The sequence below is a fragment of the Nicotiana tabacum genome, chromosome 7 (genome assembly GCF_000715075.1).
Source record: "Nicotiana tabacum cultivar K326 chromosome 7, ASM71507v2, whole genome shotgun sequence".
In the NCBI taxonomy this organism is placed as follows: domain Eukaryota; kingdom Viridiplantae; phylum Streptophyta; class Magnoliopsida; order Solanales; family Solanaceae; genus Nicotiana; species Nicotiana tabacum.
In genome coordinates, this window is record NC_134086.1 from 163,627,923 (window position 1) to 163,771,534 (window position 143,612).

Here is a 143,612-nt window from a genome sequence, read left to right on the forward strand (position 1 = left end):
CATGTGCTGCCCCTTTTCAGTTCCACTTAGCTATTTAAGTATTAGAAACCCATCATATTCCCTGGCAGACTTGCCCTTTTAAAAGAGGTTTAATACTTCTTAACTAAAGCAGGGTAATGGGCAGCAGAATATATCTGACAGCATGTGATGTCGATTATTTTATTCAAAAGCCCTTATGCAAGGCACAGGCTGTGCACAAATGCACCTGTGGTGCGCAAATGCACATGTTGTGCAGAAAGTGCACATGCCCTCCAATTCAGAAGTTAAACAAACATTCCTTTTTACATTTATGATTCAAATTAACAACTATAAGTAAACAAACTCAGTTCCTAATCGATTCAAACAAATGTGTCCAGAAGCAAATCGATTTGTTATTGTTCAGGCAATTGAAACTAATTGACGACACATGTCGACTCGACTATATTAATCATAACATGCACAATCGTAGCCAAAAATCAGACATTTAACAGTATCGACACATGATTTGAATTATACTGACTAAACAAAGTGGTATTCGAGGAATCAATTAGTCAGTTCAAATTTGAAAATCAGCTAATTGCACAACACTTACATACACATTATCAGAACAAATAGAAATAAGGACTCAAGACAACGAGGTTTAGGCAAAGTGGACAGGACACAATTGATAAAATTCGAAATAAATTACACAAAATATGAACAGACCTTGAAACCACACACGTACTGAATAACAAGGAGAAAAAAAACTTACCTTAAAACTTTGAAAGAAGAAATAGAAAATCAGCTTGTGTTTGAACAGACCTTCTTTAAGGTTGAACGGACTTTAAACGAAGTGTTTCTCGGATGAGAAACACTTCGATTAAGGTCCATTAGACCCTAATCTCTTGGCTTAAACAGGCACGGACTAGGCTTGGGGCTTCTAGGGTTCGTGGATGGTAGATTTGGGATTTGGGCTTCCAAGGTTAGATTCGGACCAAACCAAGCATGGTTTGGTCACGAGGGGGGTCCGGTGATTGTCTGGTATGAATCTAGGGCAGATCGGTGTAGATCGAGTTTTGCTCGAATCTTCAAATGAAGATTCGAGGACCTAGAGGATGATTCGAACTAAACAGACTACAGATCCATGTTCAGGGTGTCAAGGTGGTTTTAGGGTGTTAAGGTGAAGGTCATCGGCGTTCATGCCGCCGGCTTTCATGGTGAAGGTGTACAGAGGCGGCTCTAGGGTTTGGGGTTGAAGACGATGAAGGCTGGGGTTCGGATAGGGGGGCAGGGTAATGTTATGAGTTTATATAGTTAGTGGGTAGGTGGATCTTGGCCGTTGGATGAGATGTGATGAAGGGCCATGCTCCTTCGACTAACAGGGAACGGCGTCGTTTCAAGGGTAAAGGGTTGGGGTCGGTCCGGGTGAGACGGGTCGGGTCTGTTAGTGGGTTTAGGGTGAGAGATCTTGGCCGTTGATCAATCTGAGATCAACGGCCCAGATCAGACTGGATCAAAACGGCGTCGTTTGGAACGCCTCCTGAGGTCAGCTGATCTGGACCGGGTTTACATGGGGTTTGGGCTGAGTTTGTTTGGGCTTTGAATTAAAATGAAAATCAGCCCAAACTGATTTTCAAACCCAATTTTGCACTCTCTCTTTTATTATTATTTTTTTTTATTTTATTTTTTTTTATAACAAAACCTAAGTAAATCAAATTAAAATTAAATAAACACTTAATACACATATATCAAAATATTTAAAACAGGTAAAATCAAACAAAACAAAAATCACGAACAAAGATGCCTATTTATGATTTTCTATTTAACAACCGGATTACGGTTCAAATTACGCATGACACATACATTTTTTGTATTTTGTTTTAATAAAATAAAATGGGCAAAAATCGTAAATAATTAACAAAGTGCCATGTAAAAATCCAAAAATTGTACAGCAGAACCAATTGTTATTATTTTTTATTTCTTTTGGAGCGACTGTCGCGCGAAACAAAAATCACGTGCTCACAGCTGCCCCTCTTTGTTCGGAAACACGAAAAGTATTCGTGCAAAGATAAAGTGAGCGTGTATGAGCAATTTTTGCCTATGGACTACTCCGTGTGAAGCATGTTTTTGAAAGATCTGACCGAATCTTGCCTCAAAGATTTCCTTCATATCCTGGGCTAAACAGGAATCAGGTCAATGTAGTTCGGGAAAATTTTGGTAGCTGGGACTACCATGGGATTGCAATGCTTGCTGTTACTGCTGTTGCTGTTGTCACTGCTGCGTCACTGACCGCATTATTACAACCAAAGGAAAATTGGAACTGAACTAACTACTTATATGCATGCCAACTGCGAGTTACAAGATTCCTATCTATGATTCTTTTGCGACTTGATCTTGGGTCTTAGCTGATTGTGCTTGGAAACTTTGATCCGAATCTTGATGCTTGCGAGTTGCGGCGACTTGTTCAATCTTTGGGATACTGAGTGAAACGCGACTGGCAGAGTTCAGGACCTTAGTCAAATGTTGGAGCCGATCCGCCTTCCATTTACTCTGATATTCTCGGGACATCTTCTTTTTTGTCTTTTTTCTTCTTTGATTCTGAGTTGAGACTCATCTCGTGGGTCATTTCGAATCGCATGGCTCGAGGTTAGACCTGCGGGAGAAAACAAACAAACGAACGAAATTTTCTGCCCCAGTTTCACTAGGAAAATTTCGTGAATTATTCGCCAGGAAGTTCATAAAATTGATGAAGGAAGATAAAAATGTTCAGTTCAGGGTTGGAGCCCTAATATCGACTAGCTGGGGAAAGGTTCAGTTTAGAGTTGAAACTCTAATACTGACCAACTGGGGAAAAGTTCAGCTTAGGGTTTAAAACCCTAATGCTGGCTGAAGGAAAAATTCAGTTTAGGGTTTAAAACCCTAATGCTGACTAACGGGAAAAACTCAGTTTAGGGTTTAAAACCCTAGTGCCGACTAAAGGAAAAATTCAGTTTAGGGTTTAAAACCCTAATGCTGACTGCAAGGAAAAGCTCAGTTTAGGGTTTAAAACCCTAATGCTGGCTGAAAAGGAAAAATTCAGTTTAGGGTTTAAAACCCTAATGCTGATTGCATGGAAAAAGCTCAGTTTAGGGTTTAAAACCCTAATGCTGGCTGAATGGAAAAAGTTCAGTTTAGGGTTTAAAACCCTAATGCTGATTTCATGGAAAAGCTCAGTTTAGGGTTTAAAACCCTAATGCTGGCTGAATGGAAAAAGTTCAGTTTAGGGTTTAAAACCCTAATGCTGATTGCATGAAAAAGCTCAGTTTAGGGTTTAAAACCCTAATGCTGGCTGAAAGGAAAAAATTCAGTTTAGGGTTTAAAACCCTAATGCTGACTAAAGGAAAAAGTTCAGTTTAGGGTTTAAAACCCTAATGCTGACTAAAGGAAAAATTCAGTTTAGGGTTTAAAACCCTAATGCTGATTGCATGGAAAAAGCTCAGTTTAGGGTTTAAAACCCTAATGCTGGCTGAATGGAAAAAGTTCAGTTTAGGGTTTAAAACCCTAATGCTGATTGCATGGAAAAAGCTCAGTTTAGGGTTTAAAACCCTAATGCTGGCTGAATGGAAAAAGTTCAGTTTAGGGTTTAAAACCCTAATGCTGACATGCATGGAAAAAACTCAGTTTAGGGTTTAAAACCCTAATGCTGGCTGAATGGAAAAAGTTCAGTTTAGGGTTTAAAACCCTAATGCTTGATTGCATGGAAAAAGCTCAGTTTAGGGTTTAAAACCCTAATGCTGGCTGAAAGGAAAAAGTTCAGTTTAGGGTTTAAAACCCTAATGCTGATTGCATGGAAAAAGCTCAGTTTAGGGTTTAAAACCCTAATGCTGGCTGAATGGAAAAAGTTCAGTTTAGGGTTTAAAACCCTAATGCTGGCTGAAAGGAAAAAATTCAGTTTAGGGTTTAAAACCCTAATGCTGACTAAAGGAAAAAAGTTCAGTTTAGGGTTTAAAACCCTAATGCAGGCTGAAAGGAAAAAGTTCAGTTTAGGGTTTAAAACCCTAATGCTGATTGCATGGAAAAAGCTCAGTTTAGGGTTTAAAACCCTAATGCTGGCCGAATGGAAAAAGTTCAGTTTAGGGTTTAAAACCCTAATGCTGATTGCATGGAAAAAGCTCAGTTTAGGGTTTAAAACCCTAATGCTAGCTGGCTGGGGACAAAGTTCGAGAATACTAAGCGACCTCTTTTTTTGAATTTTCTTGTTTTAGTAGAAGATAAAAGGGAGTTTCATGGAAACTTACCTTTCGAGTGAATTCCTTGTTGCCAAAATATTTCTTGTACCCATGTACCTTCTTCTTTGGGCGACACCTGCTTCTTGCACGGTTGTCTTGGATTACACCTGTTTCAACTTTTCAGACAAAGGACAATTGTTAGTTCGGAAATGACGGTCGGTTTGGTGACCTTGATCGTTCCCGGTTGCTTTGTTGCGTCTTCATTTTTGTTGTGAAGTCCCGCCATTGATTTGATTCATATGCCGAAACCCTTTAGACCGCTCAGGCTTGTATTTCCAGATTCTGTGATGATTTGCCTCGTAAGGCTCTTTTTCTTTTCTCTCTCTTTTTTTGTGTCCCGTTTTGCTTGGAGGTTCTCAACGGGGATTTTATTGGAGGTATTTCGTGGGGATTTGTACAAAGGAAACCCTATGGGGGAATATTTACAAAGTGGATTCTTTGTGTGGATTTTTGTACAATGGGGCATGCTGGGGATTTGTTTCGAAGCGGGCTTTCTAGGCTTGGTTGGGGTAAGCTTGTTGGGGAATTTTTACAAAGGGACTCGCTGGGGATGTGCTGGGGAAATTCCAACGGGGATTTTTTTTTATATATATATTGGGGATATTGGGGAGACTTTGTGGGGGATTGTACAAAGGGAGACTCTGTGGGGATTCGTCCGAAGGCGGACTTGCTGGGGGAAATTTCTCTTTTTCCTCTTTACTTTGAACGCCATCAAACATCATGATTCATCAGGCTTGGACAAACGTACCAACGAAACGAGGCGTTTTCCTTCATGAAACGGAATTCCGTGAAAACAAACCTGCCACCTGCCCTTTCCGGTGTATCCTGAACTTGGGGTTAAAACATAAAAAGGGATTCGAAGAGAAACAAAGAAAGGAGAAAACAAATTTCAGGAAGGGAGTGTCCCTTTCGGGACGAGAAAGACTTATCTGAGGAAGATAACGCTGGCTTTAAATGACATGACATGCTCTTTGGACTGGACGCCTGACCTTCCATGAACTTGCGTTTCCCTGAACCAGAACGGATCTGTGATTCCAAACCGGTGGAGCTTTGCCGAGACCTTATTGGGGTGGAGTCATTCTTTTTCGGCCAACAGCGCCCTTTGCGGGTTTTCGCCAGCTGACCTCTCTCATTTCTCTTCCTGTCATCGCTTGATAGCACTCTTTGCGAGTTTTTACTAAACAAGCTCTCTCATTTTTTCTTTCTCTACTCCCGTCGCCTCGTGGTGCCCGAAGGTTTTCACCGACGAGACTCTCTCATTTTTTCTTTCTCGATTCAGAGTGTGCCGGTCTCCATTTGCGACGCTTATTGGTTTCCCACTATCTTTGGTAATTGATCTGAAAGCTTGTGCTTGGTAAAGAGAGGCAGATGATACTAACTTCCAAACTGCTCGACGTGCCCCGGTTTCAATTTCAGGGTGAATGGGATTTTATTGTTGGTGTGACTGAACCTCAGGGAGAGGCTGCCTACGTATCCTTTCGGAATCAAGTCAAACGTAGTTCAGGCCTCAATCAATGTTTTTGTTTTGTCTTTTTTTTTGTAAGCGGCTCGAAGGTTTGTAGAGAGAATTGGGCAGTGTTTGGGGAGTAGTGGGGAATAAAACCTTCGTCATTTCAAATGCGTCAAGACTACTGGAGTATAATTCAGACGTAGTATCTCTTGACTGCATCCGCATTTACTGCTGTGTCGGGGTCATTTCCTTCGATATCACCTAAATACAATGCTCCTCTCGGCAATATCTTCCTTATGATGTATGGGCCTTTCCAATTTGGAGCAAACTTCCCTTTTGCTTCCTCATGATGCGGCAGAATACGCCTCAGTACCAGCTGACCTATTTCGAAATTCCTGGGTCGGACCTTTTTGTTGTAAGCACGGGCCATCCTTCGTTGGTACAACTGTCCGTGACAAACCGCGGCCATTCGCTTTTCATCAATCAAAGTCAATTGCTCTAACCGAGTCTTGACCCACAAGCTGTCTTCGATTTCTGCTTCGACAATGGTTCGAAGCGAAGGAATTTCTACCTCTGCCGGTATTACAGCCTCGGTCCCATAAACCAAAAGATAAGGAGTCGCTCCTACTGATGTGCGTACTGTAGTGCAATACCCCAACAATGCAAAAGGTAACTGCTCATGCCACTGTCGGGAACTTTGGATCGTTTTCCTCAAAATCTTCTTGATGTTTTTGTTTGCCGCTTCCACAACACCATTGGATTTCGGCCGATAAGGAGTAGAATTCCTATGCGTTATCTTGAACTGCTCGCATACATCTCCCATCAAGTGACTGTTCAAGTTTGCTGCATTATCTGTAATGATAGTCGCAGGAATACCGAAACGACAGATAAGATTTGAGTGTACAAAATCCACTACAACTTTTTTAGTGACCGACTTGAGAGTGACAGCTTCTACCCATTTTGTGAAGTAATCGATGGCAACCAGTATAAACCTGTGTCCATTCGAAGCCTTCGGTTCGATTGGTCCGATGACGTCCATGCCCCAGGCGACAAATGGCCAAGGTGCAGACATGGGATGCAGCTCCGTGGGAGGTGCATGAATCAAATCACCGTGCACCTGACATTGATGACACTTCCGAACGAAGCTAAAGCAATCCTTTTCCATGGTCATCCAGTAATAACCTGCTCGAAGGATTTTCTTTGCTAAGACATACCCGTTCATGTGAGGTCCGCACACACCTGCGTGTACTTCGTGCATGATCTTTCTTGCCTCCTCGATATCGACACATCTTAGAAGATTGAGGTCCAGGGTCCTCTTATACAACAATTCACCGCTTAGAAAGAAACCACTTGCATGTCGCCTAATGGTCCTCTTTTGATCTCCAGTAGCGTGCTCGGGGTATTCTTGTGTCTTTAGGAACCTCTTGATGTCATGGTACCACGGCTGCGTATTTGATCCTGCCTCGATTATATTGCAGTAACCGTGTCTTTCCTTGATTTGGATTTCCAAAGGATCGACGTGGGCGTTGCCCGGGTAGGGTAGCATTGAAGCCAAAGTAGCAAGCGCATCTGCCAGTTCATTGTGACACCTCGGGATATACCTGAACTCTATTGAGGTAAAGCGCTTGCTGAGGTCCTCCACATGCTGTCGGTAAGGGATAAGTTTGACATCCCGAGTTTCCCATTCGCCTTGAGCTTGCCGGATAATCAGGTCAGAATCTCCCATAATCAGTAAGTCTTCGACATCCTGATCGATTGCCATATGCATGCCCATAATGCAAGCTTCATACTCAGCTGTATTATTTGTGCAAAAGAAACGAAGTCTAGCTGTGGCGGGATAATGCTGACCAGAAGGCGAGATTAAAATTGCCCCAATCCCTACACCCTTGGCGTTCACGGCTCCATCAAAGAACATCTTCCAAACATGAGCGTCCTCTGAGACTACTTCTATAGTATTTACCTCTTCATCTGGAAAGTAGGTATCCAATGGCTGGTATTCCTCATCGACCAGATTTTCGGCCAAATGATCTTCTAACGCCTGGGCTTTCATTGCCGTGCGAGTGACATAGACTATGTCGAATTCCGTAAGCAAGATTTGCCATTTAGCCAGTCTCCCAGTAGGCATTGGTTTCTGAAATATATACTTCAAAGGATCCAACCTGCTTATGAGGAACGTAGTGTGGGCTTGGAGATAATGTCTCAACTTTTGAGCAACCCATGTGAGAGCGCAGCATGTCCTTTCCAGCAGAGTGTATTTGGCCTCGTAGCCGGTGAATTTCTTGCTCAAGTAGTAGATTGCTTGCTCCTTCTTTCCGGTTATGTCGTGTTGCCCGAGGACGCAATCGAAAGAGTTCTCCAAGACTGTCAGATACAAGAAAAGTGGCCTTCCTGGTTCTGGAGGGACCAAGACCGGGGGATTCGAAAGGTATTCTTTGACTTTATCAAAGGCTTCTTGACACTCAGTTGTCCATTTAATTGCCGCATCTTTCCTTAACAGCTTGAATATGGGCTCACACGTGCTTGTCAGCTGGGCAATAAACCGACTGATGTAGTTCAACCTGCCCAACAGACTCATCACGTCTTTCTTTGTTCTCGGGGGAGGCAGATCTCTGATGGATTTTATCTTAGTTGGATCTAGCTCGATACCTCTCCTACTTACGATGAAGCCCAAAAGTTTGCCCGACGGAACTCCGAAAGCGTATTTGGCTGGGTTTAGCTTCAAGTCATACTTCCTTAATCTCTCGAAGAATTTCCTCAAGTCTTGGATGTGATTATCCTGTGTCCTGGACTTGACTATCACGTCGTCCACGTACACCTCTATTTCCTGATGCATCATGTCATGGAAAATGGCAGTCATGGCCCTCATGTACGTAGCCCCAGCATTCTTCAAACCAAATGGCATGACCCGGTAACAGTAGGTGCCCCAAGGCGTGGTGAAGGCAGTTTTCTCGGCGTCCTCTTCATCCATCAATACCTGATGATACCCAGCGTAACAATCTACGAAAGACTGTATCTCGTGTTTGGCGCAATTATCAACGAGGATGTGGATGTTGGGCAGCGGGAAATTATCTTTAGGACTTGCTCTGTTCAGATCTCGGTAATCTACACATACCCGAGTTTTCCCGTCCTTTTTTGGTACTGGAACCACATTCGCCAACCATGTTGTATATTGGACTACCCGAATCACTCCCGTTTTCAGTTGTTTGGTGATCTCCTCTTTAATCTTGTCACTGACCTCAGTTTTGAACTTTCGTTGCTTTTGTTGAACTGGAGGACAATCAGGATGAATCGGCAATTTATGAACCACTAGATCAACACCTAGCCCCGGCATGTCATCATATGACCAAGCAAACACGTCTTTAAATTCAAAAAGAAGTTAAATTATCGCCTCTCGCATTTTCTTGTCCGTGTGAATGCTTATCTTGGTCTCCCGGATTTCTTCCGGGGTTCCTAAATTTACCGGTTCAGTGTCATTTAGATTTGGCTTAGGTTTATTCTAGAAGTATTCCAACTCTCGGTTTATCTCCCTAAAAGCCTCTTCCGCATCATATTCTGGTTCTGGGTTCATTAATTCGCAGTTAAATAGCTCATTGTGATCTGGGAATGAAGTCCGTAAGCATGTCATATTTAAAGCCGCATTATTATGACTGAAAAGAAAGATAAAAAGGAAAAATAACAAAAATCAGAACAAGAGAAGAATGGGAAAGCAATGATGATTTTTTTTTATTTTTCTTTGGAAAGTTGGAAGACAACAATGTTTACAACTTAGGAATTCAAAACAACAATTGAAAAGAAGAAAACGTTCAAGTTATGTCCTGGAGATAACTTGTGACACATGAAAGGTGGCAGGACAGGTCTATCCGGACTTCCGTCTAGTCGGGAATGGCGTAGCCTCCCAGTTTTGAAGTTTGGCGTTCGGCCCCATGTACATCATCTCAGCAATGCTTGTGCCTTCGCCTGATTGAACCATGTGGACCTCGTAGAGAATCTTTCTCATCGCCCCACATATCTCCTTGATTTCCTCAGCTGTGAAGACCTCATCATCTTCTTCTTCAGCATACCTTGGCCTGATGAAAGATGCATATAAATCCGGCAGTGGTCGAGGTAACTTCCAACCCTCACTTTTCCTTTTCTTTGCCCACTCTTCGTCGGCTGGAGTAGGTTTTAAACCTAGTCCAAAAGGTTTCTTGGTGACTGGCAAGGTAATGGGTTCTGTTATTCCCTAAAGGGTTCGTCCAAGCCCCTTCCCTGGCCTAAATCCGTGCCGGATCATCTCTTTGGCCACCATAACCGAGGCGTTAGACAAAAAAGGCTGGGGGCAGGGTATTCCCTCTTCGTGCTGCTCTGCCAGTACAATCTCGAAAGCTTGATAGACCGTATGTTCGCTCCCTTCTCTCGGTTCAAGATACGGGATGGATGGGTCCCGATAAATGGCATGCTCATCTTCCCCATGGACCAAGATCTCTCGGTCTTCGTACTCGAACTTCACCATCTGGTGAAGAGTGGAAGGCACGGCTCATGCCGCATGGATCCAAGGTCTGCCAAGGAGAAAATTGTAGGATGTATCCATGTCGATCACCTGGAAGGTTACTTGAAATTCGACTGGTCCTATGACCAACAACAGGTTTATTTCTCCCATGGTATCTCTCTTGATGCCGTCGAAAGCCCTTACGCAGACATTGTTGGGTCGGATTCTTCCGGTCCCAATTTCCATTCTTTGTAGCGTGGAGAGCGGGCAAATGTCAACGCCTGAGCCCCCATCCAACATTACCCGCTTGACATAATAGTCTTCGCATTTAACTGTTAGATGCAAAGCCTTGTTGTGTGCCGCTCCTTCCGGGGGTAGATCGTTCTTGCTGAAAGATATTTGGTTGACGGCGAAGAATCTTTCTGTCATCCGCTCTAATTGCTCTACCGAGGTTTCAATTGGCACATATGCTTCATTCAGGGTCTTTAGTAAGATCTTTTGATGCTCGGTCGACCTCATTAACAATGACAGCATGGACACTTGCTCTGGGTACTTGCGCAGTTGATCTATCACTTCGTAATCTGGCATTTTCATTTGTTGGAAGAACACTTCCGCTTCTTCAACACTTACGGGCTTCTTTGGCGGGAAGCGCCTTTGTGTGGCGTTGTTCAGTTCTTGGGTATTTGAATACCTTCCAATGAAAGTATTTTCTGGAAGTTCTCCCATGACCTCTTTACCTTTGTACATTACCAAAGTCTTTTGATAATTCCACGGCACTGTGGACGGGTTGGTCATTGGCTTTTGTGGCACGCGTCCGATAACCACTGGCTCATTCAGCCGAGGTGGTTGAATCGTCCCCCGGACCACATAGGCCCCTTTCGGCACGTACATAGGTTTTGTCTTTTTGATTCCGAAGTTCTGCGTCTTCTCAGCTCGACCTCGTGGTATGTAAAGAACTCCATCCTTTACCGATACCACTTTCTTCTCCACCTTCTTTTCAGGCTCTTTCTTTATAGCTTTGGCCTCCTCCCCCTTTTCTGGTTTCTGGTCTGTCTCGGGCCTCTTCCCCATGTCGACAATGGCAATTATGGCTTTCAGAGCAGGGTCGAATTCTTCGTCTTCGCAAATCATTCCGATCAGCAGCCCATTATTGTGAGCAGGTAATGGATTGTTAGTTACATTCGGGATCTCCTCGTCCCTTAGCACTATTTTCCCTTGCTCTATCAAATTTTCGACCACTCTTTTCAACGACCAGCAGTCATTTGTATCATGTCCCTCGGCCCCTGAATGATAGGCGCATCTGACTCCGGCTTTGTAAGAAGGTGATGTCGGGTTTTGCCTTGTTTGAGGGATTGGTTGCAAGAAACCCAATTGGACTAGCTTAGGGAACAAAGTAGAGTATTGTTCACCGATGGGCGTGAAAGTCCGCCGTCGAGGTGGCTCCTGAGGGCGAAAGTTATTCTGTGGGGGTTGTGGGTTATAGTGGTTACGGTAAGGAGGCTGATTTCTGGGAGGTGGAGCTGGGCCTCGGTTGGCTTGTTGTGGTGGATGGGCATAAGGTTGGGCATTCATGACCATATAAGGTTGATGAGCATATGCCAAATTGGAGTGGGGGAAATAGTGTTGTGGGGTTCTTTCCGGGAAACGGGGCCTGGGATGACGATACTCCCTTGCTTCCGAGGCTGCCATAGTTGTTTCTTCTTTCTTCTTCCCTCTGGTCATTCCTCCGGACCCGCTTTGGACGGCCTGGGAGGTTGCCCTTATGGCTGCTTGACTCAGAATCCTACCTGTTTTCAGACCATTTTCTACCATCTCTCCAATCTTGATCGCTTCCGCGGATGGCTTACCCATGGCTGACATCATGTTTTGGAAATAGTCAGATTCTTGAGCCTGGAGAAAAGTAGTGACCATTTCCACTTCATCCATGGGAGGCTTCACTCTTGACGCCTGTTCACGCCACTTAATAGCATATTCCCTGAAGTTTTCTGAAGGTTTCTTCTTCAAATTCGACAGCGAATTTCGGTCTGGCGCAATGTTGATGTTATATTGGAATTGTTTCACAAAATCTCTGGCGAGATCATCCCATATATGCCATCGGGACATTTCCTGGTCCATATACCATTCCGAGGCTATCCCTACTAGACTTTCCCCAAAATATTCCATTAGCAGTTCTTCTTTTCCGCCGGCTCCCCGCAATTGGTTGCAGTATTTCTTAAGATGTGCAATGGGGTCACCGTGCCCATCGTATTTCTCGAACTTCGGGGTCTTGAAACCCGCTGGCAGGTGCACGTGAGGGAACATGCATAGGTCGGCATAAGAGACGCTCTTCTGTCCGCTCAATCCTTGCATATTCTTCAAACTTTGTTCAAGGCTTCTCATTCTCTTGGCAATCTCATTTTGTTCTGCAATTCTGGGGTTATGATCTTGCCCGGGTGCAAGCTCGCACTGAGGCGATAGAGGATTAGTGCTGGTAGCGAACCTAGTTGGTTCCATTGAGAACGATGGTGCTTGGAATGTAAAAGAGGATGAGTCAAAGCTTGGTTTGCACGTGGCAGGCTGTGCCGTAATCGGGCAAGGCGATGCAGTAAAGATGTTCATGCTTGCATCGGTGGCTGACATTCGGGGATGAGGCTCAGAAGGCGATCCAGCAGAGAAGGCTGAGGTGGCAGGGTACCCGAATGGGGTAGCAGGATAATTTATGGGGACATTAGAAGTCCCACTTGACCTGGAGAATAATTCAGGGAATCCAGGGACGACACTTGGCGGCTCTTTCCCATTATTCCAGTCGTCCAACATTTCCAACATGCGGAGCCGTAGGATTCTATTTTCCTCCGCAGTTGTGGATTCAGGTGTGAGGACGGCTGAGATCGAGCTCTCCTCGGAAACAGGGATTGTTTGCAATGGAATTTCTGAAGACATTTCCACACTTCCTTTTGACCGGGTGAAGTAAGTGTGAGTACTGCTTCTGGTCCTAACAACAGGTAGTTGAACACTTCTCCTTGACCTCGTGAAGTATGAGTGCGAGGCCAGACTTTCACCAAACCAACTGTCTTTTCAAAAACCCTGGAAGATACTCAACGACAAATGCACGGTTAATTTGCAGCAAATAACAGATAGTCAATCTCACGTTGGGCATGATGCACCTATACAGTTAAGTGGACTACTATATGTTTGCTACGAGAGCACGCGTCATTCCGACATTTTTCCTCTTATTTGTTTTCCCCTTTTTTCTATATTTTTCTTTTTCTTCTTTTTTTTTCTTTTTCTTTTATTTATTTTTTTATTTTTTTTGCAGTAAAAGAAATGCGACCGGATCCGATGAGGATTGCCTACGTATCACGATGCCTACGTGAATCAGATCATTACGTAGTTCGAAAAACACAAATGAGCGTAAAAGAAGCAACCTCTTTATTGTTGAAATGGTCTATTACAAACTACATTTTGCAAAAGAAAAAGCGAACTTTGAAAATAAACCTAGACTCAAAATAGACTAAAAATCACCCTGATGGGAAAAACAAGCAGAAGATGCTAAGATACAGATTTGACCTATGAGTGCATTATGGTTTTGAAAATTGGTGTCCGCGGGGCATCGTTCGGCCTCACCGCGGTCCTAGGCGTGAGATCCCTCTCAAGTTGCTCCAGCTCATGCATAGTCTGCTTGACATAACCCATTACTGCCGAGAGGACGGTAACGCTGGACATGTTCTCACATCGTAGACATCGTCTGGTGATGGCATGGGCAATGGCCTTGATCCTATCTCTGGTTTGCTTTTTCTCTACGAGTAGGCGTTTTATCTGATCGCTACATATCTTGAATACTTGAGCATCCTGTATATGCTGATGCTTCAGTCGCCGTACTTCCAACTTTATCTGGGCTATAGAGTCATACCAGTATCTGCTCTCAATTTGGAAATCCTTGGCCTGATTAGCTGCTTTGATCTCAAGTGCAGCCATCTCTCTCTTTATTTTAGCAACAGTCTTCTCGTGGTCGCCTTCCAATTGATTCAGGTATCGGCGATGCTTATCTGCTCTTGTATCCCAGTGTGCCCTGAGCTCTGCTATGACGTTTTCAGATTTCTCCAAACCATCTTGCCATTCCCTGATTTCACTTTTTAGCCTTTTTATCAGCTGCTCGTCTGATCGACGCCTTGGCTGTTTATCCGCATCCACCCTTATCTGTTTGATCTGGGCTCTGAGCATTTCGTTTTCCTGAATTAACCCGTTCCGCTCTCCCAGATTGGTAGCAACTTGTACGTTGTGCTCATATTTCAAGCTTCCCACTTGTTGCTTTAACCTGCTGATTTCGGCGCAATAGCCTCTTTCCTTCGCTAACCAATCCCACTGCCTTTGCGATTATTCGGTAAAATTCCGGATGTGGGGTCTCTTAGCTGCCCTTTCATGCTCAAGTTCCCTTCTATACCATGCAAAGTAACCTGGCGCCGTCTCTCCTTTGGCTCGATCCCGCACGCAAGTATCTGATTTCAAATGTTGACACTCACTCCAGATTTGGCCAATCTTCGCTTCTGGGAATTGTCCGTTAGGACTTATCTCAATTGCTTGAGTGCTAAGATCTTCCTCATGAGGTACTGTCTGGCATCTTCCGAACTGTCTCAAAACTCGGCAGGGTGCGTAAGGTTGAATGCTCTTAAGCCCCATCAGTAAGAAATGAGTTTTAGCTGCAGACATATATAGGATCTCATCAACAGGCAACCATCCTAACGTCCATTGTATTTGGCTGGCAGTATGAGCTTGAAAGAACGAGGTCCATGCCAGGACTCCTTTGGGCAAACTGATCTCTTTGGTTCTCGTGTAAGATTCTTCTATGCAGGTCTTTTCCGGGGAACCATGGTTCAAAATCTCGGAATGATGGCAGAGGTGCTCGGTCATCCATATCTGTAGGAGCAAGTTACAACCTTCGAAGAAATTTCCCCCAGCTTTACAAGTTGTAAGAGCTCGAAAGATGTCAGATACCACCATTGGCGCGAGAGTACTGTCACTTTGCGTGAGTAAAGTGCTGACGACCCCGGATATCCTCAAATCAATGTTTCCGTCTTTCCTTGGAAATACCAGAAGGCCCAGGAACATCATCATGAACGCTACCTGTCTGTGCTTGTCCCACTTCTGACGAACTCCTTTGCTGCACAGTTTGTTGATTGGATTATTGAATCCCCCTCATGACCGTACCTATCATATATGAAGCATGGAGTACAAAATCCGGCTGCTAGATCCGGGTTGTGGACTGTTCTAGGTATCTTCAATGAATCTAGGAACCGATGTACCGTGACGACTCTTGGGGCGACCAAGTATTTTTCCCTCAAGGGAAGTTCAGTATTCCCGATGTATCCGGCCATTTCTTCCAAAGTCGGGGTGAGTTCAAAATCAGAGAAATGGAAAACATTGTGCGTCGGGTCCCAATAGGTAACCAAAGCTCTTATGATATCTCCCCGAGGCTGGATTTCCAACAAACCCACAAGACCTTTCAGATATTTCTTAACCTCATTTTGTCCTTCAACACCTAGATCATTCCACCATAGCCGTAACTTGACAGGGATTTTGGTCATTATTGAAAAATGTTCATTTTGCATCGTGCTCATCCTGCACATTTATTAAGGTGATTTTAACAAAAAATGACTTGACTCAAAATATTTTACAGAGGGGATCAAGTTTTGAACACGGCCTTTAAACACTTCGGGGACGAAGATTTTAAGGCTGTGTGGGTCAACTGGACAAAAATGCTAAACAAGACCCAAAGGTGGCTGTTTATGCAAAGTCAGCCTTCCGGCGTCCCTTTTCGGAATCATTCGGCTATTTATGACAAAACAGTGTCACCTGACTTATTTATGACTCTTTAAAAATTCGACACATCTCTTTTTTATTTATTTATTTATTGATTGATTTTGGCTATTTTAGCAAAATGGGGTTGAACCCGACGAGGGTTGCCTACGTATCTCACATCCGGTGAGAATCAAACCGGCGTAGTTCGGGAATACCGTAAATAAAGAAAATCAAATAAACCTAGAAATCAAGAATACGTATTTTTATTATATTTTTTTTGGCAAAGAGATAAAGACTAAAGAAAATATTATTATATTTTTTAGGAAATATTTGGACTATTAGTCTGAATTTTTAAAAGGGGTACTACGAAAGAGACAACATTTTTTTTTATGAATTTCTGTTTTTTTTTACTTTTAAATAAATACCTTCTCTTTTTTTTGATTTTGGAAGTGATAAAAAAAAAAGATAAATTTTTATATATATATTTTTTTTAATAACTCAAACTAAGAAGACAAATTTTGTTTTTATTCTTTTTTAGAAAAAATTCCGGCGAGGTTTTGACACTACTTGGACATTGGTTCTATTTTTCCAAAATAAGTAATTATCTCCCTATTCCGCTATTTTTCTTCTTTTTTTTAAAAAAACCGGTCAGCATGCGGAACCGAGGCAAATAAATGCGCAAAACAAATAGGATGCAGCAGGGTGGTCTTTTCATTTCAGGTTGCCTGTCCTAGACGGACCCAACCCCTGTGTTGAGTCCCCTAAGTCAAATGCAACATGATGTAGATAAGCGTTCCTACTAGGGATCCGGCATGAAGTCAAGTTATTCTAGGTTCGTAACCTGGGTATTTGTTCTAGACTGTCTACCCGAGCGGACAACTCGAGTCGAGGAGGGGGCTACGTACCGGGGACCCGCGAGATCGTCCGGCTTTGTAACTTGTCCGACCTCTTTCTTATTTCAGGTATTGACACTAACAGAATAGGGAGTCTTGACCAGCGAGCTTCTCCCCGGAGGTAAGAAGAGAAGGGTTTCGGCACAGTTTATATACAGTTCAGATAATATCAAAGCGGTAAAAGACAACATTTAGCACGTTATGCAAAAACATGTAATAAAGATCAGATAATAAAGCCAAATATAACAATTATTCTAAGCTCGAATTCTCGAACCCTGAACCAGTGGTTCTGGGTAAATTTCCCCAGCAGAGTCGCCAGAGCTGTCACACCTCCTTTTTGCACGCCCGGCCCGAAGGGTTGAATGCGAGGGGGAGTTTTTCCAATTTAAGTGACAATATTCGAAATGGGATTATTTATTTAATTCAGAGTCGCCACTTGGGAAAGGTTTGGCTTTTGGTGTCCCAAGTCACCGGTTTATCTTGAATCCCAAATCGAGGAAATTTTCGACTTTTCCAAATGAAGTCTGCGAACCAGAAATTCTAAGTAAGGAATTCTGTTGACCCCAAGGAAGGTGTTAGGCACCCCCGAATCCCGTGGTTCTAGCACGGTCGCTTAAATTGTTATAATAGCTAAATATCTGATTTAAATACATGTTATGACTTACGTGCTTTTATTAAGTTTAAACCGCTTTTATCATTATCACTTATTTTTATAGAATTGCAACGTCGTGAAAATGCATCTCGAACCACGTCACAATCAATGCGCCCGTGATCGTCAACACATTTTGACTTCGTTGAGATTTGGATTTAGGTCACATCAATGTGCACCCGAATTTAAGAATATGATTTAATTAAGCCGCGCCTAAAGAGTCTAACGCGTTATTATTTTTGAGAAGGCCATGAGATTCACTAAACGGCCTAGCCTGAATTCTAAATATTATGATTAGTTGTTGAGGGCCCCGCAATTTGCATTTTTTATTTAGCAAGGCTCGTCTCATTATTTTAGAAGAGGATATCCTAAAGTGACTACATTTCTATTATTTTTGTTTCCAGAAATAGAAGAAAGAAAGATGTATGCTAATTGAAGTATATGCTTTGGCCTAAACCGGACTCCTATCAATTTCTAATTACTTATAAAGTGAAAAGACGCCATACCTTACGAAAATGCTTTGGTTGAACAAAGAAATTACATATGAGATTGATGAAATGCAATACTTAATCCGACAACATCCTTAAGTCGAATCTAAATCAAATTGCTTAAACAGGATTAACAGAGTTCTTTATTAAAAGATGTTACTGATAATGTTCAAAACTAGTCCTATAAACTGCCTAAAGAAATCTAAACTGGATGATTCAAGACTGTATTATATTTGGCTAGATTTAACAGCCATTTGCCCCTACCTATTCAAACATAACTGGAAGAAGAGTTTGAATTAACAATTCTACCAAATGATAGCTCATTCCATAAATTATATGACTACATCACGTGTACTGCCAACAACCATATCGCAGTTTTAGACTAGAATATTTTCAATTAAGTACAAACTTACTAATGTGTTTTCTATTGGACTACAAATAACAGAATTTATACAACTTTAACAATATTCGCAAAGCTGTAAGTAAGGCAACAGATGATTAAAAATTCTTCAGATCTTTCAATTCATGCCTCTCATGGTTACATCAGTATGAAATGTGTACCTGGATGTTGAATACGACAGAAGAAAAGGAAGAAGATAGAGAAAATCAGCAGCATCAGGAACAAAGTAACAGCAACAAACAAAACAACACAGCAGAACAGGCTCGAGTGCAAGAATACAACTATAGCCGATAGAAAGAGTGGCCAAATGACAGCAGCACGCAGTGGAGTAGAATCAGAATTCCAGGCAGACCAAAACCAGTAGTAAACCAATGAAAACACTCGACAGCATGTGATGTCGATTATTTTATTCAAAAGCCCTTATGCAGGGCACAGGCTGTGCACAAATGCACCTGTGGTGCACAAATGCACATGTTGTGCAGAAAGTGCACATGCCCTCCAATTCAGAAGTTAAACAAACATTCCTTTTTACATTTCTGATTCAAATTAACAACTATAAGTAAACAAACTCAGTTCCTAATCGATTCAAACAAATGTGTCCAGAAGCAAATCGATTTGTTATTGTTCAGGCAATTGAAACTAATTGACGACACATGTCGACTCGACTATATTAATCATAACATGCACAATCGTAGCCAAAAATCAGACATTTAACAGTATCGACACATGATTTGAATTATACTGACTAAACAAAGTGGTATTCGAGGAATCAATTAGTCAGTTCAAATTTGAAAATCAGCTAATTGCACAACACTTACATACACATTATCAGAACAAATAGAAAGAAGGACTCAAGACAACGAGGTTTAGGCAAAGTGGACAGGACACAGTTGATAAAATTCGAAATAAATTACACAAAATATGAACAGACCTTGAAACCACACACGTACTGAATAACAAGGAGAAAACAAACTTACCTTAAAACTTTGAAAGAAGAAATAGAAAATCAGCTTGTGTTTGAACAGACCTTCTTTAAGGTTGAACGGACTTTAAACGAAGTGTTTCTCGGATGAGAAACACTTCGATTAAGGTCCATTAGACCCTAATCTCTTGGCTTAAACAGGCACGGACTAGGCTTGGGGCTTCTAGGGTTCGTGGATGGTAGATTTGGGATTTGGGCTTCCAAGGTTAGATTCGGACCAAACCAAGCATGGTTTGGTCACGAGGGGGGTCCGGTGATTGTCTGGTATGAATCTAGGGCAGATCGGTGTAGATCGAGTTTTGCTCGAATCTTCAAATGAAGATTCGAGGACCTAGAGGATGATTCGAACTAAACAGACTACAGATCCATGTTCAGGGTGTCAAGGTGGTTTTAGGGTGTTAAGGTGAAGGTCATCGGCGTTCATGCCGCCGGCTTTCATGGTGAAGGTGTACAGAGGCGGCTCTAGGGTTTGGGGTTGAAGACGATGAAGGTTGGGGTTCGGATAGGGGGGGCAGGGTAATGTTATGCGTTTATATAGTTAGTGGGTAGGTGGATCCTGGCCGTTGGATGAGATGTGATGAAGGGCCAGGATCCTTCGACTAATAGGGAACGGCGTCGTTTCAAGGGTAAAGGGTTGGGGTCGGTCCGGGTGAGACGGGTCGGGTCTGTTAGTGGGTTTGGGGTGAGAGATCTTGGCCGTTGATCAATCTGAGATCAACGGCCCAGATCAGACTGGATCAAAACGGCGTCGTTTGGAACGCCTCCTGAGGTCAGCTGATCTGGACCGGGTTTACATGGGGTTTGGGCTGAGTTTGTTTGGGCTTTGAATTAAAATGAAAATCAGCCCAAACTGATTTTAAAACCCAATTTTGCACTCTCTCTTTTATTATTATTTATTTTTTTATTTTATTTTATAACAAAACCTAAGTAAATCAAATTAAAATTAAATAAACACTTAATACACATATATCAAAATATTTAAAACAGGTAAAATCAAACAAAACAAAAATCACGAACAAAGATGCCTATTTATGATTTTCTATTTAACAACCGGATTACGGTTCAAATTACGCATGACACATACATTTTTTGTATTTTGTTTTAATAAAATAAAATGGGCAAAAATCGTAAATAATTAACAAAGTGCCATGTAAAAATCCAAAAATTGTACAGCAGGACCAATTGTTATTATTTTTTATTTCTTTTGGAGCGATTGTCGCGCGAAACAAAAATCACGTGCTCACAGACATTTATGCAATCGACTATACAAATTATAACATATAATAGTCAACAACAAGCAAACAGAATAAAAATAAACCAACAAGGTGATTCGGGTTGTTTTTGACAGAAAACAAGAAGCTTAAGGAAACTAATTAATCGACGAATCTACTTACGTTGATTATATAATTTACAACATATACTTAACGATGAACAGAAGAGAGCTCAACCAAAGAAAAGGGTCTGATTTGAGAAGAAACAGAATAGTCGACAAAAATCGAAAACAATTCAAAATAACGAAATAACAGATATTAATAATCCAAGAAAAAATAAAAAGAAAAAAGAAAGGAAAATTACCTCTGAAATTAAAATTCAGACGAACTCAGGACCAAACTCGGACTTGGACTCGAACTTTTGGAGTCGAACGGACTTTAATCGCGTGTTCTCTACTGAGAACACTTCGACTAAGGTCAGTTAAAACCCCAAATTCCTCTTAATCTCGGACGAAACCTCAATTTTGGTTTTACAGGGTTCTATGGTTCTAATTGGGATTCGAACGGCTCTAAAGTGATTCCAACCAAGCTAAGGGTGTTTTGGGTTTGGGCGGAGGTCAGGAGGTGGTGTGGTGTGAGTCTGGGGTGGATTGGGTTTGGTGCCGCCACCAGGGGATTTTGTGGCAGCGCTAGGGTTCTTGGATTGAAATTAAGATTCGATGGATTCCAGGTTGGTTCGAAGGAAGCTGGTAATGGTTTGGGTATGAGGGTGGTCTAGGGGTCAACTGGCGTTGATTTGGTGGTTATCGGAGAAGGTGAGGTTTCTGGCTAATCTTCGATTTAAGATTCGAATAATCCTGGGGTGATTCGAGGTAAGATATGATGATAGTTGGAACGGGGAGGTTGAGAGGAGTTAAGGGTGTTAAAATGGAGTCATTTGGACCACCGGAACCGCCGTGAGGTGATTTCCGGTGGGTGGTTGACGGTGGTTGCAGGCGGGGTTCATCTGGTCTCTGAATATCAGAGACGAAGGTGGGAAGGCCCGGGTATGGCTTTGAGGGGGGCTAGGGTAGGTTTTTAGGAATATATACGGTGTGAGGGATTTAATCCCAGTCGTTGGATCGATTAAAATCTACGAATAGGATCAAAGTTCTTAATAAGACAGTGTCGTTTGGTTTAGTGTTGGGGTCGGGCTGAACCGGGCAATGGGTCGGGTAGGGGGTTACGGGTAAGGATATTGAATCTCAACCGTTAGATTGATTTAATCCAACGGCCTTGATGAAAAGTGACCAAACGACGTCGTTTGGTTTACCCCTGAGTTGGACTGGATTGGGGCGGGTATGGGCTCTGATTTTGGGCCTGATTTTCTTTTAAAACTGGCCAATCCGCATTTCTTCACATTTTTGAACCCTTTTCCTTTTCCTTTTTAAATTTTCTAATTTAAACAAAATCCCTAATTAATTTGTAAAATAAAAATAAAAAATAAAATAAAATAAAACCACACAAACATTAATTGAAACTTATAATAATTAACACACAAATTAAAACTTTAAAATAAAATCACAAAATGACAACAAATAGAAAAACGCATATATATTATTTTTTGTGATTTTCCTTTTAGAGCCAAATGACGGTTTAATTAATTCCTAAATGCATAATTAAATCCTAAATATGCACGCAACTTGTATTTTTGTATTTTTCAATTAACTACAAAAAGGTAGACATTTACGGACAAAAACACAAATAATTATCAAAAACTGCCACGCAAATCCTAAAAATTGTACATCAAGAGAAATTTGTTTTATTCCGATTTCTTTTGGAGTAGTTTTCGTGAAGCAAAAATCACGTGCTCACATATATTAATAATACATTGTTTGGTAGACATTTTGAACCTATGCATTAGTTATGCAAGCATTAGTTATACATCCTATTTGGTATTATCCTATGCATAAGTAATGCATAGAAAACAATGGTATTAGCAATGCAATGGGTTTTAATGCATGCATTAGATTAGTTAAAGACAAAATTATCCTTCAAAATTTATGCTTGATTAAAATATGCTAGTTAGTATATTAATGCAAGTTCAAAATAATCCAAATAGTGAGAAATAAATTTATATCCCTAGTAAATAAATAAATACTTAGCATATTTCCTTTTTTATAAATAAATATTTAATTTTATTTTACAATATAGGTAGACAAATAAAATAATTTTTTTAAAACTTTTTCATATAAAAACATTTCTCAACATATGTTTCTTTTAAAAAGTTAGAGTGTGGACTAGTTTTGAGGGCATTTTTGTAAACAAACAATTCTTTCAGAAATTGTACAATGCTTTAATACATCAAACCAAACAATGGATAAGAAATATATCAGGCATAACTAATATCAGCATAATTAATGTAATCATAACTAATAACAACATTACTAATACACCTTATTCAACACCACAACCTATTGACTTGATAAAAGTCAATAGGTAACTGTCGCTGTCAGGATGAAAAATTAGGAAATCATTTGACTTTCCAGTGGTTCTTTAGGCAGAAAAAGCCGTTGTTTGCGACATCCAGTGCTCTGTGAATTAAGTGTAAGATGATTTATTTATCTATAATCGAAGTATATAATCCTAAAAATACCAAGTGTCAATCAATTTCATTCTTTTGATAATTTCTTATGTTTTTGTTAAGTTCAAACAATTCGACTGAAAAATGGGGAAAAAGCAAGTGATGGTGCCGGTTAACGAAGTAGACCTCACCGAAGTGAAATATGTGCCGGAAAAATTTGAAAGTTTGTATTTCATCTTCTTTTTTTTCATTTTCGTCCCTTAAATAGAGTTTCTTGGTTATGATCAAAGTTTCATTTTGCAGCTCCACATTTGACTGGTTTTTGGTTCAAGTTGTTTGTTAAAGTAATGGAGGCACCTTTAATTGGTTCCTTAATTACCAGTCACTTGAAGCAGAAGAATGGAATGACTGAGGTTTGTTTGTATCATTGTATGCACACTTGTGATTCTATGTATAAAAGGAGATTTTGAAATTAAAACTGATGGTTTTGATTGTCAGATTCTCAAGAATACCGTGATCCCGGAGGTGCCCATGTTCATTCCCCAGTTCCCTCTTCAAGGTTCAGTATTAAGCTCTTGCTGCTTTTATCTTTCAATTAGTTTATCATATTGTATGTTTAGTTTAGGGCACAATGGACGAAAAACCATCTATGTAGGTAATACCAATTAGTTAGGATTAGGTTTTACTCATGCTAATACATTTGCTTTGGGTCTTGTCAGAGATTTATATGTTGGTAAAAAATGGAGATAACTTCTAGTGCTAGTGAAGATAACTCCTTTCTTTTTCTTTCTAATAATATTAGGCTGAGACAAGCTCAAAATGGAGTGACATGGACAAGGAGGATTCATATAGCTGATATCAACTTGCTTGTGACTGACGCTTAATTGTTGTTGTATATTGTGTGTTTAGTATACATCATTTTTTTTCTCGGAGTAGGAAGATACCGTTTCCTTTTGGATATTTCATTCCATTGAGATGGTTCTACTTAACTATCTTACTTGCCTCCTTGTTGTCTCTCTTCTTTTTTCTATTAGTCGGTGGCTCTTATAAACTTCTTGCCAATAAAAGTTCATGAGCTAATAGTTATCCTATATATCCGAGGCTAAGCTTTTTACCACTTAGATTTCACTCCTTGAGCATGACATTATTGCTGATAAACTAATGCTCAGCTGATTTTCTGACATGTAGCTGGAAAGAAGCATAACACTGTGGGCATTCCATGATTTGGTTGAAGTTGAAATTCAGGAATTATTAAGGTGCTTTTCTAATGTTACTGACTTATTTAGTATGTATATGAATCTAGATCCAGAGCCTGGTGTTGTTTGCTTAGAAGAAGATGGAAAACCTGAAGAACGGGTTGATTTAGCCTTGAAGTGTCTTCCACATTATGATCCTTCTAGCAGTTGGAATTCTGGTTCAGGAGAACCGTTCCGATTCCGCTACTGGAAAATTCGTGATTATGGATATGCTTACAGATCTAAGTTTACGACCCCATCTATGGCAAGTGACTTTCCATTGATTGTTCCTATTTTGGTCATCTTCAAGAGTAATAAAAAGCTCTATTGTGCTAAAGGTTGCAGAGCAGTTTATCTCAGCAATAGAGGTACTTAATGATAAGCAGCCCTCAGCACCATTATTAATCTCCTTCGACCCCAAGGAGGTGAGAAGGCAAGCTGCAGCTTCCACTCAAAGATTTGAGGAAGGTACTTTAATTTGTTGATGCGCTTAAATTGGCTGTTCTGAGAATCTACGCATTGCAATTCACAGTTTCTTGCATTTTTTTATTATAGTACAGGCCATCAAATAAAACTGAAGGTTGATATTAATTTCCTGCAAATAAAGCATATCTTGAATTGCTGTGCCAAGTCTGTAGATCTCATTACTGAAGCATTTTTCTTTTCATCTGTTTTTGTTTTATCCCGATGTGGTCATGGAGGAATACCATTGTCGATCTTGGATGGGATTTTAATTGCAGTCAAGGATGACATTGATTGCTTTCCTCATCCTTCAAAGGGTATGTGTTTAACTTCTCATTTCCTCTGCGAATATCTCTGCCATTTGTAGCTTAAAATTTTTCCCTGTAAAAATGAGCAGGTGGTTCTACATGGTTTCATGAGGTTCGCCAGGTAAACATAGATGCAGTTTCTGTGTCAAGATTACGAAGCAGTGGTGCAATTTTAGTAGGAAAGACAAATATGCATGAGTTTGGTATGGGCACAACAGGGAATAATCCGAATTACGGGTAAACTTTTGCCTTGAACCTACAAATAAGCAAATGTTAGAAGCGGTAACCTTTTGACATGACTTCTTTTATTCTTTTTTTGTTAAAGCATACTTGATAAAGATATATGCTAACCATTGGTTTTACGAATGTTGAAGAACAAATGCTGCTTGGGTATATTTTAGGTTGAGTGTATATTTTACCTTTAACATCACTAATGAGCATTTTCCTGTGGCAGTACACCTGGAAATCCGCATAATCCAAAAAGATACACAGGTGGCTCTTCCTCAGGTTCAGCTGCAATCGTCGCTTCTGGATTGTGTTCAGCAGCATTGGGAACAGATGGTGGAGGTTGTATAACATATCAGGCTAGTGAATTAGTATCTTCTTTTGAAATAATTATAAGATTTTCAGGCTTTATTCATCTGAAGTCCAGGTTCAATACGAATTCCTGCTTCTCTTTGCGGGGTTGTCGGCTTGAAAACAACATTTGGACGGACTGACCTGACAGGGTAAGTTCATGAAGTGTAGATCAATGTGCATCTATACCAAATTGGTTTTATCCTTCTGAATATATTGTTTCTCCCGGTAAAACTTTTCTACTGTCAAAGCTATGATCTCCCTATACAACTTGCCAACTTCAGTTGCTACAGTTTAATTTTCTAACAGCCTAAAGGACTGTTCTTTCCTATATTTAGTTATCCGTAATTTATGGATTTTGGTTTTATCAAGTCTCTATGTTAACATTCAATATCATACCTTTCTTGGTCTTTTGTCTGAGATCAAGCTTTACTATCTGATCTTATCAGTTTATAGTTTGGTTCATCTCTGTTCTTTTATCAGGTCACTGTGGGAAGCAGGAACAGTCACGATTGCTGGACCCATCACAGCTACAGTTGAGGATGCCATACTTGTGTTAGTAATTGGTTTCACCCAATCTTTTTTTTACAAACAAATAGTCAATTCCGGTCATGAGCATATTGTAAAGCATAATCTATCTTGTAATTGGCGCAGTTGCCTTATCACTTCTTCATATGCTATAGTAGTTTTATTTCGATTGAAATGTCATCTTATATGTTTTAACATAAATAGAATCCATAGAATGAATACATTAATCATTGAAACTAATTCTACTAGTAGATATCAAAACGATCTACATGAAAACTAATACACGAAATCACTCTAAGTTAAAAATATGCTTAGAGACTCTTGAATCTCATTATTTCTTGAATACTTGTAATAGGTGCTGAAAGTCAGATGTATTTTCTCCCTATGCCTTTAGAGTTCAAAGGCTATTAGAGTTAAAGATTAGAAGTTTACTGAAAAAAGTATAAAGCCACCAAGATAGTCAGCTTCCAAGGAACAATGCTAGACCCTAACCATGACAAAAGAATGTAAATTTCCTAACGCATGCCGCCAGAGTCCTACTTTCTTCAATTAGGTTGTATATATGGGGATAAATTTTTGTTAAATTTGGTCAAGCTCTTGATCTGGTCATAAGACCACTCTTACAGTTGATATGTGTTGATTATTGCTATTTTTTTCCAACTTTTCAGGTATGCAGCAATCTTAGGATCCTCTCCAGCTGATCGAATTCCACTGAATCCTGTAATCACTCACAAAGTGTACTTTTGCAAAATTTCAAGATATTGTTCTGCTTGAGGGTCCAATTTGACTCCCCCCCCCCCCCGGGGTCCTGTAAATACTGTAGCTAATATTTGTAAATAGGGCAGTGATCATTTTTCGACATTGAATTTTTCCACTAATTGCAGTTATGTTGATCGCCTATGATACTCAAGCATGTTGATTACCTTAAAAACTGAAGTTTGAGGCATTTTTCTTCAGCGAGTCAGTGACCTGTTCTGCTCTTGGTTCAGTTTGGGGATGTGTTCTTCTGCTGAATGTCTCATTCCTATCCATCCTGCAGTATTCACCCTACTTGTATCATATAGAAGACTATTTCAGTTAACTTGCTGAAGAAAAAAAGTGACAATTGTCCATTGTAACCATGCTGTCTTAGGTCCCCAAAGTGGATTTGATATATCTATAAAAGACCAATCTTAATCATAGGATTAGTTTGATCCTATACTTGTACAGGAGACTGTTGATGTAGGTTCAATGCAGAATGAGATCTTTTCATTGGATTAAAAAGTTTTACTCTGCATTAAGCAAGCTGTTTTGTACTCGCATTATTATTAATTGATTTTTGTTTAGTCCCTCCCTTGTTTACCAGATTTATCTTCCAATGAGAGTTCAAACATTTTGGGATCACTTACCCTGGGAAAGTATACAAAGGTTTTGCACTTCTGGTTTTTTAAGGTTGTTGTTGATTTTAACCTTCTTGGTTGAACTTTGTCTGATATGAGACTATCTCTTGCAGTGGTTTAATGATATTAGCTCAACTGATATAACTGATAAGTGTGAAGATGTCCTAAACCAATTATTTCATCTGCATGGGTGCAAAGTAAGTCCGTATCACCCTTTATTACCCTTTGTCATCTATTTCAGAAAACTTTATGCTTAAATTCAGATTCAGTTTCTGGATGTAACTTTGTTATTCTATTTTTATTGCTTTACTCTTTGCAATCAAGACAACAGAGATCGTCATACCTGAGCTTCGTGAGCTGCGCACAGCCCATACTGTTACTTTTGGATCTGAATCACTATGCTTATTGAATCCTGATTGCGAGGATGGGTATATGTATTTTCCATTCAAGCTATTAGTACAACTGCTTGCAATCTTGTAGTTTGGACTAATATAACTTTTTTTCACTTTATGTAGGAAAGGAGTAAGATTGACTAATGATACTCGCACAAATCTAGCACTCTTCAGATCATTTGCAGCATCAGATTATGTTTCTGTCCAGCGCCTTAGGTAAAAAATAAGTTACTGAATTACTTGATACATGTTGAAACAATTTGTTCAGTTGCTGTTTGTTTTAATATCGAATTAGGGATGTGAAAACTGCATTTGTGTTGTGGATCAGTGGCATATACGTATGATTCTACATTTAGATAAACTTTCCTAGCTTTAACTACATCAGCAATTTTAGGTTTTGCTTAGCTCACTTTAAGCTCATTGTGTGTAAAAGCTTAAAAGTTATCATCTTCGTATCCTGATTTTAAATTTTCAACTAGAACAAGATATTCTCAGAGCTTGTGCATGGAAACAAATTTATCTTCTACTAGAAGAGCACATTAGAATCCATGTTCACGCCTTTAATTTCATTGTTAGTTTAGTCCATAGTTACTTTGTATTTCTGAAGTGTCATCTAATGGTTCTTTTTGTCTTATGTTTGGCAACGTGTTAAGTGTCAGATGTACTACTAGATTTTATCTAAATATTAAAGGATTTCAAGACTCGCTGCAGAATTGCATTTAGAAATATGATAAAATTTGTTCAACTTATTCAGCTTTCCTGTGTCTCTTCTTGCAGGCGAAGGATAATGTACTACCACATGGAGATTTTCAAGAAAGTAGATGTCATTGTAACACCTACCACTGGGTAAACTAAGTTTTTGCACTTTATGTGCCCTTATATCTATAAATACACTTCTTCCATATCCTGTTTGTTGCATAAGTAGCTACTATCCATTGCATGTATTGTGCGAGTTGTTGGTTGATCTCTGTTAGATTTGTCATAAGACATAGTACTTATGCATCTCCCAATCTCACATATCTCGCATGGTATAAGAGCTCTTATAAGAGGGAAACCTGTGTTTGTTTTCAATGATTTGGAAAGTTGAACTAAAAGATAAACCGACCTTTGAGTTGCATGATAGTGTTGGCAATTTTCCTCAATCTTCTGGTTGATGGAAGTTTCAGGAAGTTGGTTTCAGAAATAGTTGTTATGTCACAAGAAAAGAGTTTTTTCTGGTGTCCTCTTGCTATTGATATAAGATTTTACTCAACGACAGTAAAAAATCATAGAAGATTAGCGCAAAATAGGAGTTATATATTTCTTTTCACTTAATGTGGAAAATGTCTGAGTGAATGATTCAATAAGAGTATTAGAGATTAGGATACTTCTCGTGTCCTTGAAATTGTACCCCATATTTTAGCCTTTTGAGAGGAGCTCGTACCATATATTTTAGCATGATGATCAGAATCACATTTGTCTGTTGTTATGATCTACAGAGGAGTTTCATTGAATACCTCACTGATGAAGTTTTCACATCAAATGTAAATGTGCATGTTCATATAGGAGGACACATACTGAGGCTTATCTATCATAGAACAAAATATTTTTGAATTTAGCCCCAAGTAATTATATCTTCCTTTTTTTTCAACTGAAGTAGCTGGCTAGTACTTTGTGTATACTGTCATTCATGTCAATATGTTTCAGGACTAACTGACACTTAAATTCATAACTTCTATTTTTATTTTCTTCCAGAATGACAGCTCCAGAAATTCCAGAAAGTGCTCTTGAAGTTGGAGAGACAAATTTGCAAGTTGTAGGTAGGTTAACATCATTTTATTACTTTGTGGTTTCTATGGATTGCATCTGGGGTGTCAAATAGGTGGGTTGGGCTATATTTGGGCTGGTCAAAACGGGTTGAACTAATAAACTAGTTGGGTCATAACCCCTTCAAAGTTTGCTTGGGTCACGGTAGGGGGGGTCAGTTTGGGCTATTCGATGGGTCATAAACCAAAATTTGATTTTTGCATGCATTGGAGACAGGTATTGTACTTTGGTATTGGAAGTCCTGAAGCGTTTTATCTCACACAATATTTTTAATACTACTACATTTCTTTTTGTTACGATGAGCACTTCCTGATGATGTAACTTTATTTTAGACTACTTAATACTTACTCTTTGCTATTCTTTCAGCAAGCCTAATGCAATTTGCTATAACAGCAAACATTCTCGGGCTTCCAGCAATTTCTGTCCCTGTAAGTGACATTCATCTTTTTCCTGTTAGGCAGTCCACTGAGAGTAAATCTCAGAAAAGGATTTGGAATGGAAGGACCTGCATGTTGATGATATGCAAACAAGCTTCTAAGCATTTCAACCTAATAATATTACAATAGGTCTATCATATATATAAAATATTGCGCTAGGAAATCGGTGAATATGGGATTGTAGGAAGGAATAAGTGCCAATTTTGATTTCCCTCAGCAAATTCCTCATTAATTATGTTGAAACCGGTCGTGCAAGTGCAAATTTTATTCTTCTCTTTATTCACATTAACTCAGACCAGATAATGTTTGTCCGAAAAACCTGAAGATGTGAAGAGATGTTTTTACAAATCACAAAAAGATACAAAAAAGATCCAAGGTTTTGATTGACTATTAAGAAGAGTTTATTCTTCATTCTTCTTTTTGTCGGGAAATAGGTAAACTTAGAGCATCCTTTTATATGTGGCTTCAGTATTCCAAAATCATTAATTACACAAATAGCTTTGCTAGGTTTTTCTGTAGTTCAGTATGGACAAAATTTAACTATCACTACCACAAGAACGGAACTTCTCAGTCAGATACTTTCTGGTGTGCCACTTCCACATCCTCTTGAAAGGCAGGCACATCATTAACTATTTTCTCTCCTATAGCATGTCGAGTCTCGCTTTGTTCTTATTTCATTCCTATTGCTAGCTTGATCTCCTTTTAGCCTTTGAAATTTCAGCATACCATTCTTCGTTTAGTAGCAGCTAATTTCTTTAGATATAGGAATGTACACAATTGGCCATAGACATGCTCATGGATTGACTATGAAATAAGAGATAAAGCAGATTATAACTCCTCCCAGATCACAGTATTCTTTTGGATGTCCTATAAAGTTTCTATGTATGTGGTAGAAGATTTATGATCCGAGTTTTCGTAGGAACATGAAGTGCATAGCTACAAGAACACTAGAGCTATCTGTCATAGTGAAAATATCAAAATAGATCTATTGGTGCTTTCTGCATGCTAGTTTACTGTCAAGGACCTGCTCAACTTCTTTCCTTTTAATTTTGACATGCAGCAGAAAAATAGACGTCTGAACTTATCTCTCTTCACAACTTCTCGGTCTGTATTTGCATGACGTCTGTTTCCTTTTAGTGGCGGACCCAAGATTTTGTACAAGCGGGTTCAATCTTAAAAGTATATAACTTTAGTGGTAAAATAGTAGTTGTCAAGTAGGTTCAAATAACATATTTATACAAAATTTACGCAGCTTAGTCATAATTTATACATATACACAATATTATTTTTTGATGAAGCGGGTTCAGTTGAACCCGCTTGCCACCACGTGCGTCCGCCACTGTTTCATTTAAGATCTCTCTTGATGACTACCAGTATAGGATCATAATTATTCATTCTAAAGCATGTGGATGTCAATTGTCGATCAACATCAAGTGTTCCAAAATTTACCTTACCTTACTAATTCACCTTTCTTTCTCTTTTGTTTTTTTCATATGCTTAGATTGGTTATGATAAGCAAGGACTTCCAATAGGTTTGCAGCTTATTGGTCGTCCGTGGTGTGAAGCTACAATCTTGCGTTTAGCTAGTGTGATAGAGGTATTCTCCTCCATCTCTACCACCACCCGCCCCAACCAACTATAACTGCTAAAATTTACAACAGATTATTGACGGGAGATTTTGATTTGTGCTTTCAGGAATTCTCTGCAGAGTATAGGAAGAAGCCAATGGAGTTCTATGACATCTTGAAAGTGAAGTGAGAATAATGTGTAAGCTAGTTTGTTATTTTAAAATTGGGAAGTGTGTAATTGTTCCCATATCATAAGAGAAAAGTCTCTTTTGGAGCCTTTTAAGCACTTGTCACTTTCATGTCTTAGATTTAGGACACACTTAGAAGTGTGTGCAACTAAGTACACTAAATATTTATATATTATTATACAATCAAAAAGGGGTCTGTTGGTTGCCTATAAATACACAAGAATTCCCAACATGTAAAAAAAAATCACAAGGAAGAGAGGGAGGGAACTGACAGGAATAAGCTTAAGCCTAACCTCAGGGTAAGAAAAGATTTCATCACAAATGAACTTACTCAAAGCCTCAGAGAATGAATCGAATAAGAGCTAAAGCATAATACTCCTAGATATAGAAATGTGGTTGCTTTTCAATAATTATATCTAGTGGATTTTGGTGATATTTGCCTTTGCTTCATGTATTTAGTACCAGCAACCTTTCTGTAATTTGGACCAAATTACGAAAAAGCAACGATAATTAGAGCAGTTAAAGAGATACAACAGACGCAAAGGGAACTTGTGAAACGTACAACACATCATCTTACAGGGAACCACACTCATTTTCCAAAAAGAGCACCAAAATAGCTTTGATTAACATAAACATAAGGGCAAACATTACGTGATAAAAGGTCTAATCTAGGGACAAAATAGATTTACTAAAAGAACATTTGTTGCAAATCACAGATTTCCAATAATATTTCGATTTCTATGTATCACTATGCTGGTTTTCTTCTTCTTTGATCTCGGTAGGGTCCTTTTTCCTCCTTATCCTTCAAGAAGCCTAGGATGACAAGAAAAACAAAAAAGAAGAATGCCCAGCGGCCTCCACCACCCCCACCTGCCCAATGGCCTCCCCCACCCCCACCCCCACCCCAACCCCCATCCCCACCCCCACTCCACCACACGCTGCCATCATCATCACGAGGGGGAAACCCAGCCCCACCATCGTCGAGATCAGGAGATTTCTCCTTCCCTGCATTCAACCCAGATATATCAGCATCAAATGATACTTTGCACAGGATCTTTATAGAATATAAGCATGGCTGCTTATTTTTTGGTGGATAAAATTGCTGAAAAATGTGCAGAGCCGCATTGTGCATAACTTTAAGCAACAAAACAATGACTTTTAATAACACTGCTTTCTAAATCAACAGGGCGGGATGCGGTCACCACTAACCATAAGCATAACAGTGAAAACAGCTAACATGTAAAATATGGATTGTTTTATTTCCATTCATTTTGTTCCACCAGTTTCCGTAAAGAACAACAACAACGACCCAGTGAAATCCCACTAGTGGAGTCTGGGAAGGGTAGTGTGTACGCAGACCTTACCTGGTACAACTGTAATGGTTGAATTTGCCTTTGTAAGAGTCTGCATCTGGCCTTTAGTTGCACATCTGGCACTCTGCATTAAATGCAAAATTGAAAGGTTGAACAGGGAATACTAGTGGCTATAAATGTTACCAGAATGATGCAGGAAATGGAAAGCCAAAAACTAAATGCAAGCAGTAGTAATCGGAGCAGCAGTAATCGGAGCAGCAGTATCAAGAACATCAATATACATAAGTGATGAGGTCCTAAACTCCTAATTCCCATTGTTTCTTTTTTAGATAAAAGTTTGGTAGATCCTATTTCCAATTGTCTATAACTAGAAATGCATTACACTACCACTTTCAAGTAACAAACAAGGATATATTTCCACATTTTACCAATCCATATCTATAAACAACAACAACAACAACAATACAGTATAATCCCACAAGTGGGTCTGGGGAGAATAGTGTGTACGCAGACCTTACCCCTACCTTGAGGGGTAGAGAGGCCATATCTATAAGCAACGAGTTGCAAATAGAAAGGCTAATCAACTTGAGTTCCGGGCACTTGTTTTAGTGAGTGCAGTTGTTTACAATATACTGACTGCAGAAGGAGAAATAGTCCAATGTGATAACTTATGCCCATTCTGAAGCTCTGAAGCTTCTCACAGCAAACGTCGCACAAAATTAATATATAAGACATGACAAGTACGACTGATCCACTAGAATCATTAGGGGCATGTAACTAAACAGCGCAATGCTAGCAGTTGCACAAACAGTAGTACCCAAAGAAATGTTACCAGAGCAGCAACACATATTAATGAAGCGCGCTTTTCTTGAACAGGACATATCAAGTGTCTTCCATTGTTAATAAACTGAGACTGCATGCCAAGCGGCTGGTGGCCAAAAGATACTATTGGCTTGAATTGCTTCAGGCATTCAGCGTCTGCTCTCACTGTGACAACAATATCCAACGATTAACAACTAGATAGCACAAGCTGCAGGATAAGCAGCAAATCTTCAAATGGTTTTGCCAACGATGAATTTTAAAGTATCAAATCTTTTGATGACATCTTTGTCAAACCTTAAACATAAATGTTCAATTCAGTTACTTCAGAAGCTAACACCATCACATCAAGTTAACCAGAAAATCAAAGCCGAGCTTTTTTATTTTTAAGTGTTTCTTTTCACAGGTAAACTCAAAGACAAAACCTTTTGACTTAGGGCAAAGGATGCATCTTAGAATTTAAAGGAGTTGAACAACACCAAATTCAAGAAAAGCTAAGATGATAAATCATACACATTTTTACTGATTTGCAGTAAGAAAAAGTATTTCAACATGTTGGTGATGCAAATTTATGTTTTCATGGAGAGAAAAAGAGAGTGCTAAAACAGTCAAAAATTATATGCAGAACAGCAACTGCAATGTTACAAAAAGATCATTACTTCATGTTACGTCCTGACGTAATTCCTACAGCACTTACGTAGCAATGGCTGTTCAGATATTCGTACATCTAATGCAGCAAAGGCTCCTCAGTGAGATAACAAGAAGAGAAGCTGATATATACGGAGTAATATATTAACGTTTGACATGATCAAAGGATATGAAAATTTTCATTGTGTGCTCCTAATTACATGAAAAAATAGTAATCTGGCCTTCCTTTAAATACATGCAGAGGTACTTATCAAAAGGAATCAGTCAAGGAATATACACAAACATACCTATTGGCAAAGTAGGTGCACTCATAGAGGTACTGGCAGATAACAACATCTCGTTGAAAAAATTCTGTGTCTCCCTGAAATTGAACTCCTACTAGAATCCTGAAATACAAAAGGAAGAGTAGATTGAGTATGCAATCAACAACAATAACAAGAAGTCAACAACTACATGTCAATCGCGAATAAGTTGGGAGAGGCTATATGAATCTATTGATCATGTTTCTCCATTTAAGGTCAACTCATGTCATCATCACACCATATAGAATAATCAGTGAAAAACAAGTTTAATATATATAAACTAGTAGAATAATCATTATAGAAAAGCAAGAGGAACCAAAACTAGGTACTAACAAGACTAAAACCTATTCCCACCTATATCAATCTTTTTCCTCCATTGTGTCTTATCTTTAGCTAAGTCTGCATTTATTCCAAGAAATTGTAGGTCTTTCGGTAGAACTTCTTTCCATGTGATTTTAGGTCTACCTCGTCCCCTTTTAACATCTTAACTTACCATAATTTCACACCCATGGACCGATACATTTGGAGGTCAACTCAGGACATGACCAATCCATCTCAAACAACCTTCTCTTATTTTATCCTCGGTGCCTACTACATGCATCTTCTAGTGAATGATATTTTTAAATCTTATCTGATCTTGTATGACCACACATTCATCTTAGCTTTCGCATCTCCGCAACACTAATCTTTTGAATATGTTGAACTTAAGTGACCTAACATTCACTACCATATAGCAGTATCAGTCTTATAATTGTTCTATAGAACTTGCCTTTCACTTTGGTAGGCATCCTTCTATCACATAATAACTCCCCTTGTAGCACATCTCCATTTCAACCATCCGGTTTTAATTCTACGAGTAATATCTCCATCTATCATTCCGTTCTCTTGAAACCATATTCTCATGTTTTTCCACAAGCACAACGATACCATGAACCGAATCGCTTATTCCTACAAATCGAATGGCCTTTCTTGCCTCTGGTAGGCAAAACAAGATTACCAACGAAAGGATATCAATGTCCAATATCAGCTTTACTCTTAGATCAGATGTCACATGTATTCTGTTCCATAACCAAATATACACCACCCAAGAATTCCTTCTTAAGGACGAGGATCATAAAGGCTCTTATTGGATCAGACTCTAATTCTCTAATACCTTAACTAATCCAGAAACAAGACAGGGCAATCTGCTAAGATATTTCCAAATTGCTTTTCTTAAATACATAAGATACTATTTATTTATATAAAAAAATTACAGTTAATTGAAGCTTTGTTTAGGGTGCTTAATTTAGTCCGACTCATAGTTAATTCGGCGCTCACCTTCTGATACAGAAAACAGCGGTTGCCAAGTTTCTGAAGCTGCTCGATTAGAATCCCATGTGAAATAAAAAAATTAACAGAGAATCACTAAACGTAGAAATCATGAACTTATGCCATTGCTTCTAATCCCGTTAGTAGGATGCAAATTATGTGGTTCGCTTCTCTATTTATTAGGTCATTAGAGGTAAAATCTTTGGGATGAAATTTTATGTTGTGTTTGGTAATGATGGAAACTATTCCTCATGCAAGAAAATAGCGAAATTTCTCATAGGAGTACTATTTTATTTTTTAGTAGAGAAATTATTTTTTGATGTTTGGTTATCGGAAGATATTTTTAAAGAAAACATTTTTCCACCAAAAATAGCAGTAAAATTTAAGTAAAAATTGCACGGGACGTCCTAATAGGGCGCCTTCATTTAATATATACCTATTTTTTTTAAAAGTTTTAACTTGTACCCAGTTTTTAAATAACTTCAGCCTATTTCTCCTCCTCCTTCCCCTCCTTCGTTTTCTTCTTCTTCAATTAACAACTGAAAGGCTCAACATCAACGAAATCCGATTACATTCTCTTTCAAAAAAATCAGCTTAGTGATATGCATTAGCTACGGTAAGCAACTTACACCAACCCTGCCTAAAGATAAGCCTGAAGAGTTTGTCTTAATATGCAAATGATGAAAATTGTAAAAAGATCCATCATTTGCTTAAACTGCAACTCATACACCAAAGTGCACTTGCCATAATATTGCACTAGTTGTAACATAAAATTTAAAATGAACTACATTTTGATAATTAAATACTTTTCTGTTTTCGTAGTGATCAAAAGTTGAACTTCGTGGCCATATTCCTTTTACTGCACAACAAACAAAATACTATTCACTACAATTACTTTATAAAGTTTTTGCTGGATTCAAGTTTTTGCTTATGGTCTTACGGATTCAACTTCAACTTATATAGTACTGAAGTTTTTACAAATGAACTAAATAACTTCAATATCTTCTGCTGAAGCTTTTGAAAAAGCTTATCCAGGGCAAAAAAACTTCAACTTATTTAGTGCTGAAGTTTTTACAAATGAACTAAATAACTTCAGCATCTTCTGCTGAAGTTTTTGAAAAAGCTTTACGACAAAACTAATGAATCCAGGACAAAAAAAACTTCAACTATTTTAGTCCTGAAGTTTTTACAAATGAACTAAATAACTTCAGCATCTTATCCAGGTTAAAAAAAACTTCAGCACTGGCTTTGCTACTTCAGGCCCGTCTACTAGAATGCTGAAGTTTTGCGTGATTGTCTTTGCTACTTCAGCCCCGTATGCTGAAGTTACGCGAAAAAATAGGTACGCTTGTAATTTTTTTTTGCAAAGCGGGCGCAAGTTAAAACGTGACCCAAAAAGCGGGTATAGATGCAAATCCCCCAAAATTTAACCAAGAACTTATAATATATGATTATCGATTTTAAAACACAAGAAAATCATTAAAATACAACTTATCTAGAGCCCGTTTGGATGGGTTTGTTGTAAGTGACTGTGAGCACGTGATTTTTGCCCTATATGAATTACTCCCATAAATTCAAAACAAAATAATTTTTGTTAGTGTTTGCAATTTTGTGGATTTTCGTGGCATTTTCTGTTAATTATTTGCATTTTGGTTGTGCATTTTAATTAGTGAAAAATACAAAAAGAATATGTTGTATTTGCATTTAGGATTTAATTCTACATTTTAGGATTAATTAACAAATTAGTTGTTTTATAAAAATTGGAAAAAATCACAAAAAAATAGTTTATTTTGCGCTTTTTAATTTTAATCTCTATTTTCGGTATTTTTTCCTTGAATTTGGTTTATAATTAGTTGTAGTAATTATTATTTAGAGTTAGTTAATTTAGTTTGATAGGAATATTTGGTTTGGTATTTAGTTTAGGTTTTATTTTTAATTTTTTATTTAATTTTGGAAAAAAAAAAATTGAAATTGAAAAAAAGAGAAAAGGGTTGTGAATTGGGCTTATCAATTGAATTTCTCCCCCAGGCCCAAACATTTCCCCCGAAACCCAGCCCAAAACCTGCCCCTAATGCCCGGTCCCCCCCCAAACCTAAACGACGTCGTTCCGTGAAAGAAAGATATGGGCCGTCGAGTTGTTCTAATCCAACGACGGGGAAGTGGGGAGGGCTTAATATTTAAGTGTCTTAATCTCACTACCCCCCAAACCCCGTCTCTCATCTCCCTCACTCCTCTCACAGACCACCCTAAGAAACCCTAGCGCCGCCCTCATATTCTCGCCGCTTTAGCCCGGTGGCGCCACCTCTGTTCACCGCCAGAATAACACCCCATGACCACCAAGCCCCCTCATTCCAAATCCTTGATTGGTTTCCCTCAAATCGTAGCTCAGCTCGTCGAATCTTGAATCTAGTTCAAGCCCTAAAATTCCAAACCAACTCAAATTCAAGATCTCAATGGGATTTGGGTCTAGTTCAACGTTATTCATGTGTTCTTGACAAGAACACATTATTAATGTCAAACTTGACCGGGAAATTCTGAAGATTTGAAGTTCTCGCATTTCTTACGGGCCGGGTTATTTGTTTTCAACTTCTGAGTTGATTTTCATGTGAGTTTTTTACCATCTTCCTATGTTCCTTTTGTGCGTGTTTTGATTTTTATTTCTCTTTTCTTATTTGTTTCTCCGATATTCCAGTTCTTTTGCATGTTTTTCGTCTTAAGTTAATTAGTGTTTCCGAACTTGAAGATTAGTTTAATTGGTTTGCCCGTGCTACTTGGTCCCCTGAAGTTGTTAGGACAAAGAGTCTGTGACTTGGTTTAGTCCCCTTCCCCCTTGTATTGTTTTTTTCCTCTCTTTCTTCGAGTTCTTCTGTGAAACCTCGAGTAAAATTGGGCTCAAAAGAAAAGGTCTAGCCCATGATTGGTAGACTCAAACACACGAACCTGGGTCAACTTGGCCCATGTTTTGGCCAGGTTGTCTGAAGTAAAAACAGGATGCTTAGGTGGTAAATTGGGGAATATAGGTAGGAGAATCTTATATAACTGAACTAGGAAGCTTCCTAGAAGCTGGGGTGAGGGGTATTTTGAAATTTTGAGGTTTACACTAGGGATTTCTAAGCTAAAATGAAAATTTCAGAAGGTTTTAAGTGCAACTTTGAACTCTTTGAGGCTGCCCTAGTGCCTTACCTATAAAGGCATCCTAACTTGACACTAAAAAAAAATATAGATAGAAAAATACAGAAAATCAGAGTTGATTGAAAATCAAAGAAAACATTGTTCCATTGAATTCCCAGCTTTGGTCTTTGAAATTTTTCAAATACTAAAACATTTTCTGACTCTCTGAGATAAAAATAGTTTAAATCTGGTTTTTGAAAGTTCTGGGTTGAGTTCTGTTGCCTGGTTACTGTTCCATTGGATTGTAAATCAATTTTTCTGGTTTCATTTGCTGAAATTGGGCTGTGTTGTTGCTGCTGTCGATTTTTGCTGTTTTTGTTCTAATTTCAACTGAGTTTCTTCTTTTGTTTTGCTGCTTGTTACCAGGTATCTTCCAAACCATTGTCAACAAGTGATTAGGAACATGTACTTCGAGCTGAAGCCTGACTAAATACAAGTTGTTGAATTTCCTTTCATTGGCTTCTTCTGTGTCTTTAAATGTTCTGCAATAGACTCTGTATTATGCATGGTAGCTCGATTATCTTATGGCATTGGTATGCTGTAAAAATGAACCTGTGCTCTTTAAGAGTTTGGGGTGTTGATTTTTCTTCTTCTTTTGATTCAAGTGAATGGTGCAAATTTCCTAAATTTCGTTACTATCAATATTGAGGAAGAGTTAAATGAGTTTAAGTTCAAGTTTGTTTGCGAATTTAGCTTAGAATTGAATTCAAACATGAATATTTGGGTAGCTGAAGTCGAGCATGTGTTTTTAGTAGCCTTTGAAACTGCTTTGTGTCCCAATTACTGTGTAGGGATGAGGGTTAACAGGTTTATTGTTGTTGCAAATGGTAGTTTGTTGATTGGAATAGACTCGATATCCAGTATTGATCTTCAGCCTTGATTTTACAAGATTTGAGTTCACTAAGCCTTGGATTCTGGGCTATGTGCAAAGAAGAACAGTGTGTCAATGCTATCTGGGCTTATGTTTTGAGCCCAGCAACATGTTTAATTGTTGTTGCTGGATTCATTTTTCCACAACAGACTTGGCCTGAATTGCGAGAAATTAGCGTCCAGAATTCTGTCTAATCAGTTCATGTCCATATAGTTAAAATCCAAGAGTAAGAAAAAATGTTACTTCAAGCTTTGTTTCAGATAGTTTCGATTGATTTGGGATTAATTAACTTTTGTACCAAATTGTTTGTTCCCCATGATTGGGCCTAACGTTAGCCCAATTGAATGAAAGGTTCCAAATAACTTAGACTGCCCTTTTCGCCCGTCTATTCTCTGGGGCGGGATTCGATATGTGAGCCCGATTTTCTTCGTAGTGGCATTTGCGCAAACAAAGGTTCCGAATTATATTTTGTTGAAGTTAATTAAGCTCTCCTTGATTTGAGGCGTGCCATATTAGATGATGTAAATAGTTTATGGCCCTCATGAGTGAGTTTAGAAACCTTTTGGGGTTAGAATAAATCGGGGTGTGCCATACCAAACAAAATCTCAAAATATGTGGCCCTCGCTTAATTAACTTTAATCCTCTAGAAATCGAGGCATGCCATTTAGCAAACTTTTCATGGCCCTCGCAAAGTTGCAAACGCGTAGTCGCTTTAGGAGCGTTATTCTAATAATTAATTTCCTAAACTCGGATGCGCATTTATGTGACTCAAATCCAAATCTTAAAACGTTGACTAAAATGTGTTTAGGATTGCGGGTGCATTTCATGTGACGCGATCCAAAGGCACGTTTTAAACGACGTTCAATCTTCTTTAAAATTAATTAAAAGCGGTTAAAAGCTAAAATGCACATAGGTCTAAAAGTGTTTTTAAAATCAAATAATTGAGCCAAAAATAACAGTTGAGCGACCGTGCTAGAACCACAGAACTCGGGAATGCCTAACACCTTCTCCCAGGTTAACATAATTCCTTACTCGGATTTCTGGTTCGCGGACTGTTAAACAGAGTCAATCCTTTCCTCGATTCGGGATTTGAACCGGTGACTTGGGACACCATAAAATTATCCCAAGTGGTGACTCTGAATAAACAAAAGTACTCCCGTTTCGATTGTCACTTTAAATTGGAAAAACTCCCTTATACCCCTTTCGCGGGGTGTAGGTAAAAAAAAGGAGGTGTGACAGTGACTTTTAAGCCAAAAGTCATAAGTTAGGAATTCTAACTTTTGACTATTTTTGTCATTTTAGCTTAAAAATAAGTGCTTAAAAGCACTTTTTACTTTATCCAAATACTATAAAATGGATTAAAAGCCATTTAGGCTTAAAAGCACTTAAAGCAAGTCAATCCAAACGGGCTCCTAATTTGATAACATTATCATCAAAAGGGCAGTCTGGTGCACTAAGCTCCCGCTATGCGCGAGATCCAGAAAAGGGCTAGACCACAAGGGTTTATTTTACGTAGTCTTACCCTGCATTTTTGAAGAGGCTGTTTTCACGTCTCGAATACGTGACCTCCTGATCACATGCCAGTAACTTTACCAGTCAGGCCAATGCTCCTCTTCAATAATATTTTCATTAATCTTAAATAATTATTTTTTATAAAAAAAACATTTTTGAAGTAGCAGGAGAAGGAGGAAGAAGCAATGTATACTTTGCCAAAACGGACAAACTTTAAATAACTTTTATAGATGGATATATTTTAAATAGGAGTGTTAAAACTAAAAGCGATGCCACTTCTATAAAGAATTTTTACATTCCTATGCGCTATATGAAATTATATTACCCTCCCTACTCAAGTTTTATTATAATTATATTTTATATACTCAATTACCATTTATGTACATTTTAAGTGAATTAATGATAATATTTAGTGTCCTAAAATTATTCTAACATATCTTCCACTTCCCCACATTTCTCTTTCCATATCCCACCCCTACCACGTATCTTGCACAAGAGAGCAGCAATTCCACCATTGACAACCATTAAAAAAATTTGAAGCTTTGAATTCGAATTTGAGTTTTCAAAAAACATTGTTTGTTTGGATTAGATGTTGTTGCAAAGAATTGAGAATTCTCTCTACGTCTCTCTCTATGTCTCAATCCCAAATTTCAGTAATGTAAAGCAAAGGAAAAGAGAGCAGCAATTCCACCATTGACAACCATTAAAAAGCTTTGAAACTTTGAATTCGAATTTGGATTTTCAAAAATCATTATTTGTTTGGATTTGGTGTTGTTGCAAATAATTGGGAATATGGTTTGTAGTTTATATCTCAATTTTGAGGAGATTTGGTGAAGATTAGACTTGGTTTTGGCTGAATTTCAGATTAAAACTCGATGATGAAGAAGAAGAAGAAGAAGAAGAAGAAGAAGAAGAAGACATGACATACATTATACTGCAGAAATTGTAGTAAAACTGTAGAAAAATAATATTCTGTTGTTTATATATTTTTCTTTTATCTATTTAACTATTGTATGAAAGTTGAACAATATTGTATAAAAATTATATTTAAGTTGTATGATATTATAGTTGTATATAACTTAGTAGAAATAATGTATGAAAATTGTAGATAAGTTGTATAATATATAATTAGTTGTATAACATTTATTTTTACTATGTATAAATCAGATACAAAATATACAAAAGACATATTGTATAAAATTTGTATTTAAGTTGTATTTAACTGAGTAGAAATAATGTGTGAAAGTTGTAGATATATTGTATAATATGTAATTAGTTGTATGAAATTTATTTTTACTATGTATAAATTAGATATAAAATATACAAAAGACATATTGTATAAAATTTATATAAAAAATTATATTTAAGTGGTATTATATTGTAGTTGTATATAACTGGGAGGTGAGAGAGGCTTTGGCAAAGGTATCTTCGTCGCATGTTATCAGGAATGAAGAATAATACCACTAGTTCCTATAGAGTTGGCAAACGTTAAAATTCCAGCTTTAGGGATTCCTGCGACTTTCTCACGCCTTTGAATGCAACAGGTGAACCAGTTGCCCATACCCACAAAATTTTAATCAAAATGTGAACAAAATTGGCTCTTTGTCCTCTATATCTACTCCAGATCTAAAGTAAGAAATATATATTAAAGTTTTATTTTATTAGTTAGCATTTTGATTGTACCAATCTCAAACCAAGTTAAGAAGCTTAGTTTATCGTAGGAACTTAATATAAATTAAATTTTGGACTAACTAATTAAGGATTTAATATTTTATGCTACTGCATCATTGTTTTATTGTGAATAACCACTCTAACCTGAAAGTGACGCCTATCATCATTAACTGTTTAAAAAAGAGTTAGTGTGCCAAGATAGAGTTTAAAATACTTGTTGATGGGTATCTTGTCGATTTCTTAGTGGATTGCTGCTAAAAAGAGTTTATTTGCATATGTTTGGTATTGTATGGAAGTATCTGACTTTTAATTTGAATTGTAGGAATTCGAGAAAATGAAGGAGAAAGACAAAATCTGGAGAGAAGAGAGGAGAGAGGAGAAAAAAAAAGAAAAAGGGTGTAACTAAATTTTTTAATTGAAGGCACTAATAATGGATTAGGTGCCTTTTAAGGTGGAATGTATATATTTTGTAAACAAAACTTGTGTAGGTAGGATAATTTACTAAACATGAACATTTAGGGTAATAAAGTTTCCAATAGTGTATAGGAATGAAAAAATCTCTTTCTATAACATACTAGATCGGTTATGGCTCGTGCAAGCATGGGCCTAGCATTTATAATTTGAAATACTTAATTTTTTGGTACTTTGGATAATTATTTTGTGATAACTAATAGGGGAAATTATTAGTTATGTCATCCCATAAGTAGAGCTGTCAAAACGGGCTAGCCCAACCCAAGCTTCGCGGGCTTTTAAATTTGGTGGGCTAGTGCGGGTTGGCCCTCAATCTATATGGGCCTTAAAATGGTCAGCCCAGCCCAACCCTAAGTGGGTCGCGGGCTAGGGCAGGCCAGCCCTTCAATTTTTAGGAAAAAATATTTCTTCAAATTTTTAAATATTTTTTCGTGACATAATCTCTTAATCATATGAACGACTTCTGTTTATTTAGAGTACTTGATATTTGACAAGGAATCTCGTAATTGAAATGCAAATTCTCTTTATCGCTATCTCTTCTTTTTCTAACGTTACATGAATATTTTTTTAGTATTTTTCTTTCGCTTTTCTTAGGTTCACGAATTACTTCAATAAGTTTATATGTTATGGTTTTATACTTTAGGTTAAACATTATTTATTGATTTCATCATTATAGTCCATAAATTTTTTAAATTTCATGAAATTTGCTAGTGTTGTCAATTTTCTTTGGGTATTAAAACTTGACCTTTTACTATACTGAAGAGTAATTTAATAATTAATAATATATTAAATTAACCAAACTGATCATTGGCCACTTAAAGTAATATTTTCTTTTGAAAAAAATATTATTAGCCACTTAAAACTTTCTTAGTTCGTTGTTAATTAAGCAAAAGAAAAACTAATCTTGTCATACTACATGCATATCAAAAATATAAATTTTAGTTGATATGGAAGGATAAATGAGCAATCTAAGTTTGAAAAATAGATATTATAGTTAATATTTGTTTTAGTTTTAATTTTTTTAAATATTTAAATTTGAATTTAATCAATTTTGGGCCTATAGGCCAGCCCAGGCCCAGCCTAGATCAAGCCTCAAGGGCTAACATGCTGATTTGGGTCGGGCTTATAAGCCTCACTTTTAAATGGGCTAAAAAATCCCAACCCAGGCTGGGTTGGGCTAGCCTCACGAGCCAAGCCCATTTTGACGGCTCTACTCATAAGTAAGTTAGTATAAAAATTAATCAATTCATATAATATTATCAATATTAGCCAACTAGTTGTTTGTAGCAAAAAAAAGTTCAAATTTTTATTTTCTTTTGAGTGGGTATTGTTGGAATATATGGATACATCAAAGGAGTTTAAATCTCAGTTTTGGGATGATTTGGTAGAGTTTTTAGGTGGTTTGAATTGGAAATTCAAAGTAGAAGATGAACATAGAAAAAGATAATATGTGTATCACATATATATCATATGTGTATCACATGTGATACATGCTCGCTACATGTGTTGCAGAAGAATTTTTTGAACTCGATTTATAACTATAAATTCTGATACCAAATCACCTCCAATCTTCCTCAAATTTTGTATATTGACTCATCTATAAGTTTTCAATGAATTTCAACCATACCCATTGAAAAATGTCCTATTTTACTTAGATTTTTGGAATCTTGTATATATATTTTTGTGCATTTCATCACCTTATTTACTACCTCATCCATGAAATTTCATTTCCGTCTTATATCTAATGTTGATTCCATCACCTTGTTTGTTACCTTATCCATGAAATTTCCTTTTCGTGTTGCATCTAATATTGCTGATCATGCTTAAAATTATGGAAGGAGATATTTGCGTGTGATTCTTGGAGAGAAATAATTTTTATTTATTTAAATTTTTAATTTTTGTATGTGCTTGGTTAATTTTGATAAATCTGTGACTAATAGTTAAAAGTTGATAAGTAAGAACTTATTTGGGACATTTCCGTAAGATTCCCCATATAATACAACATGGTCAAACATAAGTGGTAAGACATACATATGTAAATAGGGTTGTGCATACTTTGGTAAATATCGAATTACCATACCGAAATCGAAAATTTTGGTATTCGATATAGTATTTAGTTTAAGTTTTAAAAAAATTGGTATTAGGTATGGTATTCGGTATTTTACCGAAATATTGATATCGTACTGAAATATATATTATATTTACACAATACATATTTTATTAATTATAACATAAATATAAGAAATCTAAAATTTTACTCTCCTTTATTTTCTAAGTTCATCAATTAACTCTAAGTAAGTAACAAAACATTTATCTAAATTTTCTCTCTCTAGGTTGGTATTTGCTAGTTTTGGACAAAAACTTTTGTCAATAAACATTTTAATTTTGTACTTTTGAGTACTTTAATTAAGAATATTATCGTCTATGACTCTAAGCACTAGTTAGTATTCAAATAGAATAAATTGAAGTTACCGAACCGAAAGGAGAAAATTCGAATCATACCGAATTTAATTAGGTACGGTATTGGTATAGCATTTTACGAAATCGAATACCAAAAATATCGAACCGAAATATCTAAATACCGTACCGTACCGACCGAGGAACACCCTATATGTTTATCATCCTTGCTGGGCTTCTTGATTTCTTCTGGCCCAGCCCAACCCCAATGTCATATAAGCCACGTGCTCCATTAAAAGATCGTTCCCCCTTGCTTACCAACTGCCGCATGGAATCGAGCGGTAGACTGGATTCTTTAACGGGGAAAAGACAGTGCAATACGCAGGAACATGACGCAATTAGTTATCGCCGACGTCATGATTACATACTATCCTACGCCAGGGGTGCGCCATGTTCTCACGAACTCAAGAAGGAATTCAATTCTCCACAACTCCACATTCCCCAACAAACTAGCTTCAGAAAGAAAATAAAAATGCCTAGTTTTATCGTCATTGCTGGCGCATGATAGCCTTCAACCGCTGTATAAAAGGCCCTTTCAAATAAATCGCTTATTCAGTGTCAGTCTGTTAACAGCTTCACCGCTTCGCGAAAACCTTCACTTTCAGACTTCCAAATTCTGTAAAGTAAGTTAATTTTTGAGTTGCATAGCAGAATTTTGAAAGATTCTTAGATTGCGTATTCGTTCAATTTATGCAATCTAAAAGTTTAAATTAAGTGATTGTTTAGTGATTTTAATAGTTTTGAATCAACTGCCTTTTGTTAGAATGGGGGAGAAGAGAGTGTTGTTGCCGGCGAGTGAAGTTGATATGACGGCTGTCAAGTATACGCCTCAAAGAATTCAAGGTTCTCCTTCCGTAAATCCTACTTGATTAATTTACTTTTTTAAACAGAAAATCAACAGTTAGATATTCCGAAATACACACACACACACAAACCATAAGTTGAAATTCTCCTCATATCAAAATGGCTGAAGAATAAATTTTAAATTGTTTGTTAAAGTTCATTCTGGGACAGAGGGGGACGGGTACTTGTTATCACAAATCTCGGTATTGTTATTGCAAGTTTTTCACTTACTGGTGATGAAAAATCATCCTGTGAATTTGCACGCTATGGACTTGCAGGTCCACATCTGACTGGATTTTGGTTGAAGCTATTTGTATTGTTGGCTGAAGCACCGATTATTGGTTCAATTATCATGATTCTCTTGAAGAACAAGAACCGAAAAACGGAGGTATGATTCTTAATGTATCCAGTTTTATTTTCTTTTTTCTGTTGTGAAAATTCATGTCAAGTGATGTCATATTCTAGATAGCTAAAAAGGTCAAGTTTTCATGATTGACAGATGCTGAAGAATACTGTCATACCAGAGGATCCCATGTTTAAACCTGAGTTTCCTCCTCAAGGTTAGTTCCCTTTATCATTCTTTTTTCAGTAATTTTGAAACTTTTTCTCTCTACATTGTCTACACTCCTGTTCATCTTCTCAAAAGTGTGAATTTTTGCACCCTCATCTATCCTTGGCTTACGAGTGGACCATCATAATGATCTGCTTGATTTGGTCAACATGCTTATTTAAATAGGCTTATCTTTTGTTCTGGGACCTTTTGTTTTTCTTCCTTGTAAGAGACGTCTATTTGGAAGAGGGGTGGAGGAGAGGCGGGTTGATAATATTTGGTGGTAGGCGTTTCTCTCTGGAGTAACGAAGAAGATAACAGGACAAAAGCATATAATTGGGTCCTACACTAGAATTTTTGTTTTTGATAAAACCAATGCCACTTGGAGTCACCTATCCATTTTGTATGGCTTGTGAATTAGAGTCAGAACCTGCTGTTGTTTGCCTGGAAGAAGATGGAAAACCTGAAGAACGCGTTGAGTTAGCCTTGCAGTGTCTTCCAGATTACAATCCAGGCTGTATTCAGATTGCTGATTCAAGTGCACCATTCCGCTATTGGAAGATCCGTGATTATGCATATGCTTACAGGTCGAAGCTTACAACTCCATCTCAGGTAAGTCACTGTTTTCCCTGTTTTCAGTATAGATGTATTATTAGGATAAGATTATATTTACATTTGTGTCATAGGTAGCAGAGCACTTCATCTCAGCTATAGAAGAGTTTAACAATAAGAATCCACTGGCACCGCTACTGATTTCTTATGATCCTGGTGAAGTCAGAAGCCAAGCTGCTGCTTCCACACAAAGATTTAAAGAAGGTATTCATGTCATTGTATTTCAAAAACATGTCATGCGAGCTATCTACATTTGACTTTATTCAACTCCATTTCTTAGCTGTTGTGTTTGTGCAGGAAGTGAATTATCAATCCTGGATGGTATCTTTATGGCTGTTAAGGATGACATAGATTGCTGTCCCCATCCATCAAAAGGTATGTACTCTAGCTCTAGTCACCAAAGCATAGTTCTTTGCCAGATCTAGTTGCATACTTAATGATAAACAGGTGGAACAACTTGGTTTCACGAGGTTCATGAAGTGAAGAAGGATGCTGTCTGCGTCTCAAGATTACGAAGTTGTGGTGCAGTTTTGGTTGGGAAGACAAATATGCATGAATTGGGCCTTGGAACAACTGGAAATAATGCAAACTTTGGGTGAGTTTAACTTACAAGCCGTAAACAATAGACAAGAAATGCTCGCAGTTCATACCAAGTAAACCGTGATACTAAAGCTCGCTAAAAATTTAATTAACTTAAGTCACACATTTGTCAATATTAAATTAAGTAGCAAATCTGGGGAAAATTTTCCATGAAGAGCAACCCTAAAGATTCCATAGAACTGTTTCCTTTTGAATTGTGTTGACTTAATTATTGTTATGCAGGTGATCTCTGCTAATATTACACTATTTACTTTCCACTCTGTTTAGGAATGTTTTTTCTTTTGTTGTAAACAACAGTATGGATGAGTGGATTTGTTTATATGACAGGACAACAAGAAATCCACATGCTCCAGATAGGTACACGGGCGGGTCTTCCTCAGGTTCTGCAGCTATTGTAGCTTCTGGATTGTGTTCTGCTGCACTGGGAACAGATGGAGGAGGTTGTCTATGATACCATGTAGCTCAGGAATCATCTTATGAAATCTTTGTATGTTATGTTAGCTAAAGTTCATTTTTCATGTAAAAGGACAGGTTCAATTCGGATTCCTTCTTCCCTTTGTGGTGTGGTGGGATTGAAGACAACATATGGAAGGACTGACATGAAAGGGTGAGCTCCTATTATGTCGGAGTTCTAAATTTATACAGCTGCATTCTGACTATTAGCAGGTCATCCCCTGAAGATCATCTTACAGTGAAGCCATGAAAGGGGGGTTAGGGTTGGGTGGCTATTAATTTCCTTTCTATCTTATCTTCCCTGTTTCTATGCTCGTATATCGTGCACATCCAATCTAAGAATCATACTGTAACACCATGAAGTGAACCCTGAAATATACCTTCCATCATCTAATATCTTCGTGTACTTTTATGCTTATGCACGTCTCTTCTTTCAGTTTCTTGGTTCATAGATGAACACACAAGTAACTATGTATTTCTAGGTCGAGGTTCATTGTTCTGTGTGACAAAGGACAGAGTTTGAATCGTTAGTGTTGGTCTCCCCTTTTGGGGTTCTGCAAGTTGTGCATTCCAGTCTAAGCTGTTCTGAGTCACCATAAGTATAAACAATGCTTACCAAGGTATATAGTAAAAAACAAATTGTGCTTTCATGGATAAGCTTCTGTTCCAACCTATTAAACCGGAATGAGTATATTTAGAAATAGTTTACTTTGTTAACGGACATAAACCAAAATTGCAGAGAATGGATAAGAGGAAGTCATTATCAATTTTTCTTTTTTACTAGTAAGCTTGACATATTTAAGCATGGTGCTTGACATATTCTCTTGATTGAAAAAATTGAATTCAGGGTTATAATAGAAGTTAGGTGACTAGAGGTTCGTATTTGTCTTAGTTGAAGCTCAGAACAGGTCATACTACTGAGTTGGTGAATAAAATGTTCATGCCATCATAAATTTTCATGGTAAAATGCTCGTCAGCTCCACATAGATTAAGAGATGTTTTCCCTATATAGGTAAATTAAAAAAAAAAGTTTTGCTGAAATTCCTTTTATGGAAAGATGAATTTTATAGTGTTTTGCCCAATTGTAGTGACCATATGTGCTAATTTATTGTTTTTTGTCTCCTTAATTGTAAATCTGCTATGTGCAGAATTGTTATTTTCTCATTACTTTGTAAGTCCTAAATAGGTCGCTTCTTAATCTCATCATTTTTTTTGTCAGATTGCTATATCGTGGTGGAACAGTGGCAATTGTTGGTTCTATCACAGCAACTGTTGAGGATGCCATACTGGTGTAAGTAATTCACGGGTTTGAATGTCCTAGAGTGTACCTAATTCTTCTAAGTGCAGTGCTAGTAGTTCTATAAATGGATGTAATGCAAGACAGCCTGGACCATCACTACTGAGGAAGAATGTACAATCACATAGCTTGTGAAAATGACTCGTCAAAGTTACTTGAGTTCATATTATATGCCCGTAAATTGCTATAATCAGCAGAAATTTTAATCGTCTTTCTCTCTCTATTTCTCCGTATATCAGCTTTATTTTGCTTAAACTACTCTTTTCAAAAATATTAGAGGGTTCTTTTCACTTTATCTTGGGGATGGGGGAGAGTGCGTTTCCTGCTCTATTTACACTTTGAGAGTTGAAAGTAGTAAATATACAAGTCTTAATCCTGCTTCCAATTATGTGAGTTCATTAATAAATCAATCAATCAACAACCCCTTAATCCCAAACTAATTGGGAGTTATGTGTGTTCATAACTTCATATGAAAGAATAGTGCGAGTTAATATAAATGGAACTGTAAAACAAAGCTTTACAAAACATTACTGATAAGTGATAATGACTAATAAAAATAAACGTTGAACTGTTTTGAGATTCCCATATTTTGTCCCCTAGTGCTTGTGCATGACGCAGCCAAACTGCTGATACTAAACTCAAATTCTTGAACGCTAGCTGCACGAAAAACTTACCCTTGATGAAATTAGTTTTATTTCTTATGACTTGCTATGTATGTTGCTCTACTTTTTGCCTTCAATGAGCTTAAGATCAACACTTCCAGAAATCTAAGTTGTGTATCTTACTACCAGGTATGCTGCAATTTTAGGATCCTCTCCTGCTGAGAGAGTTTCTTTGAAACCGGTAATTACCCAAGAATATTGCATATTCTCGTCATCATAATCTTGATATAGTATGATACATCTTTTTTTCATTTATTCCTCTATTTCCTAAAAATGTTACAGAACACAAAGTGATTTTATAGAGTTTTCTAAGCATGTTCCTCCAAAGGCATTTGATTGACCATCGGCTTTAGTTTCTCCATTATCTTAAAAACCCACAAGAAATCTCACGAGAAGAGTTGATATACAACTTCTTAGTGTTGGGAACCCTGATAGTATGTAAACCTTAAGAGAAAGGCTTCTCGAGTGATATTGGCTCGGTCTTTTCTGGCCTCTGGATGAATTCTGCAGAAAGAAATCCTGAAGTTGTGCAACTCCTGTAATAGCCTGGTCTACATGGACCACAATATTGAAGAAAGAAACTTCTAGCTGATGTAATAGGACCTAAACATCAGCTCTCAAAAGTACAACGAAATAGGATGATTTGTAACACTTCTTTTCTTGTTTAGATCATCTAGGGAGCATTGTACTTCTTATTTGGACTATTCTGGAGTCATGTTTCATTTTGACAAAGTAATTTTCACCTTATGAGTTTCAGAGCTGAGTTGTACATGTGCCTATTCCATTAAAGTCCTTTCTTTACTATGTTTCAGGCTCTCCCTTGTTTACCAAATTTAACTTCATGTGAGAGCTGGTACGCTGTAGGATCACTGCGCCTGGGGAAGTATACTGAGGTAATTGCTATTCTGGTTGAGAAGCGTCTGAAATGTAACTTTCTTGTAACAGTTCAATAGTTTCTTGACTTCCTCCTGCAGTGGTTCAATGATGTTTTCTCAACTGAAATATCTGATAAGTGTGAGGATATTCTTAATCAGCTATCGGAAAAACATGGGTGCGAAGTAAGTGTATTGCCCATCTCCAGTTCTTTGGTTCTGTCAAGGGATTGTGATTGTTCATCTGCCATCTTGCTTGCTTAGAGTTAGGGGTCTTATGAGCATCAGTTTTGTGAGTAACTATTTTCTTTCTTTCTATCTTGTTACCATTTCTATTTTTATTAAATTATTTTGCCTTTCTTCCCCTAATTTGAAGACGATAGAGGTTGTAATACCAGAGTTGCCTGAGATGCGCACTGCACATATTGTTTCTGTTGGCTCTGAAGCACTATCTGAGCTGAATCCTGACTTTGAGGATAGGTACGTCTCATTACCTTATTGAGCAGGTCTTCCATTTGCTTGAGCTCGCTTGTTTGGGCCAGTACATGACATGATAATATTATTCATATTCTTCTTAATGAACACCTTGCAGCTTTGCTTTTGTAGAATGATCTGTTTTCGACCTGATTTCCAGGAAATCAGCAAGATCAACATATGATACTCGGTTAAATCTGGCACTTTTTCGAACATATACAGCATCGGATTATGTTGCTGCTCAGTGTCTTAGGTGAGGCATAATTTATCAAATTCTGAATTTGATCTGCTTTGCAAATATAGTGGCATCTAAAAGGATATTTGAACTAAGATGTGCGTAGTTTGATCATTGTTACTTGTTTTGGAAGTCTAAGACAATGGTATTCTGTACTTTTGGTAAGCCGTTGCGTAAATAAAGAGAAAAATCTTGTCAATGACACAACATCATCCTCATCACCTTTGCCTGCTTGTATCTGGTGAGAATGAAATTAAATCTTTTGGGTGTACCTTTTTTCGATCCATAGTTTGGTTGCTACTCATAAATTTGCTCAAGAAATATTGAAATCTCTTTTATGTAACAAAGTGACAATTAGTCTTCTTCTTTTTTCCCCACTCAGTCTGGGCTTAATACTATGTGCTAAATCATCTAAATAGGTTTTATTTCTTCTCAAAAGAACATAGGTAGGATAAGAATTAAAAAAAGAAAAGCCCTACACATGTATGCGCTACAATTTTTGGTTGCTAGTGCTTGATCTTGTTTATCCTCTTGTTTCTTATACTAATGAAAGCATGCAGTCCTATAATTCTGGTATTTTATTCAACTAGCAATTAGGGTAGAAGTGCATTCGCTTCTGATATAGGCAATATGAAAAGTTTTTTAGTACTATGAGTTATTGGATATAATCTCTCTAATTATTCAGGCGAAGGTTAATGTATTACCACATGGAAATTTTCAAGAAGGTGGATATCATTGTGACACCTACTACTGGGTATGTATTCACATTCCTGTCTTTGGGTGATAGTGCATAAGTTTTTTTATCACTTTCTTGGTTAAAGCACTGCTAGTATTCATCTAAATGCCATCTGTAAAAATATTACACATCTCTTTTATGTGCATGCACCTAATCTGCAAGCGCTTATTTTAGTTTCCCCGATGTTTTTCTTTTTTTGTTATCTGGAGGAAGGATATATACTTGTGAATAGCGCTACTTCCCTCACCATTCCAATTAAATTATTGAATTTGGTCAGTGATGAAGCATGAATAAGATTTTGTTTTCACTGGAACAGCAAGAAGGTGATAGTTGGAGATTGATTACTTTGTTGATGTCAAATCTAGATCAAACCTCTAAAATGTTTTGTATACTCATAAAAGTTAATATCTTCGACCAATATACATATATGTGAAAATCAGCATGCCTGTTAATTATTTGTTGCTGCTGGAATATGAATATATGTGAAACCATCTTTAACTAACAATTGTTTTCCCAATTCTTCAGCATGACAGCACCCATAATATCACCAACTGCTCTTAAAGTTGGAGAGACCAATTTGAGCGTTTCAGGTATATATTTCGTTATGATGCACTGGTTCATGCATTTTTTGGAGAGATGCTATCAACTGCTTGGTGTCTAACTGAGTCTGAATAGATTGATCTATTAAAGCTATAGGGTGGTGGCACACACTATTTTTTTCTCTTCTGACGTGGTAAACTCCAGACCCCCAAACCTCCCCTCCCTCCCCTGGACAACAATGGTTTATCCCACTTTTCCCTTGCTGGTTCGAACTCTAAACCTTTTGGTTGAAAGTGATGTAATCTTACAACTGGAATAATTTCTCGTGTCGTTGCATGTACTGATTTAAGAAGGATGATCCTCTTTCTAAGATATTCTTAACTGTGGTACTTGTGTGAATTTTTTAAAGTATAGTTAGCTGCTAATTTCTTAAGCATTATCCTTCTTAAATCAGTTTGGATAGGAGTACTACTTTACAATCTTATGTTGGTTTTTGTTCTCACACTCTCTTCCAGGAAATCTTATGAGGTTCGTATTAGCAGGAAATCTTTTGGGCTTTCCTGCAATTTCTGTGCCTGTAAGCATAGCATCTTTCTCCTATGTACTTGAAAATTAAGACTAACTAAAGATTCCGGAAAATTAACTTGATGGGATAGAAAGTACATTGTCTGACGCATACTAAATTTCATACCCAGTCTGGATACCCTTTACATTTAAAAATTACAGTATTATCTGCTCTTAGTTTACTTGGTTTGAGGGATACCACAAATGAAAAAGTGTGTGAACCCCTATATTAAAATCAATTAAATGGTAGAAACATATCCTTAGAGATTGTTAACATCATAAAGATGAATTAACAATTAAATTCTTTTCTTTTATAGTGAAAGGACTCATGTCACAAATTCTAGTTAGAAGTTGAAACATGACATATATCAAATGGCTCTGTTTCTGGTTTTAAGGTGGCGTAGTGCAGTTCTACATAGGTAATCTTGTTTAGTGTGGAATCCTGCCAAGCAAACCTTTCTGATGTAGGACAGATTAGGAGTTACTAGCCTACACCTAGTCAATGGATGAAGAGCAAACCAATGCAGAATTTGGATTTGTTTTATGTCGTGGAAGAATGCTAATTTTAAACTGGAAATAAAAGTTGCATTCGAAGAGCTCTTACATTTAGCATTTTTCCAAAACTCAAACTGTAAACACAATTGTTGAAATTGTTCTGATGTTTTATGCTGAACCCATGGTACTTGGTAATACCTGAGGAGATTAGTTTATATTAATTCATTCACCTTGTGGAAACTACCAGACGATGCGGTGTCAATAATATCTCCCAACTGTTTCATATTTTTGTTGGAATCTTGTATGCTCAGGTTGGCTATGACAAGCAAGGACTTCCTATAGGTATGCAGCTCATTGGGCGTCCATGGTGTGAAGCATCCATTTTGCGCTTGGCGGCTGCCATAGAGGTATGGCTACCTTCCAGCAAAACGAGTCACGGACCATTTTCTTGAAACAGATGACACCATATAGACCTCAATGCCACTTGGTACGTAGATATATGTTTGGGATTGTAATAGTCGATATGTTACTTTTCAGGAAACTTGTGCAGGGCCAAAGAAGAAGCCGGTGCAGTTTTATGATATTTTGAAAGGGAACCAGTTGTGAAGTTTACGTTCTCAATTTACATATTGATGATGGCTCTCATGCATTGGTGATTTCAGAACTCACGTAACTTTTAGAAGTGGTTCATTTGCTGTAATTGTATTGATCCTACTGTATAACTTTTCTTGCCAAAAAGTCTTGCTCATATGCTAAACTAGGGGCATTCTCTCATGAGGTTCCTAGTTACATCTCCTAGTGACTGCAGAAAAGTATCCTTCCTCTAATGTGGAAATGATATTTCCAATTGACCTTAGTTTCACAGGGGAGCTGTCAAAGTTTGTACTCCTAGTCAAGCTATATCACTCTACTTTGGAAAAAGAATAGGAAACCTATTAATTGATACCTATATTAATTGATGCATATTTTTAATAGATTGGTAAAAATGATTTGAAATGAGTAATTAATACTGTGGGTATAATAAGAAAAAAGAATTATCTTCTCTTGATGTCACGACCCAAATTTACCATGTCGTGATGGCGCATAACGTGGAACTAGGCAAGCTGATTCACTTATCAAAACAACCCGACATTTCAAAACAAAGATTTTCTTTAAGCTATTTAATTAATAAAACTTCATGAGATAATTCTGAATAACAAAGTGCGGAATGAAAAGTCCGACATCAGGGCGTCACAAGTTATGAGTATCTACTAGGAACTGTCTGATACAACAAAGACTAATACAGTCTGGAAAACAAATCATAATGTCTAAAGGAAGATAGGAGGGAGAAGGGCAAGACTGCGATTGCCATGCAGCTACCTTGCCAACTCCAAAATATCCGCGACAGATGAAAATCAACGCTCGCTCTCGCTAGCACGTCCAGCAATCCCTGGATTTGCACACAAGGTGCATGGAGTAATGTGAGTATGCCAACTCAGTAAGTAAGAAAGGTAAATAAACACTGAGCAGTAGGAAACACATAAAGCTTAAATCATGAAATTTCAGTAAGTACAACATGCTTTCAAATCAGTATGTGAGTAAATTTATTCGTTTAAAAATCCAGTTTCAATAAAACTGTCTAAAACATCTTTCAACAATTTTTCCAACAAAATGATGAAACAGTGAGTAAAAATGATGAAAACATAAATAGCCCCCGGGCAAAACATGAATCACGAACAACCCCTCGGGCAACATCACTCAGGGTACCCCACTCACTGGGGGTGTACAGACTCCGGAGGGGTTCCTACAGCCCAAGCGCTATAATTCACATGGACAACTCACGAGCTATAGTATCAATATCAGAATTTGCACGGACAACTCACGTGATATACTCTCAATATCCTTACAATTTCAGGCCCTCGACCTCACTTAGTCATAAACCTCTCAAGCCACTCGGGCTATTAGTAAAAAGGGCAGGGTGCTCAGCCCAAAATATCATTTTATGCATCAAGACGGAGTAATAAAGACTGAGTTATAGATCTTAAATCAAAACAGTGAGAGAATAATAAGAAAAGACCATTTGGCACGAGGCCTAAATATGGCATTCAGCCCAATTTATAGAAACTCTTTCTAAAACACATAAGTATCATATAGTTTTCGGTCAAATACGCAACTTAATAGTTGCTATGGGACGGACCAAGTCACGGTACAATGAAATATAGCTGAAAAACACATAAGAAGCAGAAATGGGGGAAATATGACTATAATTCACGAAACGACCGGCCGAATTGTTACACTTGATATGCTAAAAGTGACAAGTAAAAGTGAAACTCTATTTTAATTTACTGGACAAGTAAAAGTGAACGGAGGGAGTATATATATATATATATGGATAAGTAAACATGAGCGGCGTAATACTTTTCAAGAAAAAATATGGACTTTAATCCGCTTTAATTGCCAACCAAATTAGTTGGTGCCAATCGAATGCCAATAGCACTTGGGTAGGTCTATTAATGGAAGTACCGTTTGAATCAAGAGCCTAGAGGGGTAAAGTAACCTCCTACCCATTTTGACGTGAGTAATGTAATTCAATTCAATGTAACTCACCTAAAGTAGCTCAACTGGTCAAACTCTACATGAAATAATATATTATTTCAAGATTTTGATATAAAAATAATATAATTTTTAATCAAATCAAATACTAATCCCGAACCAAATGGCCCCTTAGTAAAAGTCAAACCAATAAAAACAGAAGCATATCAATATCATAGAAATGATCGTCCATGTCATCGTTAAACATCCGCGCCCGCGTTTTGAGATTCTTACGGAACTCTTTGAAATTCACAATTGGATAATCCAATCCAATCCAACCCATTACGATATCCATATCCTATAGGAGTATATTTCTACTATCCTACGCCTCTGTGTTTGTTGTTCTCACCAATTTTCTTTGAACCAATCTAAAGTAGTACTCTAGTTCTTAACCAATACAATTAAACGTGCGCTCACTGCGCACTTCATTATTAACCACTGCTCACCGGCCGGTAACGAGCTTTCATACTTGCTGATTGCATTTATTTTAAGCTTTGTGAATTCCGACGTCTGCGAGGTGTGAAAATTGATCAATTCTAGAAACTTCCGTAAAGATTTAAGCTTTTTGAATTTTGATTTTCTCTTTTTTATTTTCTAAGTGATGAATGTGGTGAATTTTTGTTAGATTTAGAAATGGGGAAGAAACAAGTGATGTTACCGGCGAGTGATGTTGACTTGACGGCGGTGAAGTACATACCGGAAAATATTCAAGGTTTAATGATATTATACTAATACTAGTATTTGATTGCGTTTTCTATTGTTTTTAGTATTTAAATGTGCAACTTTTTTTAAAAATTTTTTGTGCAGCTCCACATTTGACTGGTGTCTGGTTCAAGTTTTTCTTGAAGCTGGTTGAAGCACCGGGTATTGGATCTTTGATGATGAATCACCTCAAGAATGAAAACAAATTTGATGAGGTTTAATTCGTAATTTGTTGTATTTATGTGCATTATTTATATACTTACTATTGTGAGTATACATGAAATGCTTAACTAAAGACTGAAGAATATATGTATTCATGATTGACAGAAGTTGAGATACACCGTCATACCGGAGAATCCTATGTTTAAACCCGAATTTCCTCCTCAAGGTTCACTCTTTCTCTAAGATGTCCATTCTGTCTCTCTATCTATTTGAATTTGGATATTTCTGTTAGAACTTAGAAATGAAATAGAAAAACAGTTCTTTATCCTCACTCGACATTGGTGGACTTAGACTCCGGTTTTCACGTAAATGAGCTGCTTTACAAGTAATCATTAAAAGGACCAAAAGGAACGAGACATAATTTAAACGGTCAATGTGTTTTTTGTTGTTTCCTTTTTTTAGTTGTAAAATGTTCTCTTCAAGAAACAAATGTGACATTATGTGAATTTTCCTGTGCTAATAGGATGTAGCAATTACATGGTGGCTTAGTAGGTATGCGCAAGTTGGTCAGGACACCGCTGTTATAAAACTGTAACTGTAAGGCAGTGCAGCAGTAACAAAATAATGAGAACTTCCCTAATCATATTGGTTATTATAAAACTTGTTAAAATTGTGTGATCTTGTTGAACATTTGCATTTCCTTCTTCCTAATCGTGGAAGTTGGGGCTGTGCAGCAGTAACAAAATAATGAGAACTTCCCTAATCATATTGGTTATTATAAAACTTGTTAAAATTGTGTGATCTTGTTGAACATTTGCATTTCCTTCTTCCTAATCGTGGAAGTTGGGGCTACTCCAGTTGTAAGGCAGTGCATCAGTAACAAAATAGTGAGATCTTCCATAATCATATCGGTGATGATAAAACTTGTTAAAATTGATGACATCAACATGGATGCAGAAGATGTATATGTGCATACAAACACATGCGCGTGTGCACACACATATAGTAAGATAAAAATGTGGGACCTTTCATCAAATGTCCATGGTGACCTAGCCATGATACAGAAGTGCTGTATACTTGGCACTAATTCAGTTTGTATTTCCTGACTTTAGAGCCAGAACTTGCTGTTGTCGGCCTGGTAGAAGACGGAAAGCCTGAAGAGCGAGTTGAGCTAGCCTTAAAGTGTCTTCCAGAATATGATCCATCTAGCAATTGGAGCGGTGATTCAACTGCATCATTCCGCTATTGGAAGATTCGTGATTATGCATATGCATACAGATCTAAGTTTACTACTCCATCTATGGCAAGGCACTTCTGTGGTTGCTTGGTTTTGTTTCTTTCGTATAGTCTCTAGGATTAAAGAGGTTATTCCCTGTGTTACAGGTTGCAGAGCGCTTCATCTCAGCCATTGAGGAGTTCAACAATAAGAAGCCCCCAGCACCACTGTTAATTTCTTTTGACCCAGACGAAGTGAGAAAGCAAGCTGCTGCTTCTACACAAAGATTTGAACAAGGTATTTCAATATTTACATGTTTCTAGCGCTGTATACATCGTCGAACTGTAAGTGAATAATACTCCATAATTTATATACTTGCAATCTATGCTTTGTCAGAATAATACTTTTCTGACTGGCAAATAAGCAGGGAATCCACTGTCAATCTTGGATGGGATTTTCATGGCAATCAAGGATGATATTGATTGCTATCCTCACCCTTCGAAGGGTATGTATTTTAGTTTTCATCTGCTGACCAAGCCCTATTGCCAGATTTAGTTATATACTTGATGCAAACAGGAGCAACAACATGGATGCATGAGGTTCGTGAGGTAAAGAAGGATGCTGTTTCTGTGTCGAGATTACGAAGTTGCGGTGCAATTTTGGTTGGAAAGGCAAACATGCATGAGTTGGGCATGGGTACTACTGGAAATAACGCAAACTATGGGTATGTGTTGCCTAGAAGCTACAAATGACAAAGTTAAATTGTTCTCGGTGTTCATTATATGCTCTTTTTGTAGAAAGTCTTTGTGTACGCGAAATGTTGAATTGCATCTGACCCTTTCTAAGGCAGTCCTCAGACATTTCCTTTCTTTTTTAAATGTAACACCAGCTTCATAGACTTCTTTTGCAGTATATCCTGAGGTGGGAAACTCAAGAGCTGTACATTAATTGTTGTGAACATAGTCTTCTCTACCCTATAACATTCCTGAGTTAAAAATATCTTTGTGACAGGACTACAAGAAACCCACATGATCCCGATAGGTATACAGGAGGGTCTTCTTCAGGCCCTGCAGCTATTGTGGCTTCAGGACTGTGTTCCGCTGCTTTGGGGACGGACGGAGGAGGTTGTACACCTACACCATGTCACACTCAAGAATCCACATATTCAATCTTCATAAAACCAGTATGTTTATTGATGCTTGATTTAATGTGTAAGGACAGGTTCAATTCGAATTCCTTCTTCCCTTTGTGGTGTTGTGGGCTTGAAGTCAACATATGGTCGAATTGACATGGAAGGGTGAGCTTGTCACACAGTTGTACATGTGTCTTATGATCTGCTTTTCTCCCTAACAGATCTTCTAACTGTATAGCCATTATTCCTTTTTCTCTTTTGTCAACCATCATTTTCTCTTGCATTTACGTCTGTATCTTCATTTAGGAGCATGTGGTTCATATATGCATGTTTAGACATTTGTTTAAGACCTACTTCGACCTTCTAGATGTAGTGATATAGACCTTCTCAATTGGATTGATTATTTCTCCAGATCGTTGTATGAGTTAAGAGGTCATGCTTTTTCACAATAACACTATTCCAGTATCTTGAAAGATGGTATTATGATCATCTGATCAAATGATGGTGTTATGATCATATGTTATGCTGCTTTCTGTCTTGCTACATTAATATCAATTCAAATCTTTATAATTCCAGTAAGGATACCTTTTAAGAACATTCTTTGATGTAACATCTCATAGGTTGCTTGCCTATGTAAAAGAATGGAATATGAAACTTTATTTATCAAGAATGATTTATGAAACTTTAATTATCAGGGTAAAGAACTGAATATGAAACTTTAGATATCTGCATACTTTTTATTAGTGTAAACATGCAAAGAAAATATTGATATGGAGCTTGAAATTACTGCTGGCTGATTGCAAGAATTCCTGTTGGGGTGCTTAGTTTTTAAAGAACTTAACTGAACTCAGTGAAGTTCCATAAGTTGCGACTGATTTTGGTGCTTATAGGGCTTAATGCACAATTTGAGTTCGGAAAAAAGCCTCCAAACATATCAGAAAAGGAATCAACACTCCAAGCGATTAACAATGACACAACAAATCCGTTGTGATTTTTCATAACTTGGAATCTCCACTAATAACTACTTTTTGTATCATTAAAAACAGAAGAAAAAAGAAAGAAAGAAAGAAAGTATCCACTTGCAGCTGACTCTGGTGAACTGATTAGTGATTTCCACTTATGCTTAGTAGTTTTAATGAAATCAAACCTGTTATCTCTTGTACCTTATTATAAGTCAGTTTTGGGCGCATAGACATTCCTTCATGTCTTTATGGTGTTCTTAGTGGTTTCTTTTACATGTAAAGGGAGAAAAGTGTCTTTCCAGGATGGGGCAGATTCACTGTAGTACTCTTTTATTTATCCAGGTCACTGTGTGGTGCTGGAACAGTGGAAGTAATCGGACCAATCACTGCAACAGTTGAGGACACCATACTTGTGTAAGCCGTCATAAGTTTGAATAATGGAAATATGCTTAATCTTTAACTGTAGTTATCTGCTTATTATTTGGACTGCCAAATAAATGAAATTTGTGTTGAAATTAGCTGGCCTACAAATCTGCTTGCCCCATCTACTAAGCGTGATGGTAAAGGACAAACTAAATGAATCTTTATATTGAGGCAAGGAAATGAGAAAGATAAGAGCTTTAAGGAGTATGTAAGTTGAAAATTCAAAGTACAGATGGGGTAATGCTACACAGCTTTAAGAGTTTCTCCAACTAAAGCAATTGACTGTTAACAAACTACTACAATTTCATCATAGAAATCTTAATTTGTGCAGCGCACAGCATACATACACACACTGAGGAAATGGGAAAGAAAAGAAAACAGTCATAAGGTTTGATAAGGTAAAACCCGCTCCCCAATCCCCTGCTCAGAAGTCAACGTGGCTCTTTTCCACTTCATTTCCTTGATGACTCGAACTCCCAATCCCAACGCTGTGATTGGTGCTCTTGCCCCTGGAGCAATCTAACTTGTCAGGCGAAAAAGAAGACGCACTTTACACTACCATTAGGATGTAAATGACTCCTTTAAGTGCATTCATAAACACAGCTGAATTATCAAAAGAAGATAGGAAAAACTAACTCCTTTTCCTATAGATTCAAAGAAAGTAGGAAGATTTAGATATTTTAGTCTGGTGTTGTGTTTTTGTCAAGTATGCCAGAGAACTTGTCAAGTTGAGTCTTCCTGGACTTGTTGATGTAGTTTTCATTTTTCACTGTACAAGTACTTGATTTACTAGATTTATTGATCTCACTTTTGTTTTAGATAAAATTAGAATCGAATATTCTAGGAAATTGCAGTGATTTGATCTTATCCATTACTTATCAGGTATGCAGCAATTTTGGGATCCTCTCCTGTTGATAAAATCTCTTTGAGACCGGTAATCAGTGAATCATTAAAGAATGCTTAATTATCTTCTTTATTCTTAAACTCTGTATTTTGCTTGGCCATTCTGCTTTCGTCTTTTTTCTTTATTGTATTACTTCTTAAAGTACCTTTCCAGTAGACAGGATAACCTGAAACATCACATACAGGCTTAGAACATCTATGGACCATGCCAGGTTGCATTAATAAAGCTTTAAGAAGATGGATTGGGCAATCCTCTTTCACTGGCAACAGGCAGTTCTGGAATGCTATTTCCTGTGTGCATTTTCTGGAATATTTGGCTCGAGGGGAAGGATAGTATATCAGTTGTAAAATGCAGATGTTTGAGAAGTCTTTATCTATGGAGTAGAGGAATACTGTAACTGACATAGATTCTCTGATAGACTTATTGTATTCCTTTGACATATAGAAGGAAAGTATCTTTCTTCCTTCTCTGATGTACTCTTTTGTGTACCTCCTTGGTACTTTTCAATAAAACCTTTACCTTTTCATTGAAAACATCTAGGAGCTGTGTTCTTAGTTTATATCTCGCAAGAAGATTTTAGATTTTATCTAATTGAGTTTGGACATCACTGTGGATCAGAAGTTCTGTTTCTTTAATTTAATCATCTCTCTCTATTTCTTTCAGACCCTCCCTTGTGTACCTGATTTATCTTCACAACATAGCTCACAATCTTTGGAATCACTGCGCCTTGGAAAATATACAGAGGTGAGTATACTTTTTTTTACTGAATTTTTTTTGGTTATCTCTTTGATAAACTCATAGCAACCTACTCTTGCAGTGGTTTAATGATGTATTCTCAGTTGATATTTCTGACAAGTGTGAGAATGTTCTTAGTCGACTATCTGAAAAGCATGGATGCAAAGTAAGTCTACTTCTATTATTCCATTCTTCATAGCTTTATCTGGGACTTTGGCACGTATATTTGCTAGCTTTTGGTTTAGGATTGCCGGAACCATTAGCATCAGTATTGTAAGTAACTATCATTTCTACATGTTTGTAAAATATTTCTGATATTTTTCTTTATCTCATGGTTGAAGACGGTAGAGATTGTTATACCAGAGTTGCATGAGATGCGGGCAGCTCATATTGTTTCTATCGGGTCTGAATGTTTATGCAGCATGAATCCAGACTGTGAAGATGGGTACACACTCTAGCTTTGGACATTTTATACATCACATTGCTTCTTACTAGATCTCGATGTCTTATTCCTAAAATTGTTTCCTGATATTATCTTAATTATCTGTTTTCTTCCCTTTGTCTCCAGGAAAGGACCACGATTGACATATGATACTCGCACCAATCTGGCACTTTTCCGTTCATTTACAGCAGCAGATTATGTTGCTGCTCAGCGACTTAGGTGAGATATTTTCTTTTTCAAGCTAGCTAACGAAATCAATATAAACCTCTAGTCATGAATTTATTTCAGAATCGAACTGTGTCATGGTCTAGAATACTGTGGCATCTGAAATTACCGAAAATGTCATTACTTGTAGCTTACTGTTGGATTTTGCACTTTGTTATTTGCCAAAACTTTTAAGTTGATAACTTTGGAAACCTAAACAAGGATTTTGCTCAAAGAAGTCAGATACACTCCAAACCAAGTATATGATTGGTAAGACATATGATGGAGTATTTAATATCCTGAAAGTAAATGTTTCATACAATCATCATGATGGGATGATGAATTGGGAAAATGTTGACTGCTTAGGCCAAATATCTTCTAATTTCTATACTGTTCACATGTTATGTCTGTCTTTCTCTAACATACTGTTCACTAGTTATGTCTGATCTTTTATGCTTTGCTTGCGCATATACTCTGTACTACTAACCCTTTCAATTAATATCATATGCATTTCTATTTTCTAACAGATGTAAGAAGAAATGCAATCTTTGAGAAGTACAAATAATATGATTCAGACATAACTCTTCTCTGGGTTGTTGCAGGCGGAGGATAATGTATTTCCATATGGAGATTTTCAAGAAGGTGGATATCATTGTGACACCTACAACCGGGTAGGTCAAGAGAAGCCTCCAAAATTTGCAGAATTATCTTTCACATCTTTCACCAAGGCTAATAGTATTCCAGTAAATGAACGTATTTTCCCACCTTTTCATGTGCACGCATTTAATCACTCATCCCTAGCTTTTCAACTAATTTCCCTGTTTGTTTTGTCATGCACGGTTTTTGTTTTTTCCACTTCTTTTGGTTGGTGGGACTTCTGTGCCTGAGATAATATTCTTAGCAATGAAGCGGGCACGTGATTGACTTGGTCACCTAGATGCCTAAAACATTATACGGCAAGTCAAGGATGTGTAGGAAGGAGATTGGTTCATTGATTCATGTCAATTTTGATATATGACATCCTGAGATTGTGTGCATAGGCAGTTCATAGTTCTGTATATTCCTAAAACCATCTGTGGAACTTCTTTTTCAGCATGACAGCGCCCAGAATTCCACCAAGTGCTCTTAATGTTGGGGAGACTGATTTGCAAGTTTCAGGTTTTTTCCTACACTCGATCTGTTTCAAGATATTATCAACTATAGAGCTAGTAGAAATTGTCCTGCTGTTTATCTACTATTTTCTTGGACAGCTTACTGTATTGCAGTTTCAGGTTAGATTCATATTTATGTATTCTTTTTTCAGGAAATCTTATGCGGTTTATTATAGCAGCAAATCTTCTCGGACTTCCTGCAGTTTCTGTCCCTGTAAGTTATTTCTCCTCTATCCAGGGTGGTTAGTTGACCAATGGTCATTCAGGGATGGTACTCTCTTGAACCTCATGGATTGTTTCATTGGTTTACGGGAGGGGTTTGTGTGAAAATAGAAAAAAATGGTTCAAAATTGGCTTTATTCTCTCCACTTATCCCCAAAAAATGCTTTATCCTCCCGAAGCATATCAATCCATAATGTAGGATTTGTTTATCCCGTTCAGAATGAGGTGAGCCTAGTTTCACCTGTTATAACAATGATGATAATCACCATCTCATAACGAGTTGCATGCTCAGGTTGGTTATGACAAGCAAGGGCTTCCCATAGGTATCCAACTCATTGGCCGACCCTGGTGTGAAGCTTCCATTTTGCGCTTGGCTGCTGCCATTGAGGTAATTGAGAGCGATCATGATCATTCAAAGCTTGGAACAGTGATTCCTAAGCAGAAATGACTTCAGTACCAACGTATTTTACTTCCTCTTTTTCAGGAAACTTGTGCCGAGCCCAAGAAGAAACCACTGCAATTTTATGACATTTTGAAAGGGAACTAGAAATCAAGCTCATGGCGTTGGAAGCTCAGGCTATAATGGTAACACGAGTCATGAAGGCGTGGATTTATTTATCGGGCTTTTGGTGATTTACAGAAACAATGAACTTGAAACTTTTGTCTTTTTCCAAATGATCTTGAAACTGACTATACCGAGTTTGAGGTACCACATAATGAAATAATGCTGATATTTCTCCAGCAGAAGTAACGGCCACCTCCCCCTTCTTTTTCGTGGTGTTCCTCTTCAGCAAGTTTTGGCTAGTATGTACTTAAATACCTGGGCAATAGTCTGAAAGAACCAGAGTCAGGCATCATGTAGAAACCAATATTTGCGACGTTTGTTATTTACCAACAGAAGAAACACCTTCTTCCTCTGCAACTTTCTCATCTGCAGCTTCATGCAATAGATTAGCCCCAGAAGGTATGCAGTGAAATGTGTGCAAAACAAAGAGGTGGTGTAAGTTTCAAATCTGTAACTCGCAACCATTAGCAAAAATCATTTGAGAAACTGGACAGCACAACTGGGGCAAACTTGCTAATATGGTTTTTAGTTGTCATCAAAAACCACTATTGCAAAGAGTTGCACCAATTGGGAAAATATAGTCCATTGGCTAGTTCCTTATACAAGCAGTCCCTATTGCCCTAAATTCCAGATTGATCCTGCGTTTTGGTAGGGGTTAATAGAGGCGGAGAAAGAAATATTCAAGAGTATTCTCTTTTATAGATAAACAGTTGCCCATTTCTCTGGTCTGCTTAATGATTATGGTGAGTTTGTCAGCAATAAAAAGCAAGAGCAGGGGCAGCTTGCAACCCAGATACAAACACAATAAGTTTTGCAAACTAAAATCAAATAGCTAATCATTAATGCGAAATAGCAAGGTATCTGGACAAAGGACACATAACTACTTGGAAGCAGTTTAAAATTAACAACAATAAGACAATGTTTTTAGTAACTGTTTAACATGACTATCTCCTAAAGGTTCCCTATTTTTTTTTCTATATTTCCAAATTATGTACCGACTCATTGGAGAAAGCATTGTGCTTATGCTTTCATGAGCCGAGGGTCTATTGGAATAATATGTGGTTGTTGTTGTTCATTGGAGAAAGAATTTGCCAGTAAAAGGAAAAGGACAAGCAAATTATTCTTGTTTTGTAAAAATATTGAAAGAGAAGCACGGGGCGGGACAAGAAGATTAGAAAGCAATAAGCTCATTTCTTACCTCTCCCCCATGGTAAAAGCATCATTGCTTTGTCCATATTTTTTGTACATTGGTTTGGTTATAAGTAGTAGTTACATTGGTTTTGACATTCTCTGCTGTCAAGTATTTTTGGAGTACTAAATTTTGACAGTTTTTATTGTTGACATAATGAAATATCTCCTTAGCTGCAAATAGTTTTTATATTATAAGGTTTTAACGTAAATTTTGGTTTTCTATTGTTTTTCATTTCTTCTTTCTTCTTGCTAGTAATTCTGATTCCTTATCTCTCTTCATTTGTAACAATTGTAGAGGTACTTTGAGCATAGACAACTAGTGATCTTGACCAGTCCAACCTATAAAACATGAATTTTATAATCGGAAAGTATAGTTAAAGTAATATTAAATTAAGCATAAAGTTTAAGAAAGAAATAAAAAGATTTTGAAATGTACGATCTATAACAAGTTATAAATATTTATTTAGTTATATATTATCTTATTAACAGTAAAATAAGTAATTTTAAATTAAATTATTTTTAATATATAAACTTTGTCTTTTTTAACAGACTAAAGAGTAAATAACAACATGTATAATCGTAAAGAGTAAATATTATCACATAATTTAGGCGGGAGTTGGGAGGGAAAAAGAAGTAGTTAAACTACAGTTTAATTTTTTAATTTTTATTACTTCTTACAAATAATATATGGATTAACTCCTCTTATTTGAAGAGGACCCCATATTTTGAAATGGTTCATTTATGTCCCGTTTGATTCATGTTTGAAGGAGATCAGAAATGGCGTCCAAGTTTACCCCAAAGCTTTTCTCATGGCTTATTCTACCAACATTGTTACTCATTTCTCTCTACTCTTTATCTCTTCCTCTTTACACTCCCACTCCAAAACCCAAAATTCCCATCTCATCCTCTTGTAATCTCTTCAAAGGCAAGTGGATCAACGACCCGAATCGCAAACCCATTTACGATGAGTCCTGCCCGTTTCACAGGAACGCCTGGAACTGCCTCAGAAACCAAAGGGAAAACATGGGTCGGATCAATTCATGGAAATGGGTACCCGACAAGTGTGATTTGGCTCGGATCGATCCGGTTGAGTTCTTGGGTTTAATGAGGAACAAGAATATTGGGTTTGTAGGGGATTCGTTGAATGAGAATTTCTTGGTTTCGTTTTTGTGTATACTAAGAGTAGCTGATTCTGGTGCAAAGAAATGGAAGAGAAAGGGGGCTTGGAGAGGAGCTTATTTTCCAAAGTTTAATGTTACTGTGGCTTATCATCGTGCTGTTTTGCTCGCGAAATATGAGTGAGTACATTGCTTTTTTCTTTTGCCTCGTTTATACTTTGCGGTATATTTGTTGGCCTGTCGTTGTAGGCTGTGTTGTTAGTAGCAAGTGCAAAAATATTAGGCTTTTGTTCCATTATCTTGTCAACTGACAATTTGTTACTCCCTCTATCCCAATTTATGTAACACTCCCTTTTTCAGTCTGTTCCAATTTAGTAGCAAGGATTAACTTTACTTGATCATTACTGATTGAATAAGGTGGCAGCCAAAACAGCTTGACGACTCCAACCAAGATGGATTAAAGGGAATATATCGAGTAGATGTTGATATTCCAGCAGATGATTGGGCTCATATTGGTGCCTTTTATGATGTTCTAGTCTTCAACACTGGTCACTGGTAATTTCATGTGCCTTGATGTTGTTTCCTTCCAAATTGAATGACTACTTTTCTTTCGTTGTTAATTGTAAAATATTGACATTTTCATTTTAAGTTTTTTTTACATCATATGTAAGAGAATAGAATAAATTGGAAGACAATCAGTTGTTGGGCGAAAATATTAATATCAACTACCTGCCCCTCAACCCTTGCAAACACACCACCCGCTATGGATGGAATCTTCAGCCACCTTTGGATGCTAACCACCTGCCTGTACCACTAGTGAAACTTGAAAAGTTTAAAACTTTATTGAAACGCATAAAAGTCTTCTATCAATCCTCAGTGGCATCTCAAGTTAATCCTAGAAAACGAAACTATAAATTAATGTGTTACCAAAACCTAAAATTCTGCCATATTAAGTAAAAAAATGTACATGTTTCTTAAGTGGGAAGTGTTAGCTTATCTTTCTTCTTTTGGATATGAGTGTATCACATTAGGAAATTGAAGAGCCAATGGAGGATGAGCTAGGTCGTTCAGCTGGTAATTTGTTGTGTGCAGCAATTTTGCATTGTTAATTATTCCAGTTGTGTCTGTTCAAACTTCAAAGAAAGTATTCCGTTAATCACAACGTGGGCTAAGTCTACGTTTGAGAAGAAACCAATTAAAAGACTACTATATGATTTTTGTCATTCTGTATACACATAACATCTAGTTCCGGAACAATGAGGGTTCAATTTTTGGGTTCTTTAATTTTTTTGTTGTTGGGCAAAGAGGGCCCCACCGCGGGGGGGGGGGGGGGGTCTTCATCTTCTGCTCTTTGTGTCTGTACTCATTGCATGACTTCCAAATTCTTTTACCTAATCTGGTATTAAGAACATATTAGCTCTGACTCATTTGGTTTTAATGTTTATCGATATCTTCCAGGTGGGGCTTTGACAAATTTCCTAAAGAGACTCCTCTTGTTTTCTATAAGTCAGGGCAACCCATTCAACCTCCCTTAGAGATGTTTAATGGACTAAAGGCTGTTCTCGAGAATATGATTGCCTACATAGAAAAAGAATTACCAGGGAAAACACTTAAATTTTGGCGCTTGCAATCGCCAAGGCACTTTCAGGGGGGTGACTGGAATCAAAATGGTAGTTGTACAGTGGATGAACCCCTTGATGAACTTCAGGTATGCAAATGTAGCACCTTTTGTAAATTTGAGATTTCCACGTTTGAAGGTAATCTACTTGGTTAGCGACTAATAGAAATGTCCCTTGCATATGAGAGTGCAGGCATTTTACGTTTACTAAAGCTTTCAATTTGCATTTAGCAGCATTGTTTCTTTGGTCATAATTTTAAGAACCAGCTAGGGGGATTTGATCCCTAATTTTCTTTCTAGAACTACCAGGATAAAAAACCAGTTTAGCTACTGTGGCGCTTTGAAATAATCACTTGAAAACTGCAAGTTATCTTCCCAAGAAAGAATCACTTGAAAAATGTGTTGCTTAGTCCCAACCTAATGCAAGTAAAGTTAAAAGACGTGGATAATTTGCTAAATAGTTAGCATTTAGTGAGGATTTGCTTCCTAATCTCATGTAGCTCATTTTTAGTTTATTTTCAATGAGTTCATACAGAAGTATGAAAGTTAATATATAATATATATATATATATATATATATATATATTCTTTTTTTTTAGACAAGAGTGGGTTGCTATAGTGGTGAGCACCCTCCACTTTCCTAACGAATTGTAGGGACTTATTGTGTGCTAGTAAGTTAATAATAGTAGGTAATGACAAGTTTTCTGAAGAAAATCTTACTGATACCTGAACAGCTTGACCTGTGGTTTGATCCCAGATATAATGGGGTTAACAAAGAAGCAAGGCGACTAAATCATCTCATTGAAGAGGTTCTAAAAGGCTCAAATATCAGAATCCTCGATCTGACTCACTTGAGCGAGTTCAGGGCAGATGCCCATCCTGCGATTTGGTTGGGGAAAAAGGATGCAGTGGCTGTCTGGGGTCAGGACTGTATGCACTGGTGCCTTCCAGGTGTTCCAGATACATGGGTTGATATTCTGGCCCAGCTTATGAATCATTATATTTTGGAGACAGGGTAATCATTGTGGATGGTTGCAAAGGTTTCTTGAAGTATTTGCAGCTGAGCTCATGATAGATCAAAGATGCGGTGCTCATATTTTTGACACCTATTACAAACTTGCTGATCTGAAGGAGGTGGTGAACTAATTCACTAATTTCTGTCCATTTAAATTCTTTCTAGCACCTTTGATGCCGTGTAGCCTTGTTCAGGGGCTTTGATTAGAGATGGTTTTCTTGTGAGGAAAAATGGAGGCAGCAGATGGTTGATTATGAACAAAAAGGCCTGAAGTTCATGCTCTATGAAGTATTATTTTTTCCCTTTTCACGTTATACCTCAGGAGGATTTGTTTCCCGTTTTGTAACTTTGTAGAACATATTTATATATAGATTTCTTCTATGTTTCCATTCAGGTGCACTCTCTTCTTTTTCAGACTTTTTGTGTTTTGGGGTGGAGGTGGAGGATGTAAATGAACTCATGGAAAAAAATGATAAACTCCCCTTAAGGAGCTAGAGATGTGTTAAGAGCGAGTTATAAAAAATATTCTATTCAAGTAACACTAACTATCCTTAATGCTTTTTTCCCCAACCAGGAACTATTCTTTTCCTGAAAATGGTTTTTATATCAATTCCCAATTAGTGTTCGTTTTCATTAAAAAACATTTTATAAGATGTGCGAATTATCTTTTTCCTCTTTGCATTAAAATTGGTTTGCTACACTCGATTTCGGAAAAAAAGTGAGAATTCTTATGTCCAAACGGGCCTAAATACTCTCAAACGTCAATAATGCACACATGTTTCCTCAAGAAATAAATCTATAATACCTCTGTCCATTCTAGTATACACTAGCTTTTTTACTCTATTTCAAAAATATTGAAATCTTCTTCATTTGGAGGCTCTTTAATATTGATATTTTCATATTGTTCTATAATATCTAAGCCGATGGATAGACTTGTTGGTACTTATTCTGGTGGGAGATAACAGGTACATATCTCGTATCCGATAGTATAATCTAGATTCGTGCCAATCATAAAAGTTGCTATAGGCTAATAAATACTCTCTTTATCTTAATTTATATGTCATACTTTTTTTTAGTATGTCTCGAAAAAAATATCATACTTTTTTATTTAAAAATAATTTAATTTTAAATTTCTTATTAAATTTCTTATTTTACTCTTTAATAAAATAGCTTATAGCCAAATTAGTGGTGGCAAAATGGTTAGAAGAAAATAGTTAACCACACATATTATCCACACAAAAAATGGGTTGAATAATGAGCTTTTTTAAAACGGGTCAAATATGGATAAGAACCATATTATCCATTTAGAAAATGGATAATCAATAGGTAACCAATTAGTCTAACTTTTACATTTGTAAAGCTTCAAATTGGGGTTACTCAAGTTAGAGAGACTAAGAATTCTTCCAAAAGTGATCATATGCAAGAAGTCATGGATAATATGGTTACCCATATTATCGGCCGATTAACCCGTTTTTTATCCGTATTAAATATGGGTCAGGTCGGATAATTTAACAATTTTTTTATTACCTATTTTCGACCAGAACCATATCCGACCCGACCCGCCCGTTTGTCATTCCTAAGCCAAACAAATATTTATGACTTATTTTAGATCATAACATTCACAAGCCTTTTTTTTAAAATTTAGTGTATAATAGCCCGTTTGACCAAGCTGCAAAAATCAGCTTATTTTGAGAAGTGTTTTTTTTTCAAAAGTGTTTTTCTCAAAAGTATTTTTGGTGAGAAGCAATTTGTGTTTGGCTAATTAGTTTGAAAAACACTTCTGAGCAGCAATTAGTGTTTGGCCAAGCTTTAAAAAACTGCTTCTTTGTGTATTTTTCTCAAAATTGCTTCTCCAAAAAGTGCTTTTAGAGAGAACTCATTTTTTCTGCTTCCCCAAAACTGCTTTTGTTTTTCCTCAAAAATACTTTTTTTCCTTTCAAAAGCTTGGCCAAACACATTAATTTTTGGCCAAAAGTGCTTTTGGAGAAGACAAAAAGGAAAAACTAAAGAAGTTGGGCAAACAGGCTATATAAGTCAAATTTGGCCACTAGATACTAGGTCCCTAACAATAAACTCATAAAGAAGCCCTTTAAATTCCAATCCAAAAACTTAAACCTAAATCCTCTTTCCATGGCTTTGAGAATTCATCTTCTTTACCCAAACTATTTCCCTTCACTATCCACAAAGACCCAAATCAATTGGGTTCCCTCCATTTATACCCTCAAAAATCCACACAAATTTCCGAAAATCTCATGTACCAACAACAACGACATGAGCGATTTAGAGCTGGCCTTAGATTTGGCAACAGAGGTTGATAAGATAAACACCCAGATGTTACAAAAACAGGAGGCACTGAAGAAAAGCAGAGAGCTATTGTATTTGGAATTTTGCAACTATACGGGCTTGAAATCGGAGGAAATGAAGAAGAAATGGAAGAGATTAAGTGAAGAGGAGAAATGGGTTTTGGTTAAAGGTTTTGTGTTAGAATGGGCTGCTCATTTTCATCCCTTGTCTGCTAGGTCTGTTAAAGATTTGGTTGATGAATACTTGGTCGAAAATACTCCTGAGTCTACTTCTTCTGCTTTTTTCCCTGGACTCAAAAAATTGATGGGATTTTCACAGGATGATAATTAATAGTAGAACCATTTCAGTTTTTACACTGTTCAGGCAAACAGAATAATTAAACAAATAGCCATTAATCTGCTTTAGTTTTGTTCTTTTCAACGGTATGAAGAAATTTAATGAAAATATGACTGCCTCTGTGTTAGCTGAGCCCAAAAGATTAATCATTTGAATTGATACAAAAGATTTATATAATACACAAGCGAATTTAGGATATAAACTTTATTGGTTCAACTTCGTGATTTTATCACAACTCCTTGATTTATATGGTGAACTTCTGTAACAAATATACAGGGTTGAGTCTCAATTAATTTGGAATTAAAGTTGATTGAACTTTTTTCTTAATTAATCTAGATCCAACCTCACCAAGAGACTTATCATCCATCAATTATCAACATTAATAACTTATCAAAAAAAAGTAAATTAGATGAACTTCTCTACTAAATAAACGCACAAAGAAGGCAAGCAAAATTAACTTCTCTGACGCTTTTCTTTGTGTTTTCCTGATATCCTACTAAACAGGAATCTTGCAATATCATGACTATAAGAAAATTAGACAATACTATGATGTCAAGTATTATGCACTTTTGAGTGAATTGCCTACTTTTAACCAGATTGAAACCTTAAACACTAGTAACTCATGGTTCAATTTTCTTAACATAGGATTATTATGGTGTCTGTGCCCTGCTGGTTCAGAAGCTATATTGTAAAAACAAATAAAGGATGAGCAACTGAGAAAGGGAAAGACACAATACAGAAAGCAAAAAGAAGCTTCATAAAAACCCTCATGAACTTGATATATGAGTCATCAGGATTCAATGTATTACTGTATATACTTTTTTTCTGGAACAAATGAGTGTAACAAATACAACTGCAACTGTAAAACAGACTTTCTCACAATTGGAGGGAATCCCTCCCCTAATAATGGATACCTCAGGCCTAGAAAAAAATTCATAATAACCCGGAATCTAACTCGTGGCCACTAGAACAATTATTCTCTAATTTGATACAGCTAAGACTAGCAAACCCTCCCAGAAAACATGGATCTGAAACCATGATTAGTAACTTAGCCGAAAGTTGTTGACCTTTTCATGAGGGAAAAATAATTAAAGAATTCTGAATGGCAAAGTAACCTCAAGAAGATTGCTTTTGATTTTGTTCTATCTTGGCTCGTAACTTCTCTTCCAATACAGAAATCTCTGTATCAAGACCAAATATTCTGTTAAGGGCATGCATATTTTCAAGTATCTCACTTAAAGTTCGATTTTCAGCTCCATCACATTTCAGATGCTGCATTGGTCCGTGTAGCAGCTTGTTCACTATCCCTAGACTGAGATCATAGATAGCTTTCTTCTTGTTTTTGGGGAGGTCATCACCCATCTTGGACAAACACTTGTCAACCTCAGCAGCCCTAATTCTTTCAGCATATGCCCTGAGCTTTTTGATAGTTGGAACCGTCTCAAGGGAGTCTTTACGGGCTTCAAATTGTTTCACTTCCTCATCAATGATGGCCTGAGCTTCCATTTTCTTCCGCAACCGATCCTCCTTATTAGCTTCCACAACCTCTTTAAGATTGTCCACATTGTAAACACATGCACCTTTGAGTTCTGAGACACAAGGCTCCACATTCCGAGGAACAGAAATATCGATAAATAGCCTCTGTCCCCCAAATTCAGAGTTCACAGCAGGAAGTGCTTGAACACTCTCCTTTACATATAAAGGAGCTTCTGAAGCAGTGCAGGTGAATACTACATCAGCCTGAGCAGCACATGATGACATTTCTGAGAGAGGTTTGTATATTATTTCAGCATCCTTCAACTCCTCACGGATGGCAGCAACTCTGTCCTCGGTCCTGTTAACTACAACCATCTTTTTACACCCTTTAGCAACCAAATGTTTGATCACAAGCTTTCCCATCTTCCCTGCTCCAACTACTAACACGCGGGCAGTAGAAGAAGAATACTCCGGAAGTTTCAGCAAAGCAAGCTCCACTGCAGCTGAACTTACTGATACTGATCCGCTGGAAATATTGGTCTCAGTCCTAACCCTCTTTCCGGCTGTGATTGCATGCTTAAATAGCTCACTTATTTTCCTACCAAAGCCAGGGACCCCCTGTCCATTCTTAACAACCTGCTTGACCTGTGCAAGAATTTGTCCTTCTCCTAGGACTAGGGAATCCAGCCCAGCAGCTACTTCAAACAGGTGTTGTGTGGCATCTTGATTGTATAGCAAAAATCGGTGTTGGCAAAGCTCTGTCACTGGAACTCCACTAAACTGCCAATCAAAAATATTTGTGTCAAAAAGATTTGCTTGATAAAGTACAAGAAGTAAGAACTGTAGCTTGTGGCTTTATTTCATTGAAAATTGTGCTTAAAGTAGTTAGACATTTGCAAAGATATTTGTGAGCAGGGGAGCCAAAGCACTTTAAATTAAATCCAGTTCCTTCTTAAATGTAGAAATACAGTGTATTAAATGACATAGAAACGCCAAATCTTTTGCTTTTTCTTAAGCGTATCTTTCATTATGGAGAATATACAAAGTAATTCCTAAACCTTTGAAACCAGCAAGAATTTGTTCATAACCGACCACAAGACACACAGGCTAGATGATGCACATTAGGGTAGAATACGGTTTTATATCATCAATGGTGTTGCTAGTTTATCACATGGGTTTAAGATGTGAGACAACAAAAGAAAACATTATGCGGATAATGATGATTGAAGAAAAATTTACCTTAGACATCCACTCAGTCACTTCTTTAATTCCACGATTTTGGGCCAGCGCCACAACATATATTTCGATTCTGTTACAAGTACTCAATACAGCAGCTTCCTCTATATGATTCAAGGAACATAGTTCACGAATTGCTTGAGGCCACTGTGCTTCTGGAATGGAGACTTTCTCCCGCACTTCAACTGGTGCTGTGTGAATGTTAAGTCCAATCACCATGATGCTGCTGCTACTCTTTGTATATCCTGCTCAAGAAAAAGTTACTAATGTTTAGACTCAAATTCTAACCTTCTAAAACCATCTTATGTTAACTTCTCATCACCGTACAATAATCAATCAATCAACTAATTAATTCCGCTCTATTCATGTATTCAGTATTCAGAGAATTCATCAATATAATTCAATCAAAGACACAAATTTAAATTTAAAAAAAAATGAAATATCTAGATTTCTAGTTAAACTACTATTTCTGGAGATATATTAACTCAGTCTTAACGCTAACAAAAAAAGTCTAGTCTAAATTAATACATTCATATCTCTAACTAAATGAGTAAACAAATAATTAAAAAGAAAAGGCTTGAGAACGATGCTTACTGTCAGCCGCAGATGTTTTCAGAAGCTCCAAAGCTGAAAGACTCGACGCTTTAGATTCCTTTTCACCATTACTAACCACCGAGTTCGAAGCAACTTCACATCTAGGGCTCAAAGAATGCGATTTCGTCCAATAAACCAACGGCTTAATTCTCCGACCTTTCCCGAATAAACTAACTTGGTGCCGGAAACAATCCACGGAAGGAGAAAAAGACGAAGAACACGACGTAGAACTTAAATTATCACAACGAAAACTGTCAACTGCAAAAGAGGTCGCAAAGCCACTCGCTACCGCCATTGAAACGCTTGTTTTGAGAAACAATAGCGGCTATTGCGAGAGAACTCCGAAACTCAGATTTGATATTGAGATTCGGAGCAGGTGACAGAGAAGAATGGGTTTGGTATAAAAAATTCGTTGAATATAATTGGGTATTCGGTGGCAAATTTTTGACCAAATCGATGGATGATGGTTGAATCGTAAGACAGTGGTTGGGGATTATTGACTATTACGGCTGCTATTTATAGTTGTGGCCTGTGGGTTTTTTTTATTACTAGCTCAATTAATTCCAGTTTACTTGAACTTATTTCCTTTTTTTCATCTATTTAAAAAAGAATGACTCCTTTTCAAATTTAGAAATAATTTATTCTTAGTGAGAAGCTTTTATAACTATAGTAGACCCTTTTTTGAATTGTTTACAACCACAAATTCTAAAATTCTTCATTTTTTCTTAAATTGCGTGCCCAGTCAAACAAATTCACGTACAAGTAGGGAGTATTCCATATACGCGTTGGTTCCACACTCCTAATTCTCATATGAAATGGTCCAAACGTGAGACTTGCTACTCCATTTAGGAATGTGATAGTAATGTAAACGTTGTATACCTTTTTTGACTTTGATTTGGAATTGGTTGCCCTACTGTATTAATTTCATCGTGCGTAATTAGGGTTATAATTTGACTATTTAATAATTTGAATACTCTTTTTTGTTCATTATCAAGGATTTATTACATCCAATAATTATTAAATTATTCCAAATGACTTTTTATAAATCCCTTTTGAGGCATGAGTTTTTCTTTCCTCTTCGGGGCATGAATTGACAAATGATGATCATAATAAAGAATTATTAAATAGCTATCACCCTTTGGACGTTTTAAATAAAAAGTTATTCCATCGCAGCATTTCATTGTTTCCTTTATAGCATAAACAATCAGACATTTCTGTAACAATATTCTCATATAACAATTATTTCCTATAAAAATTAAGTTTTTCTCGGAACCGATTATTATGCTATGTTATAATATATGTTCTCTATAACAACATTTCACTATAACAGTTAAAAAATATCGGATTAAATGAGGTTGATATAGAGAGGTTTGACCGTAAATAAATTTTACTTTTGAAATCAACTTTAGAATTAATAAAGAAACCTTCATATACATACATAAACGTTTGGCACAATAATTGACCTTGCATACGGACAGGTTTATAACAAGTAACTCCTCTACACAGTATAATAATACCCTTGAAATTATGTAGTTTCTTCTTTGAACCAAAAAGAAAAAGATGTTGGTTAGTCCTAAAAGTAAATCTTGATTGCTAATTGACTAGCAATCTAGCATTAACGAGAGGGGTAAAAAGAGGCAGAGAATGAGAGCAATTTCCTCATCTTTCTTCATTACTTTTTATCTAGACTTGTAATTTGTTATGGTCAAGTAATTGATTGTTAGTTAAAACAGTCTAAAGATACTTTTAAAATAGTGTGATATTTGTTGTTCCTCCTGTATTTGTAAAATAATGATTATTGAAATTAAAACGTTAACATATTAACGTAAATATAAATGATATAAATGAAATACAAATTAATTCGAGCCCACTAAATTCACAGTGTTTCCTTAAGGAATTTAATCCCCTCCTAGTACCCAAGGTTATGGATTATTTCCTCCCAGGATAGAACGAATTACACACTGGTGTAGCGGTACTTCAAACCTCAATGTTTCAGCAAACACAAAGTTCGGCAGCAAATCACACTTACTATTGCTTTCTTAGTAGTTTAAAACAATGCAGAACAAGGGAGGAGAAGTCAGAAATTCGTATGGAAAATCTGAGAGGAAGGAGTGCAAAGTATAGCTAACGTTGAGTTTTCGGTGAAGAGATGATCAATTGCTCTCAAGTTTTCAGTGTGTCTTCAACATGCTGCTTGCACCCTCTATTTATAGTGCAATTAACTGCTAAAAATGGATCCGCTGCCACTCATAAAGTGGAGCACTTGGCCATGGTGGACAGAGCACCAGGCTGTTTACTAATGGAGCAATCAATATGGCAATGGTGGCTGAAGCACTACTCATGGTGGAATGAGCACTTGCTCATTAATATTCACGGATTGGAAAACATCCGTTACAAACACGGATAATATTACGTTAATATTCACTATTAACAAATAAATTTGGTCCAAAAAATTAATCAATCAATCGATCATTTGACCAAATCCAAATCCAAATCCGAATCCGAAGCCGAAGCCGTAGCCGTAGCCGAAGCCGAAGCCGAGCCGAGCGAGCGAGCGACGACGACGACGCGAGACTTGCCTTCTTCCTAACTCTTTAAGAGCTACATGAAGTGCATTTGTATATAAACCCACCAAACTCCTTTTCCTCTACCAATGAGGGACAATGTCTCATTAAAAGGAGAGAGAAACTTAAAATTTTACTCAAAATTTTCATTTCCCTCCATTTCCCATTCACCCTCTTTTTAATACCTTTCTATATTAAAAAGAAACTCAACAATCCCCCACATGAATGGGGAATGGCTATATCACGGAAGTATGCATGAAAAACTTGTGTGATTTGCAAGCAAGGATTAATTGCATCTGGATAAGTAAGTTTCTCTTTGAACTTTTCGTAGTGAACTTATGTCGGATATACTCGGTCAATCGGTAGATTTGATATCTTTGAACCGTCGAACTTTAGTGTATACCTAGACAACCATAAGTCACACAATCAATCCCTTAACCGTTTTTGGTTCTCATTGTTGTGTTCGTTTCAGCCATGAACACTACCTGGTTTCATAAGTGTGTAGAGAATTGGCCTTGCAAAATTCTCCTTGAAGCGGCTAACACTTCACACTTACATAGGTGATTCCTAAACGTGTCATCCCGTAGATACACTATTTGATATACCCTGTATCAAATTTAGAAATCATTAAAAAGCCTTAATGTTTTATCCTTGGTACTGAACATTGTCTCATCACGAGAATGGACTAAAATTTTTGTTGACAATGTTGAACCGTCATTAATGACTTTGTTTGATCTCCTTGAACCTAGATCTTGGGATCTCCAGTCTTCTAGGTAGAGTTACCGCCACAATGACTTGTTCTCGGCCATAGTCTCATTCCCCTCGATGATTTCTCAACTACCTCTCTAGTTAGGCCTTTTGTAAGTGGATCCGACATATTATCACTTGACCTTACATAGTCAATCGTGATAATTCCTCTAGAGAGTAGTTGCCTAACGGTTTTATGTCTTCGTCGTATATGACGAGATTTACCGTTATACATAACGCTCCCAGCCCTTCCAATTGTTGCTTGGCTATCACAATGTATGCATATTGGTGCCAACGGTTTGGGCCAAAATGGAATATCTTCCAAGAAATTCTGGAGCCATTCAGCTTCTTCACCGGCTTTATCTAAGGCTATGAACTCAACCTCCATTATAGAGCGGGAAATACATGTTTGTTTGGACGACTTCCAAGATACCGCTCCTCCACCAATAGTGAATACATATCCACTTGTGGACTTCGAATCAGTTGAACCGGTAATCCAATTTGCATCACAATATCCTTCAATCACCGCAGGATATTTACTGTAGTGCAAATCAAAGTTTTGGGTATGTTCTAAATATCCCAAAACTCGTTTCATTGCCATCCAGTGAGATTGACCTGGATTGCTCGTGTATCGACTCAGTTTACTTATAGCACAAGCTATATCTGGTCGTGTACAATTCATGATGTACATTAAGCATCCCAACACACGAGCATAATCCAATTGTGATTTGCTTTGGCCTTTGTTCTTTGCTAATGCAAGATTCACGTCAATTGGAGTCTTTGCAATTTTAAAGCCTAAGTGCTTGAATTTTTCAAGTACTGTCTTACTATAATGAGATTGTGACAATGCCAGACCTTGAGGAGTCTTTTGGATCTTAATCCCCAGAATTAAATCTGCAACTCCCAAGTCCTTCATATCAAACTTGCTAGTTAGCATACGCTTAGTCGTATTTATGTTGGCAATGTCATTACTCATTATCAGCATATCATCCACATATAGGCAAACAATGACTATGTGATTTGGAACATTTTTAATGTACACACATTTATCACATTCATTTATCTTAAAACTATTTGACAACATTATTTGGTCAAATTTCACATGCCATTGTTTGGGTGCTTGTTTTAGTCCGTAGAGGGACTTAACAAGTCTACATACCTTCTTTTCTTTACTTGGAACTACAAACCCTTCAGGTTGTTCCATGTAAATTTCTTCCTCCAAATCTCCATTTAAGAATGCTGTCTTTACGTCCATTTGATGAATTTCAAGACCATAAACTGCAGCTAAAGCTACTAGCATTCGTATGGACGTAATTCTCGTCACTGGAGAATATGTATCAAAGTAGTCAAGACCTTCTCGTTGTCTATACCCTTTTACAACAAGTCTTGCTTTAAATTTATCAATAGTGCCATCATCTTTCATTTTTCTTTAAAAAATCCATTTCACCCCAAAGGTTTATTTCCAGGAGGAAGATCAACCAATTCTCATATATGGTTGTTCAATATGGATTCTATTTCACTATTGATTACCTCTTTCCAGAACAATGATTCCGAAGAAGACATAGCTTTTTTAAATGTTTGAGGCTCATTTTCCAATAAGAAAGTCACAAAATCTGGTCCAAACGAAGTAGACGTTCTTTGACGTTTACTACGTCTTGGATCCTCCTGATAAAATGTACTTTCTTTTGTTTCTTCCCGAGGTCATTTAGATCCTTCACCAAACAACTCACATTCCTTTTTATACGAATATATATTTTCAAAGAACTCAGCATTATCTGATTCTATAACCGTATTATTATGAATGTCAGGATTTTCTGATTTATGAACCAGAAATCGATATGCTTTACTATTGGACGCATATCCTATGAAAACACAATCAACTGTTTTCGGTCCTATTTTTACCCTTTTGGGTTTAGGAACTTGTACTTTTTCCAAACATCCCCACACTTTAAAATAATTCAAGTTGGGCTTCCTTCATTTTCATTTTTCATATGGAATGGATTATGTTTTGCTATGGGGTACTCGATTTAGTATTCGGCTAGCCGTAAGAACGGCTTCCCCCCACGAGTTCTGTGGCAAACCAGAACTTATCAACAATGCGTTCATCATCTCCTTTAATGAACGATTCTTTCTTTCTGCAATCCCATTGGATTGGGGCGTGTAAGGGGCTATTGTTTGATGAATAATTCCATATTATGAACATATTTGTTCAAAAGGAGATTCATATTCACCACCCCTATCACTTCTTATCATTTTGATTTTCTTGTTAAGTTGCATTTCAACTTCATTTTTGTATTTCTTGAATGCGTCTATTGCTTCATCTTTACTATTAAGTAAGTAAACATAGCAATATCGAGTATTGTCGTCAATAAAAGTTATGAAATACTTCTTTCCACCGCGAGATGGTATTGACTTCGTATCACAAATGTCTGTGTGAATTAAGTCTAAAGGATTTGAATTCCTTTCTACCGACTTATAAGGATATTTAACATACTTAGATTCCACACATATTTGACATTTTGATTTTTCGCATTCAAACTTAGGCAATATTTCCAAGTTAATCATTTTTCGCAAGGTTTTATAATTGACATGACCCAAACGTACATGCCATAAATGATTTGACTCAAGTAAGTAAGAAGAAGCTGAAGTTTTATTATTAGTTTCAACAACTATTACATTCAGCTTGAAAAGGCCCTCAGTAAGGTAACCTTTTCCTACAAACATTTCATTCTTACTAATCACTACCTTGTCAGATACAAAAACGCATTTGAAACCGTGCTTTACAAGAAGTCTAGTAGAGACTAAGTTCTTACTAATCTCGGGAACATGAAAGACGTTGTTCAAAGTCATGACCTTACCAGAAGTCATCTTGAGAAATATCTTACCGTATCCTTCAATTTTTGTTGTAGCAGCATTTCCCATAGAGAGCGTCTCTTCGAGTCCAGCAGAAGCATATGTAGAAAATGCTTCCCTCACAGCACAAACATAGCGAGTGGCTCCAGAATCAATCCACCACTCCTTTGGGTTTCCTACCAGGTTGCATTCAGAAAGCATGGCGCACAAGTCATCAACATCATCATGCTTTTCTACCATGTTTGCTTGACCCCTTTGCTTGTCTTTCTTCCGAGCACGACACTCCGTAGATTTGTGTCCGGTTTTTCCACAGTTGTAGTAGTTTCCACTGAACCGCTTCTTGCATGGGTTGTATTTCGGACAAGAAGCCTTCTTTCTCTTTTTGTTATCTTCAACAATATTTGCTCCCATTATTGTTGAATTTCCATGGCCTCTCCTTTCAGCAGCTTTATTGTCCTCTTCGATTCTCAATCGAACAATGAAATCTTCAAGGGACATCTCCTTTCGTTTATGTTTCAAATAATTTTTGAAGTCCTTCCACAATGGAGGCAACTTCTTAATTATTGCTGCTACTTGGAATGCTTCATTGATGACAAGACCTTCAATGAAAATTCCGTTAGTAAAATTACTAAAAATTTTACTTTCAACATCAGTATTCATTTGAAATATAACTTCAGTAAGTAGATCATGAATAATCACTTGCAATTCCTGGACTTGGGTAATAACATACTTGCTATCTACCATTTTGTAGTCCAAAAATTTTGCAGCTACGAATTTCTTCATCCCGGCTTCTTCAGTTTTGTATTTCTTTTCAAGCGCATTCCACAATTCTTTTGACGTCTCCACGCCACTGTATACATTATACAGATTATCCTCCAGTCCGCTAAGAATATAATTCCTGCACAAGAAGTCAGAATGCTTTCACGCCTCAATCACGAGAAAGCTTTCATTCTTTGGAGTTTCATCTGGAAGATCAGGAACATCTTCCTTGATGAACTTTTGTAGACATAACGTAGTCAAGTAGAAGAACATCTTCTGCTGCCAGCGCTTGAAATCCATCCCAGAAAATTTTCCGGGTTTCTCTGCCGGTGCCAACGCCGGAGTTTGACTTGTCGATGCGTTGGCAGTCATCATCGAAACAGCTTGATTTCCGTCATTCGCCATTTTTTTTTTCGAAAAAAAAAATGACACAAGCAAACGTTTAATAAACATTTAAAACTGGAGTGAAAAATCACGTAGATTTTAATCTCCAACAAAATGCCACGGAGGCTTTACTCTCCAAATGGGAGTACACAAAACCACAAAGGTTTTAAGTTTCCAGAATAATAAGAATAACACAAATACAGAAATTAAAATTATTAAATTCCGTAAGTTTGTTGTTCCTCCTGTATTTGTAAAATAATGATTATGGAAATTAAAACGTTAACTTATTAACGTAAATATAAATGATATAAATGAAACACAAATTAATTCGAGCCCACTGAATTCACAGTGTTTCCTTAAGGAATTTAATCCCCTCCTAGTACCCAAGGTTATGGATTATTTCCTCCCAAGATAGAACGAATTATACACTGGTGTAGCGGTACTTCAAACCTCAATGTTTCAGCAAACACAAAGTTCGGCAGCAAATCACACTTACTGTTGCTTTCTTAGTAGTTTAAAACAATGCAGAACAAGGGAGGAGAAGTCAGAAATTCGTATGGAAAATCTAAGAGGAAGGAGTGCAAAGTATAGCTAACGTTGAGTTTTCGGTGAAGAGAAGATCAATTGCTCTCAAGTTTTCAGTGTGTCTTCAACAGGCTGCTTGCACCCTCTATTTATAGTGCAATTAGCTGCTAAAAATGGACCCGCTGCCACTCATGAAGTGGAGCACTTGGCCATGGTGGACAGAGCACCAGGCTGTTTACTAATGGAGCAATCAATATGGCAATGGTGGCTGGAGCACTACTCATGGTGGAATGAGCACTTGCTCATTAATATTTACGGATTGGAAAACATCCGTTACAAACACAGATAATATTACGTTAATATTCACTATTAACAAATAAAAGCCGAAGCCGAAGCCGTAGCCGAGCCGAACGAGTGACGACGACGGCGCGAGGCTTGCCTTCTTCCTAACTCTTTAAGAGCTACATGAAGTGCATTTGTATATAAACCCACCAAACTCTTTTTCCTCTACCAACGAGGGACAATGTCTCGTTAAAAGGAGAGGGAAACTTAAAATTTTACTCAAAATTTCCATTTCCCTCCATTTCCCATTTACCCTCTTTTTAATACCTTTCTATATTAAAAAGAAACTCAACAATATTGTCGGTTTTGGGCGAAGTCCGTACGATTTTCCCCAAAAGGTTTTACATCATTAAGAGTATCTAACTCCTTATAAGTAAAATCTTTTCCTTTATACTTTTTATGTGGGTCTTTGTTCACATATGCCCAACACTGATCACATCACTAAAGTCAAAAGGATAATATTTTCAACATGTAGGCCATAATTTTTGAAAATACGAGGTTCTTGTACCTCTTCAAGAAAAAAGTGCTATGTTTATATTGCTATAAAAGAAGTTTCTTTGAAACCACAAAGTCAAATAGAAATAATAGAGAACATAATGGCTTACCATTCTAAATAAATAATAAGCAATCATTATGCAAGTAATACAACATAATTTTTTGATAAAAGAGTATTGCCCCTTGGTTAAATATGGCTTTGGCTCCACCACTAATCGTAATCAATTCAACATGCCTATGTTGCGTGATGAAATTGTTACCACTTCCATTCAAGTTCAGTAGTTTTTTAAAAATAAAAAACAAAAAGTACATAAGAAAAATCATGTAGACCACACTTGTAATAACGTCAAAAGATATGTTATAAACAAACAAAACAAGAAATTGAAAAAATCGCAAGCTAGATTTGACAATTTATTGGCTCTTTTCTTGCTGCGTTTGCGACAAACTAGTGATGTATTAGCCACACATGGTCAGATGTTCCAGAATACTTGCAAGATAATAGTGCAAGTCCTTAGTAACCTATATACCCGAAACCTAAAAAATGAAAATGATTCTGAAATTCTCACCATTTGCTCCTTCCCGAACTCTGATTTTCAACCCCAGGTTCCAACCCAGAAGAGTAATCCACATTCATGGCCTCTCCAATTCCCAATTCAGAGTTGTAGCCATGGCTGGGGCAGGGTCTGTTCAGAAGTCAGAGGAGGAGTGGCGTGCCATCCTCTCCCCTGAGCAATTCCGGATTCTGAGGCAGAAAGGCACAGAGTATGTTGTATAATCTCAATTCTTCTACCTGCTATTACATATTACCAATTAGTTGGGATTAAAACTTAGTTTTAGCTGCAATATTAGGCTCGTTGTTTGGTACAGGAGTCTTTCTTGTCTGGTTAGAAATTTGCTTGTCTGTGACATTTAGGGAATTCCAGTTTTAGAGAACTTATAACTTTATCTTAATAGTCAAATTATGTAGTATTGGAGAATGAGCCTGAATAGAGCGAATTGAACAAAGGACATATATTAGTTCGGATTGAGGCATAGTTAATTGATTTTGATCTGAACTGCTACCTATCATTGAATTGTTGCCACTTGTGACAAGTTTTCAGGAAAAATTTCAGGGTTAGTTTATCTGCTTGGTAGTATTGTTTGTTGACATAATATTGGATTCACTTACTAAGAGAAGTAGTTACTCATGCTTGAAAGAAGAGCAAAGGGGAAAAGGCATGAAAGCAAGCTAGTTGATGTAGGCATCTACCTATTAATTAAATGATTGGAATCCCTGATTTTTACTGTAGAATTAATTCACAGGAATCCAGGGACAGGGGAGTATAACAAGTTTTTTGGTGTAGGCACCTACCTGTGTGCTGGTTGTGGAACTCCCCTCTATAGGTCTGCAACAAAATTCAACTCACCCTGCGGCTGGCCTTCTTTTTATGAGGGTCTCCCCGGGGCCATAAATCGCAATGTGAGCTTCTCCTCAATTATATATGCTACTTCCCTATCCCTTTTTTACTTTCTAAATATTTTTAGATCGTTGTACCACAGCTCGTTCTCATTTTGCTCCTTTGATAACTCGAACGCCTTAACCTCTTTGTTAGAAATGAGTGTTCTATCAACCTCATTTCTACTGCTAGAGTTGCTAAAATTACAAAGCGAAAAGCAAGAGTTCAGGAACTTTTCCTATTTCCCTCTCCATTGCTTAATCTCTCTATTCATTAATGATTTTATTATCGGACTCTAACATTTTTGAGTTGATTGCGTGATTTTCAGCCTGACCCAGATGGGGTGAGGATGGAGATAACTTGTGCTGCTTGTGGGGGCCATCTTGGTCATGTTTTTAAAGGTGAAGGGTTTCGTACCCCAACGAATGAGCGCCATTGTGTCAATAGTATATCCCTTAAGTTCAAACCACCAAGTTCTTAATGCCTCGTGCTGAGTATGCAACGGTTATTATGAACTTAAATCTTTTCTCTAGCACTTGTCTCGCAAAGATTGATGCTTTGTTAACTGCTAATGACTGTATTATATTTGGATACAAAAAACACACCACCGCTCTTTAATGTAGCGTCAAAGGACAACAATAAGTTAGAACTTCTGCTAGTTCAAGTAGTACAGTAGATTTCACAGAACTTAGGTATTTGACTTACTAAAATATTTTTTGGCATAAAAAAAAAACTCAGTATCAAAGTCATGTACTTTATTTCTCTAACAATTGGCACTGCATTTGTAAAATACTTGTAGATATACTGGAATCCTACATGCATCAAAGAAATTTATAAAGACAGTAAGAGAAGTAAACATCCTGCACCAGCTAGAAATCACTGGTGCAAGTATATGACTTGCACCCGAAAATGAGAGGGGGAAAATGCAAAGGCAATGATGGCTTACCCTGATATCCCGATGTGGAGTAAAGAGATTTTTGCTGCTTTCAGCCTTCAGTGTGGAGCCAAAACTCATCTCCCACACTTAAGTGAACCAACATAGATGTGCGGCATATGAGCTATTTCTCGCCATTCCCGTTCAAGATGAGTGCAGTCTTGAATTGACAAATGCTGAAGAGTATTGAGGTGTTTTAATCCTTCTGGCAATGACATGAAACATGTGCAATTTGAAATTGCTAAAGATCTAAGATAAGAAAGTTTGGCAAGCCAGTCAGGAAGATCTGCAAGATCAAGACTGCTATGGATTACCAGACTTTTGCAACATAGTGACATGTTGAAGGCTAAGTGGTAATGGGCGTAATTCAGGACAGGATATAGTATTCAAGCTCCGTAGAATTGAGAGATTCTGCAAACTATCTGTAGATAAAGTTAACCGAGGGCAACCATTACAATAGAGAGCTGTTCTAAAACTGTGAGATGGAGGAACCCACTTGATAGAGAAATCAGGTTGCTGCAATTCTCAGTGGAGAGCTGAATCCTGCAATTTCTTCTGTTGGCAATGACTCTAAGCAGTGGCACCCATTGATATCAAAGTACTCCAAAGCTTTCAGCTTTCGAATTCCTGCTGGCAAATGGGTTAGTTTTTCACAGTAGCTAATGGTCAGTGGCTTCAGATCCATGAGATGCTTTATTTCTGAAGGAAGCGAAACAAGAGACTTTTGCATGAAAGTATTTCCAGAGTCTCCAGAGGTTTATTATTCTCCAGCAGTTTCACCGGAAGATGCATTAAACCCTGAAGTGCATCAATCACAAGATGGGAGAGTGAAGACATATTTTCCACAGACTCCAAGATCTTAGGGTGCCAATCACGGAGCTCCAGATAAAGAAGAGATTGAAATGTTGGAGCAGTGATGAGGTTAGGACACTTATCCCTTGATATAAGTTTTTTGAGGTTTACATGTGGATGAAGACACTCAAGGATACACTCCATGACAATGTCATTATCCCTCGGTAATGATCTTGATGTACCATCAACTTCTCTGCAAACCTCGCTGTTGCCAGCTTTACTATCTTCTCTTCGTTCCCACTTCCCCATTGGAACCTTAACAACTCAACATACTTCTTCGCCCTCAGATTAGCCAGTATAGCTTCTTCTTTGTCTCTGATATTCTCCAGGCACCTTATCCTCAATTCACCTCTTAAGTTTAGACAACTGATTTCAGTGATGCTTTCTCCAATCCCTTTGCCCACAGTGTATAAAGACGATGTTTGAAGCTGAGCCAAATTCCCCAGACCAGCAGGGAGGCGAGTCAGACCATCACGTCCTGCTATGTTAAGGTGCCTTAAGCCAGTTATATTAGCCAAGCCAAAAGGTAACTCCATTAGATTACCACAAGATGAAAGGTTCAGGGTTTACATATTACAAAGGTTGCAGATAGCATGAGGGAGTGATTGAATAGAAGTGTTTGAGAGATCAAGGTATCTCAAGCATATCAAATCACTAATCGACTCATGCACCTTTTTCAATACATCCACTTAAATCCAGGACTCGCAAGTATTGAAAGTTCAGTGGAAAAGACGGGACATCTCGGGTGCAAAAAAAGAATAGGAGCGTGCGCAGATCTTTGGCACCATACAATTCCTTTGGAAGTGAAGTAGGATCTGAATGACAAAGGATTGACAGGTGTAAGCCCGTGCCATGCTACCTTGGGCAAGGTCATGTCCCAACATCTCGAAGTCTTTACTCCCAACGGTTTCAGCAAGATCACGGATGAAATCGTGCATCTTAGTATATTGCTATGTCAATCTCATCAAAAAATTTGACTTCTTGGAAGAATGATAAGCACAACAAGTCATTGAAATACTCATTGCCTATATCCTCCAACTGTCTGTTTCTCTCATGGCATTGTAGGATTGCGTAGAGGTGTTCATAACACGCAGCGGAAGACAATAGCAATCCTAGGCAGAACTTTTCGTGTTTAAAATTTATTTACATGTCATAAATCGGATCTAAGACAAACTCTTTGATCAATGAAACCCCGTGAACAAATTGAATGAAAATATTGTGTTGAAATTTTTCTCAAAAATTTCAACTTAAAATAGAAGAACAAGAAACACCTTTCGTGTAATATTATTTTCTCTCTTGGCTTTGTATTGCACTCTCACTTTCACAAAGTGATTTTTCTTCTCAAGACTTATTTTCCAAAATTGCACGACAAGAATTATTCTTGTACGTTTTTCTCTTAATTCTGTGGCTTCTTGAAAGTATTATTTTTTCATCATAGATTTTCATGTCAATTGGACATATTTATAACCTCTGAAAATCCTTTTTCATTATATCAAAGGAAAAGTCGGAGGCGGTGAACTTTTGTACAATTCTAAACCGAAAGTAAGTTGCCATTGTTGAAAAAATTGAATCTCATTCAAAATGAGATTGTGGCTGCCCACATGTTGGACTTTCAAATACAAGTCAAATATGGATTCTTGTCAAAATCGAAAGTAAGTTTGCCATTGTTGAAAAATTAAATCTCATTCTAAATGAGATTGTGGCCGCCCACATGTTGGATTTTTCAAATACAATTCAAAGTTTCCACCAAACTTCTTTCTTAATGAATATTTTATATAACATCTTTTATATATAAGATAAGTGTTAATTATATATATCACATATATATTTTAGCCAAGAGATATAATTTAGTTTTCTATTCCAAAATAGAATATTTCAATTTGTTCACAATATTAATTATATCATCTGTGCTAGCAAAGAATATAATAATATTTTATTTGGACTAATAACTAAATTTATTTGACTAATTAAATTCTTTAATTTAATTATCAAATAATAAAGTAATTAATCCTTTAACAAAGATTAGAACACTCGTTAGTGTGCGACCCCATAGGTTCAATACTAAGCCGGTAGTAAATTGATCACATCAATATACTAATCAAGGGTGGCGTCTAACAACACTCCTTAACGACCGGATAACATGAATTATACAATTTACTCTCAAGAACATGTAGAAGAATAATGTATTAATTCCTTCTGTCATTATAGCTCTGGGTCACCCTAGGATATGGTTCAACTGTCAAATCCTAATAGGCGACCAACTATGTGTTCATGTCAAATATAATCAACCATTGATTGACTTAAGAAACTCTTTTCTTCTTTCATTCAATCGCCCTGACCAAGGTCTTAATTTGGTCGGTTATAATTCATGACAACATGGAGCTTAAACTCATTACCAAGAGTTGACAGATTCCATCTTGATCAATTACTAACTCTACAAGTATTTAATCATACCCAATATCCTTTCAACTATCGCTCTAGGGCCATAGGTGTCTAGTATCAAAGTACAATAAATAACTTGTCAATTACTATGATGATATCAGGTCAAAGGAAGTTCTTACATCACATTCTTCCAGAGAATATCCCATTGACAGTTTATGGCAATTCTAACCATTAGGAATTATCCAATGAGTCGGTTCAATGATCATATCTCTATATGCATCATCTATCTATGTGATTCAGTTAATGAAATCAACTAATCTTTATCCCATAAAGACGATCACATAGATATTGATCTAACAACAACTACCCAGTAAAATCCCACAAAGTGGGGTCTAGGGAGGGTAATGTGTACACAAACCTTACCCCTACCCTGATAGGGCAGAGAGGCTGTTTCCGATAGACCCTCGGCTCAGAAAAAAGAAAAAGAGAAGGAGACAATTCATTAGTAACTCCAGTAGAAACCATAATAGTAACAGAAGCATAACAACCAAAAGATAAATGATATGCAATAACAGTAACCAGTAACTAAGGCCCGGGGCTAGGATAAACAGCAAGGATAGTGTGGATTCAACATAAACTGCAAGCTATCTAAGATCAGCCCTAATCCAACCCCGCCTCACCCCCGGTATGAAGTACCATGTCAAGTGCCATGTCCTCAGAAATCTGAAGTCATACCATGTCATGCCTGATCACCTCTCCCCAATACTTCTTAAGCCTCCCTCTACCTCTTCTCGTACCCACCACGGCCAACCGCTCACACCTCTTCACCGGAGCATCAAGGTTTCTCCTCCGCACATGCCCGAACCATCTGAGCCTCGCTTCCCGCATCTTGTTATCCACAGGTGCCACGCCCACCTTCTTCTGAATATCCTCATTCCTAATCTTGTCTATCCTAGTGTGCCCGCACATCCACCTCAACATCCTCATTTCTGCTACTTTCATCCTCTGGATATGGTAGTTCTTAACCGGCCAACACTCTGCCTCATACAACATGGTCGGTCTAACCACAACTCTATAAAACTTACCTTTGAGTAACGGTGGTACTTTCTTGTCACACAAAACTCCCGATGCAAGCCTCCATTTCATCCAGCCCGCCCCTATACGGTGAGTGACGTCCTCGTCGATCTCTCCGTCCCCATGGATCATCGACCCAAGATACTTGAAGCTATCTCTCTTGGGGATGACCTGTGATCCAAGCCTCACGTCCCTGCCTACTTCCCTCGACTCAGCGCTAAACTTGCACTCCAGGTACTCTATCTTAAGCCTGCTCAAATTGAAACCCTTAGACTCGAGGGTCTGTCTCCAAACCTCCAATCTCTCGTCAACAACGATCCTCGTCTCATCAATTAGAACTATGTCATCAGCAAATAACATACACCATGGCACACCCCCTTGAATATGGTGTGTCAATGCATCCAAACCAAGGCAAATAAGAACGGGCTAAGCGCAGAGCCTTGGTGTAATCCCTTAACAACTGGGAAATGCTCCGAGTCGCCTCCCACAGTCCTAACCTTAATCTTAGCTCCATCATACATGTCCTTGATTGCTCTTATGTAGGCTACCAGCACGCCCTTTGCCTCAAGACATCTCCAAAGCACCTCCCTGGGGACCTTGTCATACGCTTTCTCCAAGTCAATAAACACCATGTGCAGATCCTTCTTCCTATCCATGTACTACTCCACCAACCTCCTAATAAGGTGGATAACTTCCGTAGTGGAGCAACCCGGCATGAACCCAAACTGATTGTCGGATATAGACGTCTTCTTCCTTACCCTCACCTCCACCACCCTCTCCCAAAATTTCATGGTATGGCTAAGTAACTTGATACCCCTAGAATTGTTACAACACTGGATATCACATTTGTTCTTGTACAATGGTACCACTGTACTTGACCTCCACTCCTCCGGCATCCTCTTCGTCCTAAAAATTACATTGAACAACCCAGTCAACCACTCCAATCCTGCTCTACCCACACACTTCCAAAACTCAACCGGGATTTCATCTGGCCCGGTCGCTCTACCCCTACTCATCTTGCGCAAAGCCCCCACGACCTCCTCCACCTTAATGCGCCTGCAATACCTAAAATCTCGGAGACTCTCCGAATGCCCCAAGTCCCCTAGCGCTATATCCTGGTCCCCCTCTTCGTTCAGAAGACCATAGAAGTACGTCTGCCATCTCTGCTTAATCTGAGACTCTCCCATCAATACTCTACCATCCTCGTCTTTGATGCACCTTACTTGGTCCAGATCCCGGGCCTTCCTCTCCCTCGTTTTAGCCAACCGAAACAAATTTCTGTCCCCGCCTTTCTCCCCCAATTCCTCGTATAGGCGGCCAAACGCTGCATTCTTAGCCTCCGTGACCGCCAGCTTTGCCTCCTTCCTTGCCACCTTGTACCTTTCTCTATTCGCTCTCCTTTCCTCCTCGTTTGTGCTCCCTGCCAACTTCGCGTATGCTACTGTCACGCCCCAAAAACCGAGGGGCGCGACGGGCGCTCGACCGGGTAGCCCCAGCCAAGCGGACCTGGGTGCCTTTCATATTCCACGTGTTACCCCGCATTTTTATTGTCCATTAATCAAAGGAAATACTCATTTTATAATTAAAACAACCTTTTTACAAAACATACATAGTCACTTAATGAGGTTTACAACTTACATCGCCCAATATACAAAATACATATTTTCATAAATTCGCAACCCACATTTACTGTCTACAGAGCCTCTAAGGATACAAAAGGATGATACAATATTTGCCGGTAACAAGGCTCCGGCTATACCTCACACCAAAAACCAAAACAAGACTCCGAAATAAAAAGCGGCATGAGCCACGCAAGGCCCCGGGAGGAAAAGGGCTCACCAATGCTTCTGGCGGAAAGTGAAGGGGAGCTACGGTCGGTGGACTGGAGTACCTGCTAAGGATCCACCTACAATCATAACATGAATGTAGCGCCCCCAGCAAAAGGGATGTCAGTACATTTGAATTGTACTGGTATGTATGAACAAACTTGCCCTGAGTAAACTCAACCATACACGAGTAACAAGTAGTAATGGAATCAACAATCAAATACACATGAAGGAAAGCAATCAAGCCAAACAAGTTACAATCTCTCCATTTCCCCTTCAACATTTTCACATCAATGATTTCACAACTTTCTCATATTTTCATTTCAGTAGTGATTTCGATCACTTTCCATCCTTATTACCTCGGCCACCCTTATCACCACAACCCACACCTTATTACTTCGTGTTGCGGCACGCAACCCGATCCCACTGTACAATTACAATTCACAAACAACACAACAACAACAACAATTCACAAAGAACAACAACAACAATTTCTCAAAGAATTTCCACAACCATCATATTCAACAACCGTATACAATTCAAATCACAACGATAACTCCCCGCAATGGGTCACAGATGATATTGCTACTATTATTTCAATTTCATCAATTACGATTCCCTTCCATCATTTGTTCCTCAATTCTTACCACATAACATATTCACAATCACACATTTGGTTTATTGCCAATTACGTACACCATTATATCAGGAGACTTAACCACGAACAATCAAATCATACCAATCACAATAATTCCATGTAGATATCACATACCAGATATTCGTACACCAAACAAAGTGACTTTACAAAGGTCAAAGTTATCCATACATACCTCGTTTTAGCTTTCCTTAAGTTACTACGACGTTTCGAAAATTCTAGCAATCCCAATCTACTTGAAACATAACAAAATTAACACAAATTAGGAAGGTATTCATGGTCTCAGCTCATTTGAGCATTTTATCAAACACTAGTTGAGCATCTTGATTTTAAATTCCTTTTACAAGATTTTCTTCTTTCCCCAACCCAATCTTTACTTATTTATATTTATCAACCTTCCCACAAACCTAATTTGTACATGCATGTATACGTAATACTATTACCCCAAGAATCATACCCCAATAACCCACCTCACAATCTCTACAATACCAACACAACCTAGGTTAGGCACCTATGACTTCCAATCCCCATCCCATGAGTTCTAATGTATATATCATACATAATTAATCACCATAGAGTAGTTAGAGGTGATAGACATACCTCTTGTAGTAAGAATCTTGAGAATCCACACTTGTGGTATTCTTGATATATTCAAGGATTTTAATGGAAATCTATGGACTTTCAAGATCAATCCATGTTAATATAAGTGTTTAGGAGTAGTGATCAACTCAAAATACTCCAAAAACTTACCTTAAAGATGAGAGGAGTTGGAGGTCTTGAGAGAATGGAGGAAAACCCTCAAACTTGTCCAAAAGAAATGAGAGAAAATGAACCCCGAAATTGTGTATTATAGGCTATTTCGGGCGCCACAGGTGGCGCCGGGCGCTGCCTGGGGCGCTACCCAGAGCGCTGGCAACGGAAGGGACACAAAAATGGTCATAACTTTCTGTATACACCTCCAAATGACGAACGGTTTGTTGCGTTGGAAACTAGACTCAAAGAGCTTTAATTGGATAGGTTATGCATCACACAAATCCTTATAGAACTGGAGATATAATCGTTCAAAGTGGGTCTTGTGCGCACCCATTTACAGATTTCGTCTAATATGAAACTTTTCTAACTTGGCATAGACTTAGGCCCCTCCTTAGACCCCAATCCACCTCTAATATGAATTATATGCTTATTAAAATATCCAATTGATACCCATTATATCATGAATCCTCATTTGCACACAAAATGAAATAATTAGCCTACCTTGGTACGACGAAATCTCAAATTACTTGGAAGAATTTTTCGGGGCCTTACATTCTTCCCCCCTTAGGATCGTTCGTCCTCGAATGAGGATCAAGGTTCACTTATTAGTCATCCTTATGTAACTTCTCCTTATGAGGATCAAGTTTTACTTTTTTTTTACATTAGGAAATATATCATCAGCCCCAAATTTGGCTAACTCCTTAAATTTCCGAATTTTTTTCCAGAGTTTCCTTTGTAAATAGGACTATCTACCTGTCAGAGGGCCCCAGATACATATCCTAACAGTATATACATGTTCCATAGACATATTATAACTTGTTCAACACCAACCATGGCCGCATAGGCAACATACATAGTCAAAATGGAATAGTTTAACATAGATCAAATCAAAAACTAAGAGTTTACAGGAACCAAATGCATGAAAGCTATTACATATCTATTCAAACAAATGTGGGTACTTCTTTCTCATTTCTTCCTCAATTTCCCAAGTGGCTTCCTCAACCTGCTGGTTCCGCCATAACACTTTTACAGAGGCAATTTCCTTAGTTCTCAATTTCCGGACTTGCCTATCAAGAATGGCAAATGGAATTTCTTCATAAGATAGTTCTTCATTAACCTCAATAGCTTCAATTGGCACAATAACGGACGAATCTCCTACTACCTTCTTCAACATAGACACATGGAAGACCGGGTGTACCAACGACATCTCGGGTGGCAGTTCGAGCTTGTATGCCACTTGACCGATCCTCTGAATGATTCTGTATGGTCCTACATACCTCAGACTTAATTTCCATTTCTTCCCAAATCGCATGATTCCCTTCATGGGGGAAACCTTCAAAAATACCCAATCATCTTCTTTGAACTCCAAATCTCTACGACGAATGTCCGAATAAGACTTTTGGCGACTTTGAGCAGTTTTCAACCTCTCCTTAATAATTTTGACTTTCTCCATGGCCTGATGCACGAGGTCCGGCCCTATCAATTCTGCTTCTCCAACCTCGAACCACCCAATGGGAGACCTGCATCTCCTACCATACAGTGCCTCGAATGGTGCCATTTGGATACTAGCATAGAAGCTGTTGTTGTAAGCAAATTCTATGAGTGGCAAATGGTCATCCCAACTACCTTTGAAATCAAGAGTACAAGCTCGCAACATGTCCTCAAGCGTTTGAATAGTCCGCTCTGCTTGCCTGTCAGTTTGAGGATGGAAAGCTGTGCTGAGATTTACCTGCGTGCCCAAGCCCTGCTGAAATTTCTTCCAAAAAGTGGCTGTGAATTGAGCCCCCCGATTTGAAATGATTGAGACTGGAGTGCCATGCAACCTGACTATTTCTTTGATATACAACTGGGCATACTGTTCCGCTGTGTCGGAAGATTTAACTGGCAAGAAGTGCGCTGATTTTGTGAGTCGGTCAACGATCACCCAAATTGAGTCGAACCTGCGCGGAGTGCGCGACAGCCCTACTACAAAATCCATATTGATCATCTCCCATTTCCACATTGGAATTTCTATGCTTTGAGTCAATCCACCAGGTCTTTGATGTTCGGTCTTCACTTGCTGACAGTTCGGACATCTAGTCACAAAGTCCGCCACACCCCTCTTCATACCGTTCCACCAATAAATTTCCTTGAGATCATGATACATTTTCGTAGAACCTGGGTGCACAGAACCTGGAATTATGAGCCTCCGCCATTACCCTCTCCCGAAGATTATCCACATCTGGAACACATAGCCTACCTTGACATTGTAATACACCATCCCCGCCACCGAGTGAAAATGCCGAAGTCTTGTTATTCAAAACTGCCTCTTTCATCTGAGCCAATGCTGGATCAATGAACTGCTTTTCCTTGACTTCCGCTACAAGTGACGATTCTGCTCCATTACGCACCATAACCTTCCCCTCGTCTGAGGCCGAAATACAAACCCTAGACTGGCTAATTGATAAACCTCCCAAGCCAAAGGCCTCTGATCCGCTCCCAAATGAGCCAAACTACCCAAGGACTTCCGACTGAGAGCGTCGACCACCACATTCGCTTTCCCTGGATGGTATAAAATGTCCATATCATAATCCTTGATCAATTCTAACCACCGTCGCTACCTTAAATTCAGCTCCTTCTGTTTGAACAAATATTGGAGACTCTTGTGGTCTGAGAATACATCCACATGGACCCATAAAGATAATGCCGCCATATTTTCAAGGCAAATACAACTGCCGCAAGCTCCAAATCATGCGTCGGATAATTCTTCTCGTGATTCTTGAGTTGCCTTGAAGCCTAAGCTATAACCTTCCCATGTTGCATCAACACACACCCCAAACCGACCTTGGAGGCATCACAATAAACCCCAAATCCTTCTGTGCCCTCCGGTAAGGTCAATATCGGCACCGAGGTCAATCTCGACTTCAATTCATGAAAACTTTTCTCACAAGCGTCAGACCATTGGAACTTAACTGCTTTCTGCGTCAACTTAGTCAACGGGGAGGCGAGGGTAGAGAATCCCTCCACAAACCTCCGATAATACCCCGTTAAACCCAAGAAGCTACGGATCTCCGTCGGGGTCATTGGTCTAGGCCAATCTTTCACTGCTGCAATCTTCTGGGGATCCACCTGAATCCCTTCACTGGAAACAACATGACCCAGAAAGGTAACACACTCCAACCAGAATTCACATTTTGAAAATTTAGCATACAACTGGTGCTGATGAAGAGTCTGCAGAACTGCCCTGAGATGATCGACATGATCCTCCCGGCTCCGCGAATAAACAAGGATGTCATCAATGAAAACAATCACAAAGGAGTCTAGAAACGGCTTGAAGACCCGATTCATAAGATCCATGAAAGCTGTCGGGGCGTTGGTTAGCCCAAAAGACATGACCAAGAATTCAAAGTGACCATAGCGAGTTCTGAAAGCGGTCTTAGGAATATCATGCTCTCTGATCTTCAATTGGTGATACCCGGACCGTAGGTCAATTTTGGAGAAGAACCTTGTACCTTGCAATTGGTCGAACAAATCATCTATCCGAGGCAAAGGATATTTATTCTTGATGGTGACCTTGTTAAGCTGCCGATAATCAATACACATCCGGAGCGACCCATCCTTCTTTCTGACAAAAAGAACCGAAGCACCCCACGGCGACACACTTGGCCGTATGAACCCCTTTCCTAATAAATCCTTCAGGTGATCCTTTAACTCCCTTAACTCCGCTGGCGCCATTCTATATGGTGGAATAGATATTGGCTGCGTATCTGGCAATACATCAATCCCGAAATCAATCTCCCTATCTGGCGGGATCCCTGGAAGCTCGTCCGGAAACACTTCAATAAACTCATTCACGACTGGCACGAACTCGGGGACAGATACTTCTGAAGTGGTGTTCGCCACCCGGACCAAATGGAAAATACACCCCTTCTTAATCATCTTCGAAGCCTTAAGGTAAGAAACAAACCTACCCTTCGGTACCACACCATTTCCCTTCCACTCAATAACCGGCTCATTAGGGAACTCAAGCCTCATGACTCTCGTTCGGCAGTCAAGTTTAGCAAAGCACGAATAAAGCCAGTCCATTCCCATAATCACATCAAAATCCACCATTCCAAGCTCAGTAAGATCGGCCGTGGTAGCATGACCACATACCGTGACAACACAATTCCTATAAACTCGCGCGGCTGTGAAAGAAGCACCAACCAGAGTCGATACAGAGAACGGCTCATGAAGCTGTTCGGGTTCTACCCCAAAACTTGAAGCAATGAATGGGGTGACATAAGACAAAGAGGATCCCGGATCAATAAGAGCATAACAATCAATGGACTGAACAGACAAGATACCTGTAGCAACATCTGGGGAAGCCTCTGCACTCTGGCGACCACTCAAGGCGTAAAACCGACTGGGTCTACCTCTACCACGAGCTCCACCCCTAACTGCACCACGCCCTACTGGAGCTGGAGGGCGCGCGGATGATGTGGCGGCTGAAGAACCGGATGACTGAGCAAATCCCCTACCCATGCCCTGACTGGGCGCATGGCAGTCCCGCTAGATATGACCTTTCGCCCCGCATCTATAACACACCGGGAGATCCAGATAACAAGTCTCCGTATGTAATATCCCACACTTGGGGCATAGAGCCCTCCCCTACTGTTGTGATCTCCCTCCCGGACGACCGGACTGATGGGGTCTCCTGCTATCTGAACCTGGTCTTGAGTGACTACTCTGCTGATAACTGTACGCAGATGGCAGTGCGCTCGCTGAGGACTGATCATATGACTGGGATGACCCTGATGGTCCCCTTCTCTGAACTGGTCTCCCTGAGTGACCCACTGATCGGGCCCTACTGTTACTCTCCCTTCCTGCTCGTATTTTCAACTTCTTAGCCTCTGTGGCCTGAGCGAATCCCACAATCTTCCCATAATTCATATCTGAGTGCAAGGCCGCTGTAGCAGCCTCGTTCACCACCAAAGGACTGAGACCCTGAACAAATCGCCGAACTCGATCACCCATGGTCGACACTAACTGGGGAGCATACTTGGACAATCTCACAAACTCCATGTGGTACTCCCAAACACTCATACTGCCCTGCTTGAGGACCTCAAACTCAGTGGCACGGGCCGCCATTGTCTCGGCAGGCAAGAAATGGTCCATGAATGCATCTACAAACTCATCCCATCTATCTGGAGGTCTTCCCTCCCCACGGGAATCCTCCCACATCTCGAACCACGAATACGCTGCTCCCCTCAACCTGTATGAGGCCAACTCAACCCCTTCCGTCTCTGTAGCCTTCATCACTCGAAGGGTCTTATACATTTCATCAAGGAAATCCTGCGGATCGGCCTCTGGGTCTGTGCCTGTGAACTCTGGAGGGGCCAACCGCAGAAACTAGTTGACTTTGGAGCTGGAAGAATCTCCCTGTCCGCTGGAGGAAGTAGGGGCATCATGAGATCTCTGGGCCTGAGCGCCCGCTAACTGGGTCAACATATGGATGGCTCCTCTAAAGTCCCCATCAGAAACCCCAGGACCGAAAGATGGAACTGCATTAGGATCAGGAGTATCAGCGGGAGGGATGGTAGCACCCTCAGCCGCAGCTGGGACAGGAATACTCGGATCCGGAATAAATGGGCCAGGCAGATTCAAGACCGGGGAGTCACTCTCACCCACGACATCAGGTACATGATTCATAGGCACACTTGGGGTGGCATTGGCCCCAAGGCCGAGTCTAGCTCTCTTCTTAGGTGCCATTACTGAAAAATTCGAAACAGAGCACGAGTTAGACGTGAATACTTCCACTTTTCACTTCACCGCACGATATAGAATAACAAAGAAGAGAGTAATTTCCTAAATGCCCTGTAGCCCCTACTTATAGATGTGGTCGACAACACACCGATAAGAAGGGCTCTACTAGGCACGGCTCCGAGACATCTTAGGACCCTTTTAAAACCGTAGGCTCTGATACCAAGTTTGTCACGCCCCAAAAACCGAGGGGTGCGACCGGCGCTAGACCGGGTAGCCCCAGCCAAGCGGACCTTGGTGCCTTTCCTATTCCACGTGTTACCCCGCATTTTTATTGTCCATTAATCAAAGGAAATAATCATTTTATAATTAAAACACCCTTTTTACAAAACATACATAGTCACTTAATGAGGTTTACAACTTACATCGCCCAATATACAAAATACATATTTTCATAAATTCGCAACCCACATTTACTGTCTACAGAGCCTCTAAGGATACAAAAGGATGATACAATACTTGCCGGTAACAAGGCTCCGGCTATACCTCACACCAAAAATCAAAACAAGACTCCGAAATAAAAAGCGGCATGAGCCACGCAAGGCCCCGGGAGGAAAAGGGCTCACCAATGCTTCTGGCGGAAAGTGAAGGGGAGCTACGGTCGGTGGACTGGAGTACCTGCTAAGGATCCACCTACAATCATAACATGAATGTAGCGCCCCCAGCAAAAGGGATGTCAGTACATTTGAATTGTACTGGTATGTATGAACAAACTTGCCCTGAGTAAACTCAACCATACACGAGTAACAAGTAGTAATGGAATCAACAATCAAATACACATGAAGGAAAGCAATCAAGCCAAACAAGTTACAATCTCTCCATTTCCCCTTCAACATTTTCACATCAATGATTTCACAACTTTCTCATATTTTCATTTCAGTAGTGATTTCGATCACTTTCCATCCTTATTACCTCGGCCACCCTTATCACCACAACCCACACCTTATTACTTCGTGTTGCGGCACGCAACCCGATCCCACCGTACAAATACAATTCACAAACAACACAACAACAACAACAATTCATAAAGAACAACAACAACAATTTCTCAAAGAATTTGCACAACCATCATATTCAACAACCGTATACAATTCAAATCACAACGATAAATGCCCACAATGGGTCACAGATGATATTGCTACTGTTATTTCAATTTCATCAATTACGATTCCCTTCCATCATTTGTTCCTCAATTCTTACCACATAACATATTCACAATCACACATTTGGTTTATTTCCAATTACGTACACCATTATATCAGGAGACTTAACCACGAACAATCAAATCATACCAATCACAATAATTCCATGTAGATATCACATACCAGATATTCGTACACCAAACAAAGTGACTTTACAAAGATCAAAGTTAGCCATACATACCTCGTTTTAGCTTTCCTTAAGTTACTACGACATTTCGAAAATTCTAGCAATCCCAATCTACTTGAAACATAACAAAATTAACACAAATTAGGAAGGTATTCATGGTCTCAGCTCATTTGAGCATTTTATCAAACACTAGTTGAGCATCTTGATTTTAAATTCCTTTTACAAGATTTTCTTCTTTTCCCAACCCAATCTTTACTTATTTACATTTATCAACCTTCCCACAAACCTAATTTGTACATGCATGTATACGTAATACTATTACCCCAAGAATCACACCCCAATAACCCACCTCACAATCTCTACAATACCAACACAACCTAGGTTAGGCACCTATGACTTCCAATCCCCATCCCATGAGTTCTAATGTATATATCATACATAATTAATCACCATAGAGTAGTTAGAGGTGATAGACATACCTCTTGTAGCAAGAATCTTGAGAATCCCCACTTGTGGTGTTCTTGATATATTCAAGGATTTTAATGGAAATCTATGGATTTTCAAGATCAATCCATGTTAATATAAGTGTTTAGGAGTAGTGATCAACTCAAAATACTCCAAAAACTTACCTTAAAGACGAGAGGAGTTGGAGGTCTTGAGAGAATGGAGGAAAACCCTCAAACTCGTCCAAAAGAAATGAGAGAAAATGAACCCCGAAATTGTGTATTATAGGCTGTTTCGGGTGCCACAGGTGGCGCCGGGCGCTGATTCCAGTAGCTCAAATTCCGGGCGCCACGGCTAGCGCCCAGCGCTACCCAGGGCGCTGGCGACGGAAGGGACACAAAAATGGTCATAACTTTCTGTATACACCTCCAAATGATGAACGGTTTGTTGCGTTGGAAACTTGACTCAAAAAGCTTTAATTTGATAGGTTATGCATCACACAACTGTCACACCTCCTTTTTCACCTACACCCCGGGGAGGGTATAATAAAGGGAGTTTTTTCCAATTTAAGTGACAATCGAAATGAGATTATTTTAATTAAAATTCAGAGTCGCCACTTGGGATAATTAATGGTGTCCCAAGTCACCGGTTCAAATCCCGAATCGAGGAAAAGATTGACTCTGTATTACAGTCTGCGAACACAGAAATCCGGATAAGGAATTATGTTAACCCGGGAGAAGGTGTTAGGCATTCTCGAGTTCCGTGATTCTAGCACGGTCGCTCAACTGTTATAATTGGCCTATTATCTGATTTTAGTACATGTTTAAACCTATGTGCAAATTTTAACTTAAACCGCTTTTCGTTATTTAATTTTTTAAGAAAAATTCAACGTCATCTAAAACACGTCTTGAATCCCGTCACATAAATGCACCCGCGGTCCGTGACATATTTTATCCAACATTGTTGAGATTTAGATTGGGGTCACATAAATGCGCACCCGAGTTTAGGAAGATAAATTATTAAAATAACGCGCCTAAAGCAACTACGCACTTTCAAATTTGCGAGGGCCATGGAAAATTCAACTAATGGCACGCCTCGATTTCTAAAGGATTAAAATTAGTTATATGCGGGCTATTGATTATGAACAAAATATATTGTGGAAAACCATCTTCAATAGGAGAACTATTGTGGATACATCTGCGGTACATTACTGCTAAAGTAAACATTTGCTCCAATATGTGCAGAAAACAAACATATCAAAATTGTTTGACATAGGTTCAGGTGAAACCAAAATTGAGGAGATCAAAAGGTATTAAATTCTTTATTGACAAAATATCGTGAGAATATTCATAGGATTTAATAATATGAAATATGGCCATTTCACAAGTAGATATACGATACATCACATCATTCAGGCATCTTTAAAGTTAACCGCTAATATAATAAATAAAGGCACTAATTTGACAACTACATACAACACATCGTTAAAACACATCTAAAGGACACAATGATGTAAATAGCAATACTTTTCAACTTCAGCTAACAATTTCCATAGCTTTTGTTGTTTACTTTCTAAATAATGAGTTTTAAATTCAAAGGGAAATCATGTACTTCTTCAGCAACCTTCAAATAAATCAAAAGGCCTTCAACTTAAACTCACGTTTCCAACTAACCAAAGATAATAAAATATTTTACGTCAAACAAATACAGGGATGCAAAATCGACAATAACCAAACTAGCTGAGAAGATCAACACTGATACAGTAGTACTATCAAAGTGCTAGAAAATAGGAGCTGACCTTATCTTCCAAATTCAAACAAAACAATGGCGGCAAATTCAAACAGGAACCGCAAGCAAAATCGAGACCTCGAACCGGAAACCTCAGAACTACGTTCTTCGACGACCTCGAAACTCGCCGAAACAGTTTTGGAAGTGGACTATTTGGGGCGTTTTATGGGGTGTTTTTCAGGTGGAGAAGATGAGCTCTCATGGCTCTTTCATGGTGGATGTTAAGCTCTAGATGTAGAATTTTTAGGAGGAAGAAGACCATCTTTTCGTTGGCTGTCCGTGTATATCCAGTGTATATCGAGAGTATCTCTAGTGTATATAGAATGTATACTGACTGTATATCGAGTGTATACCCCTGTCTCCGTTAAGAAAAAGCCATCTTTTTTTCCTCTCTATCTTTTGAACTTCCCCCCTCTCTTTCTCCAGCTCTCTAATCTCTAAATAGGCATCAAATTAGTGCATCTTCCATTACAAATTATATTTTTAACTTCTTTAATTATCCACTATTTAGTGTTATTATTTAATTTTCATTAGTGTTAGTTTTACCCTACCAATATAGAAGCTTCCTAATTAGTTAGGTAATACTCTTTTTTTATTTTTTTAAATAAAACCTAAATTAATTTCTATCCCCAAATTATCTTAGACAATTAAATTAATTAACCCTAATAATTATTACAACTAATTAAAAACCAAATTAAAAGAAAATTGCCAAAATTTGAAAATTAAAGAGTAAAATGTAACATGACTATTTTTTTATGATCTTTTTCTATTTTTTCAACAACAACTTACTTAATTAATCTAAAAATGTAAAATAAAATCCAAAATGCAGATGCAATATATATATTTTTTTGTATTTTTTTCATAATCTGAAATACTACATAATGCATTTTAAAATAAGATAGAAATATTGCACAATACCAAAGCTAATCCTAATTAATTAAACTAAATATAAACTATTTTTGTGTTTTCGAAATTATATAAAGATAAAAATAAGGTATTATTTTTTTAAAATTATTTTTTATGAAAAGTACATAAACTAAAATATTTGTTTGTAATTTTTATTTTTCTTGTAAAAAAATAAAATAAAAGAGTTAAAATGAGTTGAAATAGCTATATTAGGCCTAAATTAAATATTTACACGCTAAAATATGAAAAAATCTTGGAGAGGGTCAAAACTACACGTCTACAACCGCCTCTCTTTGACTGGAAACACGAAGAGTTTTCCGACAAAGAACGACTAGACATTGTTGTCATTGTTGTTGATCATTGTTGTCTTCCTCTCGATTTCTGAACTTGAATTTATGCTGGGGATTTTTGTAGTAACCCTCCGCTCTCTGGGAGGGCTCCTGACTTTAACAACTTAAAAAGTAACGCCTCCGTTCTACGGGTGGGCTCCCGACTGCAACAGGTTTAAAAAAGTAACGCCTCCGTTCTACGGGCGGGCTCCCGACTTCATCAACTTAAAATTTAACAACCTCCATTCTACAGGCGGGCTCCTGACTTCATCAACTTAAAATTTAACAACCTCCATTCTACAGGCGGGCTCCTGACTTCTTCAACTTAAAATTTAACAACCTCCATTCTACAGGCGGGCTCCTGACTTCTTCGACTTAAAATTATAACAACCTCCGTTCTACAGGCGGGCTCCTGACTTCTTCAACTTTTAAAATAAACAACCTCCGTTCTACAGGCGGGCTCCTGACTCCAACTTAAAATTTAACAATCTTCATTCTCCAGGCGGGCTCCTGACTCCAACTTAAAATTTAACAACCTCCAATCTACAGGCGGGCTCCTGACTTCTTCAACTTAAAATTTAACAACCTCAATTCTACAGGCGGGCTCCTGACTTCTTCGACTTAAAATTATAACAACCTCCGTTCTACAGGCGGGATCCTGACTTCTTCAACTTTTAAAATAAACAACCTCCGTTCTACAGGCGGGCTCCTGACTCCAACTTAAAATTTAACAACCTCCATTCTCCAGGCGGGCTCCTGACTCCAACTTAAAATTTAACAACCTCTATTCTACAGGCGGGCTCCTGAAATTTAACAACCTCCATTCTACAGGCGGGCTCCTGGCTTCTTCGACTTAAAATTATAACAACCTCCGTTCTACAGGCGGGCTCCTGACTTCATCAACTTAAAATTTAACAACCTCCATTCTACAGGCGGGCTCCTGACTTCATCAACTTAAAATTTAACAACCTCCATTCTGCAGGCGGGCTCCTGACTTCTTCAACTTAAAATTTAACAACCTCCATTCTACAGGCGGGCTCCTGACTTCTTCGACTTAAAATTTTAACAACCTCCGTTCTACAGGCGGGCTCCTGACTTCTTCAACTTTTAAAATAAACAACCTCCATTCTACAGGCAGGCTCCTGACTCCAACTTAAAATTTAACAACCTCCATTCTCTAGGCGGGCTCCTGACTCCAACTTAAAATTTAACAACCTCCATTCTACAGGCGGGCTCCTGACTTCTTCAACTTAAAATTTAACAACCTCCATTCTACAGGCGGGCTCCTGACTTCTTCGACTTAAAATTATAACAACCTCCGTTCTACAGGCGGGCTCCTGACTTCATCAACTTAAAATTTAACAACCTCCATTCTGCAGGCAGGCTCCTGACTTCATCAACTTAAAATTTAACAACCTCCATTCTGCAGGCGGGCTCCTGACTTCTTCAACTTAAAATTTAACAACCTCAATTCTACAGGCGGGCTCCTGACTTCTTCGACTTTAAATTATAACCTCCGTTCTACAGGCGGGCTCCTGACTTCTTCAGCAATTACTTCCCTCAAACTGGTGTTTTCACTTCTCTGAAACCTGTCGGGGATAACACTGCTGGGGAAATATCTTTTTTCTTTAAGACTAGTTACTTTCCTCCTTTTAACAATGGTGGGGATGATACTGATTCAAAGACCACTACCCTTAAAACTTGGGTTATCTTGCTTCTTCCAGGATTGCTTTCTTTAAAACTTGTATTGCCTTCTCCCGTAAACTGCTGGGGATTCCACTTCCTTCAAAACTTGTGTTATCTTCCATCTTCCCCAAGTGGGTATCTAATTTCAAGAAAATTTTCGCAATGAGAGAAAATTTTCTGCCCCAGTTTGATAATCTTCTTTGTGTCCTTGTCTCCCCGCTGTCAATAACATTTCCTTTCCCCTGCTTCAAATCAAAGAAAAATTTGTTAGTTTAAAACGTGATGAGTGGTCGTGCCACTCCTGCTGGTGATGGTTTTTCCCCTTTTCCCTTTCCCTGCTTTGCATTTTATTACAAAACTTGCTTGGGATGATATTATTTGATGGAGATGATATTCCTGCTGGGGATGCTTTTTCTTTTCTCTTCCTTCCCCGCTCTGTGTTGTCCGACCATCGCGGAACTTGGTCGACAATCTGTCGGAGTTGTTCCTGCATCTCGCAAATCTGCTGGGGATCCTTTTGGAATTTGATCCATAACTTTTCAACTTCCTAATTTTCTGTTTTTCTCCAACTTCCCCTGTAAATTTGGTCCTCTTGGAATCTAGACCCATTCATCATTTGGTCTTGCGACAAACTTCTTTTCGCTTTGCCGCCTTATCTTTGGCCTGTCCTATTCGCATTTTACTTTGCACCGTTTTGGCAACTAGTAGTAAGCTCTGAAAAATCTTTCTCAAAACAAACTGCTGGAGGAAAAATTCTTAAAACAAAAGAAATGAAAAGTGATGATTTCAAAAGATGGAAAAAGAAGAAGTCTTTCCGAACGAATGTTGGGGAGAAGAAAAGGAAAAGGACTTATCTGAATGATATAACCGATCCCAACGATCATGTTGTGCATTCCGGATTAATCAACCCAGTCTATTTGTATCAATCAATCTTTCTAGTGGCCTCATTGTCGCACCTCCTTTTAACCGCGCCCGCGGGGGCGCGTGGGGGAGTTTTCTCCAATTGAAGGACAGTCGAAACGGGATTTATTTAATTTCAGAGTCGCCTCCTGGGAATTTTAGGGCGTCCCAAGTCACCGGTTTTAATCCCTGAATCGAGGAGAATATGACTCTGTTATTTATTCTGCGAACCGGAAATCCTGAGTAAGGAATTCTGTTAATCCGGAAGAAGGTGTTAGGCATTTCCGAATTTCGTGGTTCTAACACGGTCGCTTAACTATTTTTATTATTGGCTTAATTATCTCAATTTTTATTAAATATATATTTTATCACGTAATTTTACTACCGCTTATACTTATTGTGATTAAGGACCCTTCTTTGAATCGAATTACGCGTACGTATATTCGTGTTATAAATTTAAAAATGCAGAATTGTGTCACGCGTACGTGTACACGATAACTTTTGATAATATATTTATTAAACAATCATTTTTTCGAAATTGTGTCGAATCAAGAAAATTTGTTTTTCTTAAATAGTGAACCGCACATCTCGGGTTTTTTTTATGAAATTGTTTTAACGCCTTTGGAAAAATCCTTTTCTTAAATATTCGCTCGAAATTACGCGTGCGCATAATCCGAATTTGCTTTTAAAAATATAATCAGGGTACGCGAACGCATCCCTAATTGCGCAAAATACTTGTAATGGTATTAGGGATTCTCCACAAATTGTTTATTATATTCATATATTTTTTATGTGAAAATCATGAGAACTCCCATTTTAGAGGCCTATAAATTCTTTGAAAAGAATTCACAATCTATTAAAGGTTGCCCGTCGATTATAATTTCCGAGTATAAATTATATTCATTCCAACTATTTAAATTCAAAGAACAGAATAAAAATATGATTAATACTATTTTTTTTAACAAATATGACATATATATACATGCCAAAGAATAAATTGCATATGAAACTGAAAATGAATGATTCATAAAGGGAGGAAATATTTTCCAAGAATTTTTATTATTTTTATTTAGTGCAAATTCTATTTTTACTTACCATTGATTTAAAGTGTTGCAATCTGTGCATGTACATCTCAACTTATTCTCATATACTTGTTTTTAATCTAATAGGCGAAATTATTTTAATTAATTATGCTTATGATTGAGTTGGGATATATATATATATATATAATCAAACCCATTTGATTCTCAATCTATATGAATTATTGCTAAGCATTATCTTTCACATTGTATAAGTTCTTAGGCCCTTTATTATTAAGAAAGAGAACAAATCTTCCTGTTGACTTAATAAAAAGATATTGCATACAATATTACTCATCATATTTGACATTGTGAACATAGCGGATTATACTAACGCGTCTTTCAACTATTGATTATAACATAACCAAGGTTTGTGCCAAAAGATAGCAAATTGCAACCAACATCATCTAGCTTTAAACAACAACTAACTTACTAATAAAATAAACCAATAGCGTATTTTTCCTTGATATTTCCATATTATACTATACCTAGCTAACAATACCATAAAGTGTAAATAAAAGCCAACTTTCTACCATGCTTCCTATTTACACAACTCAAAGATAACTAAACTAATGAAATTTTGACATGGATAACATTATTACAAAGTTTTATATGAATTTCAAAATAAGACAATTAACTTGTAGCCATCGAGTCGAACTCACTACTGGTTAACCAACATGAAACCAAAGCTGAAATTTTTAACTAAAGAACTCAAATGAATAGAAGACAGTATTACAATTCAAACTTTATTTATTTGTCATGTTGAATCTCTTTCCAACATAGAATTTAAGAGATATGTACCTGAAAATGAAGGTAGAAGGAGTGAATTTCAGCAGTAGCAGCAGTAACAAAAATCAGCAGAACAGCAGTATTTCCACAGATTTGAGCAATAATAAGACTCGAGGAACCCAGATGCACAGTGACAGTACTTTTTAAGAAATTTCAGATTTTTTAACTGAACAAAGAGGTCGAACAAATCCGGACAGATTTAATACAAAAATAATGTTTCTGATTTTGGGACTTAGAACAAAGCAGACTGAAAAGCTTTCAATTTCAATCTTCCTTTTCTTCCGATGTAGAATTCTGTTCAATACTAACTTCCGATGTAGAATTCTGTTTTAATGTTTCTGTTTTCCTTTCTTTCTATCTTCCTTTTCAGATTTCTGTTTCTGCTTGATTTTCCTCTCTTTTATCTATTCACTCTTTGTATCTCCCTTAAAAATCTCTCTCTAAATCTCCTTCCAAATCTGTCTGAAAACTGATCTAAATCAGTCCCAATTCCCTCTATCTTATACAGGTCTGTCCCACCCTTTTTAAGTGCTGCCCGGACCCCTTTTATCTTTTTTAAAACAAAAAATTTCCATTAAAAATCTGTTTTTTCCACTTTAAATCCCATTAGGCTAACTTTTCCCTGATTTTCAGCAGCCCATTACCCTTTGTTTCCCATTATCACACTAAACAATAGCCATTAACTTTCCACTTTCAGCCCACTACTATTAGCACATTACCCTACTGTTTCTATCCCAGAAATACCCTTGAAAATCCTACTGTAATTACAGTCTTTACTGCCCCAGACCAAAGACTGCCTAAATCTTAACAGGTTTATCTGAATTAAACTGTTTAGCAGCTAAGAACCAATTCCTAAATCAAAACAAACATTTTGTCTTTTCAATGATAGCTAATTGATCTCACACCCAATGTCTAATAGCTAATGGACAAAACTAAATTCAGATTGAACACTGAACTTGTATACAAACGTATTAACAATACACAGCACTTAACAGAACAAAAATCTGAATTGAAAATTGAATTTAGCATAAGTGCAGGGGCATGGTCAGTATATTGACACTGCCTGAAACTTAATGCTAAGAAATCAACATCATCTTATTGAATTTCAAACAAAGCTGATTTAATTAACGAGTATTAGTCAAACTGATTATTTACAACAATTGTCAACAAACAACTGATAAACAGATTATTTCAAAAAGCATTTTCAGAAACAGAATTCTATAATATAACTAATCGACGAACTTAAACGAGTCGATTACACACATTGTAATTAGTCACAACCAACAGAAACAATTCACATTCGGATCAAGTAGATAGGTAGGAGGCAGAATCACGGAATTAAACAAAAATATGCAACATTACACAGGTTACTGAAACAAACATATAGAATACAAAAAGGAAATAGAAAAACATACCTCTGAATCTTTAAATTTAACCGGACTCAAACTCAACTTGGATTTGGACTTTTTGAAATCAAACAGACCTTAGTCGAAGTATTTTCAACTGAAAATACTTCGACTAAGGTCGATTAAACCTCAATCCTTCGTTTGAATTGAAAAAAATTTCCAAGATTGGAAAATTTAGGTTTTCAGATCTTGGATTTTAAATCCGAACATTTCCGGGTAAATTCGAAGGGGACCAAATATGATACAAGGGTGAGGGTAGCCTAGAGGTCATTTGATGTCAGTTTAGAACAGATCTGAGTTTGTTCTTGTTTGGTCCGAATCTTCAAAAGAAGATTCGAAAAGCTCGGAAACGATTCGAGCCAAACAAACTACAGATCCATACTTACGGTGGTTAGGGGAAGCTATGGTGTCGATTTGGGGCTGTTAGGTTTAGATCTAAGTTTGGCTCGAATCTTCAAATGAAGATTCGAGAACCTTCAGGAAGATTCGAGCCAAGCGGCTAACTTATTTAGATAGAGGGTGTTCAGGGGGTTCTAGGTTGTTAAGGTGGTGACCGGCGGCGTTGATGCCGCCGGGTTTCAGGCGGTGAGGAATAAGGGCGGCTAGGGTTAGGGGTTTGGTTCAGGAAGATGATGAACAGGAGAGGAGGGGGGGTGTTTAGCTAGGGGGCCGGGGTAAGGATATTGGGCTTATATAGGGACGAGGTGGGTTGATGCTGACCGTTATATCTAGTAGGATGAGTGGTCAGGATTTATTCACTTAACCAAACGGTGTCGTTTGGTTTTCTGCTGGGGTCGGGCTGAATCGGGGCACTGGGTCGGGTAATGGACATGGGTTAAAGTTCGTGGGATCTCAGCCGTTGGTTGGCTTTGATCCAACGATCCCTGATAAACCACAATCAAACAATATCGTTTTGACTCGTTTGATTTGGACCGGATGCCTGGGTTGTTTGGATTGGGCTGTGGGGAGGGGGGGTGTAAATTGATTTGGGCCTGGATTTTAATCCAGGTCCAATTTTTACAACTTGTATGTATTTTTATTTTCTAATTTCATTATTAATTAATAAAATCCTAATCAAAAATTATAAAAACAAAATTATCATTACAATAATATTAACTATCTTTTAATAACCATTAACGCGTAGATGAAACATTAATCACACAGTGGAATAAAAAAAATAGAACAAAAATGCATATTTTGGTGATTTTATTTAAATTATCTTTCAAATACATAATTAAATCCTATATGCATGCAACATGTATTTTATTTTAATTTTCATTTTATTATGACAAAGTAAACACTTACGGACATAACACAAATATTTAACACCACGCAAATTCAAAAATTATACAGTAAAAGAAATTTATTTTATTTTTTTGATTTATTTTGGAGTAGTTTTCGTAAGGCAAAAAATTACGTGCTCACAGCTGCCCCTCTTTGTGCGAAAACTCGAAGAGTTTTCGTGCAAAGATAAAGTGAGCGGACACGAGCGATTTTTGCCCGTTCAAATACTCAGTGGGAAGCATTTTTTGAAAGATTTGACCGAACCTCTGCTTCAAAGGTTTCCTACATATCCTTGGCTATAAAGGAATCAGGTCAATATAGTTCGGGAAGTTTTGGGTAGCTGGGACTACCGTGGGACCGTGATGTTACTGCTGCCTCGTGCTGTTTTTACTGCTTTCTGACCTCCTTATTACACCTTACTTCAAAGGTAATACAAAAGCTAAACTAGATTATGGTACAAGAATTATAAAAAATCTTATCTAGGTCATGCCCTTGCGTTTCTTGTTGTCTTGATATCTTGGTGACTCTTGGGCATTTGGCTTATTCCGTATTCCTTTTCATTGTGTCCCGTATTTTCTTTTGGGACTCTCGTTGTTTCTTGCTGGGGATTTTGTTGGACTCCTCTGCTTTATTGATTTTAGATGTGCTCCTTTATCATATGAGCGGGCTTTTGATTTTAACACTTCAATTGTATTCCCTCGTTCTCCAGGTGGGTGCCTTGACTGTTTGTTTTCTTTATTCATCCTCATTCTCCAGGTGGACGCCTGACTTATTTTTAACTTCTTCATCCTCGTTCTCCAGGTGGACGCCTGACTTCTTTCTTTTCTTCATCCTCATTCTCCAGGTGGACGCCTGACTTCTTCTTTTCTTCATCCTCATTCTCCAGGTGGACGCCTGACTTCTTCTTTCCTCATCCTCATTCTCCAGGTGGACGCCTGATTTCTTTAATTCTCATCCTCATTCTCCAGGTGGACGCCTTACTTCTTCTCTTTCCTCATCCTCATTCTCCAGGTGGACGCCTGACTTCTTTAATTCTCATCCTCATTCTCCAGGTGGACGCCTGATTTCTTTTATTCTTCATCCTCATTCTCCAGGTGGACGCCTGACTTCTTCTTTTCTTTGTCCTCATTCTCCAGGTGGACGCCTGACTTCTTTAATTCTTCGTCCTCATTCTCCAGGTGGACGCCTGACTTCTTCTTTTCTTTGTTCTCATTCTCCAGGTGGACGCCTGACTTCTTCTTTTCTTCATCCTCATTCTCCAGGTGGACGCCTGATTTCTTCTTTTCTCATCCTCATTCTCCAGGTGGACGCCTGACTTCTTTCTTCATCCTCATTCTCCAGGTGGACGCCTGACTTCTTTTTCTCATCCTCATTCTCCAGGTGGACGCCTGACTTCTTTTTCTCATCCTCATTCTCCAGGTGGACGCCTGACTTCTTTAATTCTCATCCAGGTATTTCCTGACACAAATATTGTATTTGTCCCTGTTTTAAATCAAAGAAAACTTCGTTAGTTTAAAGCAGGGTGGTTGACTGGGGTATTCTTGCCGATGGTGATGCTTCTCTTCGTTTCTCTTTATTGCCTTGGAATGGTTGAAAAGACTGTTTTGTCCTTGTAATTGATTCTTGACTATAGGATTCTCCTCTGTATGTTTTCCTTCAAACCCTTTTAACTGTAATCATATGTCCCTTCTGACTTTGCTGATCCACTTTTGATTTCACCTTTCTTACACCCATATCTTTTATCTCCCACCTTTCGTGGCTGTATTTTGTAACCTTGAATCTTGGTAGTATACCTTGACATTCTTTCTTATTTGTTTGGAATAAAACTTATCTCAAAATTTTTAGAAGTAAGATTATTAGTAACGAAATACGCTGATTTCGACAATCATAGAATGAAAAGAAAAATCCAAATTTGGATGACTGTTGGAAAAGGAATAAAGGACTTATCTGATTGGAATTACTGGCACCAATGATCAGGGTATGCATTTCGGATTAATCAACCCAGTCTTTTAATCAATCTCCTTTCAATTGTTTCAAAGAGTTTTCATCGATAAACTTTCCTCATTTTTTTCACTTCCTTTTCGCCTTAGGGTGCCAATGAAGGTTTTCACCAATAAGACTCTCTCATTTTACTTTTCTCTCAACTTCCGTCGCCTTATGGTGCCCGTGTGGGTTTTCACCTATAAGACTCTCTCATTTTTACTTTCTTTTCTTGTTTGTACCAGAGTGTTATGAACCATCTTCATTTGCTTGACTCAGCATTTTTCTAAGATTGGTCGAAAGGTCTTTCTGGTATGGGGTTAGAAATGGAAAAGGTATTAAAAGCTAAACAGTTCTGGTATGGGTTTAAAATTACAACTCTTGGAATCTTTTTCTTATTTCCAATACAATTTCTGCCCCAGTTTTTGATTGGGGTCGCTTGACATAACTTTTTGTGCACATCATGTATATTGTGCACCCTATGACCGAGCCGTGAGGCGCCTACGTATCCTTCTTTGAGGAATCAGGTCAAACGTAGTTCACCACATGATAGTGATTTTTTATATATAAATTTATATATATATACATTTTTATTATTTTTATTGCTTCCAAGAGGGGGTAGGAAAGAAACAAGTATGGCTCAAAGGGGGGAAACAAAGGGTATAGTGTTTGGATAGCAGAATAAATTGCCTTTGTCATTCCAATCTTCGAAATAATGCTAAATACAAACATTCAAAAATTTTATGCATAATATCTCTTTACCGCGTCAGAATTGATCGTCATATCTATGCATTTGCCTTCAATATCTTTTAAACATAATGCACCATTTGATAATACTCTGGTCACAATGAATGGTCCTTGCCAATTCGGGGCAAATTTGCCTTTTGCCTCGACCTGATGTGGAAGAATACGTTTCAGCACATGCTGACCTACTTCAAACTTCCGGGGACGCACCTTTTTGTTGTATGCTCTTTCTATTCTTCTTTGATATAATTGACCATGACATACTGCGGCCAATCATTTTTCATCAATCAAGTTTAACTGTTCCAGACGGGTTTTGACCCATTCATCATCATCAATCTTTGCTTCGGCGATGATCCAAAGGGAAGGAGTCTCAACTTCTGCAGGAATTACTGCTTCAGTGCCATATACCAACAAATAAGGAGTTGCTCCTACTGAAGTGCGAACAGTAGTGCGGTATCCCAATAATGCAAATGGTAATTTTTCATGCCATTGTTTTGAACCTTCTATCATTTTCCGAAGTATCTTCTTTATGTTTTTGTTGGCTGCTTCTACTGCTCCATTCGCCTTGGGCCGATATGGGGTAGAGTTACGATGTGTAATCTTAAACTGTTGACATACTTCCTTCATTAAGTTGCTGTTAAGATTAGCACCGTTATCTGTGATGATCACCTTCGGGATTCCGAATCGACATATGATATTTGAGTGGACAAAATCGACCACAGCTTTCTTGGTCACTGATTTGAGTGTCTTGGCCTCAACCCATTTGGTAAAATAATCAATAGCTACCAGAATGAACCTGTGCCCATTGGATGCTGCCGGCTCAATTGGTCCAATCACATCCATGCCCCAGGCAACAAAGGGCCATGGTGCCGACATTGTGTGCAACTCGGATGGTGGAGAATGAATCAAATCTCCGTGTATTTGGCATTGATGACACTTGCGCACAAAACTGATACAATCTCGCTCCATGGTAAGCCAATAGTAACCAGCTTGGAGGATTTTCTTTGCCAACACATATCCACTCATGTGGGGTCCGCAAACTCCTGAATGTACTTCAGACATGACAGCTGTAGCTTGTCTGGCATCTATGCATCTTAATAATCCAAGATCTGGTGTTCTTTTATACAAAACTCCTCCGCTTAAGAAGAATCCATTTGCCAATCGCCTAATGGTCCTCTTTTGATCTCCTGTGGCTTGTGCGGGATATATCCCCATCCTGATATACTCCTTGATGTCGTGGAACCATGGTTCACCATCAAATTCTTCTTCAACCATATTGCAATAAGCGTGTTGATTGTGGACTTGAATATGTATTGGATCTACATAAGCTTTGTCCGGATGGTGCAACATTGATGCCAGGGTAGCCAATGCATCGGCCACCTCATTATGGATTCTTGGAATATGTTGGAATTCCACTGATTGAAACCGCTGACAAAGATCATGTAGACATTGTCGGTATGGTATGAGCTTCAAGTCTCGGGTTTCCCATTCTCCTTGAATTTGATGTACCAAAAGATCCGAATCTCCCATGACTAAGATTTCTCGGATACCCATGTCTGCGGCTAGCCTTAACCCCAAAATGCAAGCTTCATATTCAGCCATATTATTGGTGCAATAAAATCGCAATTGAGCCGTAACAGGATAGTGATGCCCTGTTTCAGAAATGATTACAGCTCATATTCCGACTCCTTTCATGTTAGCGGCTCCATCAAAGAAAAGTTTCCAGCCAGGCTTTTCAATTCGCTCCACCTCGTCGATATGCATTGTTTCTTCGTCAGGAAAATAAGTTTTCAACGGCTCATATTCCTCATCGACCGGGTTTTCGGCTAAATGATCGGCCAGTGCTTGAGCCTTCATTGCAGTTCGAGTCACATAGATGATGTCGAATTCTATGAGCAATATCTGCCACTTTGCAAGCCTTCCCGTTGGCATAGGCTTTTGAAAAATGTATTTCAATGGATCCAACCGAGAAATGAGGTAAGTAGTGTAGGATGACAAATAGTGTTTCAATTTTTGAGCTACCCATGTTAGGGCGCAACATGTCTTTTCCAGATGAGTATACTTAACCTCATAAGCTGTGAACTTCTTGCTAAGGTAGTAGATGGCCTGTTCTTTTCTGCCAGTGAGGTCATGTTGCCCCAATACACAACCAAATGAATTTTCCAAAACCGTCAAGTAAAGAATCAAAGGTCTTCCTGGCTCTGGCGGGACCAACACGGGTGGGTTTGACAAGTACCCTTTTATTTTATCGAACGCTTCTTGACACTCATCGGTCCATTTGACCGCAGCATCCCTTTTTAACAATTTGAAAATTGGCTCACAGGTTGTTGTGAGCTGAGCAATAAACCTGCTGATGTAATTTAACCTTCCCAACAAACTCATTACTTCAGTTTTGTTTCTTGGAGGTGGCAGTTCTTGGATGGCTTTGATCTTTGATGGGTCTAGCTCGATGCCTCGTCGACTGACTATGAATCCCAGCAACTTTCCAGATGGAACTCCAAATGCACACTTGGCAGGGTTAAGCTTGAGGTTGTACCTGCGAAGTCTTAAGAAGAACTTCCTCAAATCCCCAACGTGGTTGGCCTGATGCTTTGATTTTATGATCACATCGTCCACGTATACCTCAATCTCCTTGTGTATCATATCATGAAACACTGTGGTCATTGCTCTCATATAGGTTGCTCCGGCGTTCTTTAAACCGAATGGCATTACCCGGTAGCAATAAGTTCCCCATGGTGTGATGAATGCCATCTTTTCTGCATCTTCTTCATCCATTAGAATTTGATGATACCCGGCATAACAATCCACGAAAGACCCTATATCATGCTTGGCACAATTGTCGATCAAAATATGGATATTAGGTAATGGGAAATTATCCTTTGGACTTGCTTTGTTGAGATTGCGATAGTCGACGCATACTCTAATTTTGCCGTCTTTCTTTGGTACAGGAACGATATTAGCCAACCAAACAGGATATCGAGTGACTCGAATGACCTTTGCTTCCAATTGTTTGGTGATTTCTTCCTTAATTCTCACACTCATGTCAGGCTTGAATTTTCTCAACCTCTGCTTGACAGGAGGCACCGTTGGATCGGTGGGCAATTTGTGAACCACTAAATCAGTGCTCAGGCCCGGCATGTCATCATACGACCATGCAAAAACATCTTTGAATTCTATGAGTGCTTTAATTAACTCCTCTCGGATCTTTGGTTCCAGATGGACACTTATTTTAGTTTCTCGGATATTACTCGTGTCCCCTATATTGATGTCCTCGGTATCACTCAAGTTAGGTTTGATTTTTTCCTCAAAGTGAATTAACTCTTTACTAATCTCTTCAAAAACCTCATCTTCATCATATTCTGATTCATAATCACAATATATTTCTTGAATTATTACTTCGGAACCAGATTGATTTTTAAGACTGGGCTGAGGATTCCTCATGCATGCCATATCACTAGAGCCAGCGTAAAAAGAACTGTACAGGAAAGAAGAAACAGAAAAGAAAACTATTAGGAATGATACTAAAAGGGGAACTGCTTTTTATTGGATGATGAAAGATAACAAGGTTTTGCACACTTCAAACAGACTGTAAGATAAGCTTTGGGATTACAACCCTGAAGTAACCCAAACAAACTGAAAGAAAATCAAAATAAACTACCAAGACTCCTTTCGAATTGGGAGAGGAGTGGCTTTCCAATTACTGAGCTTTGTTTCTGGCCCAACGAATTGAACTTCTGCGTTGCTACACCCTTCTCCGCTTTCCAACATGTTCACATCACTAAACAATTTCTCGAATCTTTCGATTAATTCCTCCTCAGGATTGACCTGGGATTTAGGAATTGTTGTTATCGGGCGATTTTTAGCATCGGTCTTGACAAAAGACTTTGACAGATGTGGGACTGGTTTTGGAAGAACCCATGCTTGGTGTTTCAGCTTCCTAGCCCTTATCACGTCATTGGCAGTGGGTATGAATCCCAAACCGAATGTTCCCCAGTTCTCGGGGAGAGATACTGGTTGTATAATTCCTTGCAAAGATAAACCCAGACCTTTGCCGGGTATAAAGCCATTCTTTAACATTTCATAAGCTACCATGACTGATGCAGAGGATATCTTTGGATTTGGAAGGTATTTCCCCTCTGGAATTTTCTCTATCGACACTGTGTCGGTCACTTGGTATACCCATGGTCCCTGGTCATTTTCTGTTCCCTCGACCGGTACAATGGTACTGCTGTGAGCATTTAAACTTTCTTCTCCATGCACGACTACTTCTTGATGATCCCATTCAAACTTGACAGCCTGATGTAGTGTTGACGGGACTGCTTTAGCAGCATAGATCCATGGTCGACCCAACAACAAGTTGTAAGAAACAGTTATGTCCAACACTTGGAATTCCATTGTGAATTCAACTGGCCCTATTGTTAGTTCCAACACTATGTCGCCAAATGAATCTCTGCTTCCACCGTCAAATCCCCGTACGCAAATACTATTCTTCTGAATCCTCTCCTCTTTAATTTTTAATTTGCTTAAAGTGGAGAGAGGGCAGATATTTAAACTTGACCCATTGTCAACCAATGCCCGGGTTACTACGGAGTTTTCACATTTCACGGTGAGGTAAAGAGCTCTGTTGTGCTCAGTACCTTCCATAGGTAATTCGTCATCAGCAAATGTAATTCTGTTTGTCTCAAAGATTCTGTTGGCTATTTTTCCCAAATGGTTTACAGAGATCTTTTCAGGAACATGAGCCTCATTCAGGATTTTCATCAAAGCCAGACGGTGCTCCTCTGAATGGATCAGTAATGACAATAATGAAATTTGAGCGGGGGTCTTCTTTAATTGATCCACAACAGAATACTCATGGAGTTTCATTTTTCTTAAAAAATCTTCCGCCTCTTCTTCCGTCACAGCTCTCTTTGTTGGCGTTGGATTGTTTTTAGTTTTTCTTAACTCTTCGGGAGTAAAACATCTTCCCGAACGAGTCAAGCCTTGCACCTCACACACTTTTTCCTTGATTTCTTTTCCCTTGTACATTACAGTCACCCGTTCATAGTTCCATGGGATGGTTTTGTTGCTGATGACCGGCAGCTGGATTACATGTGCAATAATAACCCGATCTGTACGGGCTCCTTCCACGAATACAATGGATTTGTTAGCAACCCCTGGTACTATCACTTTCGGCCTTTCTTGTTTTGCAGCAACTTTGCTCGATGATCCCTCATCGACTATCATAGATAGTTCATCAACATTTTTGTTCTGCTTAGACACCGACTTCTCCTTTATTAACTGCTTATCTGGCTTGGTTTCATGAGACTTGATCATCATGACAGTTTGTGACGGCTTCTTTGTCTCCCCATCAGCTTGTATGATTTCTATCATATTAGCCTCTTGATGGGCTGACATTGGATTTCTATTGATATTTGGGGCTTCGGGGGTTTGAACCTCGATTTTATTAGTATCAATAAGCTCTTGTATTGCATTTTTCAAATGCCAGCATTTCTCCGTATCATGGCCTGGTGCACCGGAGCAATATTTATAGCTAATGGTGTAATCCAGATTCTTTGGAGGAGGATTAGGTAGTTTGGATTGTATTGGTCTCAGCATGTCTAGCTGTCTCAGCCTGTGGAACAGACTAGTGTAAGACTCTCCCAATGGAGTGTAAGTTTTCTTTTTCTGTTCCCTTTCTCCCCTGAATGCTGGCCTAGGCCTAAAACCTGGTCCGGGATAGGCTCGTGGGTAAGTATTTGGTGTGACAGGAGCACGCCAATTGGTGTGAACAGGTGGCTGATTGTATGCTTGAGCATGGTTAATGGAAAAATGAGGCTCTGAAGGGTGATAGTAGTGTTGGGATGAATCATGGTGGTAAGCTGATTGGCGAGGTCGTTGTTGATTATAGTAAAGCGGTGAACCTCTGGGTCCCGGCCAAATTCCTGAATCAACTACGGCTGCTTCCTCCCTTTTCTTTCTTCCGATTCCTCCTACCCCGCCTTGAATAGCTTGAGTAGTTGCCTTAATTGCTGAATAGCTCATGATTTTATTTGTCTTGAGGCCTTCTTCCACCATACCTCCCATCTTCACTACTTCGTTGAATGATTTCCCAACCGCTGAAACCAAATGGGCATAGTAAGTCGGTTCCAAGGCTTGGAGGAAGTAGTCTACCATTTCGCTCTCCTTCATAGGAGGATCCACTCTTGCTGCCTGTTCTCTCCACCGAAAACCATACTCTCTGAAACTTTCATTGTGTTTCTTCTCAAATTTTGTCAAAGATAATCGATCTGGGATGATTTCCAGATTGTATTGGAAATGGTATGTGAATGCCTGTGCCAGGTCATCCCAGGTGTACCATCTCCCATGGTCCTGGCGTGTATACCACTCCAAAGCTGATCCGCTTAAACTTTGACTGAAGTAAGCCATTAATAATTCATCCTTTCCCCCAGCTCCTCGCATCTTGCTACAGAAACCCCTTAAGTGAGCTACTGGGTCGCCGTGCCCGCTGTATAGGTCAAATTTGGGCATCTTGAAGCCAACTGGCAATTGTACATTGGGGAATAAGCATAAATCTTTGTATGCTACACTGACTTGCCCGCCTAATCCTCGCATGTCTCTGAACGATTGCTCTAGACTCTTGACCTTCCTGAACATCTCTTCTTGTTCAACATTTTTAGTTGGCTTGTCAATTTCGGTTGGGAGATCAAAACGAGGAGTAGTTGAATGAATTTCGAAAGCTTTGAGGGTGGGCTCCGGGGGCAATATTGGTTGTCCTGGGCCTGGAATGTAGGCTCACTAGGAAATTTGTGGAACGTAGCAAGGGGAGGTGCTACGAAAACAGGAGTCATAGGTGGAGGAAAATATGGAACGGGTTTCGAAGGTGGAGACTGCGGTGTCTGAGAGGTGGTGCCTCGGTAGTGCTGGTAAATGGGGAAATTTGGGGATAATTCAGTGGTAATATTATCCTGAGTTTGGGTCGTTGATGGAGCAGGGTTATTTGGGTAAGATAGGCGTAACTGTCCTGTAGACCAGGCTTGGTACATCTCAGCCATTTGATGCTTGAGTTTAAACATCTCTTCTTTCATTTTCCCGACATCTATCTCCTCTAGCTCCATACCTGTGTCAACATCTAGGATAGACATACTTTCGGGTATTGGTCCTTTTGATCTTGTGTGATAGTGATAATATGCCAGTATACTCTTTAGAGAAACTAACTGCTTGAATTCTGAAAATGAACAAACTTGTTAGTTTTGAGAGTTTAACACATATATAATCACACGGTGAGATGCAATGCTCCTAGACAAATAATCCCTTTCTATTATGCATTTGCTCGGCTGCTTGTGTCGTCCCAGCTTTCTTGAAACTTTTATTTATTATATATATCTTTTATCGTGGTGGTCGAATTTTAGAGATTGCCTACGTATCATGCCCTTACATGAATCAGACCTTGCGTATTTCGGACTAAAAGCAATCACTTTTATTCATTACACAAAGATGGAATTACATTTGAAAACTTTAAGAAAATGGCTTGAAACACACATACTTAAATCAAAATAAAAGATACAATTCTTAACATCTCACAACATGCCCCACTTTCCACTTTTGTTGTCAAATATTGGATTATCTGCTCAATGTGGGGCTTGACCTGGATGGCCTCCCAGCGTACGATACATCCTTTCCAACTCCATTGCTAGATGACGAGCAAAAGTGGGCGCATGCTCTGTAAACCTTTCATAATCCATTCCTTGGCAGTTTACATAACTTTGAGATGTGAAGACTGCCAGGTCGTGGATTTGTGCCCTGAAACCTTGGAGACGTTGGTCTTGGTCTTGTAATTGCTGCTGACGAGTGGTGGCTATATCTCTGACACGGTTTTCACGATCTAGAGCTGATTCTAACAGAGCTCGGAGTCTGGCATGCTCTAATCTTGCTTGCGATCTTTCCCTGTCGAGGTCTGCTTGTTGATGTTCTCTGTTGCATCTTCTTGCCTCTTCTAGTTGTGCACGAAGCTGGTCTTCTGATCGCATCCAATAGTCTTTTTCCTTCTTGAATTGTGCCTTGTCTTTTTCGGATTGCCTATCTTGGCGTTCCTTGTTAGAACTGGCTTCTTCGTTTAATTGTTGGATCCTTTCTTTTGCTTTGCTCAATGCCCTTTCGTTTTCCGCAAGAATGGAATCATAATCTTGCATTCTTTCAAAGAGATTGGCGATGGTTTTTTGATCCTTCCAGCTCCTCTTTGGCGTTTCAGAAACTCTTTTCATTTTTTGGAATCGAGCATGAAGATTTTCATTCTCACAAGCTAGACTCTTTTTCTCGCCTTCGGCTTCTTGTGCTTGCAAATCTTTCTCCAAACTGAGGCTTCTTAGATTTTCTTTTAGGGCATGGATAGTTGCTTTGTACCCTTTTTCCTTTTCTCCCCAGATCAACCGTTCTCGGATTTTATCATTGAAGTTTTGAATATGGGGTCTTTTTGTTGGCCTTCTTAGCTCAGGCTCTGGTACATCATCCACGCGAGACCGTTTTTCAAACCACCTTGCATATCCAGGATTTATCTCACCCTTTGTAGCGTCTGGGACCTGAGTATCACTTTTCAAGTATCGGCACCCATTCCACATCTGCTGAAGTAGAGCCTCAGGAATAGTGGCTTCTAGGTGGAATTCGATTACTTGCACACTCAAATCTTCATCATCAGGAACTATTTGATATCTCCCTAATTGCCTTAGGACTCTCAATGGTGCATATGGCTGAATGCTTCTCAACCCCAATAGTAGTAGATAACTATTTGAGGCTGACATGTGTATTACTTCCCTCATCGGGAGTCATCCCAGAGTCCATTCAATTTGATTTGCCGTTAAAGCCTTTAGATGAGATACCCATGCTTCTATCCCTTCTGGAGCTTGATAATTTTTTGTTCTTTCCTCATAGCTCTCGATGTAATTATCATTGTTTGACCCATACTGTATGACCTTGGGCTGTTGTTGGAGATGCTCCATCACCCACATTTGCAACAAAATTTTGCATCCTTCGAAGACCTTTGTTCCTGATTTACATAAAGTCAAAGCCCGGTAAATGTCTGATAGAATGATGGGGACAAAGGTGTGATTTTCTTTGGTGGTGAGGATTTGCACAATTTTTGCGGTGCGAATATCAATTGTTCGCTCTTTGTTTGGAAAGACCATGACTCCTAGAAAAGCCACCATGAAAGCAAAGCGACGGTGAATCTGCCAAGTGTCTTTGTTTTGCTTATTGGTAAGGCCTTTCTCATGAATTTCGAACCCATCTGACTTTCCGAACCTTGAATACAAAAAGTTGAAGGAACAACATCCATTGATGACATTGTTTTTCCTGATTTGACTGCTGATGTTCAGAAGACCGAAGAATCGATGTACCGAAGGAGCCTTTGTGAATATCAAGCTTTGATTTCTTAGACTTCCGTCAAAACCAGCATATCCAGCTATCTCCTCTAATGTAGGAGTAAGCTCGAAGTCAGAGAAACGAAAGACATTGTGAGCAGGGTCCCAAAAAGTTACTAACGTTGCAATCAGATCATCACGGGGTTTAATGTTCATAATGTCCGTGAGATTTCCCAAATTCTTGACGACCCATTTTTGACCATCTTCGCCTAAATCATACCACCACATTTGAAGTTGAAATAGAAATTCTTCTGTACTCGTGGATGAGGGGCTTTGTGTGGTGCTCATTTTGTATCTGAAATTTAATTTTAATAAAGTCAAAATTCATTTTGAAAATTTATACTAAAAAAAAATCATTTTCGAAATTTTTTTATTTATTAAATACCTTTATTTCAAAATTTTAAAACTATTTTTTTTTTTGAATTTTTTTTTAAATAAAAACAACCCATTTTATTCTTCTCTTCTCACCATGATTTCATTTAAGCTGGTCAACAAGCATGTTCGAGGCAAATGAATGCACAAGTAGCAAGTAGGATGCATAATGATGGTCTTTTTATTTCGGGTTCACCTGTCCTAGACAGACCCAACCCCTGTGTTGAGTCTCCAAGGCCAAATGTACATGATGCAAATATACGTTCCTACTAGGGATCCGGTACATGGCTGAGTTATTCTAAGTGAAAAACCTGAGGTTGATTGTTCTAAACCTGGCTTACCCAAACGGACAGTTTGAGCCGAAGCGGGGGCAACGTACCGGGAGCACGAAAGTCTGCCCGGCCTAGTTACTTGTCCCAACTCCGTCTTATTTGGTATGACTTTAACAGAAAGGTGGGTCACGCGCACGTGTACACCATAAATTCAGAAGACTCAGAAAGAAGGGGGTTTCGTAGCAATTGTATGTATTCACAATTCAAATAATATTAAAGCGGTAAAAAGCAACATTTAGCATATTAGCATATAAACAGTTGAAAATCATATAGTAAATAAAGCCAATTAACACAGATATTTTAAGCTCGAATTCTTTAAACCCTGAACCAATGGTTCTGGGATACAGTAACACTTTTCTCCCCAGCAGAGTCGCCAGAGCTATCGCACCTCCTTTTTACCGTGCCCGCGGGGGCGCGTGGGGGAGTTTTCTCCAATTGAAGGACAGTCGAAACGGGATTTATTTAATTTCAGAGTCGCCACCTGGGAATTTTAGGGCGTCCCAAGTCACCAGTTTTAATCCCTGAATCGAGGAGAATATGACTCTGTTATTTATTCTGCGAACCGGAAATCCTGAGTAAGGAATTCTGTTAATCCGGAAGAAGGTGTTAGGCATTTCCGAATTCCGTGGTTCTAACACGGTCGCTTAACTGTTTTTATTATTGGCTTAATTATCTCGATTTTTATTAAATATATATTTTATCACGTAATTTTATTACCGCTTATACTTATTGTGATTAAGGACCCTTCTTTGAATCGAATTACGCGTACGTATATTCGTGTTATAAATTTAAAAATGCGGAATTGTGTCACGCGTACGTGTACACGATAACTTTTGATAATATATTTATTAAACAATCATTTTTTCGAAATTGTGTCGAATCAAGAAAATTTGTTTTTCTTAAATAGTGAACCGCACATCTCGGGTTTTTTTTATGAAATTGTTTTAACGCCTTTGGAAAAATCCTTTTCTTAAATATTCGCTCGAAATTGCGCGTACGCATAATCCGAATTTGCTTTTAAAAATATAATCAGGGTACGCGAACGCATCCTTAATTGCGCAAAATACTTGTAATGGTATTAGGGATTCTCCACAAATTGTTTATTATATTCATATATTTTTTATGTGAAAATCATGAGAACTCCCATTTTAGAGGCCTATAAATTCTTTGAAAAGAATTCACAATCTATTAAAGGTTGCCCGTCGATTATAATTTCCGAGTATAAATTATATTCATTCCAACTATTTAAATTCAAAGAACAGAATAAAAATATGATTAATACTATTTTTTTTAACAAATATGACATATATATACATGCCAAAGAATAAATTGCATATGAAACTGAAAATGAATGATTCATAAAGGGAGGAAATATTTTCCAAGAATTTTCATTATTTTTATTTAGTGCAAATTCTATTTTTACTTACCATTGATTTAAAGTGTTGCAATCTGTGCATGTACATCTCAACTTATTCTCATATACTTGTTTTTAATCTAATAGGCGAAATTATTTTAATTAATTATGCTTATGATTGAGTTGGGATAGATATATATATATATATATAATCAAACCCATTTGATTCTCAATCTATATGAATTATTGCTAAGCATTATCTTTCACATTGTATAAGTTCTTAGGCCCTTTATTATTAAGAAAGAGAACAAATCTTCCTGTTGACTTAATAAAAAGATATTGCATACAATATTACTCATCATATTTGACATCGTGAACATAGCGGATTATACTAACGCGTCTTTCAACTATTGATTATAACATAACCAAGGTTTGTGCCAAAAGATAGCAAATTGCAACCAACATCATCTAGCTTTAAACAACAACTAACTTACTAACAAAATAAACCAATAGCGTATTTTTCCTTGATATTTCCATATTATACTATACCTAGCTAACAATACCATAAAGTGTAAATAAAAGCCAACTTTCTACCATGCTTCCTATTTACACAACTCAAAGATAACTAAACTAATGAAATTTTGACATGGATAACATTATTACAAAGTTTTATATGAATTTCAAAATAAGACAATTAACTTGTAGCCATCGAGTCGAACTCACTACTGGTTAACCAACATGAAACCAAAGCTGAAATTTTTAACTAAAGAACTCAAATGAATAGAAGACAGTATTACAATTCAAACTTTATTTATTTGTCATGTCGAATCTCTTTCCAACATAGTATTTAAGAGATATGTACCTGAAAATGAAGGTAGAAGGAGTGAATTTCAGCAGTAGCAGCAGTAACAAAATCAGCAAAACAGCAGTATTTCCACAGATTTGAGCAATAATAAAACTCGAGGAACCCAGATGCACAGTGATAGTACTTTTTAAGAAATTTCAGATTTTTTAACTGAACAAAGAGGTCGAACAAATCCGGACAGATTTAATACAAAAATAATGTTTCTGATTTTGGGACTTAGAACAAAGCAGACTGAAAAGCTTTCAATTTCAATCTTCCTTTTCTTCCGATGTAGAATTCTGTTCAATACTAACTTCCGATGTAGAATTCTGTTTTAATGTTTCTGTTTTCCTTTCTTTCTATCTTCCTTTTTAGATTTCTGTTTCTGCTTGATTTTCCTCTCTTTTATCTGTTCACTCTTTGTATCTCCCTTAAAAATCTCTCTCTAAATCTCCTTCCAAATCTGTCTGAAAACTGATCTAAATCAGTCCCAATTCCCTCTATCTTATACAGGTCTGTCCCCCCCTCTTTTTAAGTGCTGCCCGGACCCCTTTTATCTTTTTTAAAACAAAAAATTTCCATTAAAAATCTGTTTTTTCCACTTTAAATCCCATTAGGCTAACTTTTCCCTGATTTTCAGCAGCCCATTACCCTTTGTTTCCCATTATCACACTAAACAATAGCCATTAACTTTCCACTTTCAGCCCACTACTATTAGCACATTACCCTACTGTTTCAATCCCAGAAATACCCTTGAAAATCCTACTGTAATTACAGTCTTTACTGCCCAGACCAAAGACTGCCTAAATCTTAACAGGTTTATCTGAATTAAACTGTTTAGCAGCTAAGAACCAATTCCTAAATCAAAACAAACATTTTGTCTTTTCAATAGTAGCTAATTGATCCCACACCCAATGTCTAATAGCTAATGGACAAAACTAAATTCAGATTGAACACTGAACTTGTATACAAACGTATTAACAATACACAGCACTTAACAGAACAAAAATCTGAATTGAAAATTGAATTTAGCATAAGTGCAGGGGCATGGTCAGTATATTGACACTGCCTGAAACTTAATGCTAAGAAATCAACATCATCTTATTGAATTTCAAACAAAGCTGATTTAATTAACGAGTATTAGTCAAACTGATTATTTACAACAATTGTCAACAAACAACTGATAAACAGATTATTTCAAACAGCATTTTCAGAAACAGAATTCTATAATATAACTAATCGACGAACTTAAACGAGTCGATTACACACATTGTAATTAGTCACAACCAACAGAAACAATTCACATTCGGATCAAGTAGATAGGTAGGAGGCAGAATCACGGAATTAAACAAAAATATGCAACATTACACAGGTTACTGAAACAAACATATAGAATACAAAAAGGAAATAGAAAAACATACCTCTGAATCTTTAAATTTAACCGGACTCAAACTCAACTTGGATTTGGACTTTTTGAAATCAAACAGACCTTAGTCGATTAAACCTCAATCCTTCGTTTGAATTGAAAAAAATTTCCAAGATTGGAAAATTTAGGTTTTCAGATCTTGGATTTTAAATCCGAACATTTTCGGGTAAATTCGAAGGGGACCAAATATGACACAAGGGTGAGGGTAGCCTAGAGGTCATTTGGTGTCAGTTTAGAACAGATCTGAGTTTGTTCTTGTTTGGTCCGAATCTTCAAAAGAAGATTCGAAAAGCTCGGAAACGATTCGAGCCAAACAAACTACAGATCCATACTTAGGGTGGTTAGGGGAAGCTATGGTGTCGATTTGGGGCTGTTAGGTTTAGATCTAAGTTTGGCTCGAATCTTCAAATGAAGATTCGAGAACCTTCAGGAAGATTCGAGCCAAGCGGCTAACATATTTAGATAGAGGGTGTTCAGGGGGTTCTGGGTTGTTAAGGTGGTGACCGGCGGCGTTGATGCCGCCGGGTTTCACGCGGTGGGGAATAAGGGCGGCTAGGGTTAGGGGTTTGGTTCAGGAAGATGATGAACAGGAGAGGAGGGGGGGTGTTTAGCTAGGGGGCCGGGGTAAGGATATTGGGCTTATATAGGGACGGGGTGGGTTGATGCTGACCATTAGATCTAGTAGGATGAGTGGTCAGGATTTATTCACTTAACCAAACGGTGTCGTTTGGTTTCCTGCTGGGGTCGGGCTGAATCGGGGCACTGGGTCGGGTAATGGACATGGGTTAAAGTTCGTGGGATCTCAGCCGTTGGTTGGCTTTGATCCAACGATCCCTGATAAACCACAATCAAACGATGTCGTTATGACTCGTTTGATTTGGACCGGATGCCTGGGTTGTTTGGATTAGCCTGTGGGGCGGGGGGGTAAATTGATTTGGGCCTGGATTTTAATCCAGGTCCAATTTTTTTACAACTTGTATATATTTTTTTTATTTTCTAATTTCATTATTAATTAATAAAATCCTAATCAAAAATTATAAAAACAAAATTATCATTACAATAATATTAACTATCTTTTAATAACCATTAACGCGTAGATGAAACATTAATCACACAGTGGAATAAAAAAAATAGAACAAAAATGCATATTTTGGTGATTTTATTTAAATTATCTTTCAAATACATAATTAAATCCTATATGCATGCAACATGTATTTTATTTTAATTTTCATTTTATTATGATAAAGTAAACACTTACGGACATAACACAAATATTTAACACCACGCAAATTCAAAAATTATACAGTAAAAGAAATTTATTTTATTTTTTTGATTTATTTTGGAGTAGTTTTCGTAAGGCAAAAAATTACGTGCTCACACTCATTTCGCTGGAGGATATGCAGGTGCCCAACTCTTTTTGCCAAACCAACACTTTTGCATTGCTTGATGCCTCGACGGATCCTTTCCGCCAATCTTATCTTGTCGCCTCATAGTGCCCTTCGAGGGATTTTCACTAATAAGACTCTCTCATTTCTCTCAACTCTCGTCGCCTTCTGGTGCCTATGAAGGTTTTCACCATAAGACTCTCTCATTTTGTTTCTCTCAACTTTCGTCGCCTTACGGTGCCTGTGAAGGTTTTCACCATAAGACTCTCTCATTTTATTTTCTCCTTCTCAGCTGGGGATTGGAGTGTTGCCGATAAGATTCTCTCTACTGGGGATTCCTTTGGCTATCAATTCCGTCGGCTCATAATCCTCTTTCAATCAGGGATCAGTGTGTTATTCTCGACTTTCATTTGCATGCTCGGCATCTCTCGGATACTGATCGGGAGGTCTTTTTGGACATCAAATATGGGTTTTTGTGTTGGGCTAAAAGGAAAAGTATATCAAAAGATTCAAAATAACTTTAATGGGTAAAACATTACAACTCTCGAAATCAAACCTTTTTCCACAATTTAAAACGTAACTTCTGCCCCAGTTTTCTTGTTTAGGGGATTTTTTGATTTTTGTTATACTATGACCGAGCCATGAGGCGCCTACGTATCCTCTTTGAGGAATCAGGTCGAACGTAGTTCATTCGATTCCTTTGTATTTCTTTTTCTTGTGGCTTTTCTTTTTGTTTTGTTATTATTTTTTCTTCCTTTTCTTTCTTTCTTTTTTTTTCTTCATTTTCATTAGTGACTTAGTGATTCCAAGAGAGGGGTATGAAAGAATAAATAAGGCTCAAAGGGGGAAGCAAAGGTTAAAGTGTTTGGATAGAAGAAAGAATTGCCTCCGTCATTTCATTCTCTGATAAATACCAAGTACAAACAGACAAACATCAATTGCAATCAAAGGAATTACAAATAATATCTCTTGACTGCGTCAAAATTGATAGCCATGTCGATGCATCTTCCCTCGACATCTGTCAGACATAAGGCGCCGTTGGATAACACTCTGGTCACAATAAACGGCCCTTGCCAATTCGGGGCGAACTTGCCCTTTGCTTCGGCCTGATGTGGCAAGATTTGTTTCAGCACCTGCTGTCCTACTTCAAATTTCCTGGGACGCACCTTCTTATTATATGCTCTTGCCATCCTCTTTTGATACAACTGGCCATGACATACTATTGTCAATCTCTTTTCATCAATCAAGCTCAACTGCTCCAATCGGGCTTTGACCCATTCATCATCAATCCCAGCCTCACCGATAATCCGGAGGGACGAAATTTCTACTTCTGTCGGTATCACTGCTTCAGTTCCGTATACCAACAATTAAGGAGTTGCACCTACTGAAGTGCGGACAGTAGTGCGATATCCCAACAATGCAAATGGCAACTTTTCGTGCCATTGCCTGGACCCTTCTACCATCTTTCTCAGTATCTTCTTTATGTTCTTGTTGGCTGCCTCAACCGCGCCATTTGCCTTGGGACGATACTGGGTGGAATTACAGTGTGTAATCTTGAACTTTTGACATATTTGTTTCATCAAACTGCTGTTAAGATTAGCGCCATTATCCGTGATGATCACTTTGGGGATCCCAAATCTACAGATGATATGGGAATAAACGAAATCCACCACTACCTTCTTGGTTACCGACTTGAAAGTTTTAGCCTCAACCCACTTGGTGAAATAATCGATGGTGACCAGAATGAACCTATGACCGTTGGAAGCTGCCGGCTCAATCGATCCAATGACATCCATGCCCCATGCAACAAATGGCCATGGTGCTGACACTGTATGCAATTCTGTTGGCAGAGAATGAATCAAATCTCTGTGTATCTGACACTGATGGCATTTTCGCACGAAATTGATACAATCACGCTCCATAGTGAGCCAATAATACCATGCTCGAAGAATCTTCTTCGCCAATACATATCCGCTCATATGTGACCCACAAACTCCCACATGTACCTCTGTCATCACTGTCGTGGCTTGACCAGCATCTATACATCTCAGCAATCCCAAATCTGGTGTTCTTTTGTATAACACTCCTCCACTGAGGAAAAATCCATTTGTCAATCGCCGAATGGCTCTCCTTTGATCTCCGGCTGCCTGCTCTGGGTATATCCCCATCTTTAGGTATTCCTTGACATCATAAAACCATGGCTCGCCATCCATTTCTTCCTCTATCATATTGCAATAAGCATGCTGATCACGAACTTGGATATGCAACAGATCAACATGAATTTTGTATGGGTGGTGCAACATCGATGCTAAAGTGGCCAAAGCATCGACAACCTCATTGTGAACTCTTGGGATGTGTCTGAACTCCACTAATCGAAATCGCTTGCTCAGATCGTGCAAACATTGTCGATATGGTATAAGCTTCAAATCCTGTGTTTCCCATTCACCCTGGATTTGATGCACCAGGAAGTCCGAGTCTCCCAAGACCAAGACGTCCTGGACATCTATGTCTGTAGCTAACCGTAAGCCCAAAATGCATGCCTCATATTCAGTCATGTTATTGGTACAATAAAAACGTAGCTGTGCCGTAACAGGATAATGATGTCCTGTTTCAGAAATAAGTACCGCTCCTATTGCAACTCCTTTCGCATTTGCGGCTCCATCAAAGAAGAGCTTCCAACCTGGTTCCTCAGATAATTCCAACTCATCTATATGCATCACTTCTTCATCAGGAAAATACGTCCTCAATGGCTCGTATTCTTCATCAACAGGATTCTCAGCCAAGTGATCGGCCAATGCTTGGGCTTTCATGGCCGTCCTCGTCACATAGACGATGTCGAACTCCGTGAGTAATATTTGCCATTTCGCTAACCTCCCTGTGGGCATAGGCTTCTGGAAAATATACTTTAGTGGATCCAAGCATGAAATGAGATAAGTAGTATATGATGACAGATAATATTTAAACTTCTGTGCCACCCAAGTTAGGGCGCAACACGTCTTCTCAAGTTGAGTGTACTTAACCTCATAGACCGTAAACTTCTTACTGAGATAATAGATGGCTTGCTCCTTCCTTCCTGTGATATCATGTTGCCCCAGTACGCAACCAAATGAATTCTCCAGTACCATTAGATAGAGAATCAACTTTCTTCCTAGTTCAGGTGGGACCAACATAGGTGGGTTTGATAGATACCCCTTGATTTGGTCGAAGGCTTCCTAACATTCTGCCGTCCATTCTACCGCATCATCTTTCTTCAGTAGCCGAAAAATGGGTTCACAAGTCGCCGTGAGTTGAGCGATGAACCTGCTGATATAATTCAACCTTCCCAACAGACTCATTACTTCTGTTTTGTTCTTCGGCAGTGGCAATTCCTGGATGGATTTGATTTTTGACGGGTCCAACTCAATGCCTCGCCGACTGACGACGAATCCCAACAGCTTTCCAGATGGAACACCAAATGCATATTTGGCAGGGTTGAGCTTAATATCGTACCTTCAAAGTCTTTGGAAAAACTTCCTTAGGTCTGCCACGTGGTCTTCCTGACGCTTAGATTTTATGATCACATCATCTACGTACACCTCAATCTCTTTGTGTATCATGTCATGAAACACCGTAGTCATTGCTCTCATGTACGTTGCCCCAGCGTTCTTCAAGCCAAAAGGTATTACCCGGTAGTAATAAGTCCCCTACGGCGTAATGAATGTCGTCTTTTCCGCATCTTCTTCATCCATCAGAATCTGATGATACCCAGCGTAGCAATCTACAAAAGACTCGATCTCTCGTCCAGCACAATTATCGATCAAGATATGGATGTTGGGCAATGGAAAGTTTTCCTTGGGGCTTGCCCTGTTCAAATTGCGGTAATCGACACACACTCTGATCTTCTCATCTTTCTTCGGCACTGGCACCACATTAGCCAACCAATTAGGATATCGAGTGACCCGAATAACCTTTGCATGCAGCTACTTGGTTACTTCTTCTTTAATCTTCACACTCATATCTGTCTTGAACTTCCTCAATTTCTGCTTGACGGGAGGGCACGCCGGGTCAGTGGGCAATTTGTGAACCACTAGATCGATGCTTAAGCCCGGCATGTCATCGTACGACCATGCAAAAACATCTTTGAATTCAATGAGTGCTTTGATTAGTTCCTCCCTGATGTTCGGCTCAATGTGGATGCTTATTTTGGTTTCCCTGACATCGTCTGCATCCCCTAAATTAATAGCTTCAGTGTCGTTCAAATTGGGCTTGGGTTTCTCTTCGAACTGTCTTAATTCTCTATTTATCTCTTCAAAGGCTTCATCCTCATCGTATTCCGATTCATCATCATAATCGACCTCTTGTACAATTAGTTCGGAATCAGATTGATTTTTTAGACTAGGTTGAAGATCCGTTGTGCATGCCATGTCATTAGAACCAGTATAAAGAGAACTGTTCAGAAAGAGAAAAAAAGAAAACAGAATTAAAACAAAATAAAGAGAGAAAACTTTCACTTTATTAAAATGCGGGATAACAGAGCTTCACGCTTTTGTCGAATACAAAAATAAAACAAAACTGGATTACAACTCTGGAATAATCCAGAAAACAAGAAAGAAAATCCAGAGCCTACTACCAAGACTCCCTCCGGGTAGGAAGAGGAGTAGCTGCCCAATTGTTGATATTGGCCCTAGGTCCCACAAACTGTATATCTGCCCTACTGGAACCTTCTCCAGCTTCTATCACGTTGACGTTGGCGAACAGCCTTTCAAAACCCTAATTCAAATCTCCATCTGACCCAATCAGAGGTCCGAGAATTTTGGGGACTGACAACCTTCTGATACTTGCTCTGACAAAGGATCTGGAAAGACGTGGAACTGGCTTGGGAAGGGCCCAAACTTTCTTCTTCAACTTTCGGGCCCGCCTTACATCTGCTGCCGTAGGCTTGAATCCTAGCCCAAAAGTGTCCAGGTTCTTGGGCAAAGAAACTGGCTGGACCATACCTTGCAGATCAACCCCCAAACCTTTTCCTGGTACAAACCCGCTGTTTAGCATTTCCAAGGCTACCATGAAGGTTGCAGCTGCGATCCTGGGAAGTGGAAGGTCCTCGCCTTCAGAAATTTTATCCACTGAAACCGCGTCGAAAACCTGGTACACCCATGGACCTTTGTCGTCATCAATTTCTATGAATGGCACAACGGCATCACTCCCAATGCCTGTATCGTCATCCCCGTGCACCACTATCTCCTGCCTGTCCCATTCAAATTTCACCATCTGGTGCAATGTAGAAGGCACTACTTTGGCGGCATGGATCCAGGGTCGCCCCAATAGAAGATTGTATGATACTGCCACGTCTACCACTTGGCATTCCATGGTGAATTCTACTGGACCAATGGTCAATCCCAGTATGATATCACCCACCGTGTCGGTACCACTTCCATCGAAACCTCGGACGCAGACGTTGTTCCTGTGAATCCGGTCATGATCAACTTTCATCTTGTTCAGAGTAGTCAAAGTACAAATGTTGGCGCTTGATCCATTATCAATTAATACTTGGGTGACCACCGAGTCTTCGCATTTCACGATCAAGTATAGGGCTTTGTTGTGTTATGTACCCTCTGCTGGCAATTCATCATTAGAAAACGTCACTCGGTTTACCTCGAAGATTTTGTGCACTATCCTCTCCACGTAATTTACAGAGATTTTATCCGGAACATGGGCCTCGTTCAGGATTTTCATCAGTGCCTGGCAATGATTCCTGGAATGGATCAGCAGTGATAGTAACGAAATCTGCGCTGGGGTCTTTCTTAACTGCTCCACAATGGAGTAGTCTTGTGCCTTCATTTTCTTCAAAAATTCCTCAGCCTCTTCCTCCGTCACTGGCTTCTTTACCACCGCTGGGTTGGACCTTCTTAACTCTATGGGAGCAAAACACCTTCCCGAACGAGTTAAGCCATGGGCCTCATATACTTCTTCCACAACCTCCTTCTCTTTGTACATTACCATCGCTTTACTGTAGCTCCATGGCATGGCTTTCTCGCTGGTTATCGGCATCTACATTATTGGCCTGATGACAACTGGCCCTATGCATGCTGGTTTGCTTGGTACCCCTCGCACAGTTACTTTGACCGGCTCTGGATTCTTTGCAACAACAGGCGAACTCTTCCCTATTACCACTACTGGCTTGACGTCTACCTTTTCCAACTGTACCACCTCTTCTCCACCTGTCGACTTTTCTTTTGGACCGGCACGGATCATCATCACCGTCTGTGAGGGTTTCTTTAGCTCCCCTCCTTCGTGCACAAGCTCGATCATGTGGGTTTCGTGGTGTGCTGGCAACGAGTTCTGATTGATGTTGGGTGCCTCCGGTATCTGAACCTCGATCTTGTTGGTGTCAATAAGATCTTGCACTGCACGTTTCAACTTTTAGCACTTCTCGATATCATATCTGGGTGCCCCCGAACAATACTCACAGCTTACCGAGTGGTCCATATTTTGGGAAGGGGATTCAGCAATCTGGGCTCAACAGGACTCAACAAACCTAATGGCCTTAATTTGTGGAACAAAGCAATATAGGTTTCTCCCAACTCAGTGTTGTCTCTGCACCCTTTCATTTCTGAAAGCTTGATTCCCCCGGAAACCTGGCCCTGCGGGATTCCTCTAGGCCCTTGGTGGTGGATATATGTTTTGTGGAGGTGGATATGTATTCTGTGGAGATGGATAGGTATTTTGGGGAGCCGACATGCACCACTGTGGGCGAGCCGGAGGCTGGTATATGTCTGGGCTTGATGGACGGAGAAATGTGGTTCTTGTGGTGGGTAGTAGGGCTGTGGGGGGTAATTTGGAGTGTGTGGGTAATTTGGGTGAGGGGTCTGGCTTGGTAGCGAGGGAAAGGACCTCTCGATCTGGACCAATTACCTGCCTCTATTGTTGCGACCTCTTCTCTTTTCTTCTTCCCGAGTGCACCTCCCGTGCCGCTCTGAATGGCCTGAGTTATTGCTTTGATTATCGAATAGCTCAGGATTTTGTTGGACTTAAGTCTCTCTTCAATCATACCGCCCATTTTCACCACCTCATTGAAAGATTTGCCAACTGACGTCACCAAGTGACCAAAGTAAGTTGGATCTAGAGTCTGCAGAAAGTAGTCCACCATTTCCCCCTCTCTCATCGGAGGATCAACTCTTGCTGCCTGTTCTCTCCACCGGAACCCAAATTCTCTAAAGCTCTCTCCCGGCTTCTTCTCAAGTTTCAGCAATGTGAGACGGTCAGGGACGATCTCAAGGTTGTACTGGAAGTGACCTCCGAATATTTGTGCTAGATCGTCCCAGGTGTACCACCTGCTCGGATCCTGTCTTGTGTACCATTCCAGTGCAAACCCACTTAGACTTTGACCAAAGTAAGCTATTAGCAGCTCATCTTTACCACCTGCTCCTCTCATCTTGCTGCAAAACCCTCGTAGATGTGCCATTGGATCACTGTGCCCCTCGTATAGATCAAACTTTGGCATCTTGAACCCTGCCGGTAATTGAACATCAGGGAAAGGACATAGATCTTTGTAAGCTACACTGACCTGATTGCCTAACCCATGTATATTCCTGAAGGACTGCTCCATGCTTTTAAATTTTCGAAGCACTTCGTCCTGCTCCGGGCCCTTAGCCGGCTTTTCAGTCTGCACCGGGATTTTAAAGTGAGGATTATAAGTATATGGCTCGGGTGCTTTGAGGGTAGGTTCAGGGGGGTAATATTGGTTATCGTGAGCCTGAAACAGCGGCCCACTGGATGATCTTTATAATGTGGCTGGTGGGGGTGCCACGAAAACAGGAACATTTGGTGGGGGAAGGTTCTGATTGGGTGGTGGAGCTTGGGGATCATAGGGATTTCTTCCCTGATAGTAGTGGTGACTTGGGAAGCTTGTCGAAGGGTCGGGTGAAGGGTATTCCGGCGTGTGTCCTGGTGGGAGAGTAGGAGTAACGGGTGGTTCGGGCCCCTTTTGTACCCTAGCCAGGGCTAGCTGCATTTCGTTCATCTCCAGTCTCATTGTTTCCATTTTTTCCATTGCCTCTTTCAGCATCTGACTTTCCGTCCTTTCCTCTTCAACACTGTTTTCTGAGTTAGTCATGTTTTTCGGTATGGGCCCTTTGGATCTTGTTTGGTAATGGTAATCTGCCAGAACGTTCTAACAAACTAACTGGTTTGAAATCTCTGGAAAACAACAAACTTGTTAGCGTTAGAGTTTAACACATATTGCAATTGCACGTTGGGGAATGCAATGTTCCTAGGCAGTTTAACCATTTCTAACATGTCTTTGCTCCGTATGCATCATCCCGGCTTATTTTACTTGTGCCCTTTAGGTGTTTCTGAAACTTTCCTTTATTTGCTTTCTCTTTCTCTCTTTTTCTTTCTTTCTTTTCCTTTCTTTTATTCACTTTTTCTTTTAGCGGTGCTCGAATCTTATGTGGATTGCCTACGTATCATGTCCCCGGATGAATTAGACCGTGAGTAGTTCTACCACAAATAAAGACACCAATTTTTGGAAAATTTATTTCATTACTAAAACTTCTATTACAAACTACCCATTTGGAAAAGGAAAACAAAATACAGACTCCGAAGTACTAACATAATTTGATGCCAAAAGGAAACACACGGACAGACAACAGACTTTTGAAAATAGAAAAATACAGATTTGAACTAGGAGTACATTAACGCTTTGAATTTTGGTGCCCGCAGGCCATCGTTCGGCCTTTCCGCGGGCTTTGGTGCAAGGCCCCTTTGCAAGCTTTTCAATTCTTCCATGATTCGGTGGACGTAACCCATGACTGAAGCAAAAAGGGTATCACGGGGTATTTCCTCACATGCTAGGCACCTCATGGTGACGTAATGCCCAATCTCCTCAATTTTACCCCTGATTTTATCCCTTTACATGAACAGTTGTTCTATTCGTTGATTCTTTGCTCCCAGTATTTGAGCGTTGTCAGCGAGTTGATCTTGGAACCTCTCCATTTGTTCTTCCATTCGGGACATTAAATCATAGCAGCACTTCCTATCCGTTCTGGCATCTCGGGCTTATTTAAAGACCCGATCTTTGAGAGTGGAATTTGTTTCTCTTAATATTTCAATGCTCGCTTCATAATCCCTTCTCACTTGCCGTAAGTGCTTTGCTCGCGCTGTTGTACATTTTGCCCATCTGGCCCGAATTCTTGCTATGCAGGCCTCTGATCTTGCCAAACCCTCTCGGCTTTCAATGACTTGGTTTCTCAATCCAGTTATCAGACCTTCGTCGGACCGGCTCCTTTGTTGGTTGTCGGCATCCATTCTGACTCGTTGGATTTGGGCTTTCAGGGCCTTATTTGCTTGAGTCAATCTGTTCTTTTTTCCTGTGTCAGCATCGACTTGCACGCTATTTTCATATTTCAGATCCTCAATTTGCTGTTTCAGCTTGCAAATATCAACTCGATAGCCTTCTTCTCTTGCCAGCCAGCCTCATTGTTCTTGCGAGTCATTCGTGAATTGCTGGACATGGGCTCTTTTAGAAGGCCTTTGACGAATCCGGAACCTTTTCCCAAACCATGCATCATACTTCGGGTCCACCTTACTTTTGGCTAAATCTCGCACCATAGTTTTGGGCTCAAGGAATCTGTATTCATGCCACAATTTGCGAATTGTATCTTCCGGGACTGTAGCATTCGGTCTTTGCTCGATGGTATGCTTGCTCAAATCTTCATCATGAGGGATAATCTGGAACCTTCCCAATTGGCGCAATACCCGATGGGGAGCGTATGGTTGGATACTACGAACACCCATCAGAAGAACATAACATTCTTTGGCCGATATGTATATTGCTTCAGTAGCGGGTAACCACCCAAACGCCCATTCAATTTGGTCCGTCGTTAGGGATCTCAGTCGTATAAACCAATCTCCAGTACCCTCGGGGAACGCAACACCCGTTACCCACTTCTCAAACTTTTCAATGCAGTTTAAACCAGTCAGCCCGAAGTTCATATACCCCACTCGATGGCAGAGATGTTCCTGTATCCACAACTGAAGTAATAGATTGCAACCTTGGAAAAAACTTCCTCTCTCCTTACACGCGGTCAATGCTCGGTATATTTCTGATAAGATCAGGGGAACTATAGTGCTGTCAGCCCTTTTTATTGCAATATCAACCATCCCCATGAGACCTATCTCTATTTTCTTGTCGTCTTGTGGGCAAACCATGATTCCCAAGAATGACGTTATGAATGCCAAGGTTCGTCTTGCTTCCCATTTACCTCTGTTTCCGGCGTGAGTCAGTCCCAAATTTGGCTCGTCAAAACCCCGTGGATTACCATAAGGCTGATTTAAGAACTGAAGAGCGCAACATCCTTTTGATAAATCATTATTTTGCACAGTCCGACTGATATTTAACAAGTCCAGAAATCGGTGTGGCGATACCGGCCTTGGTGACAACAGATACTGACTTCTCATATTCCCATTCATACCCGCATAACCTGCTACTTCCTCCAGTGTGGGTGTAAGCTCAAAATTCGCAAAGCGAAATACATTTCGGGTCGGGTCCCAAAATAGTATCAAAGCCTCGATGACATCCGTCCTTGCCTTGACATTTAGTAGACTGATGAGACCCCCCAAGACTCTGACCACTATTTCTTTGCTGCTTTTTCCCAAATCGTCCCACCACATATAGAGCTGGAGAGGGACCTCGCTAAAGACGGTGAAGGGTTTGTTTTCACTTGTGCTCATCCTGCATATTTATTAAGGTGATTTAAACAAAAGCAAAAAATTATTTGACTCAAAAAAAATGATTTGACTATATTTTCAGAAAGAAAGATCCGATTTTCTGAACACGGCCTTTCAGCACTTCGGGGATGAAGATTTTAAGGCTGTGAGGGTCAACCGATCAAAACTCTAAAGGATGATCAAAAGTGGCCGTTTATGCAAAGTTAGCCTTCTGGCATCCCTTTCGGGAACATTTGGCTATTTTTGACAAAAACAACATCACTTGATTTATTTAAGACTCTTTTCTTGTTTTTCCAAAATAGTAACCCGACATTGAGAACGCGGCCTTACAGAGCCTCGGGGACGAGGATTCTAAGGCTGTGTGGGCTAATTGGTCAAAATTCAAAAAAAAATAACCAAAAGTGGTCGTTTATGCAAAGTCATCCCTCCGGCGTCCCTTTCAGGAACATTTGGCTATTTTTGACAACAACGGTACCGCCCGACTTATAATAAAATTTTTGACATTTTCTAGGTATTTTTGCAAAAAGGGAAGTTGGACCCGATGAGGGTTGCCTACGTATCTCACATCCGGTGAGAATCAAACCGACGTAGTTCGGGCAAATAAAATAGACTATTTTTTTTCCTAAATAAACTATTTTGAAAACAAGACAAACTAAAAATAAAGACTTTTTTTTGCTTTTTGAAACTATTTAAAATAAAAACTTTTTTTTTCATTTTCTAAAAAAATTTGGCAGAATTTTGACACTATTCGGGCATTGGTATTTTCAAAACTAGTGATTAACTCTCTTAACCCTCTACACTGCTATTTCTCTTCTTTTTTTTCTTTTTTTTTCTTTTTTTCCCAATATTTAAAAGCCGGTCAGCATGCGAGTCTGAAGCATATAAATGCACATGTAGCAAGTAAGATGCATCATGATGGACTTTTTTATTTCAGGTACACCTGTCCTAGACAGACCCAACCCCTGTGTTGAGTCTCCAAAGTCAAATGCACATGATGCAAACAAACGTTCCTACTAGGGATCCGGCATGTGG

The 143,612-nt window shown here is 38.6% G+C and overlaps 9 protein-coding genes across 20 annotated transcripts; 6 read left to right on the forward strand and 3 right to left on the reverse strand.

Annotated features, from left to right (window-relative positions):
• The first annotated feature begins 23,004 nt into the window (after positions 1-23,004).
• On the forward strand, positions 23,005-32,197 carry LOC107830626 (fatty acid amide hydrolase). 5 transcript variants are annotated; one of them, XM_075217991.1, is made up of 21 exons: positions 23,005-23,128; positions 23,229-23,328; positions 23,409-23,518; positions 23,604-23,664; positions 24,409-24,605; positions 24,679-24,808; positions 25,042-25,119; positions 25,200-25,347; positions 25,565-25,677; positions 25,763-25,838; positions 26,170-26,241; positions 26,883-26,934; positions 27,541-27,621; positions 27,707-27,790; positions 27,918-28,021; positions 28,109-28,201; positions 28,763-28,831; positions 29,720-29,784; positions 30,158-30,219; positions 31,730-31,825; positions 31,924-32,197. In XM_075217991.1, exons 2-21 carry the CDS (start codon positions 23,250-23,252, stop codon positions 31,984-31,986), a joined length of 1,833 nt encoding a protein of 610 aa, XP_075074092.1. In that variant the 5' UTR covers positions 23,005-23,128; positions 23,229-23,249; the 3' UTR covers positions 31,987-32,197. The 5 variants fall into 5 exon arrangements, with proteins under 5 accessions (XP_075074092.1, XP_075074094.1, XP_075074095.1 ...); XM_075217993.1 differs by having other exon boundaries at positions 24,691-24,808; XM_075217994.1 differs by having other exon boundaries at positions 23,080-23,128; positions 24,294-24,605.
• Positions 32,198-32,732: 535 nt separating this feature from the next.
• Positions 32,733-36,638, reverse strand: LOC142162400 (uncharacterized). The gene is made up of 5 exons (XM_075218752.1): positions 36,384-36,638; positions 35,052-35,150; positions 34,130-34,284; positions 33,349-33,421; positions 32,733-32,989 (listed from the first exon to the last, which is right to left on the reverse strand). The coding sequence occupies exons 2-5, from the start codon at positions 35,098-35,100 to the stop codon at positions 32,733-32,735; spliced, it is 534 nt and encodes a 177-aa protein (XP_075074853.1). The 5' UTR covers positions 35,101-35,150; positions 36,384-36,638.
• A 10,131-nt stretch (positions 36,639-46,769) lies between these two features.
• LOC107792874 (fatty acid amide hydrolase-like) lies at positions 46,770-56,307 on the forward strand. 6 transcript variants are annotated; one of them, XM_016615122.2, is made up of 21 exons: positions 46,770-47,150; positions 47,266-47,370; positions 47,649-47,758; positions 47,870-47,930; positions 48,342-48,532; positions 48,607-48,736; positions 48,830-48,907; positions 48,980-49,127; positions 49,460-49,572; positions 49,664-49,739; positions 50,805-50,876; positions 51,674-51,725; positions 52,357-52,437; positions 52,519-52,602; positions 52,793-52,896; positions 53,051-53,143; positions 53,811-53,879; positions 54,387-54,451; positions 54,917-54,978; positions 55,772-55,867; positions 55,998-56,307. In XM_016615122.2, exons 2-21 carry the CDS (start codon positions 47,292-47,294, stop codon positions 56,064-56,066), a joined length of 1,833 nt encoding a protein of 610 aa, XP_016470608.1. In that variant the 5' UTR covers positions 46,770-47,150; positions 47,266-47,291; the 3' UTR covers positions 56,067-56,307. The 6 variants fall into 6 exon arrangements, 3 of the variants coding, with proteins under 3 accessions (XP_016470608.1, XP_075074098.1, XP_075074097.1); XM_075217997.1 differs by having other exon boundaries at positions 46,791-47,150; positions 47,254-47,370; XM_075217996.1 differs by having other exon boundaries at positions 46,791-47,150; positions 47,291-47,370.
• Positions 56,308-58,169: 1,862 nt separating this feature from the next.
• On the forward strand, positions 58,170-67,206 carry LOC107792873 (fatty acid amide hydrolase). Of its 3 annotated transcripts, none has more exons than XM_016615120.2 (21): positions 58,170-58,548; positions 58,657-58,743; positions 58,839-58,948; positions 59,061-59,121; positions 60,008-60,198; positions 60,279-60,408; positions 60,539-60,616; positions 60,688-60,835; positions 61,123-61,235; positions 61,333-61,408; positions 62,548-62,619; positions 63,511-63,562; positions 64,196-64,276; positions 64,350-64,433; positions 64,609-64,712; positions 64,836-64,928; positions 65,516-65,584; positions 66,007-66,071; positions 66,217-66,278; positions 66,579-66,674; positions 66,771-67,206. In XM_016615120.2, the coding sequence occupies exons 2-21, from the start codon at positions 58,665-58,667 to the stop codon at positions 66,831-66,833; spliced, it is 1,827 nt and encodes a 608-aa protein (XP_016470606.2). In that variant the 5' UTR covers positions 58,170-58,548; positions 58,657-58,664; the 3' UTR covers positions 66,834-67,206. The 3 variants fall into 3 exon arrangements, with proteins under 3 accessions (XP_016470606.2, XP_075074099.1, XP_016470607.2); XM_075217998.1 differs by having other exon boundaries at positions 58,191-58,579; positions 58,663-58,743; XM_016615121.2 differs by having other exon boundaries at positions 58,409-58,548; positions 58,663-58,743.
• A 1,535-nt stretch (positions 67,207-68,741) lies between these two features.
• Positions 68,742-72,183, forward strand: LOC107824181 (protein trichome birefringence-like 12). Its single transcript, XM_075217999.1, has 4 exons — positions 68,742-69,340; positions 69,578-69,715; positions 70,619-70,868; positions 71,513-72,183. The coding sequence occupies exons 1-4, from the start codon at positions 68,820-68,822 to the stop codon at positions 71,795-71,797; spliced, it is 1,194 nt and encodes a 397-aa protein (XP_075074100.1). The 5' UTR covers positions 68,742-68,819; the 3' UTR covers positions 71,798-72,183.
• A 1,881-nt stretch (positions 72,184-74,064) lies between these two features.
• On the forward strand, positions 74,065-74,427 carry LOC107824183 (uncharacterized). The gene has a single exon (XM_016650927.2). The coding sequence runs from the start codon at positions 74,065-74,067 to the stop codon at positions 74,425-74,427; it is 363 nt and encodes a 120-aa protein (XP_016506413.2).
• Positions 74,428-75,238: 811 nt separating this feature from the next.
• Positions 75,239-78,228, reverse strand: LOC107824182 (glutamyl-tRNA reductase 1, chloroplastic). Its single transcript, XM_016650926.2, has 3 exons — positions 77,740-78,228; positions 77,149-77,390; positions 75,239-76,689 (listed from the first exon to the last, which is right to left on the reverse strand). The coding sequence occupies exons 1-3, from the start codon at positions 78,032-78,034 to the stop codon at positions 75,550-75,552; spliced, it is 1,677 nt and encodes a 558-aa protein (XP_016506412.2). The 5' UTR covers positions 78,035-78,228; the 3' UTR covers positions 75,239-75,549.
• An 8,585-nt stretch (positions 78,229-86,813) lies between these two features.
• On the forward strand, positions 86,814-90,912 carry LOC107778976 (peptide methionine sulfoxide reductase B5). The gene is made up of 3 exons (XM_016599404.2): positions 86,814-87,170; positions 87,711-87,867; positions 88,173-90,912. Exons 1-3 carry the CDS (start codon positions 86,950-86,952, stop codon positions 88,323-88,325), a joined length of 531 nt encoding a protein of 176 aa, XP_016454890.1. The 5' UTR covers positions 86,814-86,949; the 3' UTR covers positions 88,326-90,912.
• LOC142162401 (putative disease resistance protein RGA3) lies at positions 89,287-90,166 on the reverse strand. The gene is made up of 3 exons (XM_075218753.1): positions 89,832-90,166; positions 89,576-89,715; positions 89,287-89,477 (listed from the first exon to the last, which is right to left on the reverse strand). The coding sequence occupies exons 1-3, from the start codon at positions 90,164-90,166 to the stop codon at positions 89,287-89,289; spliced, it is 666 nt and encodes a 221-aa protein (XP_075074854.1).
• Positions 90,913-143,612: the final 52,700 nt, after the last annotated feature.

Excerpts from the sequence above, each read along its gene's own strand:
- LOC107830626 (XM_075217991.1), top strand. The coding sequence starts at position 23,250 with ATGGGGAAAAAGCAAGTGATGGTGCCGGTTAACGAAGTAGACCTCACC. Across the intron at positions 23,665-24,408 it reads TCCCCAGTTCCCTCTTCAAG|ATCCAGAGCCTGGTGTTGTT; the intron begins GTTCAGTATTAA and ends ATATGAATCTAG. Across the intron at positions 25,839-26,169 it reads GGACGGACTGACCTGACAGG|GTCACTGTGGGAAGCAGGAA; the intron begins GTAAGTTCATGA and ends TTCTTTTATCAG.
- LOC142162400 (XM_075218752.1), bottom strand. The coding sequence starts at position 35,100 with ATGTTGTTATCTGCCAGTACCTCTATGAGTGCACCTACTTTGCCAATA. Across the intron at positions 34,285-35,051 it reads TGCACCTACTTTGCCAATAG|TGAGAGCAGACGCTGAATGC; the intron begins GTATGTTTGTGT and ends TTGTTGTCACAG. Across the intron at positions 32,990-33,348 it reads AACCATTACAGTTGTACCAG|GGAAGGAGAAATCTCCTGAT; the intron begins GTAAGGTCTGCG and ends GGTTGAATGCAG.
- LOC107792874 (XM_075217997.1), top strand. Across the intron at positions 47,931-48,341 it reads ACCTGAGTTTCCTCCTCAAG|AGTCAGAACCTGCTGTTGTT; the intron begins GTTAGTTCCCTT and ends CTTGTGAATTAG. Across the intron at positions 54,452-54,916 it reads GACCAATTTGAGCGTTTCAG|GAAATCTTATGAGGTTCGTA; the intron begins GTATATATTTCG and ends ACTCTCTTCCAG.
- LOC107792873 (XM_016615120.2), top strand. The coding sequence starts at position 58,665 with ATGGGGAAGAAACAAGTGATGTTACCGGCGAGTGATGTTGACTTGACG. Across the intron at positions 58,949-59,060 it reads ATGAAAACAAATTTGATGAG|AAGTTGAGATACACCGTCAT; the intron begins GTTTAATTCGTA and ends CATGATTGACAG. Across the intron at positions 64,434-64,608 it reads CTGAAAAGCATGGATGCAAA|ACGGTAGAGATTGTTATACC; the intron begins GTAAGTCTACTT and ends TCATGGTTGAAG.
- LOC107824181 (XM_075217999.1), top strand. The coding sequence starts at position 68,820 with ATGGCGTCCAAGTTTACCCCAAAGCTTTTCTCATGGCTTATTCTACCA. Across the intron at positions 69,341-69,577 it reads GTTTTGCTCGCGAAATATGA|GTGGCAGCCAAAACAGCTTG; the intron begins GTGAGTACATTG and ends TGATTGAATAAG. Across the intron at positions 69,716-70,618 it reads GTCTTCAACACTGGTCACTG|GTGGGGCTTTGACAAATTTC; the intron begins GTAATTTCATGT and ends GATATCTTCCAG.
- LOC107824183 (XM_016650927.2), top strand. The coding sequence starts at position 74,065 with ATGAGCGATTTAGAGCTGGCCTTAGATTTGGCAACAGAGGTTGATAAG.
- LOC107824182 (XM_016650926.2), bottom strand. The coding sequence starts at position 78,034 with ATGGCGGTAGCGAGTGGCTTTGCGACCTCTTTTGCAGTTGACAGTTTT. Across the intron at positions 77,391-77,739 it reads GAAAACATCTGCGGCTGACA|GATATACAAAGAGTAGCAGC; the intron begins GTAAGCATCGTT and ends TTTCTTGAGCAG. Across the intron at positions 76,690-77,148 it reads TGACTGAGTGGATGTCTAAG|TTTAGTGGAGTTCCAGTGAC; the intron begins GTAAATTTTTCT and ends TTTGATTGGCAG.
- LOC107778976 (XM_016599404.2), top strand. The coding sequence starts at position 86,950 with ATGAAAATGATTCTGAAATTCTCACCATTTGCTCCTTCCCGAACTCTG. Across the intron at positions 87,171-87,710 it reads CTGAGGCAGAAAGGCACAGA|GAATCCAGGGACAGGGGAGT; the intron begins GTATGTTGTATA and ends ATTAATTCACAG. Across the intron at positions 87,868-88,172 it reads CCGGGGCCATAAATCGCAAT|CCTGACCCAGATGGGGTGAG; the intron begins GTGAGCTTCTCC and ends CGTGATTTTCAG.
- LOC142162401 (XM_075218753.1), bottom strand. The coding sequence starts at position 90,166 with ATGGAGTTACCTTTTGGCTTGGCTAATATAACTGGCTTAAGGCACCTT. Across the intron at positions 89,716-89,831 it reads GTAAAGCTGGCAACAGCGAG|GGATAAGTGTCCTAACCTCA; the intron begins GTTTGCAGAGAA and ends ACTTATATCAAG. Across the intron at positions 89,478-89,575 it reads TGTGATTGATGCACTTCAGG|AAATAAAGCATCTCATGGAT; the intron begins GTTTAATGCATC and ends CGCTTCCTTCAG.